This window comes from Furipterus horrens, unplaced genomic scaffold, assembly GCF_987537825.1.
Source record: "Furipterus horrens unplaced genomic scaffold, mFurHor1.1.pri manual_scaffold_2, whole genome shotgun sequence".
In the NCBI taxonomy this organism is placed as follows: Eukaryota; Metazoa; Chordata; class Mammalia; order Chiroptera; family Furipteridae; genus Furipterus; species Furipterus horrens.
Window position 1 is genome coordinate 71,440,824 of NW_028327172.1, and position 144,179 is coordinate 71,585,002.

Below are 144,179 nucleotides of genomic sequence, written 5' to 3' on the forward strand. Positions count from 1 at the left end.
TAGACCCAAAGAGGACGACAACAAGACAGATCATAATTAAAATGACAAAGGTGAAAGATAAAGAGAGAATCTTAAAAGCAGCAAGAGAAAAGTAGAGTTACCTACAAAGAGGTGCCTATAAGACTATCAGCTGATTTCTCAAAAGAAACTTTTCAGGCAAGAAGGGACTGGCAAAAGTATTCAATGCATTGAAAAGCAAGGACCTATACCCAAGATTATACTATCCAGCAAAGCTATCATTTAGAATGGAAGGGCAGATAAAGTGCTTCCCAGACAAGGTAAAGCTAAAGGAGTTCATCATCACCAAGCCATTATTATATGAAATGTTAAAGGGACTTATTTAAGAAAAAGAAGATCAAAAGTATAAACATTAAAATGACAACAAACTCACAACTATCAACAACTGAATGTAAAGAATAAAAATAAACTCCAACTAAGCAAACTAGAATAGGAACAGAATCATAGGTAGGGGGATCATTTGGAGGGTTATTGGCTGGGAGGGGGAAGGGGGAGACATGGGAAAATGGTGCAGGGACTAAGAAGCATAATTTGTTGGTACAAAATAGGCAGGGAAGTTAAGAATAACATAAGAAAGGGTGAAGCCAAAGAACTTATGTGCATGACCCATGGACATGAACTAAGGGGGGTGGGATTGCTGGAGAGAAGCGGGATACTGGGCAGAGTGGAGCAAAGGGGAAAAACAATTGGGACTACTGTAACAACATAATCAATAAAGTATACTTTAAAAAAGGAATAAAAAAAGATTTTATAAGAATTTTTCTCAGGCTGGACATTCTTTTGTCATCAGTTGTCATGTCTTTTTACCAACTCTTAGCCATAACAGTTTCTTAGATTTCGCTTGTTTCTGATATTGTTTTCAAAAAAATCATTGTAAAGTGCATTTAGAGATTAAATGGTGCTCCCTGTCCATACCCTTTGTCCCAGTGCCATTTGTTAGAAGGAGGCCAGAACACTTGAGAGCCTTACTGTTCCAGAACCGTTTAGTTTGTTGGAGACCTTTGACTTTTGACACTTAAATATGAGACCTTTTGCAACCAAAATAGTCCACGTCGAAGTAGTTGAGCCCATTACGCTGTCTTTTCTGTTTATATATTTATTTGTTCATTCATTCAATTAATATTTGCTGAACAACTATTTTGTATCCATACCATGGTCCGTGCTGGGGCTGCAGCAGTGAGCAAACAGGTCAGGGGGCTTTCTTCCATGGAGCCTACATTCCAGTGAACGAGGCAGACAACAATGAAACAAACAGACTAATAAAATGGTTATGTTGTGTAGTAAGTGCCACAAAGGAAAACAAGGGAGATAGACAATAACAGGAAGAGGGGCCCACTGTAGAGAGGGAAGTCTGGGAAGCTCAGAGCTGAGCTACAAAAGGTAGGAAAGGGTGTGAGGGTGCTGGAAAGGAAGAGCATTCTTGGTATAGAAAGCAGAACATGCAAAGGCCCTGAGGCAAGAAAGAACAAGCAGGGCACAGGAACTGATAAAAGCAGGAGCAAAGTTGGAGAGGTGAGCATAGACCAAATAGAATGGGCCTTATAGACCAGGCTAAAGAATTCAATTATTATTAAAATTAAAATGGAAATTTTGGTAAGAACAAAGCCAAGATTCAAAACAGGGTTGTTAACTCTAAAGCCCATGATTTTTCTGCATTGTTGTAGGTGTCCACCCCTAAGGAAATTCTAAAATGTGTTAGATGGATGGGGGCTGCCCAGAATGGTGGGCAGGTGGATTAGAAATAGACTGTCTAGATAGTAAAGGAATGATCAGTGAGGGGACAATTGACTTAATGAACGAGATAAATATGCCCCCCAAAAGGTCAGCCCATGTTTGTGCATTTTTCTTGTTTTGTTTACATTAGTATTCCTGTCGTCAGTGACTGGAGGTGTTTGGAGTTTTTGTAGAAAAGAAAGAAGTAAAATGGAAAGACAGGAAAGGGTCTCCGCCAGAAAGTGAGGAGATCAGATCTGTGTGCAGCTGGTGGAAGGAGCAAGGCTGGCAGTGGAGAGGCTGCTTAGCGGTCTGCTGCAGTGATCCTGCCTGAGCACAGTTTATGGTCTGCAGCCTAATGAGAAACGTACTTTGAATTTATTAGCATAATATATTCAGATGCATTACATAGCCTAGGGAGAGGGCTGTAACAAATTACCACAAATTTCGTGGCACACAGTTATCCTCTGAGTTCTGGAAGCCTGAAATCAGTTTCGCTGGAATAAAATCAAGATGTCTGACATAGCCGTACTCCCTCCATAGGCTATGGTGAAGAATCTGTTCCCTTGCCTTCTCCAGCTTTCAAAGCAGCATTCCTTAGCTTGTGGCCCCTTCCTTTATCTCCAAAGACACCCGCATAGCATTTTACTTCAGTCATCACATTGCCTTCCTCTGTAGTCAGATCTCCCTCTGCCTCTCTTTCCGAAGGACACTTGTGATTACACTTATGACAAGTTTGGGTAATCTAGTATCAACTCCTCATATTAAGATCTTTAACTTAATCATACCTACAAAGTTATTTTTTTTGCCATATAAAGTATTGGGTTGGCCAAAGAGTCTGTTTAACTTTTTCTGTAAAGTAAAAGACACATTTTTCATTTTCACCAGTAGCTTTATTGATTTGGATATTTTGAGTATGTCAGCTATCTCTCGCATGGTATACCATTGATTGTTCTCAATTAATGTCTCAATTTGATTGCTATCAACTTCAACTGGTCTACCCAACCATAAAGCATCGTCCAGCAAGAAATCTCTGGCATAAAACTTCACAAACTACTTTTGACATGTTCTATCAGTCACAGCACTTTCTCCATACACTGCACAAATCATTTTTTTTTTTTGCATTTCAGTTGTGTTTTTACCTTTCTTGAAATAATAAAGTATAATATGCCAAAAATGTTGCATATTTTCTTCCATCTTCAATATTAAAATGGCTACACAAAAACTCACCAATTTTGATGTTTTTTTAAAAAATGTATTCTGATATGACTGCTGTCCTAATACAATCTAACAAAATTGTTTTGAATGAAGTTAAAGACATCTAAGTGTTACTAGAGCCTTCTTACGGAAAAAAACGAAATGAACATTTTGGCCAATAATACTCACAGGTGAGAGGATTAGGACATAAAATCTTTGGGGACATTATTCAGCCCACCTCAGAGAACTAAAGAGAGAAAGGTCCTGGTGTCAGACCCTGAGGCATGCTAACATTTAGATAAGAAAAAGGAGAAGTAACTAGGGAAAGAGACAGAGATGAAATAGCAGTTGAGGGAGCTGGAAAGCTGGCAGGGGGTCATGTTGCAGAACCGATAAACTAGACGATGTGTAGAAGGAAGGAGTTCTCAACTGCTGCCAAAAGGTTGAATAAGATAAAGATGGGGAAGAAGCCAGTGGGAATGGCATGATGGCTATTGATTTTGACAATAGCAGCTTGGCATGAGGGGGAGGAGGCGATGGGCATTCTGGAATGGGCTGAGGAATGCATGGGGTGAGGTGGGGCAGGCAGCATGGTGGACCATGCTTTAAGCTCCGCTACCAAGGGAACAGAGAAGCTGGGTTGCAGGGGACTAAGGAGTTAAGGACAACGGCTCTTGTATTTTTTGTTTGTTGGTTTGTTTGTTTGTTTTTGATTTCTATTTTTAATGGTGGGTACTGATGATGACTTCATGCAGGAGGAAAAATTGATAACTGAGGAAATGAAGTCCTGTGAAAGCAAGAAGGATGATGAGGTTCAGAGCTGAGTGAGACTGGCCCTGCTAGGAGCAGAAACACTTCTATGGTAAAAGGAGGAACAGGTGTGTGTAATGTGGCTGATCTTCTCCAAGGAGTGAGGCTGAGAACGAAGAAGTGTGGTATGTTTGAGGAAACAACTTGGAGAGTCATATTATTTGTGGAGATATATTGTTATTTTGTTTCATTTCCTTTAGCAAGTATAAATAGGATAGCTGCTAAGTATCTAAAACATAATCTTCTTTAACCAACTTCCTTCCTCAGGTTTAACAACAGGTAATTTTTAGTTAAAAAAATTTAAACATGCAAATAGCCATCTTATATGAAACTTTATTAAAAAGAGAAATAGTATAATCAAACTACTTTGTGGTTTTGCGTTCTTTAAAAAATAACCTAAGGAAAAGGAAAAAAGCTTACAACTAAATAATTTTTTATCTAAGTGAGTTATAAATAAGGCATTTCTCATAATTATTATTGTGAAATTATACAGCCTACACATGGATGAAGACTGTAGAGCACCTACTGTAAAATCACATTATCAGTGGTTAGCAGGGTGGAATTCAGAATCCTTTGGGGACCCTGCTTGATAGGACATTCAACCAAACTATGAACAGAACTATTAGCATTCAAATCCTGTTTTTCTGTAAAACTAGCTGCTATCAAATTACCCATTACCCCTCACCAAGATGAAGATGAGAAAGTATGAAAGGTCCCTCCACCAGAGTATTTATTATATCCTGCTCAAAAGACCCATGGCTAAGGCAGATGTACAATGCTCACTCATTTGCATCAGCATTGGCATCACAGGGCAGCTTGCCCTGAGCTAAAGGCAATTTCTCAGTCTAGTAATAAACAATATTGCTTTTATCAATCTTACACCTAATGTTTAGGCATGCAAAAAGAGAGTGTGGATAGCCTGGTAGAGGGTTGAGGTTAGTTGTTCAGTATTTTAATTTTGCATTTGAGTCTTGAAAAATATAATACTTACTTGGAAAACTGATTTAATGGTGTAAAAATTGCCACTAGGACTCTCTTTTTCTAGCCTTTCCTTTCCTTTCCTTTTCTCTTCTAACAAAGGACTATGTCTTTAAGAAGCATAGAATCAAGGATTTTGTGATTTCCTTCTCCTCCCAACCAGTCAGCTGCATTGCTGAATTCTTCCTGATGTTTCTTACATAATGAGACTGTTTTGATTTCCTATAAGATGGAGACTTGGAAAATACCCCGAGGTGAACAAAAAATCAGACTCAAGGCTCAAGCCCAGACTCGCCTTCTGCAGTTTCCCTCCATCTTAGAAGCTCCCACAAAACTATCAGGGCGCCTCTGACTCACAGTGGGGGAACCTAGCCTGCTGTTTCACAGATTCCAGCCCTCCCCATTCTGAAACACAGAAACAGATTCTCTAGTTGATTCTTGAAAATACAAACGTTGCCACAGAAACATATTGTATGAACAAATAACATTAAGTGAGTCATAAACGTTCAAGTATCTCTACAATTTGCCATAAAAACAGCAGCAATGTTTTTTTAAATGCTCATAACGTTGCTTTTTGTAACAAATAGTGTGTAGGCTATTTATATTAAAGTGGAAAAGGCCAGGAGAGCTGGCTAAAGCCTCTAAAATATTCACTTGGTCAGATTCTATTAGCAGATACTGACATAGACATTTCCATGAACTCATCAGAAAGTTCTTTTCTCTGAAACAGCTACGGGAAGCGTCTTACGTAACAGAGTTGAAGAATCAGTGCTATTCTGGTTAGATACCTGAGGCAGTATAACTCTTTCCACAAGTTGTTCATCTAAAAACTTTGATGGTTCGATAAGGAAGCTGTCTAATCTAAGAATTATGAAAAATGGAAAATAAAAGTATCTTTCAAAGGGTCTCTGCAGTTGAGCAAATTCATTCCCAGAACAGACTGAGACCATTCTATCAGTCACACCCATTCTCTCTTTCTGTATTTCATACCCGAGGATTGTTCACAGCCCATTTAAAAATAAGTAAAAGCAAATTGCTTTGATTTTGCTCCAGAGGCTCAGAGCCTGATCCAGGATACAGTGTCAGCCTTTGGCGAGCAATGCCTTGTCCAGTTTCCCTGTGGAGCAAGACCAGCTAGTTCACAGAGCATCCGTGGGCAGCGCACAGGACTGGACAGCCCGGTATGTCACCTGGTTCCTTTCAGAGTACAGTCTGAGAGAGAGAACTACCGTGACAATCAGGAGGAGGAGTCCCATGATGAAAAGGATGACCAAGGCTGCTTTAGCTCCTCTAGGACCCAGGTTCTTGCCAAAGAAATAGAGTTGCTCCTTGACAGGTTCTTCTGTGAAAAAGAAAAGTGAGGTGTCATGCCTCCACCTGCCCTGGAGAGTGAACACTGTGATTCACATGCAGGGTTCAGGGAGGGGTCATTACCATTGGAGGGCATGGTGGCCGGGTGGGATGCTCCTCCAGAAGGAGACTTGGTGGAGTAAGGAATCCTGTTGTCTGGACAAAGAAGGCAGTTAATTGCTTTATAAACAATAGAAGTAGATTCTTTACATGACATGAGTTGTTTCAAGAGTTACTTCATTTCTCCAGCAAGCACTTTTTCCTTTCAGTATCCTTAAGTCTTTCTTGGATTCTTACTGTGTTACTCTTCATTTCAGTATACATGCTGTTCCTACCCCAATCACTTTTCAAGCTTCTACTCATCCTTTAAGATCCAACTGAAGCATTATGGCCTCTGTAGAACCTTGGCTCATATCCCCCAACTGTTAACCACCGCTTCCTACTGCTGCCACTAAACCCTGTATTCTGCACTCTATTTTGTCTTGTTTAATATTCTATTATGGTTCCTATTTACATGTCTGTCTCTCCTGCTTGACTCTTAGCTCCTTTAGGGTCTCGTGCTTCCATTTTTCAGAGTCCACAAGAAGCCTGGTGCCATCTGTCTATCACCTGGCATCGCTGACAGACATCATTATACCTATGTTCCGAAGGACTGTGTAAGTTGTTTCCATGCCAGCGTGGATATGGTCAGATACGTGACAGTGTAACAGCCATGTCCCTGGGTGATCTGCAAACAGTTCGATAGTTTGGAATGTCCCAGGAAAGAGATCATACACATCTTCTCTGTAAGATTTATCTATCTGCAGAAAGAAGGAAATAATAACAGCAGAAATCAATAAAATCGAGAATAGAAATATAATATGAGGTAAATCAAAGAAACTAAAAGCTGGTTCTTTGAACAGATCAATAAAATTGACAAACTTGTGGTAGCCAGCCTCCACAATGGCCCTCATTGATCCCCAGTTCCTGGTAGTCATAACCTTTATAGTCCCCTCCTACATTGAATGAGGGTTGGTCTCTGAGACCAGTAGCATATAGCAGAAGTGATGACATTCTACTTCCAATTGTAGGTTATAAAAGATAGTTGTTATAAAAGACAGGCTTCTATCCTATACCCTGTCTCTTGCTGTCGCCTCTTAAATTGTGCATTCTGGGGGAAGCCAGCCCCCATGCCATACCCACATGGTGAGGAACTGAAGCCTCCAGTAAACAGCCCTGGGAGTGAGCTTGGAAGCAGACTGTCCAACCTCAGTCAAACCTGATGACACTATAGGTCCAGCTGATATCTTATGAAAGATGCCAAGTCAGAACCTACTAGCTAAACTATTCTCAGATTCCTGACCCAGAGAAACTGTGAGATAATAAGTGTTTATTGTTGTAGGCCATTAAGTTTTGGAGTCTTTAGGTAGCAATAACTAACTAATACAAACCTCTAGACAACTGACCCAGGGAAGAAAAAAAAAAGAAGAAGAAGAAAGAAGAAGAAGAAGAAGAAGAAGAAGAAGAAGAAGAAGAAGAAGAAGAAGAAGAAGAAGAAGGAGAAGAAGAAGAAGGAGAAGAAGGGGAAGAAGGGGAAGAAGAGGAAGAAGGAGAAGAAGAAGAGGAAGAGGAAGAGGAAGAGGAAGAAGAGGAAGAGGAAGAAGAAGAGGAAGAAGGGGAAGAAGGAGAAGAATAAGAAGAGGAAGAGGAAGAAGAAGAAAGACACAAATTGCAAATATCAGGAATGAAAGAGGGGACATCACTGAGACCTTATAGACATTAAAAAGGATAATAAAAGAATATTATGAACAACTTCATTAAGTTCTACAACTTAGATGGTATGGACAAATTTCTTAAGGGAAAAGCTAATAAGTATCATTATTCAGGTTAGCTATTTAAAAACTGAAATTATATTAAGACTTTCTATCAAATAAGCTCCAGGTCTATAGATCTTCACTGGCAAATTTTATCAAACATTTAGAGAAGAAATAATACCAATTCTACACCAATTCCAGAAAATAGAAGAGGAGGGAACACTTTAAAATCATTTTATGATGATGGCATTACCCTGACATCAAAACCAGACAAATAATTTACAAGAAAAGAAAGCTATTACCAGTATTCTTCATGAACATAGATGCAAAAAATTTTAGGAAAACACTAGCAGATTGAGTCTAGAAATATAGAAAAAGGATACTGCATTATGACAAAGTAAACTTTCTCCTGGGAATGAAAATTAGTTCAAAATTTGGAAATCAGTCAAGGTAATTTACCAATATAGTAAAAAAAACAATAAACTGAAAATGAAAAATGTGGTCATCTCAATAGATGCAGAGAAAGCATTTGATAGAATTTAACATCTGTTCATAATAAAAACTTTTAGCAAACCAAGAATAGAAGGATCTACAGTTAACTTTATATTCAATGGTGAATGACTGAATGCTTTTCCCCAACATTAAAAATAAGTCAAAGATGTCCACCCTTACATTCATATTCCACATTATAGTAGAGCTTCTAGCTAGTACAATAAGGCAAGAAAAGAAATGAAAGGTATACAGATTGAAAATAAATAAGACAAAGCAAACAAACACAGGGGCCTGTCAGAATGAGGAGGCAGAGAAGTATGGCCCAAAAGGGGGAACAGATCAAGGTTCCAGTGGGAGAACTAAGCGATGAGCAGACAGCCAACCTAACAGATGCAGAATTCAAAACACTGATGATAAAGATGCTCACAGGCTTGACAGATATGCTTGAGTATGGCAAACACATAAGAGAAGAAGTGAAGGCTATGCTAAGTGAAACAAAGGAAAATCCACACAAAACCAATGGTGAAGGGGAAAAAAAACCAGGGTTCAAATCAATGATTTGGAACATAAGAAAGAAAAAAACAATCAACCAGTGCAGAATGAGGAAGCAAGAATTGAAAAAACTGAGGAAAACTTCCCAAATTTTGTGAAGGAGATGGACATATAGGTCTAGGAAGCACAGAGGGTCCCAGGAGAGCTGGACCCAGAGGGGATCACACCCAGATGCATCATGATTGAGATGCCAATGGTGAAAGATAAAGAGAGAGTCCTGGGGGCAGCAAGAGAGAGGTGGAGAGTTGCCTACAGGGGGGTGCCTATAGGAGGACTATCAGCTGATTTCTCAGAGGACATTTTTCAGGCAGGAAGGGACTGGCAAGCAATATTCAATGTGATGAAAGGCAACCTGCAACCAGGATTACTCTATCCAGCAAGGCTATCATTTGGAATGGAAGGGCAGATGAAGTGCTTCCCAGACAAGGTAAAGCTAAAGGAGTTCATCATCACCAAGCCATTATTATATGAAATGTCAAAGGGACTTACTTAAGAAAAACAAAATGCAACTAAGCAAACCAGAATAGGAACAGAATCATAGGTATGGGGATCATTTGGAGGGTTATCAGCTGGGAGGGGGCAAGGGGAGAAATGGTGCAATGGTGCAGGGATTAAGAATCATAATCAGTTGGTACAAAATAGATAGGGGGAAGTTAAGAATAAATATAGGAAAGAGTGAAGCCAAATAAATTATATGCACTACCCATGGACATGAAGTAAGGGGGGTGGGATTTCTGGAGGGAAGGGGAGTACAGGGCAGAGGGGAGCAAAGGGGGAAAAATAAAGAAAATAAATAAGACTATCTCCAGTCACAGATAACATGATTGTCTATGTAGGAAACCATCCTCCCAAACTCTACAAATAACTACTAGAACTAGCTGAGAAAGTTGCAGGATAGAAGGTCAATTTTACAAAAGTCAATTGTATTTCTACATATTGGCAATTAACAATTAGAAATTGAAATAAAACAGTACTATTTATACTATCACCAAAATCCAAGTACAGGTAATAATCCAAAAAAATATATGCAAGATCAGTATGCTGAAAAATACAAAAGATTGATGGAAGAAAACAAACAAGATCTAAATAAATAGAAATACACCATGTTCATCAATTGAGTCAATATTAAGATACCTATTGTTCCCAAACCAATGTATAAATTTCATGCAATTCTAATCAAAATCCCAGCAGAATTTTTAAAATAGAAATCAAAAAGCTGTTTATTTTTTTAATTTTATTTTTCAATTGCAGTTGACCTTCAATATTACTTTACATTAATTCCAAGCTATTTATAAAATTTATATGGGAAGGCAAAAATCTAGAATAGCTAAAGCAATTTTAAGATTTGATTTTAAGACTTACTGTCACACTAAAGTAATCAAAATGATGGCATTCAAGAAAGGACATATAGATAAATGTAACAGAACAGAGAACCCAGAACTATACCCACATATATATATGATCAATATGATTTTGACACAGTGGGAGAAAGGCAGTCTTTTCAATGAAACAACTGGACATTTATGAAAAAACAAAACAAAACAAAAACCTTGAACCATATATAAAAATTAACTTAAAACAGATCAGAGCCCTAAATATAAAACCTAAAACTATAAAACTTCTAGAAAAAAATCTTTTTGACCTTGAGTTGGGCAAAGAGTTCTTAGATATGATACCAAAAGCATGATCTATAAAGAAAAAAATGATAAATTAGACTTCATCAACATTAAGAATTTCTGTTTTATGACAGATAATGTTAAGGGAATGAAAAAATATCACAGACTGGGAACAAATATTTGCTGATCTCACATCTGGTAAAAGATTTGTATATCTAGATTGTATAAAGCCCTCAAACTCAACAATAAGGAAACAAACAACCTAATTAAAACAAGGACACTTCACCAAAGAAGATTTACAGATAACAGAGGGTAATAAACACATGAAAAGATGCTCAATATCATTAGCCTTTGAGAAAATGCAAATAAAGAACAGTGAGATACCACTGCACATTTAATGGGATAGCAAAGAAAAAAAATAAAATAAAAATGGAAGATACCAGTGCTGATGTGGGTATGTAATAAGTGCTGTTATCATACATTTCCGGTGGAAATGCAAAATGGTTCTGCCTCTGCAGAAAAGTTTGGCAGTTCCTTATAGAGTTAAACATACACTCACAACATGACCTAGCAATCCACTCCTAGGTATTATCTCAAGAAAAATGAAAAATGTTCATGTAAAAACATGTACTCAAATGTTTATAATGATTTTATTTGTAATAATCAAAAATTGTAAATAACCCAAATGTTTCTCAACAGAGGAATAAATAAGCAAACTGTAACATATCCATACAATGGACTACTACTCAACAATCAAATGGAACACAAACTACTAATATACAGAACAGGATGGATGCAATTCAAATGCCTATACTAAATGAAACAAGGCAGATTCAAAACTCTACAGACTGTATGATTTCCTTTATATGACACTTGGAAAAGGCAGAGCTATAGAGATAGAAAACAGACCAGAGTTTGCCAGGGGTTAAGCATGGGGAAGGAGCTGACTCTAGAGGGTACAACAAGGACATGTTAGGTGGTGGTGGAGATGTTCTTTATTTTGATTACCATCAGTTATACCAATGTGTGTATTTTTTAAAACAGACCTGTGTACTAAAGAGGGTGAATTCTGTTCATTGTAAATGATTCCTTAACTTCAAGTTTTTATATAAAATAATTTTATATCTGTACCTAAAATTTTAATATCATTTTTAAAATGTGGGTTTAAAAAGCCAGGTTCTAGACTGATGGTTGCCAGAGTGGAGGATGTTGGGGAACTGGATGAAAAAGGTGAAGGGATTAAGAAGTACAGATTGGTAGTTATAAAATAGTCATGAGGATGTAAATTACAGCATAGGAAATATAGTCAATAACACTGTCATAACTATTTATGGTGTCAGGTGAGTACTTGAAATATTGGGGGACTGCTTTGTAAAGTATATGACTGTCTACCTATTATGCTGCATACCTAAAACTAACACAACATAATATTGAATTAAACTGTAAATGAAAAATAAAATGTAAAAAAGCCAAGTTCTGAAAATGAGCATAGCCATTTAATACATAAAACTATAGTCATTATAAGCTAATACTTGGTGCCCTAAACTATGTTGAATAAATATACAGAGAGTAGAGGATATTAAATGTTTTATTAAAGTTATTGTTTATTCCTGTGTAACTAGTGTGGGTTTTGCCCTCAGATAAGATGTGATTATTCTTCTCTATTCTACTACCCTGTAGACTACATAGAGCACTTGAGATGACAGACTATTTAGACCTTATTCCTGGAGGTCCTGATTCAGCAATCCTGGGGAAGGGCCCGGCAATTTGTTTCTGAAACAGCTCCCCTTGTAATGTTTATGGCTGGCACCAACCATATGGTACAGGTGCTAGACAGGCAGAAGGCCACACGTGATCCAGGGCTTACCCTGGAGTCAAGATAAAGTTTTTGGGCCCAAGTCAAAGCTCAAAACAGCTCTTTTTCTATATGGGGCTATTCTGTTAGCTAATCACATAGAAAAGAGAAAGAAAAAAGGAAGGATAAGGAAAGGGGACAAAATACTACAGATGTTTTCACATACAATATGAATAGCATAATCTAGAGTGGGCAGAATTATTCTATTAGTGATGAGAAAACTCTCCTCTGAAGCTTGGAGGTTTTTTTGTTTTTTGTTTTTGTTTGTTAGTTTGTTTTTACAAGTATGATAAAATATATGTACGTGTTAAGAAATTTCCTCCTGGGGAAGGATATAGTTATATTATTCTGTTCTATTTTCTAATATTAACCACCACTCTCCACAAGCCTTATTGCCAAGTAACCTTATTTCACAGAGGAAACACATTGAATTTCTTAGTTCAGAATGTCTCCCCCAAAGCATTTTTGTTATACTTACTTTGAAAAGAAAACTCTCAGCATGATAATGGATGGTGTGTATATCCACTTCACTTCCTATTCCTAACAAATACCAGTTTGTCATTGTATCTTCATTCATGATGAGGCCATGGAGATTCCCAAAGATCTTTCCATTAATAGCTAAGAGGGTGAAAAGAAAATAGCTTTTGATTAGTGAGGAGATGCTTACTAGTTAATCTCATTCAAAAAGATCTTATAAGTCACCAGTATTCTCATTGTCCCCACCATTCCAGACCCAAAATTTAGATTACTAAGAAATCCTTAAACAAAGAGAGCTAGAAAAGAGAAATAGCAGTTTATTTTTGAAAGCTACATCTCGGGTAGCAGTGTGTGCTGTTTATTGGTTTGTTTATTCAGTAGATTCCTTTTGGTGCAGTAGATTACAGCCTCATTTGTGAGGTAGCCAGATTTATAGCATTCTACAGTTCAGTGAACTAAAGCAGAGAGAAGCAAGTTCATATATATCATAGCTGAACCAATTAGAAGCTAACTCTTTCACATGTCGCTTTCTGAGAACTACTTTGGAGAAGTTTCTAAGCCTGGCCGACTCTCCAAAAAGCTTCACACCAGCAGAGCCCATGACCTTGCAGTGGCCAAAGCAAGCTCAAGCTGCGCTGACGTGATGGCGTACTCTCACTTCACTTTCTGTGCGCATCACACAACCAAATGAGTTACATTCATTAAAAATAGAGAGCATACTAAGAAACTGTTGGGAGAGGGAGGCAAAATTGGTAGGAGGAAGAGTAGCTGAATGAGAGATCAGGCTAATTCTGATTTATGTTAGCAATTAACTAGCTTTGTGAGAGAGTGCAGATGTGTCAATTAAACACAGTATTCTCACTTAAAAGAAAAGCTACCTTAAATTACATAGAATTAAATAACATAGACACATTAAAACAGAAATTTTGTGATGGCATTTTATGTTCCAGAAACAGTTAAACCAGGTGCTTTAATTTGATCAATTAGAAGTTATGATGTATTCCTATAGAAATATAACAATAAGTGATCATTTGTCTTTAAAGAATTTCTTCACAGTCTTATAATTTAGGAATCTTAGCATTCAGAGGTAGTGCTCCCAAAACAACTGGGACGCAGCCTGGCCGGACCTTGCTGGCAACGTCAGAGGACTTGTTTCAGTCCAGGTGCCTCTGAGGACAGGAAGAACTCAAAGGAGGGAGCTGGGTACATCCTACAGTTAAAGGAATTTCTATGAACGTATCTCAACAAAGTTTTCTTTTTAAATAGCTGATATACCATGCATTTTGTTGCTCTCCTCAAAATCATCAGTGTGCTTAAAATCTCGTGGATCTTTATTGAGATACTTCTTAATATTGTCATCCAGATACCAAGATTCATTCTCATTAAATACCAAAAACAAGAGAACAAATTCATAATCAATATCACTTCTTCTTCCATTTTCATTTAACACTCCTTCTCTGCATATAATCAGTGGACCCATCAAACCACTATATGTATCCTGAAATAAAATAAAACTGAATTAGAAGAGACTTTAAATAATTTAATAACACAGATTAAGTGCTTGTAAGAAAGTCGTTGTATAAAGACTGAATGCAAACTAAGTACTAAGAAGCCCAGAATAAACAGAATGACCTTCATGAAAATTTAGGAGTATTCCTAAAAATTTGCTACAGAGTAAGCTCCCTGAGGGCAGAGGCTGTGTCCCTCACTTATTGCTGCAGCTCCAGAAATAGTCCTGTGTCTAGTACATAGAAGGTGCTTGATAAATATTCAGTGAGTAAATGAATGCTTATTTCCATTTTTCTGTTGGCTTTTCAAGTGAGTTTGTATTTATAGCTATATACCGATGCTTATATTCCACTTCCTACAGATAAGAGTGAACCAGGTGAGTAGCAGATGACACAGGACCATGGATAACCTCCATGCCAAGTTGTTCAGCCCAAACTTTCTTCTGAGGGAAAACTCCCACATTTCCAACTCCTACTTAGATATTCCTCCTGCAACAATTCAATCTGCTAAGCATTTCCCAAGTGGACCTTTATGATTTCTCTCAAACCATTTCTTCTCCTGAATTCTCTATTTCTGTTAACAGTGCTATGATATTACCTGTCATTTAGATCAGAAAACTTGATTTTAGTGTTTAATTCCTCTTTCTTTTTCATGTTGTCCCATCTCATTTGCTGTCAAATCTTACGTTTCTTTTCCCTTTACCATACCTCTCCATTCTGCAACTTCCTTTCCATTCCATCTGCCACCCTTCTAGGGTAGGAGGTTAATACTTCACCCTGGACTAGTAGTTGGCTCCTCTCTAGTCTCTGGCTCACCTCAGCTCACCTCCAGCCCTCCTGTTGACTGTCATCAGATTCATCTCATCACCCCCACATCTAGAAGTCCTCCGTGAATCTCCAGGGGCTACTGAATAGAAGGTAAATCCTGGGCAGGTAGATGCTTCCCCAATGGGTTTCTCTAGCTTAAGCTCCCCCACTGCTTTTTTTCCATATTATCTATTTGGCTAAACGGGACTCTCACCATTTCCCAAACACACCTACTTTTCTATTTCTGGCTTTGCTCACAATGGTTTCTCTTCCTACACTCTCATTCCCCTGCACTCCTATAGAACTCACCAGATACAGAATTTTGTTACAATAATGAGAGAGCACATGTATTAGTTTCCCCAAAGAGTATAAGTTCCTCCAAGACAAGAATATTTGCATTGCTCATAGTACTTGGTAGAATCATTTGCAATCACAAATGCTCAATAAATATTTGTTGGGATGTACAAAGAATTAAATAAATAAGTGTGTGTTTCTCATAATTCCAAAATGTAAGTTTGTTTTCTGAAGTGTCTTGTATGTCACTCCATAACTCCTGCACTGTCCAGTACAACTCAAGGACATTAATGCAGCCATCTAATAATTAAAAGAAAGTTTAAGATAATTTTTTATTTTTTAAATAATGGGCAATACTTATACCATATATGACTTTGGTTTGGACTTTGACTTATGACATATAATTAAAGACTATTTGTTTTACCACATACATCTCTGACTCAGTCAACAGTGAATCTTTGTCTTTTTTCTATATGAAGTAGCCTATTTATTATTCAAATAGTCTATAGCTTCAGTTACAGTATTCCCTCACTTATCATAGCTACTACATTCTAGACACCCCCGCAATAGGTGAAAATCCACGAAGTAGGAACCTTACACTCATTTTAGTACTTATATATATTTTTAAGGCTTTATAAACCCTTCCCACACACTTATAAACCATTCCCAGTCCCTTATTAACCTTTCCCACTCCCTTATCAACCCTCTCCACACTTCCATAAACACTACTTATGTTCTTAAACATATTCTACACTCTTAAACCTATGAAACTTTAACAACATATGTATACAGTACCACAAAATCCCGTGATGTAGCAAAAAATCTGCAATAAATAATTAAATGTAATATTTTTTTAAATCTTGCAATACAGTGAGGCTGCGATAAGTGAACCACGATATAAAGAGGGACTACTGTACTATGTTTGACATGTGCTTTCTTTTCCTGAGCCCTATTAGCAGTGGTAATGTCTTTATAAAGGATAGATCTCACACATCAAAACCCATGGTATAGGAATGGACAATGGGATGGGGATGGACTGAGGGAGAAGGGGTGGGCGGGGTAGGCGGAGAACAATGGGGGAAAAAGTGGGACAACTGTAATAGAAAAAAACAAGTAAATTAAAAAAACCCATGGCATAAATTATATTAAAATATTTTTTATTTTATGGTTATTTATTTATATAACCTCTTTGCTTCAAACTACCTTGTAAATTCTAAATTTGATCATTGAAACATTGGGATTTTATTTGTTCTCCCCTGCCCCATACTTTAGATTAAGAGCTGACACATTTTTATTTCCTGCAAAGCGCCAGATAGTAAATATTTTTTACTTTGTGGGCCATACGGTTTCTCTTACAGCTTCTCAACTCAACCATAGAAAATGTAAACAAGTGGGCCTGGCCATTGAGAGACCCCTGCTCTAAACCACTTCATCCCTTCACATATACCCACCAGAGTTGTGATGACATAGTAGCTAACTCAAGGCTACATTACTATGAGCATTTTGCCTGTTCCCGCCACCTTACCTTCACAAAGTTTACTGTTGAATAGTAAACCCATGGAATACAATTTGGGTCAGATGGCCCTGGACCAGATCTCTTAGGGACATTCCATATGTAAGTTTTTACTTCTCCTGAAACAAATGAGAAGAAATAGAAAGGATTTACCAGTGTTACCTCTATTCCAGATGATTTCGCTGACAAAATGCAAACAGATCTTTATATGTTTTAGTTAATGTTTATGGCCGGGGAGAAGTACACATTCATTAGAAATGTTCCCATTAAACTCAGACCTTGATTTTCTGCAGTTTCAAAGTGGCAGATTTTTCATTTCAGACTACAGCCTTCCCTCTAGTTTGCCCTTTCTATTATTAATGGATGTTTATTCAGGAAATGAAGACTTATTTTATACCTTACTGCTTTTTTTCCTCAAATTTCATGTCTCTCTCCCAAGAGCTATGCTCCAGCTCAGTTGAGTTACTGTGGCTTTCAGCCTCGGCTTCTATGGAATCACTAGGAAGCTTTGTAAACTCTCACTGCTCAGGCCTCATCCCAAACCAAAGAAGTTAGCGTGTCAGGGGTCTGGGACTAGGGCATCCATAATTTTTTTAAGGCTTCCCAGGTGATTTTAATGTGTAGACAGGTGAGATCTAGTCAGAACCAGAGAGAATCAGAGAGACCTAGTTCCAAATCTCAACCCTATGACTTTCTCTTTACCTAAACTTTGACAACTTACTTAACCTCATTGACTTTTTGTTTCCTTACTCATAAAGTGAGTTAGACTGCTGTGAGAATTAAATTAAATAAAATACCTAGGCTCTGGCCAGGTGGCTAAGTAGGTTGGAGCATTGTCCAACCAAAAGGTTGTGGGTTTGATTCCTGGTCAGGGTACATAAGGGAGGCAACCAAATGATCTTCTCTCTCATGTGGATGTTTTTCTCTCTTTCTCTTCCTTTCTCTCTCTCCCTTCCTCCCTCTCTAAAATCAATAAACATATTCTCAGGTGAGGATTAAAAAGCAAAACTTAGGATAGTGCCTCACACTGAAGGCAGTCAATAATGTTAATTTCTATATATACTAATAACAAATGTATACACTTCCTGTTGCCAGTCATCATATTTATGCATTGTTGGTGGCCGATCCAGAGCCTTACAAAGGAGTCACAAATATACTCATAAATTAGCAAGATAATCACATCATAAAAGTGTCAAATAAAAGCCACATCTCCTTTTGAACCGTGTCCCATTCCCACCCATCAGAACAAATAACCTATAGCTGAACGTAAGCCATAAGGCAAAATGAAAGTAATATTTACATGTAACTTTACTGCATCTGTGCTCATACACCCGTGGGTTAGCAGTATGACTTCAGGTCTAATTGCCATTAAGTTTCATTATAGCCTTTCTGCCTTGTTAATAACAAGATAAACCACTGATAATTAGCCTCCTAAATGCAAATGGCTACAGGGGTGGTATTATTAAAGTTGGAACCATCCAGCAGGAAGTGCAGCTCTAAATAAAAAGAAGATGCTCAGTAAATATTTTTTGAGTCATTTAATTATGAGAGAAAATAAAAAATTTGATAGGGGCTGCTTAGTTTGCTTTTGATGCTCATTTGCTCTCCTTATCTCACACATGCCCTGATTAATCCCTCTTCTCCAGTTTGCCTGGGGTTCCTGCACAAAGCTCGTTGCTTGCCCCTAGCCCCCATCTCTGGGCCCTCCCAAACCTTTCAGCCTGTCAGACCCTGTGGGGATTCTCTCTGACTTCCAGTAAGAAAAATGTCCCTTTGTCACTTTCTAATGATTCTTCTCCTCATTCCCATAACCCTCACATCAAGGACTCTTTGAAGGCCAGCCAGCACAGAGGATCTGTGTCCCTTGCACATCCTCGCCATTAAGGCACAACAGCCTCACAGGTCACCCAGCTTGTCCTCATCTCTACCAGAGCCTCATCAATGCCTGACTGGCACCTTTCTTTCTCCCCAGGACATGCTTTCCACCATCAAAAATGAATAATTTTATTTAATGACTTTTTTGACCCATATTAAAACATTTTCCTCTTCATCTAAGCAAGACACATCCATTATAAAAATTTAAAAAGTATGCTAAAATGTGAAAAAGTAGAAATGAGTATCACTCTGCTACTCAAATACCACCACAAAGATAAAATCATTACTAACATTTTGGCTTATTTCCCTCAGGTCTTTCTTCTATGCTTGTATTTTGCTTAACATGAAACCACAAGTGTTTCCCATGTCATTCAAACTTTTGATTGATTTATTGATTGATTGACTGATTGATGAGAGAGCGAGAGAGAGAAACATAGATTTGTTGTTTCACTCATTTATGCATTCATTGGTTGATTCTCTATGTGCCCTGACTGGGGATCAAACCCTGAAACCTTGGTGTATTGGGGTGACTCTCTAACCAACTGAACAACTCAGCTAGGGTTCAGATCTTCTTAAATATAATTTAATGGCTGCACAATAGTCCATTGTAAGGATATTCCAAAATTTACTTTAATATTTTCCTGTAGATAGATATTTAGGATGTTTATGAAAAGTTTCTTGAAGAAGCAAAACACAGGCTTCTGTTACTGCATGGGGTGGGGTGGGGTGGAGTGGGTGTGGCAGAAGAAGTTGGAATAGTGGCCGATGGAGATTTCTTTCCCCCAGCCCCATCCTTATATTGGTACCTTGCTAACTTTTTCTAGTGATGCATGAAATTGTTCTTCTCTTATTTTTATGCATCTTTAATTTTTTAAAGTTCATATGACTTGTTGTAGTTACTATAGTATTAAGTATTATGTTACTATGCATAAGAGGTAAAATGGAATATAACTCCCCTGTAATTATACCCATGGTTGCTTTCAATTTCATAACTCAAGGTAACAGTGGCTCTTCACATTTATTACAACTATACTTCAACTGTATACATGTTATGGGAAGCTGCTGAAATTGTGAGATCTTCTCTCCCTTCGGTGCATCTTTCAAAACTGAACTGGAGTTCTACCTCCTTTATATAGCTTTACCTAATTAGTCCTTCTCCTGATTTCTCCTAACTAATCAATCAGTTTTCATGGATTTTTGTTCTCTGAAACTTTTATAAACACACCCACACATATTCTTGAAATTCTTCACCACTTAGAATTTCATCGTGTAAAACCCACACTATTACTGAAATGATTCATCTAGCTTGTCTTTTTTTCTTCCAAGTTCATTTGAATTATCTTGAGAGAAATGTGTGGTTAAGTGGTCAGGTTCTAAAGTTAGACAAACTGGGGATTTCCCATTAGTAATGTTTGACCTAGTCAAGTTCTTTACTCTTCTGTGTTTTTGTCATCTGTTAAATGGACATAATACCATATTTCACCAATTACAGGATGAACATTTTTCATAAATTAATATAACTAAAGTCAGGATGTATTTTTCAATCAGTGGCATGTTAAAGTTTAATTGGCAGCATGCTTTTTCTTTTTTTAGAAACAGATAAAATAACAATGAACATTATAATCAATGGTATCAGGTTTAATAAAATACTATTAGTGTCTACCTCACTGGGTTATTATGAGGATAAATGAGGTTCTGTTGTCTGTTTTATTTTAATATGAAGCACAGCATGTGGCACAAGATTAACATTCAATATCTGTTAGCTATTATTATGTCTTAGTATGTTCTTAGGTGACTAATCGACCCTAGAACCTCCATAAACATTTGGCCATTGAATGAATGATAATCTTATATTGGGAGTGACTAGGTGATGGCTGGAACACATAAACATTAAGACGAGCTCTTCAACACCTTTCAGAGATCAGAAAATAGCCGAGTCTGGTGTCCTGCTCAGAACAAAGCAGAATTCTTGGGTAACTTACCTGGCTTTGTCATGGGCACTTGGAGTCGCTTCCCACTCTCTGTGTCCTCCACGCCATGGGCTGAGATGGAGTAAGGCCGATTGGCTTTGTTCTTAAATATGATCAGGATAGAGTCACCCACCTCGGCATGCATCATTGGGCCTAAACGCAAAGCACAGATCTGTGTGAATTATCATTGCTCTTTTCAACACCAATGTAATTTAAATGTAGGTAGTATTTAGCAAAATAAAACAAATGTTAGCTTCTTCATTAGTGTATTTCCTTTAGAGGGCCACATATGTAGTATTAAATAGCATGTAGTTTTGGCAATTGGACCAATTTGGGTCTAAATCCTGCCTTCTCAAGGCCTGCCTGAGTCTCAAATTTCTCTTCTGTAAGATGGGTTTAATTATACCTTTCTCCTAAGAGTAAATAAGATAATGCATGCACAGTGCTTATTTAAGTGCATTGAAACACAGTAATAAATGCTTAAATTTCTACTACTGCTTAGACATAATCCCCAGGAAAAGCTATATGCACAATATGAAGATTTTCAGTTGTAATCCCCTTGCATGTAACCTTTGTTAAATCTGAAATTGCTCACTATCTGGAAAATGGATGTAATGATAATAATAATAAACCAATGAAATAATGTACAATAGTCCCTCTCTATATCGTGGTTCACTTATCATGGCCTCACTGTATCACGGGATTTTTTAAAGTATTATATTTAATTATTTATGGCGGATTTTCCCCTATATTGTGGGATTTTGTGGTACTGTATATGTATGTTGTTAAAGTTACATAGGTTTAAGAGTGTAGAATATGTTTAAGAACATAAGTAGTGTTTATAAAAGTGTGGAAAAGGGGGACTTCCAGCCAAGATGGAGGCATAAATGGACACGCTGCGTCTCCCTCCACAACTAAGAAGGAATACAACTACCTCAAAACTAGAAACAACTAGAAGTTTCAGAAAATCAAACTGCATGGGAGTCCAGCAAACAAAGATAAAAAAAAGAAATACTCATCCAGACAGGTAGGAGGGGTGGAGCCTGGGTGGAGAGGACTCGGTGAGGTGGTGGCAGCAGCAGCGGCGGCAGAGGCAGGTTGGCAGAAAGCACAGTCACACATCTTAAAAAGTCAGGAGGGACACCTGGGGAGTTTCCCCAGCTCTTCACTGGACCTCATAGTTCACAGTCCCAGCACTGGGGAAAATCAAGCCTCATTGCTTCTGACTCTGCTGACCAGTGGGGATTGGGGTGAAGGCAGAAACTGCTGGTCTCTCAGCAGAGTCCGCTTGTTTAAAGGGCCCTCATGATCCTAGAACATCTGCAGACCCACTCACTCTGGGAACGATGGCCAGGGCAGCAGCTAGAGGGGTGCCAGTCCGGTATGGAAGTGGGAGAGGTGCCTGGAAAAGGGGCAAGTGCTGAGCGGGCAGCATTGTTCCCTCCCAGACCCATCCCCCACATACAGCGCCACAACGTGGTGGAACAGGTCTCCCTCTACTGATGAATCCCTAAGTCTCTGCCCCTTAGAACATAACAGGAATGACAGCTCTACCTGGGATGCAGAGGCAAACAAACACAGAAGCCTGTGAATGAGGAGACAGAGAAGTATGGCCCAAAAGGGGAAACGGATCAAGGTTCCAGTGAGAGAACTAAGCGATGAGCAGACAGCCAACTTAACAGATGAGGAGGTAGACAACCTAACAGATGCAGAACTCAAAACACTGGTGATAAAGATGCTCACAGGCTTGACAGTTATGCTTGAGTATGGCAAATGCATAAGAGAAGACAGGAAGGCTATGCTGAGTGAAATGAAGAAAAATCCACACAAAACCAATGGTGAAGAGAAGGAAGTCAGGGTTCAAATGAATGATTTGGAACATAGGGAAGAAAAAAGCTGTCAACCAGTGAAGAATGAGGAAGCAAGAATTGAAAAAATGAGGAAAACTTCCCAAATTTTGCGAAGGAGATGGACATACAGGTCCAGGAAGCATGGAGGGTCCCGGGCAAGCTGGACCCAGAGGGGACCACACCAGGAAGCATCATGATTGAGATGCCAAAAGGTGAAAGATAAAGAGAGAGTCCTGGGGGCACCAAGATAGAGGCAAAGAGTTGCCTACAGGGGGATGCCTATAGCACCATCAGCTAATTTCTCAGAGGACACTTTGCAGGCAGAAAGGGATTTGCAAGCAGTATTCAATGTGATGAAAGGCAACCTGCAACCAGGATTACTCTATCCAGCAAGGCTACTATTTGGACTGGAATAGCAGATAAAGTGCTTCCCAGACAAGGTAAAGCTAAAGGAGTTCATCATCACCAAGCCATTATTATGTGAAATGTCAAAGGGACTTAAGAAAAAGAAGATCAAAACTATGAACACTAAAATGACAACAAACTCACAATGATCAACAACTGAATCTAAAAAATATAGACAAAATGCAACTAAGCAAACCAGAATAGGAACAGAATCATAGGTATGGGGATCATTTGGAGGCTTATCAGTTGGGAGGGGGGAGGGTGAGAAATGGGGATATGGTGCAGAGACTAAGAAGCATAATTGGTTGGTACAAAATAGACAGGGGGAAGTTAAGAATAATATAGGAAAGAGTGAAGCCAAAGAACTTATATGCACGACCCATGGACATGAAGTAAGGGGGGGTGGGATTTCTGGAGGGAAGGGGCATATTGGGCAAAGGGGAGCCGAGGGGAAAACAATTGAAACTACTGTAACAACATAATCAATAAAATATACTGTTAAAAAAAGAAGCAAAGTAGGAGGGTGGGGAATAGACAGGGAAATGTTGAGAAGAGCTTTATGCACAACCATGGACATGGACTAAGGGCGGGGGTACTGCTGGAGGAAGGGGGGTTGCTGGATGGAGGGGAGCAAAGGGAAAAGAAATTGGGACAACTATAATGGCATAATCAATAAAACATACAAAAAATGAATTAATCTTTTAGTAGAAAAAAATGTATTGGAAAGGTTAATAAGGGACTGGGAACGGTTTATAAGTGTGTGGGAAGGGTTTATAAAGCCTTATAATATATATAAATACTAAAATAAATGTAAGGTTCCTACTTCGCGGATTTTCACCTATTGCAGGGTGTCTAGAATGTAATACCCACGATAAGTGAGGGAATACTCTATATAAAAGAGTTTCAAAAGATAAGAACAGAATCAAAACATTTATATACTGATTTATGATCAATACAGTGATTTCACTAATCCATGCCCAATGCTGTTTCTTAGTATTTGGATGCTTGATGAGATGTCTCTTTTCAGCTCCTCACATGTGCACATTTCTATTACAGGCAACCAGCCTGTGTGTCAGTGGAAATAGTTCCACACCCCACTGGAGAAGCCTGTGCCAGCATGACTGTGGGATGCGCATCACCCATGCCAGGTGCTTTTCACCTCTTGGTGCCAGAATGTTGCACATGCTGTTTGCCAAACCCACACACCACACCGACAGAGCATTTCACACACAGTGGTCCTCACGAGGCACCACCTCCAGGGAATTGGAAACAGACTCCCATTTTGTAAGCACCTCAGACCTGTTCCCTATTTATTCACATTTGTGGGCATCTATCGCATTGTACTTGTGTAGGGAGATATACTCATGGTATGGGGGGTCTCATCACACCCACCCATTTGTTACTGATTCAGACCATGATTTTAATTGCTTTTCTGAATAATGCCCTAAAAAAATCTAAAGAATCACAAAGTGGTTGAAAATGCTCGTTTTTATTGTTTGTTTGTTTTTAATGATAAAGCTAGAAAGGAAATTTCTAGGCATATTTTTAAACAGTAAGTTTGGGTGTAATTACAGATAGTGGCATCTGTGTGAATAAATTAATATTACTATTTGTATATTCATAACACTTAAGTGGCACAGGCCTTGCTGCATTGGTGAGTAACAGTGAATGTTTCTGACTTATGATCTGGTAGGTCACAGTAAGCAGTAATGAGTGGTAATGTGCCTGTCTACTGCCCTCTGTAACTTCAAGAGCACAGGCCTCTCCCTGAGTGGCAGGAAATGAGTAGGCAGGCCTCTGGCCCTCCTGGCTGAAGTGCTGCTGGGCTTGCCTCTGACAGAGTAACTCATTTGTATCATGTTCCTGAGCAGACCCAAAATGGGGCTCTTTAAGGGGTAACCCAGCCCTCTTGGCAGGACCAGTACCTTTTCTTCAGAGCTCAGTCAACACACACAAGTCTCAAAAGAAGGAATGTTCCCACTGGGGCTGACTTCATTTACTGTGACAAACAAGCTTGTGTGCCAGTTATAGACAGACAGTGAAGGTGTGGTATAGGTGGGCGGGACATTTAGTAATTTATAAAGCTAGCAGTGGGATAAAGTCATACTCTGCACATAAGCACTGTGTGTAAAGCCATACTCTGTACATAAGTTACCTTGTGCATTTAAAAATGGGAATGAATTTCGGAAAAGTCATCTAGATTAGCCCTTTGCCTTAACACCTCATCTTCACGATGAAATCAGGTTTGATGCCCTCTGATGAAGAAAAGTGGGAAGGCAGGCAGGCAGAGCTTATTTGATTGCCAGGTCAGGCAGCCCAAGGCATCAGACAGGCAGAGCGGTTCTGAGGAGGCCACAACTTAGCGACTCCCAAACTGAAATCAAGCCTTTCACCTTGCACCCTTCTCCCACAGAGGGTTCTCTTTTGTCAGAATTATTTTTATGTGTGTTGTTATGGTCCTGTGCTTGGATAATAGAGGACCTTAAGTTATGTAAACACTCAGTCTGCTGTTCTGAGACATCAAATTGTTTCAAACTAAAATTTCCTGGCTCAGCAGAGGAGTGGGAAAAGAATTTCAGGGCAACAGATGGTAGTTAGACTGCCCTGATGATATGGATTCCTGTTCGCGTGTTATCTGAGCACACAGCATCCTCCCTGAAAATGGGAGAGCAGGAAGAGGGCACACTTGGCTGAATGCAGTCGGACTACTCCGTTCTTTCCCTCCCTTCTCAAGTGTAAGGCTTGCGTGTGCGCGCGCATGCACCCGCGGCTGTCTGTGCCATACCCAGCAGTTCTAAGTGCTCCTCTCGCGGCGGCCGGGCTTTGATCTCCACAAATTCTCCATTGGTGTATTCCCTGTAAACCACCTTCTTGTACTGAGAGCCAATCCAGTTTTCAGTATGGTTCATAAATATATCTCCATGTCTGCAAATCAGAAGCAGCAGAAATTAAAGTTGTCACATGAGCAGAAAAACCTTGAGTTCTTCTGAGTGATTGGGGGGTACTCTGGGGCAGGACTTCCTAAACCTGGCTGTGAGCAGGATCTCCATGGGGAGCTGGCCTTTTGCACCAGGCTGTCTGAGAGTGGGGCAAGTAATCTGCATTTAAAAGTGCTCAGGGGGTTCTGTTGTGGGCAGACCAGCACTGGCTCATGGCCCACTTTTGGAAACCATGGAACCATTGCTCTCAGCCCTGTGGGGTGATGAGTAGGGCCAGTCTTAGAAACTCCTAAGGGCCCTTGAAGTTGTGCTTCTCTTCTTGGGACTAACTGATGTCACACACATGCCCATACGTGCAAACACACTACAATCTACTACCCTGCATTGCTCCAGATTTTATCATCCTGTGCATATGCCCGTGTACAAATATAGATACAGTTGATTCTTATTAAACACAGTAATTATGTTCTACAGAATCACCACGAACACCAAATTAACAAACATTGAACCACTGTTCCTAGCAGAAATACAGGTTCTGTCTAACCTCTAGCCATAATACTTTCATGAATAGATCAATATATAACCTTGTCTTATGTGTGTTTCTGTTTAAAACATCTTATTTAATACACACTTCTGATTCGTTAACACTGAATTCACAACTAACAGCCCTATAATTCATACCTGAATGAAGCTTGTCTAACACATGTATTTCCCCTAGAAGTCCTCTTGGGCACTCAAACACTAGACAGCAGTATGTTGGTGGGCATTTTAAATAGCTAAATCAACAACAAAAAAAACCCTAAAAGTACAAAAACAACAAAAACAAACAAACAAAAGTGGGTCACTAAATAAACTACAAAAAGAATATTTGTTTATAGTATGAGACCAGAAAAAGGCAGAGCAATGCCTTGTTTGACTTCAGCTGGGAACACGCATACCGGGTGACACCAAATCATTGCTGCTTTATGCATATCTGCAAAGGGCCACAAAAGCATCACAAGAATTGATTCGGGGGTTACAACTAAATTTTACTGAACAGGCACAAATATGGAACCCACCAATAATGAAGATTGACTGTATATTTAATCTATCACCAAGACAGACCATCACAAAGACAGAAAAAAAAAAATCTATCAGTTTTATCTCCAAAATATAGTGTGTCTCACATCCTTTCATTTCTCCTGTGAAACTGGCCATATTCTAGTCTAAGCCACCATCACTTATCTGCAGTAACTGGAATTGTTCCTAATCATTCTCCCTGCCACCCACACTCCTCCCTTTTCTCTATTCTCTACACTGCAGGTAGTGATCCTAAACAATAAACTCGACCAAGTCGGTCCTTGTGGAAAGCCATTTTTTATGGCTTCCCACTGCCAAACTCCTCAAACTGGCTCTCATGCCACTACTTCGCTATCTGCCTCTGCCAGCCTCCAAGTCTTGTTTCCCATCGCTGGGCCCTGCATACTCTACACTTGTGTCATTCTAAACACCGCATCTCTTGAGTACCACATGCCCTTCCCACCTCCAGGCTTTCCATGTACTGTTCCCTGTGTGGAGGGCAAGTTTCCTTCCTCTTTAATTTGTTTACTCCTTACATTCCAGTCAAAGGCTCCTTCCTACTGCAAGCTATTCCCAACCACTTACCCTACCCCACCTTCCCCCCAGGGGGAGCTGTGAGCTCCTGCCTTGAGCTCCTGCTGCACTCTGCTCTTCCCTCTCATAGTGACTGCCTCACTCAGTATGTTGGCCTAATATCTTCCCCGTGGATGGTGAAGTCTGTGTGGGAGAGTACCTTGCCTATGCTTCTCAGTATTGTTGCACCAGCACTTTGTACAATGCCTAGCACACAGTAGGTATTTAACAAATGCACATATACCTTCTACCCTACGCTGGATGTTTCCTAAGGGAAGGGAATTTTTCTTCTATTTTTATTGTCCAGGAGTTCCAGTAACACTGTAATGACAACCACAGACTCTGTAGCCATGCTCTGCTGTTTTCTAGCTTTTCTTTCTTGCAAATGGAGTGATATTGATGCAGCTAGCTCTCAGGATTGGTGTGAGGATTATGTGAGATAAGATCTGTAAAGCATTGTGTCAGACAGGTATTAAGCACCATGTAAGCACTTGTTCTATCACTATCTTTCTAGGGTGTCATGTGCGATACTGGGCCTAAGCTGATCAGATGGGTCAAGTGTGTTGTGAGGGTCATACCAGATAGTTTGTAAAAGCCCTAGCAAAATGCCTGGATTGTGGTGGGTGTTTGATAAGTGGTGGTTATTATCTTGAATCCCAGGTTAGTTAAATACCTGAATATCGGTCTATAAGCTCAGGAATAGTAGGAATGAAACTTTATTTCTCTATAGCAATTTTACCTCTGTTTTCAAATTCCCTCCCACTGCACAAACCCTGGCATTGTGCTGATGCTCCCATTTGTTGTCTTTTGGGATCCCGAGGCTTTCCCAGTGTGTTCTTAAGGAAGCTCCAGGGAAAGACTTCGAAGTCCCAAGTGTGTTGGCCAGGACAATAAATGTCTCAGGGATAACCTGTACCCAGCGGTGGTTTGAAACCCAAATGTGTCCCATGCTATGGTCTTGAGTCAAAGGGCAGAGGAATAACAACTGGGGTGTAGAAGGGACATTTGTTCATGGGTCCCTATCTACAGGGGTGCCACAGATGTGCCACTAGGGGGACTTGTTTCTATTCTGTACTGTGCTTTTATCTACAGATCAGCTGCAATTTGAACATGTGAACATGTTCTCATTTCACCTTGATTTTATTTATTTATTTACTGATTTATTCATTCATTCATTCACTTATTTATTTATGGACAATATCCAGAGGGGCAGGGTGCAAGCACACTGAGCACCTTCTATCTCGCTATATAACTTGGGATACAATCCCAGAAGACTCAAGTTAGAACTTCTTGCCAGCCCAGAGGGATGAGGGAACTTAATCCTTAAATTACACTGAGTTTCAAGAAAATAAGAAAGGTTATGTAGCTGACACCCTCATGGACTAAGATTGTACATACAACAAATTATCGTCGGCAGCCGTCCGTCTCGAGAGACGATGGTGTAGCTTCTTAAGAGTCTATCTGCACTGCCGAGAATGGTTGTGCAGTCCGACTCGGGAGTGACACGGTATCTGTCTCCTCCCGTGTCGAATCGACATCTTGCGATGACGCTGGAGTGTCCTCTCCAGTGAAGCTGAAGCTACAGAGCCTGGGCAGGGTGATATGGAGGGTCTGCTGTTGCCCATGCAGCAGACCCCCCCTCTCTTCGCAGCTGAAGGGTCCAAGGGAAAGACGGAGTCAATACAGCTTGGCTTCAGGTGCGCCGCAGGAGTTGCCGGTGTTGACTACAACGTCAAACCGCCTTAGGGACTCCGGCTCCGGATTTTCTGTCGGGGTTTACTCCCTTAGCCTTTCCCCTGAAGAGGTATGCCGCAAGGCAGCGGAGGTTTTTTGGAGTCAGAGTTTTCAGTTATGGCAGGCTTTTAAAGGAATAATTATGTTAGAAAAGGCCAAATTAGTATTCATTTCTTATTCTACTGCACCAACATCAGTCTTTAGCCTGCACTGGCAGCACTGGATTTGCAGAATAGGGGTGTCTGGTTTAACAAATGGGTTTGTGAATAATCCAATGAATTTTAAGTCATCCTGTCCTTGAGCAAAGCTTTTTAAAATGAAGATTCATTCTGTTTCTCCTTTTATACACAAGGTGGCACTGTTATTCTCTCTTTTCCAGATTCTGAACACCCCCCCCCCCCCCCCCAAACAGAGAACAAGGTAGAAGAGAAACAAATCTGATCAGGAACCATGTGTAGTGGAGTTTATATGTGGCATAGCCCTGGAGGGTAAGTGAGTGGTGTGGAGGGAGGTGGCAGGGAGGGTGATACGAAGAACCAAGAGGACAGGGGCACCAAAGCCAGCATGTGGCTGAGAGAACACAGATTTGTCCTTTAAAATGTCTGTGTTCAATTCTAACCTTGCCAATGACCAGTTGGACAATTTTAGCTCTCTACACCAAAGTTCCAAGTCTATAAAATGGGGACAGTGATACCCAAAGAGAGGGTAGTTTTGAAGTGGAGGTGGGGCATGAAATATGGGGAAGAAAATCTGCAGGTCTGAGCCTAAAAGATACTTCTATACCATGTCCGACTCTACCACAGTGCATCCTGGGGGCTTAGGGCGGATAGAGGACCAGTGCTCACTGGCCTGCAGGGACTTGAACCTCGTTGATTCTTTGCTGCTTAGCGTGGCTAACAGTGCTTTCATGGGAGGGTCAGTCTTGTGGGCTTTCTGGGTACAGGGCCTATTAGAAGAGATCTGCTCCTCCTATCCCATCTCAGGATCTCTGCCCACTGCTCGGTTATTTACCATCTGATCTTAAAAGGTTAATGGCCCATCCTCAGTCCCCCTTCCCTACAGTCCTCAATCTACAGCAGTCAATCCTCTTACCCAGATCTGCACAGCATCTCTGCCACCTGCTGCACTCCTTTGTCTTCCTCATCCCACGATCACGGTGGGATCTGCCTCTTTCCCTAAATTCTTCCACTCCAGATACTCACTCAAAGGCACATTCATTCGTCCACGGCCACACGTGGAATCAGCCACCACTGGCAGAGGTATAGTATACTGAGCCTGCCTTGCGAGTGTCCACAAAATGACTTCAGATCCCCTTCCCGGGAGGGAGACGGGCAGTTCCCCTAATCTTTTGTGCTCATAGTGAAAGTCTCTGCCACAGCTGTGCAGGCAAAACAGGGGCATTCTTAGGTTTCCACATTTGAAAAACGTATGCAGCGCACGTGCAATCCCACCCCAGAGACTTGGCGGCTTCGCCCGTGGTACCTTTCCCCTCTCGCGTCCAAGTGCTGCTTTTCGAACTCCCAGTTTTTGTTAGGGGCATAATCCCATTCTACCTCTTCAGCGGCGATGTAAAAAGTTCTTATCATCCCATACGGCTGCTCTGAAGGGTCCCTGATGCCACAGCTGTTGACCTCATATATCTGATTCATGCCTCTGGTGAAGTGGTGCATGGTGGAACAAAACACCCTGAACACACCTGAAAGAGAAATGGCTTGGTGCTGGGTGTGGTGGCCGATTGTGGTTTTTGTTGTTGCTGCTCTTGGTTTTGGTTAGCTAGCAAACTTACATATTTTATTCCAAAATAAATAACTGGGACGGTAGATTTTTTAAACATCAATTTTATATAGTATTTTAAAATCAGACTCCAGGGTGAATGAATTACTTTGAATATGTTAACATATGGGAAAAATAAACCATCTGAAATTCATTTGAAATGGAAAAATAAAACTTGTGAAGTTGTTGCCAAGAAGTGATTTCTCTGGGTTTTCCCTGTTGTGCACACCTGTTAGAAGATAGTCACTCTTTGAAAAATCACTGATAGGTATGACTATCTTAGCTCAGACCAGTTTAAACAGAACTAATTACATGTAATATTAATATTCTAGACAAAGTTCAAATTAGGACACCTTTCTGAAGTTATGTATTTGCCCTAAAGGATTTCATAAACTATAAAGTGCACTACACATGTAAGGTATTATAATTATTAAAGCCAAATGTATTATCTCATTAAGCCTTCAAGCAAAGGAGGTTCTCAATAACAATAATAGGTCTATATTATGCCATATGGAAAGTTAAAAAAAAAGTCAACTAGATTTCCCCACATAATGCCAACAATCATGTATGACTGAGAATTATGTAATTTTTAAACTTAATTTTCTAGATGCATTGGCACCAGGTAGGTATAGCTTAAGTGAACTCACCATAAAATCATGTAAAACAAAGTTGTTAGAAGATATTACCTCTCAGTGAAATTATTGTATTAATAAATCTTTTCTTTCTCTAGTAGATTCTGTTCTTAGAGGTAATTACTGTGGTTCTCATCAACTATCTACGATGCACAGGGATGGCTTTTATCATGCTCCACAGGTCTAAATATTGCCAAATTATCCCTTCAGGATGAGCAAAACCTGTTGGTTCAGTGGGTACCCAGCACCCCTGGGCACTGGTGAGGAACCTAATGAGGATGGGACTGTGAAACCACAAGGGGAAACACCTCTGAGAACAGGCTTGGAAAGAGCTGCTTCTGCATATGTTGTGTTCATCATGTTCTTCAATAGTCAAGGAATTATCTCCTCTCCAAACAAAAAGGAGTTTAAGGACTTGTTTGTGGTGATGGTTTCAGGGATATATACTTACCTCCAACTAGTTCACTTGTATACATCAAATACATACAGCTTTTTGTATATCAGTCATACCTTAACAGAGTGGTTTTTTAAAAAAAAAGAAAAAGAAAATGTTTGAGTTGCAGACTATAGTCTACTCTGTGAATGCTCGGGGCATTCTTTTGGCTGATAGATAAGGTACAGGAATAGGTTAAATTACCAAGCTTTTAAACTGTTATGGATTTATACTTACCACCAAACATAAATGGGAAACCATTGTTATGAAGCTCTTTAGAAGCCTGGAGGGCACATGAGTAATACCCAAGACACGGGAATAAGTTGCCAAGTCTCTAAAATTATTCCAGCCAGCTCTAGCTTTGAATGCCTGTTGCAATGCATTAAAACTATTTGGCTATTTCCCTCCCCTCCCCTTTTTGGTTTTGAAGAGTATATTTAAATAAAATCATTGTGCCCAAAGCATCCCTTGGTTTGGGTGATTCATAATTGAACAATTATATTGACATAGAAAGGCTGGATACTAGTTTACAGGCAAGGATTATGGAGCTGTTACTCTCAGGAAATTATTGGGCAAAAGTTTTGAAGCCCAAATCTCAAGTTCTGAACCAGTGGCACGGGGAGGTATCTACACTGCAGCTTCAGTGTTAAATAAAGGAGCAAACATCCATTCATGAAGGAGGCAGAGTTAGCAAGTACTCATCTTGGGTAGCATATTGATTTCTTTAAAAAGCAAATGAAAATCTTGGGTATAGAAACATGTTGAAAGCCCACAGCACTTGCTATCCTTATTTTCCATGCAGCAGTAAGCATGTGCTACTATGTGTTGCTCTATATATCTCTCATAAAAGTGCCCCAAGTATCTAATTGGCTTGGGAATCTGTAAAAGAAGAGACAGGTGCTAGCACTTCAGTGGGCCTTCCGTGGACTTCAGACCCAATACAGCTTATCCTCTGGGGAAACCAAGGGTGCCCAATAGAATGAAAATAGAGAAGCTGTCAGATAACTCATCAAGAGGGCACTACCAATCTCTAGAGAAGGCAGACCAGGCCATATCTATAACCTAGAAGAATCCATTGGGTTGTCCATACATGGGAAGATGCTCTTCAGAGCAGCAAGTAAGATGATGTTTGTGGTTAAAGAGAACCACAAATGTCCATGGATATGAATCACAAGCATTCTAGGTGTGGCAAGGTCATTTAGAGGACTCCCATTTCTGCTTTGTGCACGTTATTTTATATGCTTCTCCTTTGTTCTTTACACTGTGTGTTTGGAATAAAATAGGATTCCTTGATTCTGGTCAAGATTGTACCTCTTTCTATACACCCTGGAGTGCCCAAATTTGACCTTTCTCTTCTAAGGGAAGACCATAAGAGTATATGCTTGAAGATAAAAATGTGGTCTCCTGCCAAGTTTACCTGCATGGTCCAGCTGCATAAATGCTGTAGTAGAGGTGTGAGGAAACAGGGCCAGGGTGTCACGGTGAGTCCCTCGTAGGTGGATGGTGTTGCCTTGAAAATAAACTCCATGCATGTCAGTGTCAGTGCCCATTCCGATCATATGCCAGGAAACCCTATCCTTTTTGCACATGTTTAGGCCTGGCTGGTTGCCATACATATAGCCATTAATAGCTAAATGAAAGGAAAGATATAGTCAGAGCTCACTAGAATTTTGTAGATATACTGAAAATACATCTTCTTAGTGAAACATTATCATGGTGTATGGGTTGGGGTGTTCAAGTGCTCAAGCTCTTTAGAGTAGAGTCTTATTATTAGAGAATAAATAATACCGGGGTAAAGTCACATGGTGAATAAATTTCAAATGGAAACTGAAATTAACAATAAATAATGAAAATATACAAAAATTGTGAAAATGTTATATTTAACAATGTATACACAAGGACATGCATGAGTTCCAAGAATCAATAAGAAATAAATCAAGTTGTTCTCTGGCATCATTTTTTTCTGATGAAATTGTTTGATGGTGTAATATAACATTCTTTATTTTAAATTTTAGTTTTGCATATTATAAAGATGATCATCCTTGTAAAGCTATGTATGGATTTTATCAATTTCCCTAAGCCTTCTCTAAAACTCTTGATATGAAAAGCATTTTCTTTTGAGATTCTTTTCCTGTCATCTTCCTTTTTAAATGTATCTTTCTCAGTTGTTAATTCATTTAATTTTGTCAGATCTTTATTTGTTAATGCTTTGCATAATTCTAGAAGTTATCAAACATCCCTTTATTGATTTCTTGGATCCTGTATCATTTGAAAGATTTGCAACCAATTGACATTATACTGGCTCTTTGGTCAGTGGGATGGAATTTTAGTGGGGGGTGAGAGAGAGGAACACTAAGTTTATAAGAAGGCAGTCTTTGTGTAAATAATTTTGCCTTATGATAATTTTCCTACCTCAGTAAAATAACTGAAAAAACTTGGAATACTGCTTACTTAGATATAAAGACCCTCTATATCTCCAGAAATGCAAATTGTTCTTATCTTTTACATCAACTTCAATCCATTGATAGTGGCACTGAAGCAGTGCATGGAGGAGAATTTACAAACCACATTCTCAATCTGTGGCGGGATGAATGTCATGACTGACCAGTACTATCCGAGGGTAATTGCACATAATTATGTCTCATGCTTGATGTCCACTAAAGAGGTAAAGATTCCAACCCTGCCCCTACTCCTTACTAATGCCCATAGTAGGAAAAACAACTATTATAACCTGCATGATCTTCTGTTATAACCCCATTGCCTAACAAAACTACTTATTTCCGTGTCTGCAGAACCAGTGGTGCTTGGTAATTTTACTCAGGCATCTGAGATTATTAGTAGAAATTCCAAGAAGCCCTGGGGCTTCTGAGAAGAACATTTTCTGGAAAAAAAATTTGATAATGCTTTGGAAATAAACTACCTAAATCTTGTCCATTGAATACCAAAAAGATACCACTGTAATAACAGTCCCTGGCTGGGTGATATTTGCCCTGGAAATCTCCTTTAAAGCCTCTCTTTCTGGAACATTCATTCATTCATTTGTTCACTCATTCAGCAAACACCTTTGAACACAGAAGACTCTATAATAGGAGCAATGCAAAGCATTGTATAACCACATGAGGTACTTTCTCTCTGGTACTGTTGCTATCTTTCTTCCTTCCATTCTATGTAAGCAAGACTGGAGAGATAATTTAATTTATAATTAATGTAAAATTTAAATGAGAATACATCATTTTCCTTGAATTTTGTTTTTAAAATGACATGTTCTGTATGACCAAAATATGAAAACATATTTCCCATTGACAAACCAGGATGGGGCTGAATTTGACATGGTCTTTTATGTTGTTGAATGCTTTCTATATATAGGCCTCTCTTATGATAAAGTTCTTTTGCAACTTAACTTCTCCACCAAGGAATTGCTGTGTTTTCTCATTTCTAGTTTAGTTTCTCTCTCTTTTTTTTTTTTTTAATTGTCTACTAGGAATGTTGCAAACAAATTTTGTATTCAGTTATAACAAAACTTTTTGAGGAAAATATAATGAAAATGCGTTATTCCATACTTTCCCTTGGTCCAAGAGGGGACTCAGTTGGAACAGAGCATTCAGGACCATGGGAGTCTGTAAGCTGTTTGCTGTGAGTCATTTGGAACCTTGGACTTTTTTGAACTTCCTTGCAGGGGAGGGAGATTAAGGGCTACTTCCTTATTTTCCCATGATGTTTTAAAGGCAATAAATAGATGTTATGCTTGGTCCTACGACAAGCAGTTTAGCATCTGTTATCTATCTTACAATGTTTGTTTTAGACTCTCTCTTTTTTTTTTTTTTTTTTTTTTGCTGTACACTCTTGTAGACATTTGAGTTTGGAAAGAGAATTAAGTAATTTCTCCTAAATGAAGATCTAGAATAAAAATGGCTAGTATTTTACAAATTAACCCTTTACACTGACACTCATACACCTTGGTAAGAGATGCTTTGCTCTATAGTGATTACCTCCAATTATCACTGGGGTTATCAGACCTGATGTCATGGTGAACCCAAGTGAGGGCAGTTTGTCAGTAATTTTATACAATTAAGATGTACTGTGATCTTTGCTAGTTCAAATTTTGTGTTGCTTCACCTAAGGCTAATAGAATGTTTTAGAAGTATTAAGTTCATGACATCCTGGGAGACAGTGAGATTTCACCATATACCTTGTGAGGCTAAAGCTATGAAATAATTTACTCATGCAAGAACAACACCTAAGAGAGCAAAAACTAAGATATTTTTAAAATTCCAAACATTTTCACTTCAAGTGCAATTCCGCCTTTTCTTACAGGAGAAAAGCCATTTTTCATACCATGCATCTGGTTGGACTTCACAAACTCTTTGTCCTCTTTGTCAACACTGAAGGGATACAGGGTAAACTTCTGAATGTTTTCATCAAGATACTGACTCAGGTTCTCATCAAAGACTGTGAATAGTAGGTAAAATTCCTTGTCTATTCCTTTCTGCAGAGAAGAGAGAAATGAATATATAAAAAAAATACAGCCTGGAGGCATTCTTAGCTCTGTGTCACTTACAAAGTTAACAAAAAGTAGGCAAAGATCAGCATCAGCCACACATTAACTGGACAATTTTGTAAGTTGGGATTCTGAAAAGGATTTACTGTACACCCCCAAAATTCATCTTTCTCATTACATCCTTCTCCTTCGCCATGCGGGGAATAAGTCCCTGCTCAGAAGGTCTTCTACTCTGAGATACTGCTGTTGTCAGGCTGGCAGTCACTGTCTTACTCTCCCCACCATGGCCTCCAAGTCCTGGCCCCTGCGGCCTCTCTCTTGCCCTGGTTTCATGGCGCCGTACTCACCCGCTACTCACTCCAGCCAAGCTGGCCTTCTGCTCTTCCATGAAAACAGCAACCTCACTCATTCCTGCCCAAGGCCTTTTCATGTGCCCTTCCCTGAACACCCTATTTAAAACAGTCACTCATCTTCTACTCTGCCTGCAAACTCACCCACTGTACCTTACTTTGCTCTGCATAGCACATAGCTCTACCTGAAATTATAACTTGTTTATAAACTTAGACATATTTTTATTGTTTTCTCAATGCAGTGTAGGCTTTGTGAGAGTAGGAACATTTTTGGGTTTCTCTATGTATCCTTAGGCCAAAAAACAATGCCTGGAAAAGCAGGCACCCGATTCATGTTTATGAGTAAAATAATGAATTCAGATAACCCATTAGACTTTGCTATATTTTGTTAACTTGAGCTGATAGCGAGGGGATGATGGGTTACTTCCCACCTTCTATATTTTTAATCCATCTCTTTGAGCATATCTGACCACACAGCATTTTTAAAAAATCCTCACCCAAGGACATCTTTTTCCATTGTTTTTAGAGAGAGAGGAAGGGAGAGAGAAACATTGAGGGTTGCCTCCTGTGTGCACTTGGACCAGGGATCACACATGCCTGGACCAAGGATCAAACCCATAACCTAGGTATGTACCTGACATACAGGTATGTACCAGGAATCGAACCTGCAACCTTTCGACTATAAGACTACACTCTAACCAACTGTGCCACACCAGCCAGGGCCACATGACATCTTGAATTGCTGAAATATGCTTTTCTTTAAAGCTGAAACAGACAGGAGACTATTTTCTGTCCCTTGATGTCTTTCTTCCCTAACATGCTCCTGTCTAATCCACCCTTCATCCTGCCGCTTGCTCCAGAGAGCTCCTCAGCAATGCTGTCTGGTCCCATCTCACTTCTTCTGAAACTGGACAATGCCATCTAAACTCACAGTCACCTGGTCCCTGCCTGCCTGTACAGCATCATTTCTTGGCCCTCCCCACCTGGCACTTTGACCAAGGAGAGGCCTTTCTCCTTGCAGCAATCTGAACTTGCTATGCTCCGGAGGCCTCTGTCCTTCATGCATGTTCTGCTTAACTTTGATGGTTCACCACCCTAATCCAGCCTCATGGGCCAGCCTGGCTGTCCCACCTCTGTGATGCTTTCCTAACGCCTCCTCAAAGACATGGATATTCCTTGCTTTATGCTTATACTTTACCTTAACACTTACTGCCTTTATCTCATGGTGTTTTAGAAGACAGTAGTTTAAGAGAATTGGCTATAGAAAGAAACAGTGTAGGCCTGAAATTTTTCAAAATAAGATATTAAAAAATTGAGGGGATATAGAAGTCAAAAATATTTTTTTAAAGATTATGGGTTATGGGAGCAGGCAGACCTAGGCTCTAATGCCATTTTTTTTTCATGATTTTATGTAAATGGACTGACTGTGAATGGTATTTGGCTCAGGTAACAACTCCCAGAGACTGTAAGATGCTTCTAGCAAACTTCAAAGTTACCATTGAATAGATGCAACAGGGACAAAATCCAAAGTGCCTAACAAAAAGTTTCTGACACTCATTTTTTATTTTGGTCAGGTATTTAGCTAGTGGGAGGCAGGGTAGTATATTTTTTTAAAAAATCGAAGTTAGATGCTCCAAGTTCCATAGTCTACTGTTGACTGTCACTACTTACTTAGATGTGTTTCCTGGGATATTACTCAATGTCTCTGAGCCTCAGTTTCTTTGGCTTTAAAATAGGGATAATCATTCTGCTTAGACTTATGTGATTGTTGTGGTACAGTGTAAACATTCAGTCTTATTGCACAGGCACTACTGAGGGCCAGAGGGCCAGGGACACAATGAATCTCCCAATAGACATTTTTAGGATTGGTTCTTTGCACAGGGAAATAAAACATGAGGTGGACCAAGACACTTTGTGTCCTCTACCTAGGAGTTCCTTTGGGCCCAGAAGTGAGTCCATACAATGCCAAACATTATAAAATATACCATTTAAATAAATAATCTTGCTATTTCTGTTTGGTGAAGTAATTTCAAATAGTTAAATGACTGGATTTTCCTATTTTCACCAATGAATTTATTATGTAGATATAGCTTGGAATGCTATGTTTTGCCACACTAATCAGGGCAACCATCCAAACCTCTAAGGTGAGACTTGCCAGAAGTTACCTACATGTTTCTTGTTCCTTCAGCCATAGTGATTAACTTCCAGTTTGCAGTGTGAATAAACAGTGGTTCTCAACCCTGGGTGCACATTGGAATCACCTGAAGACTCTGATGGACTTGTGTTTGAACACATGAATAAAAGATGTTTAAAAGGTCCCAGGTGATTCTAATGGGCAGCCAAGTTTGAGAAACCTTGTCCAAGAAGAAAGGATTCCAATTTTCAGTCCATGTAGATCTCATAAGATTCTAGAATCAAAGCAATTCCCAGATAACAAACAAAATCGTGGGTTTCTGGGTGGGGTGAGCATATGTAACTCAGGAAAGTCAGAAACGTAAATTTACAAAAAAAAAAAATTGCCATTATGTAGAGGTCAATTTTAATAGGAAGAAGAGACTGCTTTTTGTAATTGACTTTATTTTGATATGATCTTTACTCATATTACTGATTTTCCCTACATACAACCCCAAGAACTTGTTAACATTTGGTGACTTACCTGTGTCCCATCGGCATTGAGAACACCTTTCTTACAGACTAACAAAGGCCCTAAAAGGCCAGAGCTAGTGTCCTTGATTGGCTCAACTGCTGAGAAGTAAAGATAGGTCAGACAGGGAGGATCACCAGCTGCTGGGCTTACGCTTTCAGGCACCGTCCACCTGTACGTGAAGGTTTCACCTGGCTTGACATGTGCCCCTGGCTTCACGAATCCTGAGAAGATGAATGAAACAATTACTCAAAGCAACAGCCAAGAATATTATTACACTTGTCAGATTGGGTCTTCCAACCCTGGGTGTCTCTTTCTGATATATTTTGCAGAAGGACAGTTGATTTTACTTATGTATTTACCAAGCAAAGCCACTGCCACAGTCTGTTGCATGAGATAGAAAAGCCTATCAAAGAAATGTCCTCTTCACAGATTACACTTAGTGTCTTCATAGATACTATTTCTTACTCAAATACCAGGTTTACAAATAATGAAAATGTTAGCAATTAAATGTAAAGCCATAAAATATTATTGAGTACCTTCTATGTGGTATATATTATACTTGGTCCTGCAGAGAATACCCTAAAGAGTTAAGCAAAATATTTGTATTTAAAGAGTTTAAAACCTTGAAGGTTGAACTAGGAAATAATCCAAATAACTACAACATAGAAGAGGTAAGAGAAAGCCCAAGGTTACAAGGCTGATAAGTGGCAGATATGGGATTCAAACACATGGCTGTTTAATTTCAAAGACTGTGCACTTAATCCTCACAGTATATGGCAAATGAACAACACATTGAATCTCTTTTATTAGACTGAGACTCTCTGCACCTTGTCCAGAACTTTGCAAAAAAGATTCCAAATAGTTTTTCTGAGTTAAACAATAGAAAATATAGACATTTGGGTTGTTACTGGTGTTCTCTCTGCACACATACAAAAAGTCATTGTGAGCATTTTAGCCAAGGAAGAGAGTGCAGGTACTGGAGATGTGGCAGGGACGAGGGTAGGATGGGTCTGGGAAGAAGGAATTCTCCCTCCATTCCTTAGTCCTTTATCCCCTCACCATCACCACAAAGGCTGCTCTGGATGGGCCTGGCCTCACACTGGGATGTGAAGAAGTGGCCCAGGCAGCCGTGACCTCAGCTGCAGTGATGGGGAAGGCTTCCAGGGAGAACTTGGGTTACCCAGGAGCAGTACAATGGATGGAAGGACAGTTCCTGCATCCGCTGAGCAGAAGCTGCCTTTCTCACATGCAGAGAACCTATGCTACCTACTCTGTGATGGGTAGAAGACATAAAGGATAATAAGCACACAATACTGGTTTTAAATAAATATTTGTTGGTAGAGATGGAGAAAAGACCATGTGTAAGATTTTGATGTCAACAACATATTGGAAATCAGGTTTTTCCCTCAGCCTTTACCCACAGAATACCACGTAACTTGCAGCAGCAAAGTACTTTCACCTTAAAGAAGTGGGGGTAACTGGGAAAGCAGACCGCTTTGAGATTTATTACTTTACTGAGGGAAAAGAAAAGAAATTAACATTTCCTGAGAACCTACTGGGGGGCAGACCCCATTCTGAATTCTCTCCATTGTTTTCCAAAGCCCTGTGAGATGAGCGTCATTATCTGCATTTGACAGGTGAGAAGAATAATGTCCAGAAAGTTGAAATAATTGCCCAAGCTCACTGAGCTGGAAAGTGAAGGGACCAGGATTTGAACCTGGTCTGTCCATTTCTAAGTCCTTTGCACACTCACCCTGTTTCCTCCCTAAACTTAGCTTGAGACTTACCATCTATGTTTGGGGCTGCATCAGAGGACTTGTCATAGACCACGCCATGGGGCAAAATACTGTAGACCTTATCAGCTTTGTTGGCAAAGGTCACTAACAGAGTATCACCCACCTCTGCCCTGATGACTGGGCCTGAAAAATATCAAGAAGAGTGGAGAGAAGAGGATGAAAATAGGGAGACATGAAATAGGCAAGAGAAGAAGAGTCATCCCAAGTAGTTGTAGATGCCCTCTAAAACATCTCCCCTCCCCCACTCAAAACATGCCAGATGGTTTTACCCTACCAAGAATTCCAAGATGGGCTTCTGCCTCAGAGAGTCTCTTTCTTTGAGCAAAAGTTGCATCAACATACTCTATATACTGAGCCTTCCAATATTTTCCTCCTATTCTGTTGTCCCCTTGTGCGAAGTAGAGCTCAGAGTCACTGTGGAAAGAATAGGAACCTGACTGAGAACACATCTCTGCATATCCACCAAATAAATGTCTTAATTATGAAGCTTGGTTTTATAATCTTTAGTTCTCTCTCCCACCCTTCTTATATGCCCAGAAAAGACAATACAGGCTTCAACTAAGTTCCCAGAAAGAGTCAACCAGCCTTAAAAGTTGTCAGAAGCTGTATAATGCACAAGCTCATTTCTCTCTTAGACATTGCACTTCCTTCCTCAGGGGTCCAGCAGACACAGGTCAACTCCTTACTTACCAACACTGGAGTCCCTGAGTGGTGTTCTACAAAGTAACAAAGAGCTAACTGGTTTCTTTGTAGAATAAGCAGCCTTCTACCTTTTGTTGATGTCAATATGAATAGTCTCTGCATATAGTAAGCTCTTTGATATCTGGCATGATTAAGGAATAGACCGTCTAGTTAATCAAAAACCATATTTTTCTCTCCATAAGACACATTCCCCCCCCCCTCGAAGTGCAGGGAAACGTCTGTACATCTTTTGGAGCAAATATTGCTTCACAGACCATGATGTGTATTACCTGACCCGTCAGTGGTGGCGACAGCTGTTAGAAGAGGAAGCGGTGGGACCATGCAAAACCCCTGGAAATGCTTAAATGTCCCACTTTACTGCTGAATCTCAGGGCGTCTGGTCAGTTGCCATCCACCTCTGTCCATCACCCGGGACCTGGGAGAGCGCATAGAGCTGCCTGACACTCCCAGCTGCAACCGCTGACCTGTCGAATCAGCTGAGGCTAATAACGAGTATGAGGCACAGTGCCAGCTGCCAATTGTCTTTGACACTGGGTGGGATCTGTGTCAGTAGAACCGCCTCCAGTCACCAATCACTGTGTCTTAAGCTCTGCCAATCACGAGAGGCAGATGGGTGGAGCTGAAGTAACATGTCTTCGGCTGGCTACTGGCTCTGTTAGATGCTATAGCTGTCTTGTCTACCTCCATACTGTTCCCAGTGCACACCAGATTTCTGTGTGAGGAGGCCAGCAGTAACTGGGTGAGCAGCCACAAATGCTGAAGTTTGTAGTATATAAAGGGAGTTATGGTGGGGTCACTATTCTAGTAGTAACACAGGCACTGAGGGGCTTAAGTGGTATCACTAGCCATAACAGGCACTGGGGGTAGTCTGCCAGAACCTGTAACTAGGATAGTGATACTCTCAGTGACTGTTACAACTAGTGATACCTCTTAACTCCCCCAATGCCTGTTATTAAAGGCCCCTATAAATTCTGACACTAACAATGATGAGTTCTTGGGGTTCCCAGAAAACTAGAAGAGTACTTGAACCTCAAACTCTCTCCTCATTTGTTAATGACAGTGATGATGTTCTTAATACCACTGTTGACTGCTGTTCACTTTACATGGTTGAAATATTATTCTGTTATATTTTATTAAATATTTTAGTATACCATTTGGTTCAGATTTTTTTTTTCTTGTTTTCCTCCTCTAAACCTAGGTGCATCTTATGGTCAGGTGTGTCTTATAGTGTGAAAAATATGGTAGTTTAATTAATGGAGAGTTCCATATAAGCCATACACATGAAATATCAAATTTCAAAGTTGTGAAATATAATACTATAAATTCTGACTAGTACTAACTCTATATTATCTTATTTCCATCAGTGGTACCATCACACAAGCTGTCTATTACCCTCTTCTTCATTCTTTCTGTGTAACCTTTGAGCACACCTTTCCTTTTCTGCACCTTTTTTGCTTTTTTTCTTTTCCTTTCTTCCCACTGCCATGGCCCTTGTTCATGCCCCCACAACCTAATGTTCGGGCCATTATATGAACCTGTAACTGCATACTCCCCATCCTCTATTTCACAATGGCTGCCTCGTTTTTTTCTCAGCATACACACTACTACAGCATTAATTTCCAAAATGGCAATGTTCATTGTCAATTACCAGCTGCAAAATCTTCATTTGCTTTCAATTCTCAAGCAAATGAGAGCTAAAGGACCTTTGCAACTGATCCTCAGTTTACTTTGCCCCCATTCTCTTCCTATTGCCCTATGCAAATGTGCATTTGTCTATGCAAATTCCCCACTCCAGTCATTCTGATCAAATCTTTCTCCCTTACATGGACAGCGATTTCCATTAACCACTGCACCTAAAATTTCCTCTCTTCACTATTAGATAAATTCTATCAATCTTCACAACCCTGCTTAGCTCCCACTTCCTCTTGAAGTGTGCCTGGCTATCTTAGTTATCTGGGAATGCCCAGATAACTGACTGTCTGAACAACTCACTCTTATTTCTAACTTGCAAAGTCACTTCTCTTCTGTGCATACAGGCTCCTTCTCCACCTTAGGGTGGAAACATTATCTTAGACCTCCTAGCATCTCCCATGTTACTTAGTATGTTGTACTTTCACAAATTACATTATAGCTATTGAATATAGCTTAATGTTTCAGATTTCAAAAGGTGCTTCATATTCTAGAAGGCTTCTAAAACATAATTTTCAATGCTAATTCTCATTCTTTTTATGGAGAAATACTGGTCAATAGCGAATGCTGATATCAGAGTTTTTTATATATGGTTGACTCAAATTCTTTAAATAAGAATCACGTGCATAAATCTGGTGGGAGAATAAATGAGTGAGTGAAATTTGCAATGAAAGAAACAAAGGGTATGATACTGGTCACAAACAGAATTTTAAAAACATTTCCTCAAAGACAAAAAGAATTAGAGGGTAATTATAATACTGTTTCGTATCACACTGTACATTTTTAAATGCTTTCACAGACATTATTGCACATAATTCTACAATAAGAAGTAACAGGAGTCCACAACCACTTACTGAATTGTTAGATCCCATTTTTTAAATACTGTGTGCTAGGAGAGAAAAGAGTCAGAGGAAGCTTCACTTAAGAGATGACATTAGTGTGAGATTTTTAAGAAATATGGCATTTGCTGTACAGGGAGGAGAAGGAGTTGTGGGTAAGGGGCCATAACTTACATGAGGCTGACCTTGAACCAAAAAGGATAACCTGCCTTGACCAGTTCATCTCCATTGAAAGTGAGTCCTTCCTGCCTTACTCCTTTTTCAAAACTGTCTGCTCTGTATGTACAAAGGCTTTGCTTTATTCTCTGTCAGCTTAATATTGCTCATGGCAGTACTAAGTATTGCATATACTAGGTGCTCAAGAAATGTTTGATGGATGAATGAATGAATCTAGTGCTTCAATTTAGCCAGCGAATTGTGAAGCCATCTATAGTCTGCCAACTCTCAGCAGTATATCCAGGGCTCAGAACGCCTTCAGTGGTGTCATTATGTCATCTATGCAGTGTGTACTCATAGGAGAAGTGCCTGGAATAAGAGTGAGATCCCAGGGAAAAGCCTGACCGATGCCGTTCTTATGAGAGGCTTAGAAACACCATCAAAAAGAGCTTACCTGCCAGAGACATTTAGGGGACGGCCACTGAATTTGTTAATGCCTTCAGGAGCATAATCCCAGAGAATTTTTTCAGCTGCTATAAAGTAGCGCCTCTGTTGACCCTTCATCTTAGGATGAGAAATACCATTTTTGCAGTTACCAACATTGTACTGCCCCAGCATACCAGCTGCAGAACAGAGGCAAAACATCAGCCAAGGTATAAATGCTCACAAAAGAAATCATACAGGAAAAGACTGATAGATTTGACTTCATGAATATTTAAAACTTTTGAGAATATTATGCTAAGTGGAATAAGCCAGTCAAGAAAGACAATTACCACAGTATTTCACTCATATGTGGAATATAATGAACAAACCGAACTAACAAGTAAAATAGAGACAGATTCATAGAGAGCAAGCTGGCAGCTCTGGGGGCATTGGGGTAGTGGGGTGGAGGGATTAAGCAAAAAAAAAATATTTTTAAAGAGAAAGAGCTCATGGATATGGACAACAGTGCGGTGATTGCAGGGGTAGGAGGGTGGGTGGAGATAGAAGAGGGTCTAAAGGAAATAAATAGTAATGGGAAAAAATACAGTAAAAAATAAATAGAAAAAAAAACTTTTGTACAAAAAAATAAGACCATAAACAAACTTAAAAGTAAAGGATAAATAGCAAGATATCTTTCTTTTTTATTGCTGCATAATATTCCATTATATATACCGCATACGTAGACCTAGAGGATACTATGCTAAGTGAAATAAGTCAGAGAAAGACAAATACCATGTGGTATCGCTTATATGTGGAATCTAAAAAACAAAGCAAACAAACAAGACAAAGCAAAAATAGAGTCACAGAAACAGACACCAAAGGGATGGTTACCAGAGGTGAGAGGGTTGAGGAATGGGTGAAACTTTTGAGGGGAATAATGTAGTCAATAGTATTGTAATGAGTTTGCACAGTGACAGATAATTACTAGAATTAGTGGAGTGATCACATTGTAAAGTATAAAAATGTTGAATCATTATTTGTACACCTGAACCTAATATAGCTAATATAATATTGTGTACCAACTGTACTTAAATTTTTTTAAAAGTAAAGGATAAAAGGTCAGCAAGGATATATGATAAAAGATTAATATGTAAATAACATTGATGAATAAGAAAGAAAAAGTAAGTCTCCCAGTAGAAAATGGGCAAGAGACATAAATAGGTTATTTACAAAGGAAATACTATTTGTTCACAAACAAATAAGAAGAAATGTTTAACCTTAATAATAACCAATGATATTGTTGTTCGTGTCAGATTGGTAAAAATTAGAAAGAATAATTTCTAGTGTTGATGCTGAAATAAGTGAATAGTAATAATTTTTAAAAGAAAATTTTGCAATATGTCCCTAGCTTTAAAAAGAAAACCAATCAAACCTTTGACTCAGGAATTCCAAATCCAAGAGTTTTGCTAAGGAAATGTCAGACCAAAGTACAAAGTTATCTGTAAATTGATGTTTATCAGTATTGGTTATAAAAGCATAACATGGGGGAAAATATAAATGTTAAGCAATAGAGTGTTGGCTAAGTATTAACTGACATGTAAATATATTTCTGATATACTAATAAGTGGAAAAAGAAAGCTACAGGACAATATTTTATAAATAACATATGCATTTAGTACAAAGGTCTAGAAAATAGTGATGAAGGACATCCATCAAATTGTGATACCATTATCTTTAGAGGGATTACTGATTTTTAAAATTGAATTATGTATTTTCTAGTTTGTCACAGTATTTTTTTTCTGAAAGTATGGACAATTAAGAAAATATTGACTGGCCAAGATGGAGGCATAGACTGACACAGTCTGTCTCCCTCTACAACTAAGAAGGATTACAGCTAATGCAAAACTAAAAATAATAAGAAGTTCCTGAAAATAAAGCTACATGGAAGTCTAACATATGAAGTCATAAACAAGTGGTGCTCGTCCAGACGGCTAAAAAGTGCGAGCCCGCGGCTGAGAGAGATGGAACTGTGCTGGAGGCAGGAGCCGCAGCAGCGAACGGCGGGACCTGGTGAGCAGACCCCTGTGTTTGAGGGGAGGAGAGAGGTGCCGGGGGGCGGCCCCTGCTGCATACCAAATCCTTCCACTCACAATTCCAACAGCGGAGAGGGCGGACCCCGTTGGGGGGCAGCCCTGTTCGCAAGTGGAGAGTAACAGCGAGAATCCATCTTGGACCCCCGCCCCCACGCAAAGCGCCACAGGGTGGTGAGAATGGTCGCCCAGTTGTCACGAGCACATGGGGCTCCACCCAATACAACATAGGGGGTGTGACAGTGCCCCTCCCAAGAGGGAAAGATAAAACGGTCAGAATGGCAGAATTAATGATTGAAATACCAATCACACAGCTAACAAAAAAACAAATAAAAGCCTTGACCGAGGAACAAATAGCGAATCTTTCGGAAGCTCCGTTTAGAGCCATAGTTATAAGACAGCTTACAGACCTAACAGCGGGGCTGAATCAAGACAGGGAAGAAAGGAAGGCTAGCCCTGCTGAAATGAACAAAAATACATACAAAACAAGTGGTGAGGAAGGGAAAGCCATGGATCAAATCAACAAATTGGAACATAGGGAGGGAACAAACAGTCAACCAGCATAGAAAGAGGAAACGAAGAGTGAGGAATATGACGAGAGGCTCCGAAACCTCTGGGACAGCTGTAAGAGAACAAACATTTAGGTTATCAGATTGCCAGAGGGTGAAGAAGAATTAGAAATTGAAAAATTATGTGAAGAAATAATGAAGCAGAACTTCCCTAACTTGGGGAAGAAGGTGAACTTACAGGTCCAAGAAGCACAGAGAGTTCCGGATAGGCTGGACCCAGGGAGGACCACACCAAGACACATTATCATCAAAATGTCAAAAATTAAAGATAAAGAGAGAATCTTAAAAGCAGCAAGAGAGAAGAGAAGAATCATGTACAAAGGGGTCCCAATTAGACTATCAGCCGATTTCTCAAAGGAGACCCTGCAGGCAAGAAGGGACTGGCAAGAAATATTCAAAGTAATGAAAATCCAAAACCTACAACCACGATTACTCTATCCAGCGAAGCTGTCATTCAGGATAGAAGGGCAGAGAAAGTGTTTCCAGGACAAAGTAAGACTGAAAAAGTTTGTTAGGTCCAAACCACTGTTATATGAGATGTTAAAGGGACTTGTTTAGAAGAAGGAGGATCAGGACAATGAACATTAAAATAAAAACTGTATTACAACAACCAACAGCAGAAGTTAGGGAACTGAGGCAAGGGCAAACTAAGTAGGCAACGAGAAGGGGAAAAGAATTATAGGTATGGGGAGCATATTGGGGGGAGGTCAGCGGGGAGGGAGATGGGGGAGAGGGAGGGAGATGGTACAGGAATTGGAAAGCATAGTGGGAGGGAGAGGAGTGAACAGGAAGATGTTGAAAAGAACTATATGCAGGACCAATGGGCATGGACTAAGGGGGGAGACAACTGGAGGGAGGGGGGAGCAGGGGGGAAGGAAATTGGGACAACTGTAACAGCATAATCAATAATAAAAAAAATTATGGGAAAAAAGAAAAGAAAATATTGTATTTTAGTAATGTATAAACACCAGTTCATGTCCACAATTACTAGCCAAGCTTAGCAATCTTACTAGTCTCAGCTGGCTGCTAATGCTAGCTGAACAGCATGAGACCCTTAAGAGTAATGATCTTGTGTTGAGAACCCTCAGGATCTGCCTTCTTAGGAAATTTCAAGTATACACTACAGTATTGTTGGCACAGACACAAGGCTGTGCAGTAGAACTCCAGAACTCATTCATCTTGCATCACCAAAACCCTGTAGTCCTTGAGAACTTAAGTGTTCTCACTGCACACACAAGAGGTAACTATGTGAGCTGATGGTTATGTTAATTAGCTTGAATGTGGTGATGAGTTCACATTGTATGCATTCAAAACACCCAGTTGTATATCTTATATATAGACAACCCTATCTGTTGATTATACATCTATAAAGCTGGGAGGTGGGGCAAGGGCACTGCCAACTTATCTTGTTCATCTTTGTCTTCCCTGAAAAGTACCTAGTACATACTAATTGATTGATTCAGCATCTGTTGAATTTAACTGGAATAACCCAGCTGATGAATGCTGAGACTGGCTGCTTAAAATTGAGGGAAACAAGAATGTGTTACCAAAGCAGCTCTGAAGGTTTGTATCCTTGTACTGTTAGGAGTTAGTATCCAAACTTCATCACACATTATTTCTACTGTGTCTATCCCATTGACACATTTTCTTCTTCTAATCTTGCTTTCCCCATCTAAAGCCAGACCTTTTACATGTCATAACTCTCATGTTGCCAATGCTTCTTAACTAGTACCTAATAGTCAAAATCTCTCCATTGAAACCTTTCTGCACACAGGTATATTTTTCTTCCTAAATTGCTGCTCTTATTATGTCACTAGTGTACCTAAGGACCACTATTGCCTTCCAGACACAGTCCCACCTCCTTACCCTTGCCATTCAAAACTGCTCCCACTGGGGCCAAACTGCCTTGCTAGGCTTCTCTCCAATCACTCCTCTGGCTTGGGCCTAGGGTCCATTCTTGGTGGTCCCAAGGAACCAGAACCAAGTCACTCAACAGGCATTTAAGTTAACAAAAGTTTATTATACAACTTTCATAGGATTTTGGACCTATCAGTAGATCTTGTCTCGATATATGGAAGAATGTTCTAACAGAACAGCCCAGAAATGAAATGGGCTGCTATAATTACTTAAAAAGAGATGTTCTAAAGGAAATTGAAGAATTGGATGGGGGGTTATCTACAAATTCCTTTCCAATGCTAAAAATGTGTTATTCTACTTACAGTTGCTCATAGAGATCATAATTTTCCCAGTCCATGTTGTTACCTTTACCTGGAAAGTCTTTCTTCCCTTCTTCATCTATTCAGTTCCTACCCATATTTCAATGCTCAGAGTAAGATCTGACTCCTCAGGAAGCCTCTCTGATTGCTCTAGAGAAGTGACTGTGGCACCAAAACAGCATGTCTCATTCTGCCTCAAATGTTATTCATTTTGTAAGCATCTCACTATGTCTAACTACTAGATTATAGGTTCTTTGAAGGCCTTATCACTTCTTTCAATCATATCTCCCTTGGATCATAAGGAGGGGATCAATGAATATCTGTTGATGGGATGCCAAATAACCATTGTACATTTTCCTAGAGAGTTAGCATTTAATAAGATATCATACATACAAGAACCTATCTAATAGCAGGCACTGAATGAGCACCATTGACTGTACAATTTAATCGCTCCATTCTATGCTTCTCACACCGGTCTGTGTTCTTTTACCTTGGAGGTGATCACTGACTTGACAGGTTACCATCCACTTCCCAGGATTCTCAGCTATCATTTCTGTGGTCAGGAAGGTGGCTGGGAACAGGTTGACAACATCAGTCCGATGCCCTCTGCTGATGAAGGTGTTGCCATAAAAATAGATGGAATGAATGTCTATCTCATTCCCCATCCCAAACAGATGCCAGGACACTGATTCACCAACACACATATCAGGCTCTGGGAAGTTTCCAAAGAGGTATCCATTGAGAGCTGAAAAACAGAAGCACACTAGTGGAACAGACGCCCCGGCAGAGGCGAGCAGAACTAGAAACCTTAGTGAAAATCAGCGCAGATCATTGATTGTTGATAACTCTGAGCAGAAAAGATCCTTTTATAAAATACAGTCCCAGAGAGAAAAGCACTCAATAAAATGACAATCTGCACATGTGAAGACAGCCTGGGAGCTGTTACGTGGGCACAATGAGATCAGGAGTAAACAGTGCTGGTCCTACTTCCAGGATGGGCCAGCCACCTCTTTTTCCAATCCTCCATTTGCACATCTGCCTTCCTCACTGACTCTGTTCCTTGCAATCAGAAATCCTATCTTACTTGTCTTACAGCTACTGGGACCTAACAGAAAATGTGATATATAGTATCTCCTTATGTTAAGTGATGAAAGCATGAAGCAAGATGGGAAGAAAAGGTACTGATTAGGAGGGACCTATGTCACATAGTGAATGCTCAATAAGTGTTGATTTAATGAATGTTTGAGAAACATAAATTCACAAGTGTATATTTAAACTCCATCCATAGCATAGTTCTTGAAATTTAGCAGCCTCTTAGAAAATGGTTCCTGGATAAAGCAAGAGGTTGCAAATCACAGGGTTGTTATATGATAATGATTCATTCTCCTTTCTTCTGTCAGTCTAAAGCCACCCATCCTCTGGGCTCACCTCCTGGTTCTTTCCTGATTATAACAATCTTTCCACTTTCTGCACCATAGCTTTGTCATACCCAATTTAACTTACATCTATTGTCTTGTCACTTCTTAGATTGCTTCAGGTTCTGACACATGGTATGTTTCATATCACTTTCCAATCATTCTCATCATTAAGTTACAAATCTTGGAAAACTAGTTTCAGCATTTTGGTGTTTTTGCACCCCTCATCGTACCCCAGACACAAAGGCAGTTAGTATGTGTTTGCTAACACGGGAGACACTCACCATGCATTTTGTTACTCCTCTGAAAAGCAGCATCTTCTTTGTCAACTGAATCGGGGTCAGTGCAGAAATGTCTGATATTTTCATTGAGGTACCAGCTTTGATTCTCATCCACCAGAGTAAACATTATAACGAATTCTCGGTCCACATCAGTCCTTGTCCCTGAATGTTTATTCAGGACACCTATCAAACACATTCAAAAGAAAAGAGAAAAAAAGATCAAAGTAAACTAACTCAAGGTGAGTTTTGCTTCCTGCCAATGGTGTCATAGAAGTGTAAAGTCTGTCAAAGGCCTGTATATGCAAGAGTAACCTACATCATATGAGCAGCAAAGTTCTCTAATAGACAAGACAGAACTGGAGAAAAGTCCTAAGACAGAAAATCTTCATACCTGCAGACTTGGAAATCTGTCTGTTTCCAAAGGAAGTCAACTTTATTAACATGGCATAGGCACTCCGAATCAATTAATAGGGAATAAAATAGTAACGTGATTGTGTGGGCACAATAATGAAGCAAAAGCATTCCTGGTCATTTGACTACATTTTTCACTTTCCTATGTGTGGTGGCAGTGTAGTGTTAACAGCTATTAATATGGAATGTCCTTATATTTTTTTAAAAAAAGCATATCCATTTCAGAAGACTATGATGGTTCTTAGACAGAGGTCTGAAATTTTGCCCCTGGTATGGTGTCAGATTAATCTTCTCTGTTAAAAGAATTTCTTTATCTTAGAGAAAACTTGGAAGAAGATACACATTCTGTATGAAGCAAAGGAGGTCACAAGACAAGACCTGAAATTTATATCTACATTTTAACCCACCTGGCAACAGCTCCTTGGTAGGGAGATTACCTCCTTACCTTCCTTGCATACCAGCAGTGGGCCAATTAGCCCAGAGCAGATGTCCTTAGGGGCATCGATGTGTGAATGGTACACCCAGGTGAGGCAGTTGGCGTCTGCTGGAGTAGGGGCATATTCTTCTCTCACCGGCCAGACATAGGTGTAATTTTTGCCAGGAGGAACCATATCATCATTCTTGTTCTTCCCAGATGTTCCATCTGGGTACAGGGCTCCTTCCAAGAAAAGAAAAAAAAAAAAAATAGTTAAACACAGAGGTCACATGCTATAGTAGTTAGGTCCAGAGCTTTGGAATCAAATACATACGAATTAAAATTTATTTCCTATGGAACTGAAGTAAATTACTCAAACTCTCATTTTTTTAGTGGGTAAAGCTGGAATGTTAATATGTATCTCACGAGGTTGTGAGAACTAGATGACAATGTATATGAGTGTCCTGCACAAAACCAGATGCTTAAAAAATGTTCCAAAGGACCCCTTCTGATGAGCCTCCTGTACCGATCGAGAAGATTTCAATCCATTCAACTTAACATCAGCTCAAGAAGGAGAGGAGAGGAGAAGCAAATGAAGAAATAATGAACACCTCTTGGACACTTAGAGCAGATTCAGCATCTGTATAAGGTCTCACAAGAGATAGGAAGAAAGTTAGGACATTCTTCCTGCTTCCAAGGATCTTTCAGCTCTTCTGGGGAGACAAGAATATGAACAATGAATGCATAGTCAACTGGAGAATAAGTCAGAGTGATGTGTTGAATGTAACTTGGGGTCTTCGCAAATTGGCATGGTATTCCTTTTCTCTGTTTTATAAACTAAGATTGCACCGGTTTTTTCAATTAAGGAAGGTCCACTGCTAAAAAGAGCTTGAAAACCACCTGGGTAGAAGGCAAGTTTTAATTATCAGAAGCCTCATAACAGAGGTGGGATTTGAGGGGCCTCGAAGGACCAAGAGGAGTTAGGTGGTACTGAGAAGGCTGGAGGGTGAGGGCTGAGAGGGAGATGGATGTGAAAACACTCCAGCTTCATTCTCCATTCTCTCATTAATTCACTCAACAAACCAATGTTGGATATCAACCACATGCCTGCAAATGTGCTGCTGTAAGGAATACAAATGGAAAAAAATACAATATGAAATAAAATAAAATAAATAAAAATAAACAAAAAAGAGACAGTAAGAGCCTGTGTATCCAAGGCAACCTAAAGAAAAGATATGACTAAAAAGCATCTAACATTATCTTTTAAACAAATTCTACCATGAAATATAATTTGATGTTTGGAGAAGAGTACCAGGAGAAAACAACAACATGAAGACCCTACTATGTCCCAAATGTAAGTGGACACTTTGTGTATATTACCTCACTCTTCAAAGCAACCCCATAAGGTATGTATTATTATCTTCTTTTAGGTTAAGTCAAGGTAACACTGCTAGCATGTGGCTGGGCCAGATTTCAATCCTATTGTGTCTGACTACCCACTACATTATGATACCCTCCACAAATTTTTGGGAATACAGTGTATGGACTGTTTTTGCATATTTATTCACTTTATTTTTACATACTTTCTTTTTAGGTATAGGTTTATGTAAAACTTCCTTTTATATACTAATTTTTAACCTGAAAAATGTGAATTATTTTTAAAATTAAACCCATATACTATACAGTACTGAAAAGATAAAGTCAGAGAACAAAACCTATATAAAGGAAATCAGGATATTAATTTAATTAGAGCCCTTCAGTATTAAGAGTAGCTCTGAATTTCCTGGTTATATCTAGATCATATGATTATAGCTAGGTTTAAAATATATTAGGTTGATATAATTAGGTCATATTCCTTCTTTGTCCAATAAAAAGAAACTTACCAGTTCCTTAAGAGAGAGGAACTTTTTGTTGGTGCTAAATTCTAAAAGATTATTTTCAATAAAATCATTACATACAAATTTGACGTGGATGTGTCTCATACACCCTAGGCTCAGTTGGAAGCTGCTCTATCCAGCAGAGTCTTTGTGACCACGGCGGAACAAACTTTTACCTAGGATACTTTATTATGTCTGGGGGAAGGAAGGTGGCTGCCTCTCTAGTAGAGAACAGCCATTAGACCTTCTTCCCTCATGCCTTTTATTGAGGAGGATACACATGAGAGATACAAGGTCAAGATTCATGAATCATCAATAGCTTGGAGGTGTTAGGATTACAGTTGACAATAACAGATTACATGTACTAGTACAGAGGGTACAGTGACCAGTCTGTGTCAGGGTCTATCAAACATCTTGACGCCACACTGGCAGTATGTGCAAGGTTTCATACATTTGTTGCTAGAGATTGTTTATGTTACATTATAGATAAAGAAAGCAGAGCAAGTTCTAAAGCATAAAAGCATAATAAGCATTTTTAAAAATCTAATTGCCATGGCAACCCTCTGAGTGGTTTTCAGTTATGTCTCACATGCAGCCTTATGTTGAGATTTAAAGGCAAGCACAGCCGGGATGCCGGAGGCAGTCATGCTCAGGCCTTGGCTACAATTCCCTAAACCACAAGGAATGGTTCCCTACACAAATTATTGAGTGATATAATAAATTATGTCTTTGATGTCTTCCAAAGTTGCAAAATGTTATTTTTAAAAATTTTTTTTACATTGTATTTATTATTATTGTTTCATTTTGTAATATTTATAGATTCACAAGAAGTTTCAAAAGTAGTACAAAGAAGTCCTGTGTACTCTTCCCCCATTTTCCCCCAGTGGTACCATCGTATCTATTACAAAACAGGAAATTGACCATGGTACAATCTATAAATCTTACTGAGATTTTGTTACTTTTATATGCGCTTGTGTATATCTAAAGGTCTATGCAATTTTATCATGTGTAGATATTTTTAACCAACCTCATAATCAAGATACAGAACTGTTCCATTACCACAAACATTTCCCTCACTGCTCCGCTGGAGTCACACCATCCCTTTCTCTCTCTGTCCCTCCCACCCCGGGCAGCCACTCATCTGTTTTCTCTCTATAATTTTGTCATTTTGAGAATGTTATATAAATGGAATCATACAGTACAGAACTTTTTGAGTATGGCTCTTTTCATTCAGTATAATTTCAGATATTTCTATTTTAGGGAATATGGATTAATAATTATGATTTTATATCTGTTATGGGATAAAATGATATCAAAATGTCTACCTCTCAGATTCACCTAATAACTGGTCTTATTTCTGACCTATCTTGGCATTTTTGTATTACTTCTATATCTTAAGAAGTGTTAACTGTAAATACGAATAGGGTCATATTGGTTAAATATTAACTACCACTGCATGCTGGACTGCCTTAAGGCAAATATTCAAAGGCTGTATTTTTTCCAAACATGATACTAATAGTAGGTGGAGGGTGTCTTTTATCAGCTGAAGGTGTTTCAGAGGAATTTTTTAGACAAATTATAATAAAAATACAAGGAAAGCAAAATGTTAGACAATTTGTAAGCTAAATTATTATAACTGTCTCACATTTCAAAAGTGCAGAGCAATTAGCAATTACAGAATGTGTTACCTCCTTCACCATCAAGAAACCAGTAGTATGTAGAACATAATAAAACTCTCATGCCAAGCCAGGCCATATGGGAAATATCTGATTATTCAGAAACTCAGAAACTTTTGCTGAGATTCTGGAAATCCATAGTTTTTCATACCATATGGATTCTGGGAATAGCTAGGATTCTAAAAGTAGTCCTAGAAGACCTAAATCCTATTCTATCTATTGTTTTTGAATCATAGAGACTCATAAGCCTATGGAGCTCAGTCCATGAGAAGTCTTGAATTTATGACCAAGAAGCAGGAAAGAAGGAAGGGTTTCATCTTTTGGTTTTCTGTTATGAACTGTTTTCTTATACCTAGGCTTCTGTTGTTAAAACTGAATGCTAAGTGGTTAGGAAATTTTATATACTGTCATTTTGTATACTGTCATTACATTAGACACTTTTCAGAGTTATTGTTAATAACATAGACAATGAATTTCAGATAGACTTCATGTTTATTTTTTAGTACTGAAATTTGTTAGTTATCTTAAGGAGTAGGGCTAAGAAAAAGACATTTTTTGTTTTTTAAATAAGTGTAAATTGGTACAGCCTTTGGGATGACTTTGGCAATATTAATCAAATTTGAAAATGCTTATACTCTTTGTTCTGCAATTCTGCTTGTAGGAATCTATTCCTCAGATATAATCATATTTGTGCAAAGGTGTTCACACACACACAATGCTCTTTGCAATATTATTAGTTATTAGTTATTTTAAACAATTAGAAAGAGTAAAGACTTTCACTATTTTGTAAATTTTTAAATAAATCATGGTACATAAAATTATGAAATGCTATGCAATATTTAAAATAATTAAGTAGATAGAAAGTACTGACATGAAAAAATATCTCCAAAATTATTAAGTGAAAAAAGCAAATAAAAATGGTGAGGAGTTTAGAGGGATGCACAGAGAATTGTTACACCAGTTATCATGGGCAGGGGATGGTTTATTAAAAAATATATATATATAACTTTTTAATATTTAATAGTTTGAATTTTTTAATGAGCATGTATGATTATATCATTTGTGTAACTAAAATACTAAGGAAATTTAATCAAAATTTAACAGAATATATATCTCAAACAACAATAACGAGATTGTATCAGCTACTTATCTTCCTGCTATATATATATATATATATATTATTATTATCTTTTTAAAATCCTAACCTAAGGATATTTTTATTGATTTTAGAGCGAGATGAAAGGAGAGAGAGAAAAACACCGATGTAAGAGAGAAACATTGATTGGTTGCTTCCCAAACGTGCCCCAACTGAGGTATGTGCCCTGACCAGGAATAGAACCTGCAACTTTTTGTTATACCAGGCGATGCTCCAACCAACCTGCTGATATTTACAATATTTGTCTGGCATTGTAGGGTGGGAATGTTTACAACTGCAACTTAATATTTGGATTTAACGTACAAAACAAGATATATTTGACCTTTGGGAAAGAGGACTTGAGATCAGATACAGTACTTTAAAATGGCATCCCTGAATAAAGTACCTGAGCTATTAAAAAAAAAAATTTAACCAATAGATAAATAATCAGGTTCAACCATGAAGGCTAGAATCTGATTTTCTTGGATACCCTTGCAGTGCATGGCACATAGTAAATCGTCGTCGGCAGCCGTCCGTCTCGAGAGACGATGGTGTAGCTTCTTAAGAGTCTATCTGCACCGCCGAGAATGGTTGTGCAGTCCGACTCGGGAGTGACACGGTATCTGTCTCCTCCCATGTTGAATCGACATCTTGCGATGACGCTGGAGTGTCCTCTCCAGTGAAGCTGAAGCTACAGAGCCTGGGCAGGGTGATATGGAGGGTCTGCTGTTGCCCATGCAGCAGACCCCCCCTCTCTTCGCAGCTGAAGGGTCCAAGGGAAAGACGGAGTCGATACAGCTTGGTTTCAGGTGCGCCGCAGGAGTTGCCGGTGTTGACTACAACGTCAAACCGCCTTAGGGACTCCGGCTCCGGATTTTCTGTCGGGGTTTACTCCCTTAGCCTTTCCCCTGAAGAGGTATGCCGCAAGGCAGCGGAGGTTTTTTGGAATCAGAGTTTTCCTTCTCTGATGTGCCCTGACTGGAAGATCGAACCAGCGACACCTAGCTCGCAGGCCGACGCTCACTCCACTGAGCCAAACCAGCCAGGGTCGGCACATAGTAAATACTCAAGAAGTATTGACTAAACAATGGATGAACAGGCAGTTTAAGTCTTTTTAGTAACACCCACTTATTTAAAGGCAGCATATTAGCAAGGATAGATGATATCATTACTTCAGCTTCTTGGGCAGGGCTGGGTGCACAGGCACGCTTGGATGTGGGGCAGGAGGCGGGAGGTGGGGACTTAGGAAGACCACAGGAGACATATGCCCTTAATATAAGGTGAGAATGTAATACTGAAAAATATTTGACAAAACCATTTTTACTCAAAGTTAAACTAATGTACTTTATTGCTTTCTAACCTGAGAATTGATCTAACCTGATAGAGGAACATGAAAAAGCCAGAGTGCTAACCACCACCCATTATATCCAAAGAACATTTTAGGAAATTCCCGTTACCTACCCTCTCAGCAGCATTTGATATTGTTGTCATTTCGTCCTTCTTAAAAAATTTTCCTCTCTTGGCTCTATGACATCGCACCATCCTCTTTGGCAACTCTTTTTCAGTCTAGTTTTCCAGTACATTTTCCTCTATCTGTCATTCAGTGTCAGAAACGCTCACATTATAATGCTGGCTCCATGCCCAGAGCCCTCTCCCTGGTCAACAGCACCCATCCCAGCAGCACTCCAACAAGCTCCATGCCAGTGACTCCCACTTTTATCTCCAGCCTGGACCTGGCCTCTGAACTTTACACTGATATCCTATTGTCTACTGGACATCTCCACTTGCAAATCTCAGAAAGGTCTCAAAAGTAACCTTTCCCAAATAACACTAGCTCTCCCAGACCTGGTCCTCAGCCACTGCCCTCTCTCTCCATGAAAGACACCACCAGCATTCAGTGCCATAAGTTAAAACAAAGGAAGTGTTATTGTCTCCTTCTTCCTTCCCTGCCATTCCCCAAACACCACAAGGTCCTATCCTTGCTTCTTCACAAATGTATCCATTTATGTCCAGCTCCACTATTGCAATCCTAGTCTAAACAACATTAACAATATGAGAGTATGTATTTTAAAACACATGCATTTGGCTGTATGTATTCTAGGATGTGTGGGCTTTTAGAAATTATACAAACTTTTACCCATCAGATTTGAGAATATTGAGGATTGGTGGGGTTGTGAGAGAAACATGTTAGCTCATAAACAAAGGGTAGAAGGGTAAAAGTGCAGTTTTTGGAAGACAAACATTACCTTGATACCAAAGCCAGGTGAAGATATCACAAGCAAAGAAAACACTGACCAATAGTCCTCATGAATGTAGAAACAAAAATCTTTAACAAAATATTAGCAAACTGACTCCAGCAACATATAAAGAAAATTATATACCATGACCAAATTTATCCTATGATTGCAAGGTTGATTTAACATTCAAAAATAAAGTAATATAATACAACTTATTAATAGACTGAATGACAAAACTATATAATCATCTGAATAGGTACCAAACAGAAATTAAATTTAATTATCAAATTAAAAACTCTCAGCAAACTAGGAATAGACAGGAATTTCCTCCAACATAATCTAAGAAAAACTCATAACTAACATTACGCTTAATGAGGAGACTGAATGCTTTCTTCCTAAGACTGGGACCAAGGCAAGAATGTCTGCTCTCACCACTACTATTAAATATTATCCTGAAGGTTCTAGTCACTGCAAAAAGGAAAAATGGAAAAAGTAAAATATATTGATTGGTAAGGAAGCAATAAAACTGTCTTTACTCACAGTGACATGGTTCTGTATATAGAAAATTCCAAAGAACTCACTAAACATCAGCTAATAAACCAGTTCAACAAGATAGTAAAATCCAAGATAAATATACAAAAACTAATTGTATTCTATACACTAGCAACAAACAATCAAAAACAAATTAAGAAAACTATTCCATTTATAACAGCATTAGAAAGAATAAAATACTTTGGAATACATTTAAGAAAAGAAATGCAAATCTTGTACACTAAAAACTAAAATATTGTTGAGAGAAATTGAAGATCTAAATTTCATGTTGATAGATTGGAAGGCTCAATATTTTCTAGATGGTAATTTACCTTTAAAATGCATATGGCAACACCCCCTCCCCACCCCCCAGTTGATCAATAAACTGAATGCAATCTTCATCTAAATCTTAGCTGGCTTTTTAAAAAAAATTAACAAGCTGATCCGACATTTATATGGAAATGCAAAGCTAAAAAGTCTTGAAAAGAACAAAGTTGGAGGACTTATACTACCCAGTTTAAAAACTTACTATAAATCCATAGTAATCAAGATAGTATGGCCTTGGTGCAAGGATAAACATATATAATAGATCAGTGGAGCAGAAATGAGATCCCTGAAATAAACCCATACATTTATAGCCATTGACTTTCAACTATAGCCTATAATTCATTCATCTTTTTCCCCCCAGGACTGAGAGTCAGTTTCTGGTACCTGATGGGTATTTAATGGAAGGTTTATAAATGAAGGCAAACCTTTTAAAATATTGGTGGTAAGAAAGTACATATTGGCCATAAGAAGTAAAATACATATTGGTAGTGAGGTATGCTTCCCAGAAATATAGAAGGGTTAGGCAAAATTGAAAATTTATAGATGTCCTTGTTTTTTCTATATTTAAAAAGTCCCAGCTATCATGATACATCTTTACTTTCTGCCTGCAGCATAAATACCTTTACACAACTATATTAAAGAAAAAGCAGCTCTGGCTGCTGTGGCTCAGTGGATTGAGCATCAGCCTGTGAGCCAAGTGTCGCTGGTTCAATTACCAGTCAGGGCACGTGACTAGGTTGCACGTCAGGTCCCCAGTTGGGGGCGCATGAGAGGCAACCACACAGTGATGTTTCTCTCCCTCTCTTTCTCCTTTCCCCTCTCTCTAAAAATAAATAAATAAAAACAAATAAATTCTTTTTAAAAAGCATTAATAGTTATTTCTTATATTTGCAAAACTCTCTTCAAAGTTTATCTGATGCAGTTTTATGTGCTCATTTTCAACTACTCAAAAGGACCAAATCTTGGACTAAGGGCTTTGCTGCACACTTCCAATGGAAGAAAAGGGTGAAAAACTTCTGAATACTGAAAAACACTTTTGTACCAAAAGTCTAAGAATATTGTTTAAAATTTAAAAAAAACAACAAAGAACATTAGAGAGGACTCAAGAAACTGCACTACTGAAGCTCCTGCAGTGCACACAAGAAGACAGGGGCATTTCAGAAACTAAGCACTAGAGACGGTAGTAGCCTTAGGCAGGGAAGTTGAGATCAAGTCACCCTGAGACGCCCTCCCCACAGCAGGGCCATTAGAGATGGCAGGACCCTGGAACCTGTTGTCACGTACTACCCAGTCACAAGCGACTGACAAGGATGGAAGTTAATGTGCAGCAGGGGGCACGGTGGTACTTGTGCTAAGGGAGGTCAGCCCCCAGTTCTGTCCCAACATGAACAAGAGTGAGGAAGAAGGGAGGGTGGAAATAAGGGAGAGGAAAGGAAGAAGAGAAGGTGAAGGGGGAACAGATGGAGATGGGGAGAGAAGGAGACTGGGAGGAGACAATGAGCACGTGTCATCATCGTGCTCTTAGAGTCCCTTTCACTGTAACTGGCAGGTGCCTTACTTACGAAATAGAGACATGCCACCAATAATACAGGATCAATAGTTACCTTCCGAATCTTTGTTGTAGAAAACACCATGTGGATGCAAAGAGTAAGGTCGGGAAGCAAAGTTCTTTAAATGGATGACAATCACATCCCCCACTTCAGCCCTCAAGATGGGGCCCAGGAATCCAAGCCAGGGTGGTTTAGGGATCTCTGTGGAATAGGTCTCATCTGTGTAGTGTCTGTAAACAGCCTTTTTGTAAAGACGGCCTATCCTGTTGGGCCCTCTTTCGAGAAATAAGGTTGCAAGTCTAAAAGTAAGAAGAAAAATATTTTAAAATTAAAATTAAAAGAAAAATCTTAACAACATACCTTAACAGGTCATAAATTACATGTACATATGACTTCTTATTTGGTGTTCATCATAACCCTATAACTGCTGTAAAAATGGCAAGATTATCCTCAATTTACTGATGAGGAAACAGGCTAAGAGAGTTAAGTGACAAACCAAAAGGCACAAATAGTATCACAACCAAAGTAAAACAAAACCAAAAACTAGTCACACTGTCCACGTGCTTCCTTTCATGCAACACCTCCCCTTTGCTTTTTTTAAAATTGTTTTCTTATTACAGTTGTCCCATTCCCCCCCATTGTTCTCCCTTACCCTGCCAAACCGCCTCCCACAGTCAATTCCCACCCTGTTGTCCATGTCCGTGGGTCATCTATACTAGTTCCTTGATTAGATCCTTCCCCTTCTTACCCCTTCCCTTTGCTTTTTCAATTGACCAACACTTAATATGCACTTACCGTGTTCCCAGCACTTTGCTAGGTGCTGTGGAGGGATACAAAAGAGTTCTTGATCTAATAATGGAAAAATTAAGGAACTACATACAGCAGTATATAATTAAGTGCCAATTGAGTGGTTGATGCAACAGATATAAGCTCAGATTTTCAATGACTATATTGGTTCAGAGAAGGGAAAGACTGCTGTGTGTCAAAGAGGTCAGAAAACACCTCATGAAAAATGCAGGAATTAAGGAGAAGCAGGATTAGGTAACAAAATGGCAAAGTGAGGACACTAAGCAGGGAGAGAGCACAAGCAATGAGAAAGAAGCAGCACATATAGTACTGGGGGAGAGGAGGTTATAGGCTGGGCCCGGGTCTGGAAGGGGAGCAGTGAGAAGTACGGATACATGTGACAGACATCTGGGAAAAGACTGACCATGATCTTCAATTCTAGGTTGAATAATTTAGGATTTATTATAGAAGCACTGAGGGCTCAGGGAAGATTTTCGTAAAGTCAAGACATGATAATCAATATTTAAGGACCATCCTCATGACTGTGGTGTGCAAGTTTTAGAGGAATCAGGCAAAGGGGAGAGCAAAGATGAGTGGCGGGGAGGTTAGCAGGAGACCAGTGGAGACAGGGGTAGGCAGATGTGAAAAAACTGGATTCTAAGATGTGATGTGGCCAGATGCCCTCCTGGGGCCCCAGGGTGATGGTGACACTCAGTCCTGGTGTCCAAGAGCTTGAGACAATAGCAGCACTGGTGACACTACTTCAGAGGCAGCCACACTATCTTCTCCTGGGAAGGTGGAACTCCCTTCCCACCCTCAGTCTGTGTGCTTAGCATAGGGCTCCAACTGCAGAAGTCCTGGCTTCAGTTTGAATAAAAGCTCCACCACTCCTGGGTGCAGCCATCCCAGTGCAGCTGTGTCCTTCTGCGGGTGAGAGGGAAGTCCTGCCCCCGTACACACTCCTGCACATGCTCATGCATGCCTTTCTCTCAGTCACTCTGCAAACTTTATGTCAAACCTTGTACTCAGTCCTGGGATACAGAGAAAAAAGGCAAAGTCTTGAAGGAGCTCTCATTCTAGAAAAGTAAGTCATGAGAACACAGATCATGTTCTGGGACACCATCTGCGGTGGATGACAGATCAGGGTAGGTGTCCTAGAGGAAGTAATGCCCAAATATGGTCTCAAAGAGCCGAGACGAGTTACCCACGCGATGATATGGAAAGGGCTGATGCGGTAGACACTTTGGAGTTTGGCCAAGTCAGTGTTCCCACTCTTCTTTGATCTGAGAACACACCTTCCCCATTGTCATGCTAAGTGCTTTGGAGGGGCCTCCACCCGCAGCTCCAGTGATGGAGCAAGTGATTCAGCCTAACCCCTGAGACATCAAGTCCCCTCGGGTATTGGTGGAAGGAAGCCTTGTGACCCAGGCCTGGCTAGCTGATGGAATTGGGCAGGCCTGACATGTGTGGGTGCCTGGCCAGCTAGGAAGCTGGTGCTCTGGGAAGATAATTAATATGGGCCTCCAACTGATATTTGAAAAAAAAACAAACACCAAAAAAGCCCATCTTGTTCAGCTCTTCTTTGGAGGGAAGACTGAGGGCTGTGGAGAGGAGAAGGTAGCCTGGTGGTGGCAGTTCTCATCTCCCTTGGTCACGAGAAGAAGGAGCACTCCACCTTAAAGCTCACTGGACTGATCCTTATTGGAAGGCACTTGAGTGACCACCTGTCGTTACTTGAACACATACCCTGGGGTCTCCTCCTTCCGCCTCCCAACTCCCATTGCAAACAGGGATTCTTTCCAACCACATACAATACTCACCCTAGAGGAGGTCTGGAAGTTGTCATTTTTTCCACTTTCAATGTCATTTCCAGTGAATTTTGTCCCCCCAGGGATGCCTCCAGGACCCCCATGATGTTCTAGCACCCTTTAGAGCTGAGACCCAGCTGCTCACCTCTTAATTTGGCTCATCTGAGGACCCCTGGAAGCTCTCCCACTGCTGAGGCCAAGGCCATTCTCCGTAAGAGGGGCTTTGTTGCTGACAGGTTTGACCATGTTGTATGATCATATTATGTGGTCTGGGGCAGGTTGATTGCCTCAGCTGGTTAGAGCAAGGAAGTAATAAGGTTGCGAAGAAATCACTTTTAAACTTTAAAGCCATGCTGTATTCTGTTTAAATTCTTTTCTTTCTAATTTTGTTGTGGTCTAAGCTTCGGTTTATAAATCACAAAAGGGTGAGGTGGCTATAAACTCTATTTGTCAGCAGGTCCCTGGGAGAAAGAAAGCAGTCTTTGGAAGGCAAGCCCAGCAAACCAAAGCTCATAAGGTTACTGGATGGATTTCTGGAAAGATGTTCACTGGATATTTTCTTGTAGCCATAAACTCTACCCTGGATCCAGGCATCATCAGATATGCAGCTGACCCTTGAACAACATGGTTTTGAACTGTGTGGATCCACTTACATGCAGATTGTTTTCAAAAAATAAAGCTGGTCCTTTGTATTCTTCAGTTTCACATCTATGGATTCAACCAACCATGGATACAAAACAGTATTTTCGCATTCCCAAAGGCAGATTCCCAGTTGCAGATGGAAAGTACCATTGAACATCTGACCCTCTCACTTTTCTACTCCAGGCTCCCAACACACACACACACACACACACACACACACACACACATGTGTAAACACACATGCAAATGCATGTTAAGCAAAAGTTTCTTATAATGAATTGTCTTGCAGAGCTGCCCAAACAAGAAGCGATCAGAGGAGGGAGGGGAACTGTTCACTAACTTCCTACAGCATTTACTGCATATGCTGCATATTTTAGCACTGAATTAAATATTGACTTATTTTGCACATTCCTGAATGTTTATCAGTCTTATCACCTAAAGAGCCAATAGTCACCTCAAGAAGGGATTAGGTTTATTCAAGCAATGGCTCCCAAATGTCCACCTATGTACTAACTCTATCAGAATTATCTGCAACATTTGCCCAAAATTTAGGTCCCCAAGCTTCATTTCAGGGCAAGAGTCTCAGACTTTCTGGTGCCAGGGCTATGGCCTCCACATGTGTCTGAAGCTCACTGAATGATTCTTTCGGCAGAGCTTTCCAGTGCTTGCCCATTACAAGTCTTCTTTCTTCCCAGCAGAAGTGGAGAGCAAAGAACGTTTGCAGTTAGGTGGGGCCACAAGATTTTGGCAAATAGGCCATGAATGGAAGTGACATGCGCCACTTCTGGGCCAGGACATGGAGTTACAGGACCCCTGGCTTCCTCTGCTGCAGGGGAAGCCTCCAGTGAAGACAGGGAAGCCTCAAGGCCTCAACAGCCTGGCTTGCTCGTTTGCTCAGGTGTCCAGCAGTTATATGGCCCTTGATGAAACCCAGTGGGTGAGAAACACACCTCTGTGGTATGAAGTCCCTGAGATTTGGGGGTTATTTGTAACTATAGCACAACCTGACTTATCCTGACTAAATAAATTCTAATGTGGATGCACATTTGGAAATCACATTTCTCTAGCACTTATCACAAAAACTATAAGAACTACCTGAAATCATAGTACAGTGGTTCTCAACCTTCCTAATGCCACGACCCTTTAATAGAATTCCTCATGTTGTGGTGACCCCCGACCATAAAATTATTTTTGTTGCTACTTCATAACTGTAATTTTGCTACTGTTATGAATCATAATGTAAATATCTGATATGCAGGATGTATTTTCATTGTTACAAATTGAACATAATTAAAGCATAGTGATTAGTCACAAAAACAATATGTAATTATATGTTTTCCAATGGTCTTAGGTGACCCCTGTGAAAGGGTTGTTCGACCCCCAAAGGGGTTGCGACCCACAGGTTGATAACCACTGTCATAGTACTATTTGAAACCTCAGGAGCTATTGAAAGTAGAAAAGGCAGGGAAGAAATGGAAGTAGTAACAGAAAGCAGTCTTTTTTGGTGTCTATGCAGCCAACTACCTCTAATAAGACTTTACGCATTTGGAAAAGTAGGACAGAAACTCCAGCTGCTACGAGTTCTAAAATATGCAAATCTTGCCCCAAACAAAGCAAAGAGTGACTTAAAGGAAGCCATTCACAGGAAGCAGCCTGAGGTGTAGCCTGAGTGCAGGCATTAGAATTCCTGCGTTGGTGGGCTATATATTTTTCATAGCGTAGCCACAGGAAGGCCTCAGTAATCACTACCTCTCAGGTTCATCTCCATCATACATTCTGACATTTGACTCAAACTGAGCTGGTATCTCTTTCCTGCTGTGAAGGAATCAGGGTTGAGCTGGAAGTTCCACATTAGCAACTGCTTTAAGGACAAAATTCATTCACATTGGCAAGGACAGGGGCAGTACTGCAAAAAAGAGGCACCTCTCAAAAGCAGGTGAGATTAAGCTCTGTGGGAATGAACCTGCCTGAGGGGATCATTTAACCAGTGCAGAGGTAGACTCCAGGTTAGAGTCCAAGGATTTCACTGCTCACAGGGGGTGTGCACCTTGCCATAGCCATTGTCCCCAACAGCTTGGATATTTTAGCAAAATTTCTCCCCCCTCCTTCCAACCACTGAGCAATTGTTGAACCTCTACTGTATAGGGGACATTAATCTAAAAACTGGGGCCAAGATGTATGAATCTCAGTCCTGCCCTCAAGAGACTTTCCATTTCATTGGGAGGACAAAACATATGCGTTGAAGAATAAATAGCAACACTCAGTTTTCTATATTAAGTGGCAAGTATATCATATAGAGCTGAATGTCTGAGTGTGTGTGCGCGTGCGTGCGTATGCCCATGCCAGGGGGTGGGGGGATAGGGTGAGAATGAGCTTCAAAGTAACATCAGCCTAGGGCATGGTCAGGGCAAATGCATGAGATCATTATACTCACAATATGGACAAGCAACTGTTGTCTGAGCTTGAGAAGGGACGTAGTTCACAGAGAAGAAAATAGAACCAAAGTGAGACAAGTGAGAACTTGGCAAAGAGAAGGGTGGAGATAGTAAATTATACATTGCAACTCAGGTGCACCCACGCCCTCCGTAATCAGATTAATTATTTCAAAGCCATCTCATCTAAGCAATGTGCTTCTATTCACATTCTCTCACCCTGGTTTCCTGGCACCACTTGTTTTGAGTTCTTCTCGCACTTCATTTCCACTGAAGCCCCTCAAAACATACATGAGGTGTGTTTAAAGCAAATTCACGCAGTAAAGTGAAAAGAAAACGAGCTTGAATCCCAACTGCCCCACTTGATGTGGTGAGATCTTTGGGAGGTGTCTTAGCTTCTCTGAATCCCAGTTTCCTTCACTGTCAAGTGGTGACAATGACAGAGCCATCATGGGGAGTGAATAAGGTGAGATGCAGAGCTCCTGCACAGTGTCTGGATAGTGCATGCTAAACCAATGGGAGTTATGGGAATAATGATCATTTCTGGCAAAGCTCTAATTAGAAAAGAGAATGTGGCCATTTGAAGTTTCTTTCCCACAGAGTACTTGCTCTCTGAAAAACCCTTGAGGTAGGAGAGATACCATGATGACTAACACTAACATTTCTTGTGTGCTAATCTGGTGCCAGGAATCACTGCTGATGGGCTGATACTGGCTTCCAAAGATAAGTACACATCCTAATTCTCTTATCTGGAAAAAAGGTCTGTAGATTGTGATTATGCTATGGATTTTGAGAGGAGGAGATGATCCTGGATTAGCTGGATGGGTCCTAAATACCAGCAAAAGTGTTTTTGTTTTTGTTTTTTAATTAATCGATTTGTTTTTAAGAGAGGGGAATGGAGTGAGAAAGAGAAGAGAAACATCAATGTGTGGTTGCCTCTCATGGGCCCCAACTGGGGACCTGGCCCACAACCCAGGCACATGCCCTGATTGGGAATCAAACCATTGACCTTTTGGTTCACAGGACAGTGTTCAGTCCACTGAGCCACACCAGTCAAGGCCCAAAAGTGTTCTTATAACAGGGATTAGACACACACAAAAGAGAAAGTGATATGAAAATGGAGGCAGAGATTGGAGTGATACTCCCTCCCCAAGCCAAGGATTGCCAGTAGCCACCAGAAGCTGGAATAGGCAATGAATGGGTCCTCCCTTAGAGCATCCAGAGGGAGTGCGGTCCACTTATACCTTCATTTCAGACTTCTGGCTCTAGAACTGGGAAGGAATACATTCTATTGTTTTAAGCCACCCAGTTTGTGATAATTTGTTATAGCAGCCACAGAAAGCTCATACATCCCACCAATACCACCACCACCACCACCAAGCAAGGACTATCATTATCCCCACTTAACTGATGAGAAAATTGAGGCAAAGGGAGATTCAATTACTGCTTAGTAAGTGGAGGAAGAATTCTAAGCTCGTCAATTGATACCAGAGCCCCACAGCCACCAGCAAGCCAGGCTGCTTTGGCACCTCAGACAACTGCTGGGCTGCCCCTGGCTGGGGAAACCCACCCTGGGCCTCCTGGTTCCCCTGACTGGGACAGAGGTCTGTTGGTCCTCTGCATAGCATTGAAAGCTTTTAAGACAATGCCTAGAACATAATAAGGGCTCGATGACAGTTAGCAATCAATGTTATCTATGAGTTCTCTGGAACCCCACTAACCAGGCCTTGGAACCCCACTATCTGAAGGTGAGGGTGTTCTTGAAGGATGGGAAACAGAGAGAACTGAGGTACAGGAAGGTGGCAGGGGCTTGAGGCTGCCTTGCAAAATTCATGCCCTTCTTCTTTCTTAGTAACAGAATTAAATCCTGCTGTTATTCAGGCCAAACAGAAAAGTATATTTGTGGCTTGGAGTATCCAACGAGATATAACTAGAATTGGTTGAGTGGAATTTTCATGAGAGCCCTTTAAAGGGCTGATGCAGCTGAAACTGTGTTCCTTCTACCTTTTCTCTTCCTCCCTTCCCTTCTGGAACATACACATGAGGCCTGGATTTCCAGCACCCATCTTGTAACCATGAACTTCCTTGAGGAGTGAAATCAAATGCTAAGAATGGTGAGTCAGAAATTGTTAAGGCCCTGAAGTTCTATCATGCCAAAATGTCCCACCAGCCTTGGACTGGTCACATCTAGAATTCTTTCAGAACAGAATTCAAAACCCTAATTTGTTTAATTCATCTATTCTTATTGCTACTGGCAGCCAAAAGCAATCACTAACTGATTCAGGAAATAACAGCAGCCCTAGGGGATTCATATGACATCAGTAAAATGAAACCCTTCCCTTTATTTCAAAGCTTACAAAAGTCTCTCTCTTCTCCAACCTGCTTCCTTTCAGTTGGTTCTTTCAGATAGACATATGGGTTTCTCCTTCACACCCATACAGCAGCCTGCTCCTAGTAGGTACTCAAAACCCTTTGCCATCAGCTGGGCTGGCACAGTGATGTGGTTGGGTCAGTTCCCTTAGCTGACCCCACAAACTTGGGGTTTGAGCAGTTGTCGGCCGCACTCATGTCCAAGTGAGGTTCTGCCTGTGCATTAATGTCCACAAAAACCTCTGCGTTTCACTGGGAAGAAAAAGCCTGCACGTGTTGGTTGCCTAATGAGGGCTTTGGTGAGAATTGTGGCTTTAAACAAGGTAACCCAGTCTGGTTCCATTAAAGAGCAGGCTTAACCACAGAAGCACAATCACACCTTAATTAAGTGCTTTATGAGCTCGAGCAGGACTGGCATGAATGGATCAAATGTGAACACCATCCCCCACGCAAATCAAAGCAGCCATGTGTCCCCATTAAGCACAACAGGAAAGAGGGGAAATATGTTCATCAGGAAAAAATATTTCTAAATAGAATAGAGCTCCTATATGTTATACTTCCTAGAAAATACCAGTGCATATAATCTCAATTATATTTTTGAACCCTATGATCAGGCATAGGTACCAAATTGGAACATTAAATTGTACCATCTGACTGCTATAGTGTCTCAGTAAAATGATTTCAATTCATTTCCTATCTCATCCTTGTGAGTTAGGATTTATTAGGCTCTTATTGCTACCTAATTTGGGTTTCCAAGTTTTTTATACCACTGAAACTTTGGCACTCACTTTCCTATTCCCCTAATTTCTGACAAGTGACTTCAGGGATTATATTTCAACTCCCTTGTTACACAAATTAAAGGAAGTGATGTTCTGAGACACTATGTAACATGCTCAATATTACACAGCAAATTGGGGTCAGAGCAAGGACTGGAAGTCAGGTCTTCTGATTCCCATTTCAGGCTTTTTCCACTCCTGTTGGGATAGTGAGAACCTGGCTTTCTTGGACCTCTTAATATCAGACATTTGTGTGGTTCTGAACATCCTAACTGGTAGACTCTCCTCAGAAGCACTACCTACTCATCCTGCAGGAGGCTGAGTGACAAGCATGGTCGCATCATCCAAGATGACTCCTTGCTCCTGGGAAAATGGCACCACACAGAGCACATATGCTGAACTCCATACATGTCCCACAATGTGACAACTGTGATACCTGTGAGTGGTAGCGCCTGAGACATGAGTCCTGTGGTCTTCAAATAAAGATCAGCAGCCTACCACAGCTGTGCCTTCTTAGGGACTTGCCCTGGACCACCTGCCACACCAGCAGCACTTCCTGACATAATTATTGATAAAAACTAATATACATCATGCACTCAACCAGGCTCCCCTTTCAAGAGTCAGGGGCCATCCTACATTAATGTCGTCCCTTTACATACCAGAAGGAAACATGTGGGGACTTCAGCATCCAAGTATGACATCTAATAAGCTAGCTGCCCCTAAAAGGTAGGCTCCTCCCACAGGGAACCACACTTGTTAAGCCCCCTCACTCTGATCTGATATCAAACTCTGTTTTAGTCATGGACATTTTCCTTTTCTTTTACACCATAACTATTTTTATACATCTATTGTATTTCCTTCAAATCATTGTCTTATGGCTGAAAAGAGAGCCTCTACTTCTTCCTACATCCAGCTTTGTGGAAATAGCATTCTAGTATTTGAGTTTTTAAAGTATTGACTATTTTGGGTTTCTAAATGAATAGGTAACTGGTTTGGTCAATGTCTCTCTGAGAAGAGTGACAAGTGGACTAAACCTGTCTTTGGTAAGAATCAGATCTTTCTAGAAACTTCTTATTACTGGAATCCCTGGCTTCCTCAAAGCTGAGTTTAATTCAGCAAAAAATGATCATCTTTACCAAGAAACAGGTTTCATGGATGTATGGCAAGTACTTCATGGAACCTCAGTTCCTGGCTCGTAACATGAGAATAAAATAACATGTACAAGCAACAATGAATTAAAAGTCTCTAACAGAATTCCTGTGTAAGAATAGAAAACAAGAATACTGACATGGACATTTTAGGAAAAAGATATAATTCTTTCTTTACTCAATCATATAGAGAAAGGTAGTCCAATATCACTTTGAGCTTAAGGAATATCCTCACTACACTCAATGCACACATCTTGGATAGTCTTGCATCCACTAGCTGCTCACAACAACTATTTCATATTGAATGGTTTTTTGAGGACAGCAGAGCTCTATTTTTAGGGAAGGACACTAGCAGTTAGGGTAGCATTTCAACCTCATATCCCTTTGTCACAGTGAAGATTGCCACCACCAATGGTCAGCACTTGTGGAATTCAAAGAAGTCAAGAACTTTCTTTGGAAATAGCCCCTGGACATTAAATTTCCTGGTAAAAGCTTAAAGAAATTTTTTTTTTTTTCCTTTTGGCAGCTGGGCTGGCACAAGCATTATCCTTCTTTAATTAAAAAAATAAAAGAAAACTATGGCTACATCACCTTTGTGGTATAACCTGAAAGTTGTGTGTCCAAGCCAACTGGATCTTTAGTCCTTCACCAGGGCAGGGGGACCTGACTCTGAAAGAATTGTTGGCAGACCCTTTGCTGTTCCTGAATCTTATCAACTAGCCTCATCTTTAGAAAATGGAACTTAGATGTTGAATGCAAAGGGCTCTGCCTATTGGAAAAGAAGCAAGCATCCGAATATTTAACAGTGGTTACCAGAACATCTCAAAAGCTGGTCCAAGAAGCTCAAAGTTGAACATATACACGAGGACTTCTGGAGCTGAGGGTGGGGGTGACTTCAGAGGGAGCTCCAGGGAACAAATAAAAAGGGATATAAGACACTGGACTCCTCAAGGGAGACAGGAAGCAAGGGCTATTTTCTGCAAAAATAAAAATCGTGGATATAGGACATTCTATAACCATCTCACCCAGCTATGCCAAAGACTCTGGGGATAGGATAGTGCCCTCAGATTGAGTGAATCAGAGCTAGAACAAGTCTCTCACCAGTAAAAAAGCCATTTCTAATGGACTCAATGAAGCTCTTAAAATACCAGCTAAATCTACTGTAACTGTCCCTCTTTTAAACATTGCAAAGCAAAAACAAAACATAACTACCTATAGTATACTTATTGATATTTCCGATGATGATATTTCATTCCAGAATAAAAACTAAGAAAATACTCTATGTTTTATCACTGAAGAATTCTTGAAAACTCTCAAATTTTCATCCCATGGATTGCCATTCTTTCTTTCTTTTTTTTTTTTAAACAAACTGAATCTAGAACCCCATTGAAGTTACTAGAGGTGTCTAGTGAAAACTGTCCATTTATAGAATGAGCCATTATCCAAACACCTGATTGTGTACATGGTTCTTCCCAGACAAGGCTGTGAATAGAAGGCCCAACAAATAGATAGCATTAAGAATATCTCTTCCAAACCACACACTCACTCTGTCTAGGGCTTTCCAAGCACATAAAAAACCCCTCCTATTGATTTAGACCAACTCACCCCCATTATAACCACCCAAGGAATACAATCTTCCCCATCTCAGGTGAAAAGGAAGCCACCTGGGAATTTATGGAGACCCCATGTTTACTCACTTGTCTTCTGCGAAACTTTTCCCAGTAATGATGTTCCTTCCTTGAGGTACATAGTCCCAGTATTCTTCCACAATCCCAATGTGGTATGTTCTGGTAACTGCACCAGCCAGCCCAGACACACCCAGGAATGTGATGAGAAGGATGCAGTCTGCCTGCTGCTTCCAAGGCATTTGTAAATATAACGTAGGCAAGCAGCCTGTGCAGGAGGCAACCCTGCCTGTCCCTCCCCCTCACTTCGAGTTAGCTATAAGTGAAAAGTGGACACGGTACAGCTCCTCCTCTTCCAGTAGCTTTGGGCTGGACAGAGGCTCATGACTCATCTAAGCAGAGCAAGCTGGATGGGGAAGTTGCTATGACAGCAAAATCTTTGCCAGCCATCCAAGAAATGTGTAACTGGCTTATTTATTTAGGGCCCAAGCCAAACAGACCTGTTTCTGTAGGTTATGGTGCTCTGCTCTGACATTCATCATTCATCATTACCAGGAATGGCAGTGAAATTAGTTGGGCTAATAGGTTTCCTTGCCTCCTTCCTCTTTTTTTCCTCCACACCTATCACAGGAACATAGTAAAATCTGAACACTGGGCTGGGCTGAGTGGAGCATTAGGAAGAATCTCAAGCACTAAAGAAGGCTTCATCTCTGTTGGTAGCACAGAGGGCATGATGCAATCACCCTCCACCATCTCCAACTTGTTTTATAAGGATACATGAAACAATAAACTCTCATCATAAAGTTCATAACAACATTGTAAACCCTCACTAATTTTTCATTTGCTCATGAACCATCTCCATCAAATTCAAATCCAACCAGCAAAAATTAGGAGCTCAATCACTTGGTTCAGCCAAAAGTCTAGAGGTTATCACCCCCAACAGCAAGCTGCCTTTCTGAGGATGAGTGAAATGATACAGGAGGAATTACCAGGCATATGAAGACAAAATTCAGTAGCAGATGTTTGGGTTAAAACAGTGATGGGACTGCCCACTCTTTTCTGTGCTCTAATCTCTGACTTAGATTCTCAGTATTTGAAGAGACCTCATCCAACCCTGCAAGAGAGTTAATCTCGTCGCCAGATCTGCTCTCGAGGCTACAGAAGTGGAATGGAGATAGTCTCTTGGCTGGACTTCAAGGTCAGACAGACCTGTTTTTAAAATCCAGCCCCACCACTTACTGACTTAGTAGCGCTAAAATCACTTGACCTCTCTAAGCCTGGATCTGTAAAACAGGGAAGGAGGGATTGTTAAGTAGATTTAAAGAATGACATAGGAGCAAATCTATATGACCTTGGGTTTGATGGTGTCTTTTTAGATATAATACCAAAGAACAATATATAAATAAAATAATTGATAAGTTGGACTTCAAAAAATTTTTTTGTTCAGTGAAAGACACTGTTAAGAGAATGAGAAGAAAAGTCATAGGCTGGGAGAAAATATCTGCAAAATACACATCTTGTAAAGGACTGTTTTCTAAATTATACAAAGAGTTCCTAAAACTCAACAATAAGGAAACAAACAACCCAATTTACAAAACTTATTACCCAAAACACAAAAAAAAAAAACAATTAAAAAATGGGCAAAGAACCTGAATTAACACTGCTCCAAAGAGGACATACAGATGGCCAATAGACATATGAAGAGATGTTCAATGTCACAATTCATCAGAGATGTGCAAATTAGAACCACAATGAGATACCATCTCACACCTGTCAAAATGGCCATCACCAATGAATCAACAAACAACAAATGCTGGTGAGGATGTCGAGAAAGGGAACTCTTTTGCACTGTTGGTGGGAATGCAGACTGGTGCAGCCACTGTGGAAAGCAATATGGAGATACCTCAAAAAAATTAAAAATTGATCTGCCTTTTGATCTAGCAATCCCACTTCTAGGACTATATCTGAAGAAATGCAAAACACTAATTTGAAAAAACATATGCACCTCTATGTTCATTGCAGCATTATTTACAATTGCCAAGATATGGAAGCAGCCCAAGTGTCCATCAGTGGATGAGTGGATAAAACAACTATGGGACATTTACACAATGGAATACTACTTGGCTGTAAAATACAAGAAAATTTTACCCTTTGTGATGGCATGGATGAACCTGGAGAGTATTATGCTAAGTGAAATAAGCCATCAGAGAAAGACAAATACCACATGATTTCACGCATATGTAGAATCTAATGAACAAATTGAACTAACAAGAAAAATAGAGACAGATTCATAGAGAGCAGGATTACAGCTAAGGAGAGAATATTCGTGGATGGAGGGATTGAGCAAAAAGGAAAAAGGACTCATGGACATGGACGACAGTGTGGTGATTACAGTGGGGAGGGGGTATAAGGGGACTAAATGGTAATGGAAAAAATACAATAAACTAGTTTAAAAAAATTTTTATGGGCAAAAGACCTCAATAGACACCCTAACAAACAAGATAGACAGATGAAAAATAAATATATAAAGAGGCGTTCCACATTATATGACATATGGGAAACACAATTAAAACAACAAAGTGATACCACTACTCACCTATCAGAATGGTCATAATCTGAAAACACTAAATGCTGGTGAGCCTGTGGAGCAACAGGAACGTTCACTGATGGTGAGAATGCAAAGTGGTGCAGCCACTTGGGAAGACAGTTTGTCAGTTTCTTACAAAACTAAATATAGAGCACACATGCAATATTTTATGATTTTATTTGTTAATTATACTTCAACAAAATTTTTTAAAAACTAAATATAGTGTTACCATATGCTACGCCAATCACACTCTTTGGTATTTATCCAGAGAACTTGATAACCTATGTCCACATAAAATCCTGCACCCAGATGTTTATTCATAATTACCAAAACTTCGAAGCAACCAATATGTCCTTCAGTAGGTTAATGAGTAAATAAACTGTCGTACAATCAGAAAATGGCATATTATTTAGTACTAAAAGGAAATTAGTTATAAAGCAATGAAAAGACACAGGAGAGCCTTAAATGCATATTACCAAGTAAAAGAAGCCAATATGAAAATCTATATACTGTATAATTCCAACTAAATGACATGATGAAAAAGACAAAACTATGCAGCTAGGAAAAATATCATTGGTTGCCATAGGGGTTTTAGCGCAGTGAAACTACTCATATGACACTACAATGGTGGGTACATGTCATCATACATTTGTCCAAACTCATAAAATGTACTATACCAACAGTGAACCCTAATGTAAGCTATGGACTCTGAGTGATAATGGTGTATCAACGTAGGTTAATCAAATGTAACAACCGTACCAGAGATTTTGGTAATGGAGAGGCCAAGCATGTGTAGGGACAAGAGGTACATGGGAAAACTTTGTACATTTTGTTCAGTATTGCTGAGAAGCTAAAACTGCTCTAAAATAATAAAAATCTATTTAAAAAAAGATTTTAAAAGGCAATGTCTGTCTGCCTACCATAGCCCCCAGCACAGAGTAGATATGCAATAAATGTTAAAGTCCTTTTTCTCCACTTACACCCTCTGGTAGAGACTATGCCTCAGCCTGTGTGATGACACACTTGCATTTCCACCAACATTCTTCAGCTTTCTTCTCCAGAGTCCCATTCACCATGCCTTCCACCAATCTCAAGAGAGGTTTTTTAAATCTTTAATTACTTGGTTGGGGTTCCACTGGTTAATAAAATTATATAGGTTTCAAGGGTAAAATTCTATAATACATCATCTGTATATTGTATTGTGTGTTCACCATCCAAAGTCTAGCTGGATACTCTAGAGCTGTGTTGTAGCATGAGTGTGGAATTAATGCCCATCTTAGCTCATAAAATATATGCTGAGTATCCTCTTTCATAGCCGGGCTCCTAACATCTTTGATTTATTGATTTGTTTTTATGTCAGGACAATTGTAGAGTAATTGCCATAGCACATTTCCCTTTCACTGAAAACTGCTCTTCAGTATGAGTTTGAACACTTTGTGTGAATTTGGGCATGGCCCCTGAAGAAGTAGGGTTTTAGGAGTTCTTGGAATTTGGGAATGTCTTGGATCAAATACTTTTTCTTTATATCCCAGAGAAGAAGATTATTCGAGGCTACTGGAGGGGATCCCAGCATGTCCCTTCAGCCCAGCCCACGCATCCCTGACAGCCCAGGTAAAGCCCTAATCACTACAGAACCTTGAAAACACACAACATGCCATTATCCTGCTTCATTCTTCCATTTCACATCCCAGCCTTCCACCCACTCCATCCCTCACCCATACTAATTTCCTTCCCGTCCTCTCAAAGCCTCCTGGGCTCTTCCTCTCTGAAGCCTTCCTTGGTTCCTGCCACACTCACCACACCTTTCCTCCCCTGTGCTTCCTGCTCAAAGGTCTGAAAGCCAGTCCTGCCTCACCCTCACACCCAGGTCTAGTGCTTGGGCCACTTCTTGTCTGGACTGGGAGATTTGAAAGGCATCTTGTTCATCTCTGTCTCCTCAGCACAGTACCAGTAATTAGAAGCAGACACTGAGGAATAAACAATAGTGATAACTATAGCATTTACAATACATCAGGCAGTGTAGTAACTGCTTTACATACATTATCTCTTACTTCTTGCAACCGTCTTACTCTATGAGGTAAATATTTTTGTCCTTGTTTTGCAGGTAGGAAACAAAGGTTTGGGAAGGTTAATAATTTGCCTAAGGACACACAGCTAGAAAATAGCAGAGCCAGAATTCAAACCCAGGTCTGTCTGATTTGGAAGCCTACACTCCAGACTGCCACATTCAATAGATATTACCAGAACTGGATTAAATTGAAAGCCAAGGCCAAGGCAGGAGGCCCTTTCAAGGCAATAGCCAAGAATTTTCTTTGAGCATAAACATGACCTAAGAATTTAAAAGGAACAGAATGTAGAAAGCACAGGGGCAAATATTACCAAATGAAAGCCCAGTGATGAAATCATTCATTCAAGCACTTGAAAATATTTGCTGAGGATCTATCTTGTTAACTGTTCTAGTCAGCTAGAAATAAGAAATGTGTGGTCCCTGTCCTCAAAGTGTTTATATTCTAGTGAGGTAAATAAATTGTCAACACTAAACAAGTTCTGAAATATTAACTAATGATACTAACTAAATATCATGATGAGTCCAGCAAAGTTCAGGTTAAATCCAGTGCGAATGGGGAGAATGTCAGGATCACACCAGGAGGTGTCTGAGGTATTTCCGGAGATGGCCCAGAAGCTTGTACGGAAGCATGCTTATATTTTATAGAGAGTAACAAAGCAGAGTGAAGTCCCATCCCTAGAAGCCCCACCCACTGCCACCATCAAAGAAAAAACAAACAAACAAAAACAAGGTCAGCCTAAGAGACACTTTAGTTGAGTTCTGTGAGGAAAGTTAACAGGCCCCATCCCTACCCAGTAAGGACTTCCACTTTCAGACCTTCACTTGTTCCTCTGTTGGGGAAGTGCTCCATGACGCCTCACTTCCCACATGTCTGAGGCAAACCCTGGTGCCAGACACTCAAGACAGCCTGCCTGCAATCATAGCTGTAATAAAAAGAAGAGGAAGAAATGGGTTCCCTTCACTCTTTCCTCAAACTCTTTCATCTTCCTTCCACACAGATCAAGACAGCCTGGAGTGGGTCCTCCCTGAGCCTGGAAGCTTGTTTGTAATGACCTTGGCTGTGATAGCATTGATTTTTACTGGTGGAGAAAGCCCCATTGCTCTCCATTACCATGACCAGAGACTGAGAGTGAGTTCTCTTATCCGAGGCCATAACATTTCAGAGTGATGTGTGTGTGAAGTCAGTTGGCAAGTCAGGATGTTATATAGGATTTGTTGGTTGATGGTCAGTTCAGACTCTAGATCCCTGCAGTTCCAGTGAGATGGAAGAGCCCCTCTCCCTTCTTACCCTTCTGTGGTTCTTGCAGTGACGGCTCAGTTGGGCTGTCGTTAGTACACCCACAGTGCCCTGGGCCTATGGAATGCAGAGCAGCAGGACAGGACACTTTGGAAGGGGGTTACCTACTTCCCAACCTTTTTTCTGAGAAGGTACCAGGCTGCTCAGGGATTTTTAATAAAAATCCCACTTGAGGAGTACAGCCGTTCAGGAAGCCCTGGTATATGGCATCAAAAATGCTGCTTAACTGTAGCAAATTTCTGGGTGTGTGGGTGGCTGTAGGAAATGAGTTTAAAAGGGAGGACCCTGGCTCCAGGTGGGGCCTGCCTTAGCTGAGACCTGCCTGGGACATAGATTCTCAGGAGAAATGCTTCTGACGATCAAAGCACCTGGCAATTCTGCACAGAAGGTCTTTATAGTTAGTGCTTCAGCTCCCAGGTTTGGGCACGTTGGCACATGTGGCGTGGATTCTGGAGCATGGCAAAGGCTCCTTGCTTTAGCCCGATCACTGATGCCCAAATGCCACACTCAGAGCTTCCTGATTTGGGCTTAGGACTAACTCTATGAAAATGCAACTATCTCATGTTATTTGTCTCACTGGTTGAGGTTGTCTTAAATGAATGAGTTTATTAGGTCCTTTCCCATGAATAGGTTTGGATTGAGGGGAGGAGGAGGGGAACATGGGGTACCTGATTTTCTAGGAAGAGTTCCAGTAAGGCTCTTCTACAAGTTAGAAAGAACCCAAGTGACCATATGGTTCAGAAGCCCCAACTCACCTGCCTGTGTTTTAAGTCTAGAATAGTGTCTAATACAAAATCTCAATGTTATTTCCTTTAAGTAGAATATGAGCCCTCCATTTCATTACAGACCTCACCACTCCTCACTCTCTCAAATCTGTCTGTTTCATCTGTTCAAGATTTGGTCCAAAGGCAGGTGCATTTGTGACCAGTGAATTCTAGTCCAATTTTCCACTCAATGCCATAGTCCTTTCACAATATCAGGCTTTGTTTATTTATTTATTCACATACTCACTCAAAAAATATGCACTGAGCACCTACTACATGCAGGCTTATAAGCACATGGAATTTTGAAGGAGGAAGTGTCCTTGGAGATGTTCTAGCCTTACCACATTATTTCACAGGTCATCCAACTGAGGCACAGGAGGTGCAGGATTTGAGTACCAGCACAAAGATGCTCCAAGGCACAGCTGTGCTTAGTGACAAGCTCGGTGGCCAGATGTGGCTATCTTACTGCCAAGTACCTCACTGAAATCTATGACCATAGCACTCCCCAATGTGCTTAGTTGAGTGATTCTCAAAGCCTAGGGGCTTCTGAGTGCCCAAGATACTTTCAGGGGATCTGTGAGGTCAAAACCATTTTCCTAATGAAACAAAACTATTATTTGCTTCCATCACTCTTATTCTTCCATAAATGTATATTGAAGTTTCTGGAGGTACATAATACATGATATTGCAACAGACTAAAGGCAGAAGCAGATATGAAAATATTAAACTTACCATTGAATGGTTGGCATAAATGTATAACTATTGTGTTGTTCTTACTAAACACATTTTGAAAATACACTTTTATTTAAAAATATGTTATTTACATTAACATGCAATGGGTTTTATGTTAACACTTATTATTTTCAAATGAATTTATGGTTTCTAGATTTCTCTTTTTTATTTTTAATGTGGTAAATATCAGTAGATATAATCACATAAACTATAGCTTTCTGGGGTCAGCAATAATTTTTAAGAGTATAAAAAGGTCCTGAGTTCAAAAGTTTGAGGACTTCTGATCTATTCTGATAAACCTAGCAAAGGTAAATTAAATTACTTAAATTTTTGCAACAAGCATGCTGCCATACATAAATTGTATAATTTTTTTAACCAAGGTAAAACATGAATTGGTCTATATTTTTGCTTCTTAGAAATGGAAGGAGGAGCCTTGCAATGTATCAGGCCTTGTGACTCCTTCAAGTATACAATCTGACTTGAGCTGCACCACCACCCAAGACTGGGAGGAGGAGCCCTTACCTTGAGGTTATCCAAGGACTGATGGCATCTGGATTTACATCTCAACCCCCAAACCTGTTCCTCCTCCTGCCATCTCACCGATGGGTAACATCATCACCAGGGGCCTCTTCATCACAGCAGCCATAGTCAAGACAGTTATTAACTCCTGTCTTTACTGCTCTCAGGGTCCCTCTTATCCCCAACATAGTAGCTCTTCTCTGTCCCACATGAATCTGGTCATGAGCCACCTTATCCAACCTTCTTTGTGGTATAAAAGGCCCTTAGTAATCAGCCCCAGACCAGCCTCACTGCCTTGTACACAGCTTATGAACTTTATCCTCCTCCGTGGAAATTTATTTATATGTCTCCAAACCCACCGTGCCCAGTGGGGCCCCAGAGCCTTTCAATGTGGCAGGCTTTGGAGTTTCCCTGGCTTGGAATGTCTCTCTTTCCTCCTTTTCTACCTGACAATCTCCAAACCTCAAGCATCTGCTCAAGAACTCTCTTCTGCTGGAGGAAACCCAGCTCCTAAATAAGGAAAGGTACAGAGTTAAACACAATGTGTTTGTTAAAATAAACGAATAAATTTTTGTTTGATAAAAATCATTTTATGGTGTCTGTTTAATTCTCCTTTCTTATCAAGTTTAGCATAATGAATGGAATTGATAATTCATTGTACACTCTGTAGGGGAGAGATGGTGAGCTGGAATGAGTATTTATTGAACCTCAAAACTTGACAGAGAGAGAGAGAGAGACAGAGAGACTTATTTATTTTGTTCCACTTGTTTATGCATTCATTTGTTGATTCTTGTATGTGCCCTGACTAGTGATCAAACCTGCAATCTTGGTATGTCGGGATGACGCTCTAACCAACTGAACTACCTGGTCAGGGCTTAATATATCTTAAAGAACAACTGTTTCCTTGACTTTTTCCTTATTCCTCCTTAAAATAGAATCACAGGGTGAAATCTAGGTAATGTGATTTTCCATATGTGAATGGAAATTCACATGTACCAACAATAAAAATAAACATTAAATGATTAACTTCAAAGTTAAAAGGGAACCCCAGCATACTTTTAAATTTAATTAAATACTGTTAAATGTTATACAGCAGTTAAAATTAATAAACTGCATGTATTGGTCTAGATAATGTGGTTCTAATAAATTGATTTCTGGTTAATGGTTCTGTCCCTTTAAAGTTAGTAATGAACTTATAAAGCTGTGTCTTGTATAAATAAAGCATGGATATTATTCTCTTGGCTATTACTTTCTCATTAAAAACAATACTTTTGTAAAATTAATTCTGGTAGCATCCTTCTTACAGTGTCAAAACAAAATGAGGTAGGCAGTTATGAAGCCTTTTGTCTGATTAAAATAATTTGTGATCCCTATTCCTTATTAATAAAGTTTATAAAAGATAATATGTCAAAATATCCTATGTCAAGCACCTAAAAGAGGGTTTGTCACATGATAGTGAACAATAAATGCTAGTTCTTTTCCCTTCTACCATTAATGTCAAATTCAACAAAACTAAGTCCAGAGTTTTCAGCATGTAAAGTCCAGTTGATCTGAACCTGGCTCACACCTGAAACCTGCTCCTCCCCCGTGAAACTTTGTGTCCCAGCAGTATGCCCTGCCAGTGCTCCCTGGGTACACCATGCCATGCTTTGCTCAGTTCCTCCCCTTGGAATCCTTTGGCCCCATCCTAACTCCTGTCCTACTGGACACAGAGGAAATACCACCTTCTCTGGCAACACTTCTGGTCTTTCCCAGCTTCTGTTAGCTGCTCTACCTCGAAGCTCCCATGTAACCTCAGGTTGACCTCTATCAGGACCATATGCCCTTGGGCAAGGACCCGATCTCTCTTATCTCAGTTTCCTCACATGTAAAATATTATAATAGCTTCAGCCTTACAAGGTTATCAAGATAATTACTTGAGATTTATTTAGTACTTAGAATAGTGCCTTCAGCATATGAGTCATCCTTTACATGATAGCTATTATATTAATTTTGATAATACTTACCACATTGAAAATATCTGGGCACTTACTTGTGTATCTATGACTTTGTCTTTTTTCCTCTGTGTCTCCAAGACCTAGGTGAACTCCTGGCTGCTAGGAAGTGTTCTATAAATTGAACTTTTTAAAAAATATATGCTTTATTGATCATGCTGTTAGAGTTGTTCCCATTTCTTTTCCCTTTGTTCCCCTCCACCAAGTGACATTCTTCCCTCCAGTTGTCCGCCCCCCCCTTAGTCCATGCCCATTGGTTGTGCACATAGTTCCTCTCAACATGTTCCTATCTACTCCACTCCCTCCTACCATGCTTCCTAATTCCTGTACTATCTCTCTCCCTTTCCCCTCTTCCCCCTCCCTTCTGATCTCCTCTCAATATGTTCCCCATACCTATAATTCTTTTCACACTCTCGTTGCCTACTTAGTTTGCCTTTGTTTTGGTTCCCTAGCTTCTGTTCTTGGTTGTTGTGATACAGCTTTCATTTTAATGTTCATAGTTTTGATCCTTTCTCCTAAATAAGTCCCTTTAACATCTCATATAACAGTGGTTTGGATCTAACAAACTCCTTCAGTTTTACTTTGTCCTGGAAGCACTTTCTCTGCCCTTCTATTCTGAATGACAGCTTCACTGGATAGAGTAATCGTGGTTGTAGGTTTTTGCTTTGCATTACTTTGAATATTTCTTGCCAGTCCCTTCTTGCCTGAAGAGTTTCTTTTGAGAAATCAGCTGACAGTCTTATTGGGATGCCTTTGTATGTAATTCTCTTCTTCTCTCTTCCTGCTTTTAAGATTCTATCTTATTCCTTAATTTTTGACATTCTGATTATAATGTGTCTTGGTGTGGTTCTCCCTGGGCCCAGTTGTTTTGGAATTCTCTGTGCTTCCTGGACCTGTAAGTCCATTTTCTTCCCCAAGCTAGGGAAGTTCTGCTTCATTATTTTTTCACATAATTTTTCCATTTCTAGTTCTTCTTCTTCACCTTCTGGCAATCCTATGATTCGGATGTTGGCCTGCTTATAGCTGTCCGAAAAGTTTCTGAGCCTCTCCTCATTTCCCTCACTTCTCGTTTCCTCTTTCTGCACTGGTTGACTGTTTGTTCCTTCCCTATGTTCCAATTTGTTGATTTGATCCCTGGTTTTCTTTCCCTCACCACTAGTTTCCTATGTGTATTTGTTCATTTCAGCAGGACTAGCCTTCATTCCTTCCCTGTCTTGTTTAAGATCTGCTGTTAGATCTGTAAGTGCTTTTATAAGCAAAGCTCTGAACTATGCCTCAGAAAGATTTTTTTTTCTTTTTTTTTTTTTTTTTTTAATTTATCCACACCATGAATTTAAGAGGCTGGGTAGTGTAACTCCCATTTTACATATAAGGAAACACAGATTGGGTAGTTTAAGCCCGTGGTTCTCAAACTATCATCAGAATCACGTGGAAGGCTTGTTAAAGCAGATGGCTGAGTCCCTTCCCCAGAGTCTCTGACTCAGTAGGTCTGGGGTGGGGACCCGGGATTTTCATTTTAACAAGTCCCGTGGGGGCGTTGCTGCTGATCTGGGGACCGCATTTGAGAGTCAATGGTTTCAGTAGTAAGTGGAAGAGTGAGTTTTCAAATCTCAAAATTTGAATAAAAATTCTAAAATATACTTTTAACACATACCTACGTTACATCAACCTTCCTACCATCCAAGTTGTGAGTTAACAGTCGGGGGTTGAACTCACGGAGCACAACGGTTTGGACAGCGACTTGTTTGAATTCAATGTCCTGTTCCCTGCTGGTCTTCATGGCACAAGCCTGTTGGTGATTCCCTAGATGGTCAGGATTTCAGGAACATTTTCAGAGGGGGCACTGAGTACTTATCTCATCCCCATGGTGAAGATGGATCCTCCACCTTCCAGCTGGGCTGTGGGAGAGCACAAGGTCTGTGACCAGCCCCAGCTGGGAATCCATTAGGAGCTCGAAAATGGAACCCAGCTGAGCAGACCACACCTGGGTCCCATCTGCGCCTGACGGCACAGCGTCTCCTCGGTCTCCAACACAGCCCACCTGGACATTCAAGGGCCCTGGGGACGTTTTCACTGAATATCTAAGATCCAGGCTCTTCCACTGCCCATGTGAGCCTCTTGCAGCCCCTCCGCCCAGGGGGCCGCTGGTGCCGCCTCTGGTCTGGAGTAAGCGCTCTCCGATGGCTCGCTTTGGAGTGCTTGAGATTTAGGAGGAGGCCTGATGGATAGGGAATGGCGACAGAGGACGCAGAAGTGGAGCCAAGATACAAAGCCCAAGTCCCTTACGGGGCAAAGAAATCCAGTAAAGGGTCACTGACGTCTTCTCATGCAGTTGCAAATGAAAACAACAGGAATTCAAGTACACAGGCAAGATTCTCATCGAGGAATGTAAACACTCAAGGGCTTGAAGAAAATAGATGAGCTGAAGGAAATGAGCGGGCCAGGGAGAGAGGCAGAAGCTGGTGGGTGGGAGATTGGGAATGTCTGTTGCCATCCCGTGGGATGAAGGAAGAGGGCCCACAGCAGACCTGGTATCAGGAGCCCGGGATTCCAATGCTCTCTACAGAGCGTGGGCCTGCAGATCTTTGAGGACCATCCCTCTTCTGACACAGGGAGGTGGTATTTCGTCGTCCAGAAATATGTGCTGAGCGCACAGGAGGAAAGAGGCACTCTCAGGGGACCGGAGCCCATGCTCTAACGAGCAGAGCAGGACAAAATAGGAAATGAAAAATAACCGAGGAGAGTCGGAGGCGAGTGGTGCCGTGGAGGAAAGGAAGAAGGACGGTGGACATGTGTAGCCAGGCGGTGTGGTTGGAAGACCGGCTGTGACCCTTCCCAACAGCAAGGGCCCTTTGGTAGCAAGGACAGAACAGGACGTCATACTGGTCTAAGGATACAGGAAAGACTGTTGGCTGCACATACTGCACACGTGCAGGAGCGACCAGTTGTTCTTCCTCCCGGCATTCACTCCGTTCCAGAAAGATTTTCAATCTGCTGTTTCATTAGATTAGAAATTTGCTGTCTTGTCAGCTGCATCACTGGGATCTCTATCATGATCTGTGCCATCTTGAACAGTTTGTGTTTACCTTTGCTTCCTGGGAAGGGCTGTCACACCTCTTACTCTATAGCAGGTAGGGGAGCCCTGTGCACTCGTCACAACTGGGCATTTTCTGAGGGGGTGGGGGTCCAAGATGAATTTCTGCCGTTCAATCTCTGCTGAGAGACTGGGAGCCTCCTCCTCCATCCCCACCCCCACCAGGCGTCACAGTCCAAGGCAATGGAGGTCTGCCTTCTCCAGCTTTGGAATCGCAAGCTGACTGGTCTGATCTGCAGTCGGGGGTGCTCCCCAGGTGCTTCTCACCTCCTCTTAAATAAAGGTGTCTTTGCTTACCGCTGTCCTGCCACCGTCATTGCTGCTGCCGAGGATAGCACAGCTTGACCTCTCCTCCCCGGCTTTGCCCCTCCTACCTGTCCAGATGAGCACCACTTCTTTATAACTTCATATGTTGGACTTCCATTTACTTTCTGGAACTTCTGGTTACTGCTGGTTTTGCAGTAGTTGTATTCCTTCTTAGTTGTGGAGGGAGATGGGGCATGTTAGTCTAGGCCTCCATTTTGGCCGGAAGTCTCCTGTGTTTGTTTGCTTCTGTGTCCCAGGGAGAGCTGTCACTCCTACTACATTGTAAGGGGCGAAGCCTTAGGTATTGGTCAGTAACGGGCGACTTGTTTCACCATGTTGTGGCGCTGCATGCGGGGGAAGGGTCTGAGAAGGAACAATGCTGCTTTCCCAGCAATCGCCCCTTTTCCAGGTTCCTCTCCCACTTCCACACCAGACTGGCGCCCCTTTGGCTGCTGCCCTGGCCGTCGTTCCCAGAGTGGGGGCGTCTGTGGATGTTCTAGGTCCATGGGGGCCCTTTAAACAAGCAGACTCTGCTGAGCCTGGCAGTTTCTGCCTCTGTCTCAACCCCCACTGGTTTGCACAATCAAAAGCAATGAGGCTTGATTTTCCCTGGAGCTGAGACAGTGAGCTGCTCTGGTGAGGAGCTGGGAACGCTCCCCAGGTATCCCTCCTGACTTTTAAAACGTGTAACTGCACTTTCCACCAGCCTGTTGCTATTGCCACTGTTGCCGCTACCATGCCATGTCCTCTCCGCCTGGGTTCCGCCCCTCCTACCTGTCTGGATGAGTATTTTTTCTTCATATCTTTGTTTGCTGGACTTCCATGTACTTTGATTTTCTGGAACTTCTGGTTGTTTCTAGTTTTGAGGTAGTTGTATTCCTTCTTAGTTGTGGAAGGAGACGCAGCATGTCTGTATACTCCTCTATCTTGGCCAGAAGTCTGAACTAACTTTTGATACCACTCAAAATTTTATTATCTACTAATGTATGAGGTCTATTCAGAAAAAGTCCGGCCACTGTTAATATAACAAGAACTGTTTGCGTGACATTGATGTAACCTGGCAGCCAAGGAGAATGGAGTGGAATGTGCATTCATGAAAAGTGATGACTTCACTGTACTGGTCAGTGGGGTCAGTAGACATCATTGAGTGAGCATGTGTACTCTGTGCCAGTTGAATTTGAAATGACTGAGTGTATAGAACAACAAATCTGCATCAAATTTTGCATTAAGGAGTCCAAACATGGAGGCAGCGTAGGTAGCAGTGTTGTCTGCTTGCTCTCGTTATAGGAAGGCTTGGAGTACAAACATGGAGAAGAGCCCATGAGTGAGAGAAAAGCAGCCAAAGAAACCAGCCAGAACTTCTCACAGCCAGCCAGCCAGAAAAGAGTTGAAACTCATGGAATTTTGACCAGGTGTGGATCCAGAAAAAGAAGACTGCACAAAGCATCTCCACAAAAGAACTCAAGACAAGGTAGGCAGAGTGACCCTCAATCAACTAACCAGAGGGAAGGAGACACCAAAGAGTAACTGAAATACAACCAGACAGCATAAACAAATGTCATAAAGGGCATCCCAAGAACGTCAGGCTCAGGAGATCAGAAAGACTGCACCACTGAATCCCCCAGGTCTCCTATAAAGAATCTCATGCCACAAGGCAGGAAATCGAAGCACACAAATCTAATAAACAAAAACAAACAAGAAGAATCCAACATGGGAAGACACAGAAACTATCTCCCAATGAAAGGAAAAGAGGAATCCCCAGAAAGAGATAGATGGAATAGACATAACCCAAATGTCAGATATGGAATTCGAAAGAATGATGATACAGAAGCTCTATGTACTTGACAATCTCAAAGAAAACTAAAACAAATTCCAGGGAAATTATAAGGAACTCCAAGGAAACTAAAAAGAATTGCAGGGAAGCTACAAGGAACTTACAGAGAACTACACCAGCATAAAAAAGGACACAGAAACTCTTAATAAGAACCAGGAAGAAATGAAGAATACAATTTCTGAACTGAAGAACACAGTAGAATCAATCGAAAGCAGGTTAAATGAAGCAGAGGTCAGATCAGTGAGTTAGAGGACAATGTAGAAAAAAATTCCAGACAATACAACAAAATGAAAAAAGATTTAAAAAGAATGAAGAGAGTTTAAGAGAACTGCAGAAAAACATGAGACTAAACAACATTAGAATCATAGGGACATGAGAAGGAGAAGAGGAGAAGCAAGGGGTAGAAAACCCGATAGGAAAAGTAATGACAGAAAAATTTTCTAACCTGATGAGAGAAAAAGTTATGCAAGTCCAGGAAGCACACAGGGTCCCAATAAAGATGAACCCAAAAAGGCCCACTCCAAAGCACATCATAATTAAAATGGCAACATTCAAAGACAAAGAGAGAATCCTAAAAGCAGCAAGAGAAAAACAGCAAATAACATATAAGGGAGTTCCGACAAGGCTATCGACCAATTTCTCAACAAAAACACTACAACCAGAAGGGAATGGTCAAAAATATTTCAAGCAATGAAAAACAAAGGACTACAACCAAGAATACTGCACCCAGCAAGGCTCTCATTCAAAATGGAAGGTGAAATGAGTTTCTCAGACAAAGGAATACTGAAAGAATACATCTCCACCAAACCAGCATTCCAAGAGATTCTAAAGGGAATGCTTTAAGAAAAAAGAAGGAAAAAAGAGAGGGAGAGGAACACAGGTACAAAGGGAAATGAATAAGTACCTGTCAGTAATAACCTTAAATGTAAATGGATTAAATGCTCCAATTTAAAGACATAGGGTAGCAGAATGGATACGAAAACATGACCCACATATATGCTGTCTACAAGAAACACACCTCAAAACAAAAGTTTTACACAGACTGAAAGTGAAGGGATGGAAGAAAGTATTCCAAGCAAATGGACATGAAAAAAAAAAGCTGGGGTAGCAATACTTATATCAGACAAAATGGATTTCACAGCAAGGGCCATTAAAAGAGACAAAGAAGGACATTTCATAATACGTAAGGGAATAATCCATCAAGAAGATGTAACCCTGGTTAACATATATGCACCCAACATAGGAGCACCCAACTATATAAGAAAAATACTAGAAGACTACAGAAGGATATCAACAGCAACACACTCATAGTAGGGGACTTTAACACTACATTATCAACAATAGACAGATCTTTGAAGCAAAGAAACACCAAAGATATTGAGGCCAAATGGACTTAACTGATATATATAGAACTTTTCACCCCAAAGAAGCAAAATATACATTCTTTTCAAATGCACATGGGACATTTTCAAAGACAGACCACATGGTAGGGCACAAAACAAGCTTCAAAATTTTTAAAAAATTGAAATTATACCAAGCATCTTTTTAGACCACAATGCCTTGAAACTAGAAAGCCTCAAGGAAAAAAATCAAAGACATCCAAATGCATGGAGAATGAATAACATGATATTAAATAATGAATGGGTTAACAATGACATCAAAGAAGAAATTGAGAAGTTTCTGGAAACTGATGATAATGAACACACAGCAGCCCAAAACCTATGGGACACAGCAAAAGCAGTCCTGAGAGGAAAGTTCATAACAATACAGGCCTACCTAAAAAGGATAGAATCTCTAATAAAAAATCTAACCATACAGCTACAAGAACTAGAACAACCACAACAAACAAAGCCAGGGCAAGTAGAAGGAAGAAAATCATCAAGATCAGAGCAGAATTAAATGACATAGAGACTAAACAAATAATTCAAAAGATCAACAAAAGTAGGAGCTGGTTCTTTGAAAAAATAAACAAAATCGATGAGCCTTTAGCCAGGCTCATCAAGAAGAAAAGGGAGCCTTCCAGCCAAGATGGAGGCACAGACCAACACGTTCTGTCTTCCTCCACAACTAAGAAGGACTACAGCTACCACAAAACCAAAAATAACCAGAAGTTCAGAAAATAAAGCTACATGGAAGTCTAATGTATAAAGTCATAAACAAGTGGTGCTCGTCTGGACGGGTAGGAAGGGCAAAACCGCGGCTGAAAGATCAACCTGTGCTGAAGGTGGCAGCTGCAGCAACAAACAGCGGGACCCAGTAAGCAGACACCTGTATTTGGGGGAGGAGAGAAGAACCTGGGAGCCGGCCCTGGCTGCAGACCAAACTCGTGGGCTCGCGACTCCAATGCCGGAGAAGACAGACCCCCATTGTCTTGGACTGTGAGGCCTGGAGGGTATGGAGATGGAGGAGGAGGCTACAGGTCTCTCAGCAGAGAGTAATAGCAGGAATCGATCTTGGATCCCCACCTGCACGCAAAGCGCCACAGTGTGGTGAGAAAAGTTGCCGGGTTGTGATAAGTACATGGGACTCCACCCAATATAGGGTGGGAGGTGTGACAGCCCCCTGCCCAAGGAAAGATAAACAAAATGGTCAAAATGGCAGAATTAATGATTGAAATACCAATCATGTAGCTAACATAAAAACAAATAACGGACCTGACCGATGAACAAATAGAGAATCTGTCTGAGGCTCAGTTCGGAGCTATAGTCATAAGGCAGCTTACAGATCTAACAGTGGGACTTAATCAAGACAGGGAAGGAATGAAGGCTAGTCCTGCTGAAATGAACAAAAATACATACAAGACAAGTGGTGAGGAAGGGGAAGCCAGGGATCAAATCAACAAATCGGAACATAGGGAGGGAATAGTCAACCAATGCAGAAAGAGGAAACAAAAAGTGAAGAATATGAGGAGAGACGCAGAAACCTCTGGGACAGCTATAAGCGAATGCACATTTGAATTATAAGATTGCCAGAGGCTGAAGAAGAACTAGAAATGGAAAAATTATGTGAAAAAATAATGAAGCAGAACTTCCCTAACTTGGGGAAGAAAATGGACTTACAGGTCCAGGAAGCACAGAGAGTTCCAGATAAACTGGACCCAGGAAGAACCATACCAAGACACATTATAATCAAAATGTCAAAAATTAAAGATAAAGAGAGAATCTTAAAAGCAGCAAGAGAGAAGAATTATGTACAAAGGGGTCCCAATTGGACTATAAGCTGATTTCTCAAAGGAGACTTTACAGGCAAGAAGGGACTGGCAAGAAATATTCAAAGTAATGAAAATAAAAAACCTACAATCATGATTACTCTATCCAGTGAAGCTGTCATTCAGGATAGAAGGGCAGAGAAAGTGCTTCCAGGACAAAGTAAAACTGAAGGAGTTTGTTAGATCCAAACCACTATTATATGAGATGTTAAAGGGACTTATTTAGAAGATGAAGGATCAAAACTATGAACATTAAAATGAAAATTGTATCACAACAACCAACAGCAGAAGCTAGGGAACCGAAACAAAGGCAAACTAAGTAGGCAATTAGAGGGGAAAAAGAATTATAGGTATGAGGAACGTATTGAGGGGAGGTCAGTGGGGAGGGGGAAAGAAGAAGGGGGAAAAGGGAGGGAGATGATGCAGGAATTAAGAAGCATAGTAGGAGGAAGTGGAGTAGACAGGAAGATGTTGAGAAAAACTATATTCACAATCAATGGGCATGGACTAAGGGGAGGGACAAGTGGAGGGAGGGGGAGCACAGGGTGGAGGGGAGCAGAGGGAAAAGAAATTGAGACAACTGTAACAGCATAATCAATAAAATTAAATTAAAAATTAAAAAGAAATAAAGGGAGAGTACCCAAATAGACAAAATCAGGAATGCAAAAGGAGAAATCATGACTGATATCACAGAAATACAAAAGGTCATAAGAAATTACTACAAACAACTGCATGGCAAGATTTGACAACCTCGGTAAAATGGACAAATTTCTAGAAACATATAATCTTCCAAAACTGAATCAAGAAGAAGCTGAAAGCCTGAACAGACCAATAACAACTAGTGAAATTGAAACAAAATAAAAAATCTCCAAGCAAACAAAAGCCCTGGACCAGATGGCTTCATGGGTGAATTTTATCAAAACACTTAGGGAAGAACTAACTCCTACCCTTCTCAAACTATTCCAAAAAATCCAAGAAGAGGGAAAAATCCTAAACTCTTTCTATGAAGCCAGTATTACCCTAATTCCAAAACCAGGTCAAGACACAACAAAGAAAGAAAACCACAGGCCAATATCACTGATGAACATAGATGCTAAAATCCTCAACAAAATATTGGCAAACAGGATCCAGCAACACATTAAAAAGACCATACACCACGATCAAATGGGTTTCACCCCAGGGATGCAAGGATGGTTTAATATTCACAAATCAATAAATATAATACACCACCTAAACAAAATGAAAGACAAAAATCACATGATCATATCAATAGATGCAGAAAAAGCATTTGATAAAATACAACACCCACTTATGATGAAAACACTCAGCAAAATGGGACTAGAGGAAGCATACCTCAACATAATTAAGGCTATATATGAGAGACCTGAAGCCAACATCATATTCAATGGACAAAAACAAAAAGCATTTACCCCTTAGGTCAGGAACAAGACAGGGATATCCACTATCTCCACTGCTATTCAACATAGTGTTGGAAGTTCTAGCCACAGCAATCAGACCAGAAAAAGAAATAAAACACATCCAAATTGTGAAAGAGAAAGTAAAACTGGCATTATTTGCAGATTACATGATAGTATACATAGAAAACCCTATAGACTCCACTAAAAAACTACTCGACATAATAAGCAAACTTGGCAAAATAGCAGGGTGCAAAGTAAATATACAGAAATCTAAGGCATTTCTGTACACCAACAATATAATATCAGAAATATAAACTTAAAAAAGTCTCATTTACTATAGCAACAAGAAAAATAAAGTATCTAGGAATAAACTTAACCAAAGAGATAAAAGACCTGTACTCGGAAAACTATGTAACACTGAAGAAAGAATTTAAGGAAGATACAAATAAATGGAAGGAAATACCATGTTCATGGATGGGACGAATCAACATCATTAAAATGGCCATACTACCCAAAACAATTTACAGATTCATTGCAATCCCTATTAAAATACCAATGACATATTTCACAGATCTAGAATAAATACTTCAAAAATTTATATGGAACCAAAAAAGACCGCAAATAGTCAATGCAATCTTGGGACAGAAGAACACAGCAGGAGGAATCACAATACCAGACATCGAACTATCCTACAAATCCACTGTGATCAAAATAGTCTGGTACTGGCATAAGAACAGACATATAGATCAATGGAACAGAATAGAGAGCCCAGAAATAAACCCAGGACTATATGGTCAACTAATATTTGATAAAGGGGGAAGGAGCATAAAATGGAGTGAGAAGAGCCTCTTCAACAAATGGTGCTGAGAGAACTGGACAGGGACGTGCAAAATAATGAAAATAGAACACCAATTTACACCACACACCAGAGTAAAGTCAAGATGGATCAAAGACTTAAATGTAAGCCATGACACCATAAAAGTCCTAGAGGAAAACATAGGCAGGAAAATTTCAGATATCCCATGTAGTAATATTTTCACCAATACATCTCCTAAGTCAAGGGAAATAAAGGGAAAAAAAAACAAATGGGACTACATCTAACTAAAGAGTTTCTGCTCAGCAAAAGAAAACATCAGCAAGATGAAAAGGAAACCAACCATATGGGAAAAAACATATTTGCCAATGATACCTCAGAGAAGGGATTGATCTCCAAAATATATAAAGAACTTACACATTTCAACACCAAGCAAACAGACAGCCCAATTAAAAACTGGGCAAAAGATCTGAACAAACACTTCTCCAAGGAGGATACACGGAATGTCCATAGACACATGAAAGAATGCTCAACATCACTAATCATCAGAGAGATGCAAATAAAAACCATGAGATACCACCTCACACCAGTCAGAATGGCCATCATCAACAAATCAACAAACAACAAGTGCTGACGAAGATGTAGAGAAACAGGAACCCTACTGCATTGTTGGTGGGAATGCAGACTGATGCAGCCACTATGGAAAACAGTATGGAATTACCTCAAAAAACTAGAAATGGAACTGCCTTTTGAACCAGTCATTCCACTGCTAGCATTATACCCAAAAAATCCTGAAACCCCAATTCAAAAGAACTTATGCACCCCTATGTTCATAGCAGTGCTGCTTACAATAGCTAGGTGCTAGAAACAGCCCAAGTGCTCATCTATAGATGAGCGGATTAAAAACTGTGGTACATTTACACAATGGAATACTATGCAGCAGAAAGAAAAAAGGAACTCCTGCCACTTGCAACAACATGGATGGAACTAGAGAGAATGATGCTTAGTGAAATAAGCCACGCAATGAAAGAAAAATACCATATGATATCACCTAATACAGGAGACTAAGGAACAACACAAACAAATGAATTAAATTGAACAAGGAACAGAATAACAGTTATTGGGGGGAAGGGGGACGAAAAAGAGGGGAATAAATAAGGGAAGGGTTTAGTCAAAGAACATGTATAAATGACTCATGGACATAGACAACGGGGCGGTGGATATGACTGTGGGAGAGGGGGTGAGCTGGGTGGGGGGGAGCAATGGGGGAAAAACAGGACAACTGTAATTGAAAAACAATAATTTTTAAAAAATGCTTTTTTGTGCATTAAGCTTGAACATTCCTCCACAGAAACTATTTGGATGATTCAGAAGGCCACAGCTATGGGCAACTGGTGACTGGCAGCTTCATCATGACAATGCGCCTGCTCATGCATCACGTCTTGTGCAGTTTCTTGGCAAAACATCAAATCACCCAGGTGACTCGGCCCCTCTGCAGCCCAGATTTGGTGCACTTCGACTCTGGTTTTTCCCAAAACTAAAATCACCTTTGAAAGGGAAGAGATTTCAAACCATCAATGAAATTCAGGAAAATACAATGGGGCAGCTGATGGTGACTGGGAGAACTGTGTGAGGTCCTAAGGTGCCTACTTTGAAGGGGACTGAGGAGTCATTGTCCTACGTATAATGTTTCTTATATCTTGTATCTTCTTCAACAAATGTCTCTATTTTTCATATTACATGTCTGGATACCTTCTGGACAGACCTTGTACACACATAGCTTTACACCATAGTAGTCAGTGCAGAACAATATTCCAAATTCTAATCTTTCCCTTCACATCACTTATACTTATGACATTTTAATAGCTATATACATGTTTATTAATTTCTCTTTATGTTTTTATAATTGATTTTGTTATAGATATCTTTGGGATTAAAAAGAAATGTTTCCTTGTGGCAGCTAGGAATTGTTTGGTCAAAACTTGTAAACACTTTTACAGCCCTTGAGAAAGATCACTACTCTGATCTCCAAAGAGAATAGGCTACTATACAATTTCTCATAACCTTATTTCTTCCCCAGATTGTCATCACTGGATTTTATCACTGGTTTTATTACTTTAATGGGAATATAATAGTACTTCCATGTTGTTCTTATTTGTCTGTTTTAAATTACCACCAAGGATGGATATTTGATCAAATAATAAGATACTATGTTTTTTACCAGCAACAAAACATATTTGATATACTCTAGGTGGAATTCAAATGGTAGCATTATATATTTCTTCTGTCTTTATACTTCTACAGATATAAAATTTTTCCAAACTATTCACTTTTTGTAATTATTTTACAGCATTTAATGCTACCACAGACTTTTGTACATGAATGGTGCCCCAGGAGTTGGGCAACACAATGATGCTGACATTTAAGCTGTCCCATGAGTCTTTAATAGTATTCAATTATGAAAATTTATTTACTTCAAGATCCCTTTTAAACAGGTATTTTTCAAATTCTTTAACTAGAACTTAGGTTACTCACAAAGCACTAGGGAATTTTGTAGTTTAAATATATATCTTACACGACTTAGCTAAACAATTTTATGTTTGATTTTTAGATTTTTGGACATTATCATTCATGTAGTTAATATCCAATTGCTTAGAATAATATAAAAATAGAGGTAATGTAGTTATAGACAAAGTTGAGTTGTAAAAAGAGTAAAATGTTTTAAAATAACAAATAAGTTCAAGCATAAAATAGGTGGTGGTTTTGAAGTTTATGCTCAATAAAGCCTTTTAAATCTTAGGTGTCTGATGTATCAGAATAACAGGTATCACAGTTAGTTAGAATATAAGAACATGTTCATTACTTTTTGCTATTTAAGAGACAGTGATTTACATTATGCCAACACACTATATTTCTTCCATAATAGTGTTTATATCCTACTGAAACTTGTACTCATAATAAATAAATAATTTGACACTATATACTTTTCAAAGGTTTTTAAATGTTGGGGAATCTTTTATTAAGATAGTAAAAGAATAAAAGAGTTGAAAATAAAAGTAACTAACAAAATGCAGCACAAAATGGATAATGAGATGAACAGTATAAAAAAGTGGTTGGAATAGAAAGATAAGGTCTAATATATATCTAGCACAAGATCCAGAAGGAAAAAAATAAGAACATTTAAATGATCAAGGTTGAAAATTTTCAGAACTTATGAAAGACATAAAACCACAGACAAAAAGCATGACATCTAGAATTTTAAAAATTTATTTATTGGCCTATTTTATTGAAACCACAAACATCGAGGACATAAAAGAAATTTCTAAAAGTATTCAGAGAGAACACAGAGATCACTACAAACAAATGGCAATTAGGCTGACAACATACTTTCCAATTGCAATGACAGAGGGTAGGAGGATAACAGCTCCAAAATACTGAGAGGAAAATAACTATCAACCTAGAATACTAATCCCAGGTAAATTATCATACAAAGTTAAAGTTAAGACACTTTCAGCTCAATAAGAACTACTAAAGTATGCCCTTCAGCAATAAATAAATTGAATTCACTTGGAAGGAATGAGATGTAAGAGCACAATTAAGGAGGAAAAGAATAAATGCATTGATTGAAATAATAATAAAAATTTTGGAATATATTTTATAAAATATGGCACTAAAACACAGTGACCCATTACCTAAAACACAGGTAAATAATAACATAAAATGGGGTGAAAGGATCAGTTAAAGGTACTTAGTGTCCTTGTATTTTTCAAGAGAAAAAAAGGGAGATTTTTAATAACTGTAAAATTTATGTTTAGTGTGCATGTTGGAATTTTAAGGGTAACTACTAAAAGAAGAGAAATATTAGGAGCAATAGAGAAAAAAAAGGACATAAGGAAAGCTTGATTTATTTAGTAGGAGACACGAAAGGAGCAAAAATAACCTTAGAATAAGTATAGAGAATAGAAAGAACAAATATAATAGAAATTCACATATACCAATAATAAAAATAAGCACTTAATGATTAACGTCAAAGTTAAAGGGGAACCCCAGCATATTTTTAAATTTAATTAAATATTGTTAAATATTATACAGCAGTTAAAATCAATGAACATGTATCGATAAGGATAAATCCCCAGAGTGGTGAGTGGGGAAAAAAGGAAGAGGTTCAAAAATATATGGCAAGATTGTACCATTTATGCATATTTTAAGTACCCCAAATTATAATGTGTATTGTTTTTATAAATATATATGTGTGCATATACATGCACGTATATATAGTAAAATTATATATATAGTAAAATTATAAAAATGAGCATGAGAATAAATATACAAAACTTTGAGATAATGTTAAGGGAAGAAAAGAACTGGACTTCCACCAAAATGGAGACCTAGACAGACATGCTGCATCTCCCTCCACAACTAAAAAGAAATACAACTACCTTAAAACTAGAAATGACCAGAAGTTCCAGAAAACTGAGCTGCATAGAAGTCCAAAAAACAAAGATATAAAGAAGAAACACTCATTCAGACAGGTAGGAGGGGCAGAGTGGGGGCAGAGAGGACACGGTGTAGTGGCAGCAGCAGTGGCATCAGTGGCAGGCTGGTGGAAAGCACAGTCACACATATTAAAAAGTAGGGAGGGACACCTGGGGAGCACTCCCAACACCAGACATGACCGCACAGCTCATGGTCCCAGCACTGGGGAAAATTATGCCTCATTGTTTCTGACCATGGGAACCAGTGGGGGTTGAGGCAGAGGAAGAAACTGCCGGTCTCTCAATAGAGTCCATTTGTTTAAAGGGCCCCCATGGTCCTGGAACATCTACAGACCTACCCACTCTGGGAACGACAGCCACGGCAACATCTAGAGAGGCACCAGGCACATATGGAAGTGGGAGAAGTGCCTGGAAAAGGGGCGAGTGCTGAGCAAGTGGCATTGTTCCCTCTCAGACCCCTCCCCCACAAACAGCACCACAACATGGTGAAATTGGTCTCCCAGTACTGATGAATAACTAAGGCTCCACCCCTTACAACATAACAGGTGCGAGAGTTCTACCTAAGGCACAGAGGTAAACAAACACAGGAGCCTGTAAAGATGAGGAGATAGAGAAATATGGCTCAAAAGGGGGAACAGATCAAGGTTCCAATAGGAGAACAAAGAGACAAGGAGATAGCCAACCTAACAGACATCGAGTTTAAAACACTGGTGATAAAGATGCTCACAGGCTTGACAGATATGCTTGAGTACAGCAAACACATAAAGGAAGAAGTAAAGGCTATGCTAAATGAAACAAAGGAAAATCCACACAAAACCAATGGTGAAGGGAAGAAAATCAGGGTTTAAATCAATGATTTGGAACATAAGAAAGAAAAAAAAGTCAACCAGTACAGAATAAGAAAACAAGAATTGAAAAACACGAGGAGAGGTTTAGAAACCTCTGGGATAACTTTAAACGTGCCAACATCCAAACCATAGAGGTGTCAGAAGGAGAAGAGGAAGAGCAAGAAATTGAAAGTTTATGTGAGATAATAGTGAAGGAAAACTCCCCAAATTTGATGAAGGAAATAGACATACAAGTCCAGGAAGCACAGAGAGTCCCAAACAAGCTAGACCCAAAAAGGACCACACCAAGACACATTATAATTAAAATGTCAAAGATTCAAGACCAAGAGAAAATCTTAAAAGCATCAAAAGAAAAGCAGAGTTACCTACCAAGGGGTGCCTGTAAGACTCACAGCTGACCTCTCAAAAGAAACTTTGCAGGCAAGAAGAGGCTGGAAATAAGTATTCAAGGTGATGAAAAGCAAGAAATTACAACCAAGATTACTCTATCCAGCAAAACTATCATTTAGAATGGAAGGGCAGATAAAGTGCTTCTCAGAGAAGTTAAAGCTAAAGGAGTTCATCATCACCAAACCGTTATTATATGAAAAGTCAGAGGGGACTTAAGAAAAAGAAAATCAAAATTATGAACATTAAAACGACAACAAACTCACAACTATCAACAACTGAATCTAAAAAATAAAAGCTAAATTCAACTAAGCAAACCAGAACAGGAACAGAATCATAGGTATGGGGATCATTTTCAGGAATATCAGCTGGGAGGGGGGAGGGGGATAAATGGGCAAATGGTGCAGGGATTAAGAAACATAATTGGTTGGTACAAAATAGACAGGGGAAGTTAAAAATAATATAGGAAAGGGTGAAGTGAAAGATCTTATATGCACAACCCATGGACATGAACTAAACGGGGTGGGATTGCTAGAGGGAAGGAAGGGACTGGGAAGAGGGGAGAAAGGGGAAAAAAATTGGGACTACTGTAACAACATAACCAATATAACGTACTTAAACAACAAAAAAGAAATAAATGAGGGGTGGGGCTTTAATATTTTTTTAAATGTTTTAATTTCTTAAAAATGATCTAACAAACATGAAAGACTATTAATATCTCTTTTATCATCATGGGGGATTTATAATGCCTGTGATTTTCTCTGCTTTTCTCTATGTTTGATTTAAAATGAAAATGTTTCAAACTTCTGGTTGAAATAGAGGTGTAGGTAGACACACTCCACCTCTTTGCACAACTGTAAGAAGGATCACAGTTAACATCAAAAACAATAAACACCCAGAACTGCCAGAAAATTGAACTGTATGGAAATCTGACAACCAAGGATTTAAAGAAGCCACATTCATCCAGATGGGGAGGAGGGGAAGTTGTAGAGACAGGGCAGAGAAGATGTGATGTGGTAGTGGTGAGGCCACGGCCAGTGGAACAGGTGGTCCCACATTCATGTGTAGCAGATAAAAACCAGGAGGGTTACCTGGGAGGCAAGTGATCCCAGTCCCAGGCCACACCACACAGCCCAGGATTCCAGCACTGGGAAAATAAAGCCTTATAACCTGTGGCTGTATAAATCAGTGGGGGTTGGGGCAGTGGAAACTGCCAGTCTCTCAGGAGAGTCCACTTAAACGTCCTGCATCGTCCTAGAACATACACAAACCCACCAATTCTGGGAAGAAACACCAGAGCAACAGCTAAAGGGGTGCTGGTCACATACAGAAAGTGGGTGAAGTGAGCGGAAATGGGGAGAGTGTCAAGTGAGCCTCCAGTAGCCAGGAAGTAGCATTGTCCCCTCTCCAACCCCACTCCCACATTCAGGGCCACAAAGCAGTAAAGCAGGTTGCCCGGCACTGGCAATTACCTAAGACTCCACCCCATATAACGTAACAGGTGCGCCAAGACAGAGAGTCAAAGCAGCTCTTCCTAATATGCAGAAACAAACACAGGGAGGCTTCCAAATTGAGAAGACAAAGAAATATGGCTCAAATGAAAGAACAGAACAAAACCCCAGAAAAAGAACTAAACAAAACAGAGGTAGTCAACTTATCAGATGCAGAATTCAAAGCACTGCTGATAAGGATGTTCAGAGAACTCACTGAGTATGACAAAAGCATAAGGGAAGAAATGAAGGCTACAGTAAAAATTTTTTAAAAATCCACAGGGAACCAATAGTGAAGGAAAGGAAGCTGGGGTTCAAATCAGCAATTTGGAACACAAGGAAGAAATAAACAGTCAACTAGTACAGAATGAAGAAACAAGAATTGGAAAAAAAAAAAAAAACAAGGGTAGAATAAGAAGACTCTGGGACATTTCCAAAAGTGCAAACATCAGAATATAAGCTATGACAGAAGAAGAAGAGGAAGAGCAGGAAATTGAAAACTTATTTGAAGAAATAATTAAAGAAAACCTCCCTAAATGGGAGAAGGAAATAGACAGACAAGTCCAGGAAGCACAGAGTCCTGAACAAATTGGACCCAAAGAAGACCACACCAAGACATGTCATAAGTAAAATGCCAAAGAAGGAGGGAAAGAAGGGGAATGGCCTAGTCCAGGAACTAGTATAAATGACCCATGTACATGAACAACAGAGTGAGGATTGACTGTGGTAGAGGGGAAGGTGGGCGGGACAGGGGAAAGCAATGGGGGGAAAATGCGATGACTGTAACAGAACAACAATTAAAAAAAATAAAAATAAAATGCCAATTGTACTTTAAAAAGAGAATCTCACCCTGGCTGGTGTGGCTCAATGGACTGAACATCGGCCTGTGAACCAAGTGTCGCTGGTTCAATTCCCAGTCAGGGCACATAACTAGGTTGCATGTCAGGTCCCCAGTTGGGGGCGCAAGTGAAAGGCAACCACACAGTGATGTTCCTCTCCCTCTCTTTCTCCTTTCCCCTCTCTCTAAAAATAAATAAATAAACAAATAAACAAATAAATAAATTATTTTTAAAAAGAGAGAGAATCTTTAAAAAAGCAAGAGAAAAGAAGTTAGTTACCTATAAAGGAATTTCCATAAAACTATCAGCTGATTTCTCAAAAGAAACTTTGCAGGTAAGAAGGGATTGGCAAAAAATATTCAAAGTCATGAAAAGTAGGGACCTACAGCCAAGAATACTCTACCCAGCCAAGCTATCATTTAGAATAGAAGGGCAGATGAAGAGCTTCCCAGACAAGAAAAAACTAAAGGAGTTCATCATCATTAAACCCTTATCATATGAAATGTTAAAGGGACTTATTTAAGAAAAAGAAGAAGATCAATACTATGAACAATAAAATTACAAAAACACGTATTTGTCAACAATTGAATATAAAAAACAAACTAAGGAAACAAGAAGAACAGAGGCAGAATCATGGATATGGAGAGTGTTTTGATGGTTGTCAGATGTGAAGGAGGTATGGGAGAACGGGTGAAGAGGTGAGGGAATTAAGAAGTACAAGTAGGTAGTTACAGAATAGCCATGGGGATGTAAAGTACAGTATAGGAAGTGGAGTAGCCAAAGAGCTTATATGCATGACCCATGGACATGAACAATGGTGGGGGGACTGCCTGAGGGAGTGGGGGTGCTGGGTGAAGAGGGGCAAAGGGGAAAAAATTAGGACAACTGTAATAGCATAATCAATTTTTTAAAAGGAAAATCAGTTTTAATATATCATCTGTATATTGCATTATACTTGAAACCTATATAATTTTATTGACCAATATTATCCTGATAAAGTTAATTTGAAAAATTTTTAAATTTAAATAGATTATTCAGTTATATATTTTTCCAAACTAAAAACTTTATTTTAAAACACAACAAAACACTAACATGCAGGAACCTTAATAAACCAGTGCAACTTTCACATAATATTGACATCCTCCCCTATTTGCCAGTAGCAGCAAGCTAAACTACTTCATGGAAAATCAACATTTAGCAGGTCAGACTGTCATGACTAAGTTACTCAATTGTGTCATCATTTCACTTCCACGTATCTTCACTGCCTCATGTTCTGCCTAAATTACCAGAAATAATACACATCAAGGCATCACCCCAGGCCAATTAATCAGACTACTCTTCTTGAAATACGGTTTTTATTATATGTGGAAAAACGTTCTACAGTTAGTTGTAAAAAAATGTCATCTTATCTATCAGCTATCTTCTTCCATCTGTGAAGAAAAAAAGAGGCTACCTTGGTAAGCATGATAAATTCAATAACTAAAAGTAACCACATGGGATGTTTTGATCATAAAAAAATTCTAATTAAACAGGTTATACTGGGAAGTCATGTTCTAGGACTATACAGTATAACAGATTAATCTTGGCCTTGAGGAACCCTGGCCATTGTTTCTGTACATCTAGAATAACATATTTAAAATGTCAGAATTAATTCTTCTCCAGATCTCCAACGATAAACACCCAGTATAGGGTGAAATAGCCTCAACATTTCTCATTATTATCTCTTACTTGTCTACCTCTGTAAACATGTATCTTGTACCCACAAATATGAAAGAAGTGCCTTTTTGTATAATACCAGGGGTTTCCCCGTTTTGCTTTCTCCTACCTCCTACTCTGTCACCAATGAATTTCATGTAATCTTCCTTCCATATTCTCCCTTGGTTCTTTTTTTTTATTTATTTAATTTTTATTGTATTTTTTCCATTATCATTTAGTCCTCTAATACCCTCTCCCCCCAGCAGCTACCCCCTAACCTCCCCCTCCCATTAGCTGTCATCTGTTCTCCATTTATGAGTCTGTTCTCATTTTCCTTGTTAGTTTAGTTTGTTCATTAGATTCCACGTATGAGTGAAATCATGTGGTATTTGTCTGACTGGCTTGTTTCACTTATCATAATGTTCTCCAGGTCCACCCATATTGTCGCAAAGGGTAAAATTTTCTTCTTTTTTACAGCCAAGTAATATTTCATTGTATAAATGTCCCATAGTTGTTTTATTCAGTCATCTATTGGTTGACACTAGGGCTGCTTCCATATCTTGGCAATTGTAAATAACTACAAAGAACTTGGGGGTGCTTATGTTCTTCTGAATTAGTGTTTTGGGTTTCTTTGGCTATATTCCCAGAAGTGGGATTGCTGGGTCAAAAGGCAGATCTGTTTTTAATTTTTTGAGATATCTCCTTACTGCCTTCATAGTGGCTGTACCAGTCTGCACTTCCACCAACAGTGCAAAAGGGTTCCCCTTTCTCCACATCCTCACCAGCACTTGTTTGTTGATTTGTGGATGATGGCCATTCTGAGTGCTGTGAGGTGGTATTTCATTGTGGTTCTAATTTATATCTCTCTAATGAATAATGACATTTAGCATCTTTTCATATGTCTATTGGCCATCTGTATGCCCTCTTTGGAGAAGTGTCTATTCAAGTCCTTTGCCCATTTTTTAATTGGGTTGTTTGTCTTTGTGGTATGAGTTTCGTAAGTTCTTTATAAATTTTGGATATTAACCCCTTATCATGTGTGTCAGGAAATATGTTCTCCCATTCTGTGGGTTGTCTTTTTATTTTGTTGATGATTTCCTTTGCTGCACAAAACCTTTTTAGTTTAATGTAGCCCCATTTGTTTATATTTTCTTTTGTTTTCCTTGCCTGGGGAGATATATTCGATAAAAAAAGTGCTACGAAAAATGTCTGCGATCTTGCTGTCTATGTTTTCTTCTGGGATTTTTATGGTTTCAAGTCTAACATTTAAGTCTTTGACCCATTTTAAATTTATTCTTGTGTGTGGTGTAAGGTGGTTTAGTTTCGTTTTTCTGCACATATCTGTCCAACTGTCCCAACACCATTTATTGAATAAACTACCATAGCTTATTGTATGTGCTTGCTTCCTCTGTCAAGTATTAATTGACTAAAAAGGTGTGGGTTTATTTCTGGGCTCTCTATTATGTTCCATTGATCTATGTGTCTGTTTTTATGCCAGTACCATTCTGTTTTGATTAATATGGCCTTGTAGTATAGTTTGATTTTAGGTAGCATTCATTCCTCCCACTTTGTTCTTCTTTTTCAGGATTGTCGTTGCTATGCAGGACCTTTTGTGGTTCCATATAAATTTTTGAAAGATTTGTTCTAATTCTGTGAAATATGTCATTGGAATCTTGATAGGAATTGTTTTGAATCTGTAGATTGCTTTGACCACTCAGTTATACTTGGAATACATATACTAATGAGTAATTTTTAGCATGAATATGCCCAAAGCAATATTTGGGACTTACTTATACTGATATATATACACACATACACATATCTTGTTTTCCTGGCATTAAAATGTAACTGGGCATCTTATATTTTAGCTGACAACCCTGTCAAGAGATGCTCAGTCTTAACACAGGTGAAGAAAAAGAAATGAAGAGGGTTTCAAAGATTTTTTAGAATAAAGAACAGATGGAGTCAATGACCAAACAGAATGAGAATGTGAATAGCACCAAGGTTTCTTTTTGTAACACAGATGTGTTTATGGAGCCACCACAATCGTTCACTCTATTCACTTACTCGACTGACCTGTGCACTTTGCCAGCACTGCTGTAGGGGTTGTCCAGACCCCAGTGAGTAAATGAGAAGTCCAGCGGGGACTGTGGACATGGAAGGAGGCAGTGACACTAGGTTATGACGAGTTCCGTGCAGAGGGGTGTTCCTGCTGCTGGGGAGCATGTGTCAGAGACACACAGGATCAGAAGGCAGCTTGCTGGAATCCAGAATGGGCGAGGGGCATCATCAGGAGAGCTTGGAAGAAAACTGGGACAGTTTCTGGCCCCTGAATTGTCGCCTGGTGTAGCCCTGCAGACCATGAGAAATTTTAGTTTATTTCTGCGGCCCAAAGATCAGAATCCCTCTAAGGAGGAACCTTGCAGTTTCCAAACCCAGCGCAACCTGCTGCGAGCAGATTCAGATACCATCTTGCAAACTGGAATGACTTCTGTCTGCCCTGCAACTTTCCTAGAACAATGATTTGAAGGATAAAATATAAAATATATTGCTAAGGTCCTTCCAAATCACAGGTTTCCCAGAGCCCAATGTGAAGCAGCTGGTGGAGTAGGGGAAATGAGCAGTTTCTAAATCTGGTTGATGCCTTGGCTTCACTTCCAAGCTTACTAAGCTGGCCCCGTCCTGCCTCATATACCCGGTGCAACTGTAAATTATTACTTCATTAAACACATGGTAGCGCCATGAAAATTATGTCAGCAAAACACTCCATTAAAGGACTGGGACTGGCTCAAGAGGAATGAGTCATCAAGATGAAAGAAAAGCCATTTCTAAAATCCTGGCATTTCTTGGGAAAATCCTCAGGCTGCTCAGTAGGAAATTAAACTGCCCTGTTAGCTTGTTGGATTCTTGGTAACTTTTGAAGCCTAGAGACACTATCTCTTCTCATCTTCCTGTAGATCTTTCCAAACTCACAGGGGTGAATTTTCCCTCAGGTTGGTGTAGATTTAGAGATGCCTGGGTGCTAAGCCAGCCAACATCCTGGGGTGGGGCAGGTAACCTGAATACATGCTGCACCTTGATGTCAACCAGGTAAGTGTGACTGTGCCTTATTATGGTCTGGGCAGGGGAGGCATGGAGGCAGACCTGAGCACAGCCAGAGGGGTGAGCAAAAGGGGTGGCAGACGGGATCTTTAGGGCAGTGAAACTCTTCTATGATACCGCAGTGGTGGGTACATGTGTGTATGGTGGGTTTATGTTTTTATACAGAATGAACCCTAATAAAGACTGTGGCCTATTTTAATAATAATGTATCAATATTGGCTCATCACTTGTGACAAATGTATCACATTAATACAAGATGTTACTAATAGGAGAAACTGGGTGGGAACTGAGGGGATATATGAGAATTCTCTACACTTTCTGCTCAATGTTTCTGTGAACCTAAAACTGCTCAAAAAATAAAGTCTACTTAAAAAAAATAAAAGCCAGAGGGCCAAGGGGTGGAGAGGGCTGCAGGGTCTTCCCAGGGTAGGAGTGGGATGGAGGCAGGACAGGCAAGGATTGGACTAATTCATGAATGGGTGAGGTCCTAGTAAGAAAGATTATAAGCACTTAGAAAGGAGGGACTGTTTTGACTAATCTCTGTGTGTGCAGTACATTATAATATGTTCACTGTATGAATCAATGAATGAGAGAAACTGATTCGTGTAAGGTAGTTATCCACAGATAAATGAAATAGAAATACCAAGGAATCTTTCTCAAAAATATACAAGCCCATTAGTCCTTCTGCTCAGCCCACAAAATTTGGAATACACAACCATGTGAACACACACACACATACACACACACACACCTGCCTCACCCCCACCCTGCCCCTGGGTTGAGAGTTACAATATTTAGAGGTCTCCCCATCCTTAATGCACATAGCCACAGGTTAAATGTACTTATTGCCCTGTGTTGCCTGGCGGAGACCCAGGCTATGAAAGAACCGTCTTAGCCAAATTAATTTTGCATATACAATCAGAGAATGTAGCTGCCTCAACAGCACCGGCATGAAATTCTCTGCTTCTCTTCTCACTGCTTCTCTCTACCTGGACAGAAACCGTTTTTCAGGTACTTACTAGATTTCATTAAGGACTCTAGAAAGCCTCTGTTAAAACACCTGAACCACACTTATCTTCTTCCCACAGCACCTAAATGTGATGCATTTACCTGATGAGCCAGTTAGTACCTTACTTTTTGGGAAGAGTATAAGAGGTCATCTGGATTTTAGGAGGGCAAGAGGAGGCTGGCTGTGGAAGATGATCATAGCTTCACGTCTGCCTAGAAGGGTACTGAAGGCCTGGAGTAAGTTTTGGATTCAGGGGATTACAGAAGAGTTAGCATTTAAGCTCAGTTTTAAAGATAAATAGGAATTTTCATGCAAGCAGAGAAGGCAAGGAATTAAAATCAGAGTCTGACTGTTTCAGAGACTGCTAAATGTTGGCCCATTGTACATGGCCCAAATATGACCACAGGAGACAGGCAGTTTTAAGTTACTTATGCCTACTTAAGCCTAGTTACTCACACACACAAACTTTAGGAGGCAGGTTGGTCTCAGCTGAGCAGCTACCCAGTGAGTTTTATCCCTGGACAACTTGGACATTCCTGGCCCAGAGCCCACTATAACTAAGTAAACTTTCCTTCCTTCCTTCCTTCCTTCCTTCCTTCCTTCCTTCCTTCCTTCCTTCCTTCCTTCCTTCTTTCCTTCCTTCCTTCCTTCCTCCATTTCCCTTTCTTTCTTTGTTTTCTTTCTTTTTCTTTTTTTCAGAAATAAGAACTTTTGATTATCAACTGAGTTTAACAAGGTCCTGTGTCTTTTTTTCCTTTCTTTTGTTTGTTCTCTCCTTTCATTTATTCCTCTTTCTTTCTGTTGTTGTTTCATTCTTTTCTTCCATCTATTATTGTTAGAAATACCAAGAACAAGTTCCAGCTATATGTACAATCCCTTAGCTTGTCTGAAAGGTAGAGCAGAATGAGTTCACCCCATGGAAGCTCAGAAAAGATTTCCCTAAGCCAAGAAACTGTAAAGCATGTTCCACAGAGAAGTCTGTGGCTCCAGCGGAGCAAAGTTTTAACTTTATGAATTATAGTAGTGCCTTCCCAAACTTTAATGTGCACACAAATCACTTGGGGATCTTACTAAATTGTAGGTTCTAATTCAGTGTACTGGGCTGAAGCTTGACATTTTGCCTTTCTAACAAACTCACAGATGTTTTGATGTTGCTGATTGATGGGATCCTCTCTTTGAGTAGCAAAAGATACCCCATATGAATGCGTAGGGGAGCACATTCTTACCTTCATTAGGCGAGCGAATGAAAGACTTCAGCTACCACAAGTCTGCCCAGCTCTGGGACCTGAAGGGGCATGTTGTGGTCTTACTGAATGGTTAAGAACATATTCATATACACTTCACCTTTACCGCAAGAGAGTAGGTATTACCTTATACTAATTTCATGAAAGGTCTTTCAACTGAACTATGTATTAACAAGCTAAGAGGAAAAGAATGAATAGGAATGACAAGGAGAGGAGAGCAATCTGCACATATACAGCCCAACTCCACCAGATTCTTACTATCCCAGTGTAGTAAAGGCTGACTAGCTGAGTACTTAACCTATCTTCTTCTCCTCTGAGATGCACTAAAAGAATACATTTGTTAGTCTCTGTTGAAGTTCTGACAAATGAATTTTGGACAATAGTGTTATATGTCACTTCCAAGACTAGCCCATAAAATCCTCTCAAGTGTGATCCTTGGCTCTCCCCTCCACCATCACAGCATCCAAGAGAGGGCTTCAAGGCCATAGGGAAAGTCAGAGTCACAAAGGAGAGAGACAATGGGCCCTGAGTCATGTGGAAGACGGCCCAGTGAACATCTGATTGGACTTTAAGAATACAAAATAACAAATCTGTATTGTTCTAAGACTTTGAAACTTGGGAACTTAACTGTGTATCAGATAGGTCCACCAAGCCAGGGAACAGAAACAATGCTAAATCATTCAATAGACTGAATTTAATATCAAGAACTGGCTACACAAAAGATGGAAGAGCTTAGAAGTCAAACATGAGATAGAAAACCTTTGCTATAGCTGTCATGGCAGGTGCCATTTACATTAATGTGGTCTGTCTCCAGTGATAGGAAACACATGGATTAATTTATTTCTAATGTTGGACATTTATAAGTGTTGTTTGTTATGCTTTATTTGACTTTATTTTATTCACACTGTGCCTTTCAGTAGAAATTATATATTTCAGAGCTGAAAAGTGCCTATTATAAAATCCAAACTAGCAACAGCAGGGTGCATCTTCTCCATCCCTAGGCTCAGCTGACAACAGGAGAAGGGAGCTTTTTCAGAACTCAATACTGGGTCTGGCAGGTAGAGTAGAACCTGGGGGAGCTGCCAATTAGAGGTGGGACCACACAGTGAGGGGCACTCTTGCAGGCTAAGAGGAGACAGCCTCTATTGGAAGTGCCACTCAAGGCAGATCAAGAGAGGCAGAAGTATCTTGGCTTCTGCTCTCTGCTTGCAATACATCCTATTGGTCTCACCAACTAGAAGCCAGTTGACAAGGGAGTTTGTGAAATATAGGTCTCTATGACACATAAAGGGGCAAGTAGGAAATTAGATGGCTGCATTACCATCCTAAGACATGTGGCATCCTTACAAATGATCCCCATGTAGTGCCCCTTGGCTCAGCGGTATCACAAAGATTATTCAACATTTTCTTGACAACTTCCCCAATGTACCTTTGCCTGCCCTTGTCCAGTTACCCTCCTGTGCCAGGAAAGACAAGCCTCTGGAATGCCCACACACCCTAAGTCTCCAGAGTACAGGCAAGAATGATAACTGACTGGCCACAGGAAGGTACAGAAAAGCTATAGCCAAAGCTTTACCACTTAAGTTTGTTAGTCTCAGCAAGTTATTTAAGTATCAGTTGATCCAGCAGTAGGATGAGAAATACTCTCATCTTACTGTGAAAAGGATATAAGATAATTTATCTAAAGAGCTTGGTATATAATAACTACTCTTATTCTCATTCACATGCACACAGTGCCTATCATGTGCCAAAGTCTACCCCAGGGTAAATGCTATGAATAAAGTGGTGAACAAAAGACAAAATCTCTATCCTTCTGGAGTTTATATTTTAGTGAATGTTAACACCTTTTATTGTCATATGAAAAAAATGAGTTTAGACTTCTTAGCAAGTACTTTTCAGCTCTGAAATATATAATTTCTACTGAAAGGCTCAGTGTAAAGTCAAATAAAGCATAACAACAAACACTTATAATTGTCCAACATTAGACAAATTAATCCATGAGTTTCCTATTACTGGAGATAGATCACATTAATGTAAATGGCACCTGCCAAGAAAGCAGTAGCAAAGTTTTTCCATCAGATAAAAGGAATGCATCAGATGACCTCAAAATCCCTCCTGTATTTATGATAATTACAAGCTAGATTTAAAGCTCTTTCAGATCTGTCTTGCCCACCATAATATTCCCAACACCTAGCATAGCACCTGGCATTTAACAGGTACCTAGTAAATATTTGTTAAATAAATGATTGTTGGTTCTTTGATTCTTGGGCCTATAATTCTATTAGTGGTGCATGAGGCTTATTAAAGCACTTACCACAGTGTGTTGGAGATGTTATTTTATCTGTCTGTCATCTACACTCCTTTCTGACCTCCCTAAAAAATGAAGGTGCTTTTTAAAATCTCTGCTAACCAGGACTATGCACCCCGCCCCCAAATCAAACACTAAGTGAACATTTGTTGGAGGGAGGGAGGGACAGTGTATGAACAAATGAATAAATTCCTTCATTCACAGTTTCATGATTTATGAGCATTCAATTGTACACTTCAAGACAAAAGGCCCATCATCAAAATGGCAGAAGGGATTGTAGGGCCCCAGAAGAAAGATGACTATGGAAACAATTGCTAACATTCCCAAGAGGACACTTTGTATCATAAATCAGTCAAGTTGGAATAGAGAACCCCTAGGTTCACCTTCCCTCGTTCCCTGGCTAAGTGCTGAAGGATGACAATTCAGACTTTCCAGAACTTTTGATCTAGACTAGAGGCCAGCAACCTTTTCCTGTAAAGGACCAGGCAGTGGTGTGTTCAGCTTTGCAGGCCGGATGTCCTTGGTGCAACTACTCAACTTTGTTACAGCAAGACCAGCCATAGACAATATGTAAGCAAATGAATGTGACTATGTCTCAATAGAACTTGATGCATGGAAATTGCAATTTCAATTCACACAATTTTCACATGTCATGAAATATTATTGTCCCTTTGATTTCTTAACTATGTGAAGCACAGGGAACTTTTAGAGCAGTGAAACTATTCTGTATGATACTGTCATGGTGGCTACATATCATTATGTATTTGTTAGAACCCATAAAATGTACAACACAGTGAACCCTAATGTAAACTATAGGCTTTAGTTAATAATAGTGTATTTATATTGTCTTATTAATTTTAGCAAGTGTATCACACTCATACAAAATGTGAATAGGGGAAACTGTGTGTCAGAATGATGGAGTAGGGGAGGGAGTACATGGAACTCTACATATTGTCTGTTCAATTATTCTTCAAATCCAAAACTGTACTTTAAAAAGGTCATTAAAAAGTGTTACAAATATATCTCACACATGAAGACTGCTCCGTGAGGCTCAGGTAGCACAGTGATTTAATAAGCCCCCACAGTGAATGGAATGGCCTGTCTGGTAGTGGCAGGGCCACTACTCATTCCTGCCTTGGCTGAGATGAGAGTCAAGGGCCCCTTCTGCAGGGTCCAGCTGATCCTTGTCTTCTCACAGAGCAGTGACCCTGGCTCTGTAGAAATCATAGGTCAAGATGATTTTTATACTGCTCTGGAACAGTTTTCTGTGTTTGTTTCAGAGATTGAACCTAATACAAGGGGAGAAGGGCTAAAGAATAATAAAAAAGGAGAGAATGCCCAGATCAAGTTCTCTTCAGCCTGATGTTCTGACTCACCGCTCAACATCCTCTAATTCAGGACACCTGAGAGGCAGGCAAGAACATGCTTCCATGTCCCCTCTCTGAGATCAGATGCTGATAAGAACTAGAAGGTAGACATGGATTTGTAATTTAGACAAATATGAGCAAACCATGGTGTTCTGAGAAGCCCATTAATAAGCACTTACCACATATCAGGAATCACGCTGGGTAAGGATAAAAAGAAAAGTGAATACAATTGTGTGTCCCTGTCACCAGGAAACTTATGATGTAACAGTTTTAGATACAAAGAGACTATCTTTATTCTCTTTCAGAACAAAATTAATTTGTTCCCTCTGATCTTTGGTGTGTCAGGATAAGCACAATTCTGATGGAAACTTCCTCAACCTCCTACCCTTACCTGTCCCCCTAGGAGAAGCCTCAACACCTGAGCTGTACATATAGTAGACACTAGCCACATGTGGCCATCGAGTACTTAAAATATAGCTAGTACAGTGGTGAAACTGAATTTTTTACTTTAATTTTAATTACTTATAATTTAATAGTTAATATTCAACTCAGTTATTGAGAAACATTCAAGTCTGTTGGGAACAACTTGAGTATATGAATCAACTTATTTTAAACTGTAAATTTTATAAAATCTAAATACAGACCAAATATTTCCAATGAAAATTTAACATCCAAACTGAGATGTGCTTTAAGTACAAATGCACATAGGAATTCAAAGACTCAGCATGAAAAAGCTGTTAAGTAGTTTATTAATAATTTGAATATATGTTATGTGTTGATATGTCATTTTTTATATATCAAGATAGATAAGTTGTATTATTTAAATTAATTTTATTTTTATTTTTTACTTTTTCAATGTGACTATAAGAAAATTTACAATTCCATATGTGGCTTGTGTTATATTTATATTGGATGATTATAATCTCCTAATTGGTCTCCAACCTCCCTCATGTGCCAGAAAGTCTCTTTTCAAACTCTTTATTCCACATGACAGTTTTTCATTTAGTGCCTCCCAATTACCTTTCATTTCAAATTAGAACCTCTTAGTTTGTAGTCAAGACTTCCCCACATGTCTCAGCTCCACAGAGCCCACAGCTCCCCAAGCCTACATCTCTGCAACCTCATTTACTTCCTACCATGCTACCTTTGTTCTAGGTAAACAAATGTTTTGCCAAGTCAGTTTTAATGTTAATACACTTTCATTCCTTTTCCAAACTCTTCTTCCCTCAAACCCCATAATTTCTCTTCTCTAATCTACAGCTTATGCCTCCTTCAAGGTGTGTATCAATATCCAGCTCTTCCAGAAATATCTCCCATAGTAATATCAGCCCTGCCTTTTTTTTCCCCTCACATCCCAAATTACCTGGGCCTTTAAATCTCACTGTAGCATGATGCCCTTGTCAATGTGTCTGACTGCTGTGCTCACAACTTGTTTCCCCAGCTATCAAACAGTTAACCACAAAACAGATACCATGCCTGCTCAGTTTCATATACCGCAATACCTTCTGCAGTGCTTAATAGATGCTTATGAATGAACAACCAATACTACACTGAGTCCTAATGAAAAAAATGTATAGACAGAGAAAAGGGTTTTCATGTATTGATACTTCTTCCTACATGTATGTTTTATGTGCTATGAGACCACATCAGGTATATTACTTTCATCAAAGGTTTCATTTGCCCAAAGCATTTTACAATAAAGGCCCCTTGGTTTTAAAGCAGGTATCTGCAGAAGCAGAGCTGTTAGCTCCTATCAGAGATTACTTAGCATTTCTCCACAACAAAAGCAACCCTTTTCTAGATAGCCTTGGTGGTCTTAGCACTCTCAAAATCTTTGCTTTTCACTTTGGGACCTTATGTAATTTGCATTTTTAATGAAGGTATTGAGCTAATAGAGTCTTAGAAGAAAAATTACCTATAAATGTCAGTCCAAAAACATTCTTCCCAATCTCTAATACACACACGGTGAAAATAGCCTTCAAAAATGAGGATGAAATGAAGTCATTTTTTGATAAAATTAGCTGAGAGAATCTGTCACTAGTATACCCACACTACAAAGAATACTAAAAGATGTTCCTGGGCTGAGGAAAATACTACTGTTTTCAGCAAGGTAGAGAAGGCCAGCAGCCAAATGCTAAATAAGATGATTTATTGAGTATGCCACATGGCAGGCTGGGGTCAGGGCCGACGCCAGAAGCAAGGGTAAGGGTGCAGTGAGTTTTTAAGGAGCTCTGAGACTTGTAATACCTAAGCAGTACAGGATAGGCTAAGTTGCCCACTTGTGCAGCCAGCAGGTTGGTGGTTGGACAGTTGCTATCTCCTGATAGTTGCTTGAGTCTAGGGCAGCTAGGAGCAGGGGGAGTTGAAGGGACTTTCTGTAGATGGCTCATATAGGGGAATGGGAGTTGATTCTGAGGACAGAGAAGTTGCCAAATTTCTGAATGCAGGTAAGGATACCTTTGAAGGACATAGGCAGTCCCTGAGACCAGCAGTTATTGTGGGGGCTTGCTAAAATCAGGCCTGGATTCCCAGAACCCAGGTCTTATGCCTAAGAATGGCCAGATGAAAACTTGAGTCTGAATTCAAAGTGTTGACAGGATTGTTTCTTTCTGATGCTTCTTTCCTTAACTTGTAGATGGTTGTCTTTTCACTGTGTCTTCACATGATCTTCCCTCTGTGTGGGCTGTGTCCTAATCTCTTCTTATAAGAACACCAATCATATTGGATTAGGACCTACCCTAATAACCTAATTTCAATTTAACAACCTCTTTAAAGCCTCTATCTCCAAATATATTCTGAGATACTGAGGGATGAGGACCTGAATATATGAATTTTGGGGTGGCACAATTCAGCCCATAGCAAAGGGCCAAAGTAGACCCATGTCTTGTGAAATCCTCAAGGAGTCCAAGCCGGGCAGAGGCAAGGACAGTGTTTTGTCCTTCTTTTCTGTAATGTTTGTTCACATGGGTACCAAAGGTGATATTGCTGAGAAAGGGGCTATTTCAGTTTCTGCTTGAACCTTCCACAGGTACATCTATATTAGACACAAATTTAAGTCTGAGGCCAGTGTTCTCTGAGACCAATTTAAATGGCTTGGTAAAAAACTACAAGAATGTTTAGGGTGTGTGAACCTAACTTATATTGTTGAATTTCCAGAAGATAAACAGATCCTCCCAGAATAGACCTTACTTCAGAGCATTATTTCTCCTAGTGGGTTCTACCAGCTGTAAGGGTTGACCAATAGTCTATCAACTTCGTTACAGGTGGTTTGGTAATTTTCAGGGAAAATAAATGAACATTTTATTTTATATTATTTTGTAGATTTGGGAGTGGAAGTTTATTATTATCAGAAATTTCATGTCATTTCTAATAACAGTTATATATTTAAGGTTGTTCATGTCTACAAGGACTGGACTGGACTATTCTGACCAGAATTCAATTAATAGAGTACCTAATGACATAATTCCCATATCAGATGACACTGTTGGTATCAATTATATCAACAGCATACACTATGGAACAGCAAGCAGGAGCCCATGCACATACTAGCAGGAATTTTGCTTAAGAGTTGAATGAAACATACCAATGTGAAAAGTCTAATTCAATTCTTGAAATGGAAAGTACCCATATCAGAAAGAAGTACATGCAACACATCTTTCAAATTTTTCTATTTGTCACTGAAAAACAATGTTAGAGGAGTAGAATATTTTGTTAATTAGCAATTAATGTGTTAGCTCTGAATTTGGTTCAAAAGATATTTGGAAATTATTGTTGATAAAGAGGTCCTATTAGGTATGAACTTGAGTAAGTCATTCAATCTTTTTACCTCAACTTCTTCACCTATGATTGAGCATTAGGATCCATGACCATTGAAGTTCTATGTAAATCCCCCAAGTAGTTGTAGTTCTTTGGCCACTGAAGTTGGGCAGTCTCGGGCCAGAAGCCAGTATTGTTTCATGAGCACATTGACTTCCTGCTGTTTAGGAAGATAGCAGTTTATAATAGTTTAAAACAATGGCTCCAGAGTGAGGCAAATCTATATAAGTCCGTCTATGCCTCAGTTTCCTCATATGTTAATAAGAGCACTCACCATAAAGTGTTGTTAAAAATAATCACTTAGGAGACTTCCGGCCAAGTTGGAGACCTAGACAGACATGCTGCGTCTCCCTCCACAACTAAGAAGGAACACAACTACATAAAAACTAGAGACAACCAGAAGTGCCAGAAAATTGAGCTGCATGGAAGTCCAACAAACAAAGATATAAAGAAGAAATACTCATCCAGACAGGTAGGAGGGGCAGAGTCAGAGCGGAGAGGACACGGTGTGGTGGCAGCAGCAGCGGCGGCAGTGGCAGGCTGGTAGAAAGTGCAGTCACGCAATTTAAAAAGTTGGGAGGGACACCTGGGGATTGCTCCCAGCACCAAACTGGACCACACAGCTCATTGTTCCAGCATCCAGGAAAATAAAGCCTTACTGCTTTTGACTGTGCAAACTAGTGGGGGTTGGGGCAGAGGAAGAAACTGCTGGTCTCTCAGCAGAAACCACTTGTTTAAAGGGCCGCTACAGTCCTAAAACATCTGCAGATGCACCCACTCTGGGAACGACAGTCAGGGCAACAACTAGAGAGGCGCCAGTCCCATACAAAGTGGGATATGTGCCTGGAAAAGGGGCGAGTGCTGAGCAAGTGGCATTGTTCCCTCTTAGACCCCTCCCCCTCAAACAGCGTCACAACGTTGTGAAACAGGTCGCCCTCTACTGGCGAATACCTAAGGCTCTGCCCCTTACAACATAACAGTGTGACAGCTCTACCTAAGACACAGAGGCAGACAAACACAGGAGCCTGTCAAGATGAGAAGACAAAGAAGTATGGCCCAAAAGAGGGAATGGATCAAGGTTCCAGTGGGAGAACTAAGCAATGAGGAGATAGCCAACCTAACCAAAGAGGATATAGCTAACCTAACAGACATACAGTTCAAAACACTGGTGATAAAGAAGCTCACAGGCTTGACAGATATGCTTAAGTATGGGAAACACATAAGAGAAGAAGTGAAGGCTATGTTAAATAAAACAAAGAAAAACCCACACAAAACCAATGGTGAAGGGAAGGAAAGCTGTGTTCAAATCAATGATTTGGAACATAAGGAAGAAAAAAACAATCAACCAGTACAGAATAAGGAAAAAAGAATTGAAAAACATGAGGAAAGGCTTAGGAACCTCTGGGACAACTTTAAACATGCCAACATCCAAACCAAAGGAGTGCTAGAAGGAGAAGAAGAAGAGCAAGAAATTGAAAACTTATGTGAAAAAATAATGAAGGAAAACTCCCCAAATTTGGTGAAGGAAATAGACATACAAGTCCAGGAAGCACAGAGAGTCCCAAACAAGCTAGACCCAAAAAGAACCACACCAAGACACATCATAATTAAAATACCAAAGTTTAAAGATAAAGAGAGAATCTTAAGAGCAGCAAGAGGAAAGCAGAGAGTTGCCTACAAAAGGGTGCCTATAAGACTCACAGCTGACTTCTCAAAAGAAACTTTGCTGGCAAGAAGGGACTGGCAAGAAGTATTCAAGGTGATGAAAAGCAAGGACTTACAACCAAGATTACTCTATCCAGCAAAACTATCATTTAGAATGGAAAGGTATATAAAGTGCTTTCCAGACAATGTAAAGCTAAAGGAGTTAATCATCACCAAGCCATTATTATATGAAATGTCAAAGGGACTTACTTAAGAAAAAGATAAAATTATGAACATTAAAATGACAACAAACTCACAACTATCAACAACTGAATCTAAAAAATAAAAACAAAATCCAACTAAGCAAACCAAAATAGGAACAGAATCATAGGTAGGGGGATCATTTGGAGGGTTATCAGCTGGGGGTGGGGGCAGGAGAAATGGGGAAATGATGCAGGGATTAAGAAGCGTAATTGGTTGGTACAAAATAGACAGGGGGAAGTTGAGAATAATATAGGAAAGAGTGAAGCCAAAGAACTTATATGCATGACCCATGGACATGAACTAAGGAGGGTGGGGTTGCTGGAGGGAAGGGGGGTACTGGGCAGAGGGGAGAAAAGGGAAGAATAAATTGGGACTACTGTAACAACATAATCAATAAAATATACTTTAAAAAATCACTTAGTAGAGTCCTTGATATGTGAAAAGCACTTAATAGATATAAGCTATTATTACTGTAGTAATTAGATGATGATGATAATGATAATGATAATGAATACCACTTCCCTTCTAACTGAACCAGTTGGTACTGAGGGAAGCTTGTGGGAGAAAAATAAATTTAGGATAGGAAGAAAAGTAAAACTCAAAGGAGGAAATAACATATTATAGGGTAAAGATACTCTATTCAATAAATGGTGTGCAAAAAAATGAAATTAGATCATCTTCTTATACCATTTGAAAATATAAAAATTCAGGAAAGAACACAGGCAATAAAATCTCAGACATTTCTCAAAGCAATATTTTGATAACTCTCCTTGGGCAAAGGAAACAAATATAAATAAATAAATAAATGGCGCTACATTAAACTAAAAGAGTTTGCACAGCAAAGGAAGCTGTGAACAAAATGAAAAGACCACCCACTGAATGGGAGAACATATTCGCCAATGATACCTCTGATAAGGTCTTAGTATCCAAAATTTAAAAAGAACTCATACTGCTCAACACCAAACAAACAAAAGAACAAGAAAAAAAAAATCTAATTAAAAAAAGGGCAAAGGACCTGAATCGACATTTTTCCAAAGAGGATATACGGATGGTTAATGAACATATGAAAAAATGGTCAACATCATTAAGCATCATAGAAATGCAAATTAAAACCACAATGAGATATACCTTACACCTGTCAGACTGGCTATCCTCATAAATCAACAAACAAGATGTGTTGGTGAGGATGTAGAGAAAAGGGAACTCTCATGCACCGTTGGTGGGAATGCAGCCTGGTGCAACCACTGTGGAAAGCAGTATGGAATTACCTCAAAAAATTAAAAGTGGTTCTGTCTTATGACCCAGCAATTCAGTTTCTGAGACAATATCCGAAGAATCCCCAAGGACAGGTTTGAAAGAATATATGTACATCTATGTATATTGCAGCATTATTTGCAATAGCCAAGATTTAAAAGCAGCCCTAGTGTTCGTCAGTAGATGAGCTTTTTTTACCTGTGGTACATTCACACAATGAAATACAACTCAACCATAAAAATGAAAAGAAGGATATCTTATCTTTTGTGACAGCATGGTTAGACCTGGAGAGTATTATACCAAATGGAATAAGCCACTTAGAGAAAGACAAACACCATATAATTTCACTCATATGTGTGATCTAATGAACAAAATAAACTAACAAACAAAATAGAAATGAACTCATAGATATAGAGAACAGACTGAGAGTTGGTAGAGGAGAGGGTGATTGGGGCACTGGGTAAAAAAGGTGAGGGGATTAAGAAAAAAACAAACCATCATAGACACAGACAATAGCACGTTGATTACCAGAGTGAAAGGAGGTTGGGAGAGGAGGAGGATAAAAGTGGGATAAATGGTGATGGAATAAGACTTGACTTGGGTGGTGAACACACAATACAATATACAGATGATGCATTATAAAACTGTACATCTGAAACCTATATAATTTTATTAACCAGTGTCACCCCAATAAATTCAATAAAAATTAAAAAAGAAAAGTAAAACTCTAATTATATATCACAACATCTTATAAAAGGAAATGGGTCTAGTTGAAGCTTGTTCTGAAATGGGGAAACTGAGGCAATGAGTTATGTATTGCAGACCAAAGGCCATCCAGTGAGTCAGTAATGGAACCTGGAATCAATCCCAGAAATGGGTTTCCAGAGGATAATTACAAAGCATGTTCAAATCTCATAGAATCTTAGGAGATTTCCTAACTAAAATAAGTGCCCACTTTCTTTGCATTAACATCAACTCAAAGGCCATCTACCAAATAAAAGTACATGAACTTATCCACTGATTACAGACATTATCCACTGATGAAAGAAGTTATTGGAATAAACATAGTTTTAAGGATATAGGACTACTGGTGATAATCCCCCTGATATAAGTTTCTCTTCCCAGAACTATCTCGTGGAACCTCGAGTATTGATGAATAAGAAAAATTGTAACTCCCATCCCACTACAAAGACAGATGTCATGGAAAGGTGCTGAAGGAAGACCCACCTGGCCACAGATGGAAACTCCACAACAATCATTGACATCACACACACACTCACTGAAGATAAAAATGTTCTTTGTCTGCCCAGTTAAAAAATGGGCAAAGGACCTGAACAAACACTTCTCCAAGGAGGATATACAGAGGGTCCATAGACACATGAAAAAATGCTCAACATCATTAGCCATCAGAGAGATGCAAATAAAAATCACAATGAGATACCACCTCACACAGGTCAGAATGACCATCATCAACAAATCAACAAACAAGTGCTGGCGAGGATGTGGAGAAACAGGAACCCTAGTGCACTGTTGGTGGAAATGCAGACTGGTGCAGCCACTATGAAAAACAATGTGGAATTTCCTCAAAAAACTAAAAATGGAACTGCCTTTTGAACCAGCAATTCCACTACTAGGATTATACCCAAAGAGTCCTGAAACCCTAATTCAGAAGAACTTATGCACCCCTATGTTCATAGCAGCACTATTTACAATAGCCAAGTGCTGGAAGCAACCCAAGTGCCCATCTGTAGATGAGTGGATTAAAAGACTGTGGTACATTTACACATTGGAATACTATGCAGCAGAGAGAAAGAAGGAACTCCTGCCATTTGCGACAACATGGATGGAACTAGAGAGAATTATGCTTAGCGAAATAAGTCAGGCAATGAAAGAAAAATACCATATGCTATCACCCAATACAGGAGACTAACAAACAACACAAATAAATGAACAAAATTGAACAAGAAACAGAGTAACAGTTATCAGGGCGGGGGGGAGGGAAGGGGGTAAGTAGGGGAAGGGTTTAGCAAAGGAACTAATATAATAACCCATGAACATGGACAACTGGGTCGGGATGAACCATGGGAGAAGGGGTGGGCTGGGTGGTGGGTAGCAATGAGGGAAAAAGTGAGACAATTGTAACAAAAAAACAATAAAAATAAAATTTAAAAAAAAAGTTCTTTGTCTTCATCTTCTCTTACTGCCAAGATACAGATTAGATGCTTGCTAAATACTAATTATATCAGATCCTTATTTCCTTTCATGCACCATTCTTTCACTATTAAATATCTCAAATTTATGTTAATAGAATGCAGTTATGCCCCTCTTCCGAGTCACATTTAAATTAAAATTCTAAACTTAACCTAGCATATATAAACCTTTGCTATTATTTAGCACCTCAGCACTCATTCCTTCTGATAAGACAATTATCCCTCTTCCATTCACATTCATTCAATTTGGGAGGGGATGACCCTACACCCCCTGCTCAAGGGGAGTTGGTGATACCAAACTAGATAATTGAAGCACTATATTTTCCTGGTCTCAATATTTGGTTCAGAACATATGACTCAAAAAGGATGAGTGAAGAAATAGGAAATGTTTTCTAGAACTGCAGAAAATGATAGAGATTCTTTCCCACTGTACTTAAACCTTGGAGCCTGTGGCCTACCTCCACCCATAGTCTGTGATCAAGGCAGAACAGAACAGTATAAAGCTGAGAGATGAAAGAAGTCATTTTTTGGTGATAGTGCTTGGTCCCTGAATTCAGTGGTGGTCAAGGCCAACCTACCACCCTTGACTATTTAGTTATGTAGGCCAATAAATGTTTTTATTAAAAGAAACAAATTAAAGTTTGTTTATTTTGATATTTGTCACTTAAACTTATCAGTATATTAGTTTTCAAAGGCTGCCATAGCAAAATACCACAGGTTAGGTTGCTTAAAGAACAGAAATTCATTGTCCCTCATTCTAGAGGCCAGAAGCCAAAGGTCAAGGTTTCTTCTGAGGCCTCCCTTCTTGGCTTGCTTCTATGAATGCATACCTGGTGTCTCTCCATGTGCCCAAATTTCCTCTTCTTAAAAGGACACCACTTATATTGGATGCAGGTCCATCCTAATGGCCTCATTTTAACTTTATCACTTTTTAAAGGCCTCATCTCAAAATACAGTCATATTTGGAGGTACTAGTGATTAGGGCTTCAATATGTGATTTTGTCACACATGACTTAGCCTATAACAACCAGTAAGAGTGAAAATAAGAGTTCAGGAATAAAAAAGAGAAAAAAATTTATCAAAGAAACTATAAGAAAGAACTTATTGGAGCTAAAAGATAAGCATTTCTAAATTGAAAGGGCCCACCAAGTCTGCAAAACACACATCATTGTGAAATTTCAAAATGATAAGGAAAAAGGAAGACCCTATGAGATTTTAAGGTGAAGAAAACAGATCACCCACAAAGGAACAAGAATTAGACTGTCCCTAGACTTCGCCTTAGCAATGTTGGGAACTAGAAGACAGTGGAATAATGACTTCAAAGTTCTAGGAAAATATTATTTCCAACCTGAATTCTCTACCCAAACAACCACATTCAGGGTAGAATAAAAACATTTCTAGGCATTAAAAACTAGGCATTTATTTTTTAATTATATTTTATTTATTATGCTATTACAGTTTTCCTGACTTTTCCCCTTCTCCCCCTCCACCCAGCACACATACTCCCTCAGGTAATCCCCCCACCATTGTTCATACCCATGGGTCATGCTTATAAGTTCTTTGGCTACTCTGTTTCCTATACAATACTTTACATCTCCATGGCTATTCTATAACTACCAACTGTACTTCTTTTTTTTAAAAATATGTTTTATTGATTATGCTGTTACAATTGTCTCAATTTCTTTTCCCTCTGCTCCCCTCCACCCGGTGGCCCCCCTCCCTCCAGTTATTTCCCCTTTTTAGTCCATGTCCATTGGTTGTGCATATAGTTCTTCTCAACCTCTTCCTGTCTATTCTATTCCCTCCTACTATGCTCCTTAATTCCTGTACCATCTCCCTCCCTTTCTCCCTTCCCCCTCCTTGCTGGGCTCCCTGCAATGTGTTCCCCATACCTATAGTTCTTTTTCCACTCTTGTTGCCTATTTAGTTTGCCTTTGTTTCGATTCCCTAGCTTCTGTTGTTGGTTCTTGTGATGTAGTTTTCATTTTAATGTTCATAGTTCTGATCCTCCTTCTTCTAAACCAGTCCCTTTAACATCTCATATAATAGTGGTTTGGATCTAATGAACTCCTTTAGTTTTATTTTGTCCTGGAAGCACTTTCTCTGCCCTTCTATTCTGAACGACCGTTTCACTGCATAAAGTATTCGTGGCTGTAGGTTTTTTACTTTCATTACTTTGAATATTTCTTGCCAGTCCCTTCTTGCCTGCACAGTCTCCTTTGAGAAATCAGCTTATAGTCTAATTGGGACCCCTTTATATGATTCTTTTCTTCTCTCTTGGTGCTTTTAAGATTCTCCCTTTATCTTTAATTTTTGACAATTTGATTATAATGTGTCTTGGAGTGGTTCTCCCTGGGTCCAGTTTCTCTGGAACTCTCTGTGCTTCCTGGACCTGTAAGTCTATTTCCTTCCCCAAGTTCGGGAAGTTCTGTGTCATTATTTTTTCACATAATGTTTCAATTCCTACTTCTTCTTCGCCCTCTGGCAATCCTATAATTCGAATGTTTGTTTGCTTATAGCTGTCCTAGAGGTTTCTGAGCCTCTCCTCACTTTTCTTACTTTTTGTTTCCTCTTTCTGCACTGGTTGACTGTTTGTTCCTTCCCTATGTTCTGGTTTGTTGATTTGATCTCTGGATTTTATTTCCTCACCACTTGTCTCGTATGTGTTTTCGTTCTTTTCAGTATGAGTAGCATTCATTCCTTCCCTGTCTTGTTCCAATTCTTTTGTTAATTCTGTAAGCCACCTTATAACTATAGCTCTGAACTGAGCCTCTGAAAGGTTTCCTCTTTGTTCGTCTGTCAGATCCCACATCTGCTGCCTGGTGAGCTGCATCACCAGAATTTCAATTGTTGTTTGCTTCATTCTGACAGACTTGTTTTTAGCTTTGCTTCCTGGGCAGTCTATATGGGGCGGAGCCCCGTGCACTCATCACTACTCGGCAACCGGCAGCGATCGGCAACCTTTTTTGCCACACTGCAGCGCTTTGTGTGGGGGCGGGGGTCCAAGATGAATTCCTGCCATTACTCTCCTCTGAGAGATCGGGATCCGTCTCCCTGCCCTCCAGGCCTCACCGTCCGAGGCAATGTGGGGGCTGCCTTTCCCAGCATTGGAATCGCAAGCTGCAGGGTCTTCACTGCAGCCGGGATTGCTTGCCTGTCGTTTCTCGTAGTCCCGCCGCTATGCCCGCTGCTACCACAGACATAACCGCATTTTATCACCCCTCCTACCTGTCTGGACGAGCACCTCTGGTTTATAACTTCATACGTTGGGCTTCCATGTAGTTTTATTTTCTGGAATTTCTGGTTATCTTTTGTTTTGAGGCAGTTGTATTCCTTCTGAGTTGTAGAGGGAGACCGAGTGTGTCAGCCTAAGACTCCATCTTGGCCGGAAGTCCAACTGTACTTCTTAACACCCTCACCTCTTCACCCATTTCTCCACATCTGCCTCCCATCTAGCACCCTTTTCATTAAATAACTCCCTTTAATATTTGATGTAATTATAGTTTGGTGATGATAAACTCCTTTAGTTTTTTCTTGTCTGGGAAGCTCTGCCTTTCTATTCTAAATGATAGTTTTGCTTGGTAGAGTAATTTTGACTGTAGATCCCTGCTTTCATGATTTTGAATATTTCTTATCAATCCCTTTTAACCTGCAAGTTTTCATTTGAGAAATCAGCTGACAGTCTTACTGGAACTCCCCTATAAGTAACTAACTGCTTTTCTCTTGTTGCTATTAAGATTCTCTCTTTATCTTTAACTTTTGGCATTTTAATTATAATGTGTCTTGGAGTGGGCCTCTCTTCATCCACCTTGTTTGGGACTCTCTGTACTTCCTGGACTTGCATATCTATTTCCTTCACCAAATTAGTGAAGTTTTCTTTAACTATTTTTTCAAATATATTTCCAATTTCTTCTCTTTCTCTTCTCCTTCCAGTACTGCCATGATACAAATGTTGGAATGCTTAAAGTTGTCCCAGAAGCTGCTTACACTATCCTCATTTTTTTGGATTCTTTTTTCTTCTTGTTCTGATTGGTTGTGTTTGGTTCCTTATGTTCCAAATTCTTGATTTGATTCTTGGTTTTATCCACTCTACTGTTGTTTCCCTATAAATTGTTCTATATTTTGTTTAGTGTATCCTTCATTTCTGACTATGCTGTTGACATCCTCACTAAGTTCCTTGAGCATCCTTAAGATCAGTGTTTTTCATTCTGCCTCCAAAAGATTACTTATCTCCATTTTGTTTAGCTCTTTTTCTGGAGTTTTAATCTGTTCTTTCATTTGGGCCATATTTCTTTGTCTCCTCATTTTGGCAGCCTCCCTGTGTTTGTTTCTACATATGGGGTAGAGTTCCATTGATTCTGTGTCCTGGTAGTAGGGCTTAATGTAGCAGGTGTCTTGTAGGGTCCAGCGGCACAGTCTCCTCTATCACCCAAGCTGGGTACTCAAGGTGGGCCCTCTGTGTGGGCTGACTGTATGCTTCTCTTGTAGTTGAGCCTTGATTGCTATTGGCAGGTCAATGGGAGGGATTTACCCAGGCCAGTCAGTTTCAAGGACTGGCTGTGACCACCGACTACCAACCTCTGCCCTCTGGGGAGGATCAGCTGTGCAGGGGAAGGGTGATGGTACTCCAACGTGACCTGTAGCTGTCCACAGGGAGTGTAGTCTCTGGAGTTCCTTGGTTGATGTAGGCCAAGGTCATCCCCTACCTGTGTTCTGCCTGGGGCTACCCTGTATGAGCTATAAGGCAATCTGAGATAGCTGCTACTTGTGCTGGGCTTGGAGGGTCCCAGGTAAAGCAAAGCTATGAACTTAGGCTGGCTCTTGCTAGTGCTGGTCCTAGGGCCACTGAGTTCAGGAGCTCGGGCTCACTGAGGCCAGCTGTTGCTTATTTGGGAGGGTTTAGGAAGTTGTGAAGCATGAGCCAAAACCAGTCATTCATATGGAAATGCAGCTTGGGTGGGTCCATAAGTTAGGTGGGGTGGTGTCTCTAGGGATCTCCAAGGTGGATCAAACAGTGTTAGCCAGGTCAATGGAGTCTCAGGTATGGCACCCACCTAATGGCTCTGTTTTTCTTGGCGGGAGCAAATTCAGAATAGGGACAATGGCCTCTGCCCACCTTTCTGTCTGGAAGAAAGCTCTCCACTAGCTCTCGCCTTGATGCCAAACACTTCAGTTCCTATCTGTATGCCACTTGTGTCTTTCAAATTGCTACCCCAGTACTGGAGTTCAGAGGAAGTGAGTCTGGGTACATGTGCGTGTAAATTCTTTAAGGGGAACCACTTGGGACTCCAGAAGTTTCTTCCATTGACTCAATTCCTACTGGTTTTTGTAGCCATAAGTTATGAGGACTTATCTTCTTGGAACTTGAACACTTGATTTAGAGGGGCCTGGTGTGGGGTTGGGACTCCTCACTCCCAAGATATCCCTCCCACTTTTTATCCACCATGTGTGGATGTGGGACCAGCCCATTTTGTGTCTCCACCCTTCCTACCAGTCTGGATGGATGTGTTTTCTTTAATTCCATAGTGATTGGATTTTCATTCAACTGAATATGTGATGGTTCTGATTGATGCTTGTTGTATAGTTTAGTTGTAATTTTGATGTGGTTGTGCAAGGAGGTGAGACTTGTTTACCTACATGTCCATCTTGACTAAAAGTAGGCATTTATTTTTAATATGCATTGTTGCAGAAGCTATTGAGGATATGCTCCAGCAAAACAAAAGAGCAAACCAAGAACAAGGAAAATGTGGACTCCAAAAACTGAAGCAGTGAGGAAGTCCCAGAGTGGTGACTGTGCAACATCTGCAGAAAAGCTCTACCAGGGTGGAAATATAATCATAGTGTAAAGTAGGGTTCTACACTAAACAGTTAAAATGAACTGTAGTTCTGAAACTAAACCCATAGACAACAGAATACATTTATGGTTTCAGGACAGAATGTAAATATTGATCTTAATGGTGTGGAAATTCAAATGATGGAAGTTGGGAGGTGAAAAGATGAAAGGAGAGTTGCAAGAAAGGGTAAAGATGTGAATGGTCTCATTTTTTAAGGAAGAAAGTAAAAAATGTCTATAGATGAACAAGAAATAGAGTGGTACATTTAGGACAAAGTTTCAAAGGAGAATGATAAAAGGAATAGAATAGTGATAAGTTAAAAGAGTGAGGGAAAGGGGGAAGGGGATGGTAAAATAAAAGATCAGTAGCAGAAATTTTATAACTAACTTCTAAAATTGATCAGTAAGAAAATAGGAGTATAAACATTATATTTAGATACAGGAGGTAACACCAAGAGAAACAGATTACAAGTGGCTGCCCTGGGGGAAAGAACAGGAATTAGAAAAGCATAAAGCCAGGAATCTTTATTAGCACAGGTTTTTATACTTTGACTTATTAACCATAGTCAGTTATTTTATAAATTTATTTTTTCAATTATAAAGCATTCTGAGGTCACTGCCAAATAGCTTTCAGTCCCTTGTTTCATGTAGAGATCCTAATTCTCATGGGCAGCTGTCAGGTCCCAGCACCAAGAATTGCTTTTCATCCATCTTGCTGTGAATGCCATAAGCAATAAAGCCTCCATGATCTTTCACAGGTCAAGGGCTTTTAATAGCTTTCAGTATTTATGTGGTACCTTTCATCTGAGGAAGGCAGTGCATGTAATGACATTATCTCACCATGTTCCTGTGTAGAAGGTAGGAGGCAGGTGTTATTAACCCCATTACATATATGGGAAAACTGAGGCAAAGAGCTCTCATAACCAACCTGCTAGGTTGGTTCTGTCACTCAGAATTAAGGAAGTAACTCCTGAGCCTTAGGACCCTTATAAGGGACTCTAGGAGATTTAAAAGTCCTGAAGAGGATTTTTTGTGAAGGCACTTGTGAGTAGGCTTAATTATGGGCTCCATCCCTTCCATCTTTTGGCTGAGTGATCTGGGTCCAAGGAAGGGTGGAACCATGGGGAGAAAGGAGTAAGTCACAGACAGTGGAGGAGGATGGGTAGAAATGAGAAAGAAACACCTAGTTAATTTGAGCAGAGTATTAGCCATTCATTAAATAGATCAGAAAGTATTTATAGTGTCCCCCACCTCCCATTAGGTTTTCAGTTCTTTGCTTGCTGGCCAGGAGAATTCAAGGAAGAATAAAATTGGTACAACTCATCAGTAGCTTATAATTTACTTGAATTCATAAGAAATACACACAATGGAAAATATGGAAACAACACTGCCCTGGGAGGTAGAAACAGAACAGTAAGTGAAATAAGACTGTAGGGAAAAGTAAGGTGAGCAAGGGTTTGAGCAGCCATTTTTTTCAACCTGTAAATCTTTAATGAGTACCCACTGCAGACCAGGAACTGTGTTAGAGACTTAATATATATTACCCCATCCCTGTTTTCATGGATTTACAGGCTAGATTATTTGGGGAGAAAATAGCTGGCAGGGAGTATGTGGTGGGAAGGATCAGAAAAGTCTCCCAGACGAAGTAAAGTTTACAAACTGAGACCTAAATAAAGAATGGACATTGTGCCTACAAAGTGGAGAGAGAACTTCTGGGCAGAGGGAGAGAAACTTCCAGATGGGGAAGGCAGGGGAAGAAAGGGCTTTCAAGGAGAAAGAAGGGCTCGGGCTCAAATCTGACAATTCTTTTCTGAGGTCATCCAGCTTTCATCTCCTAGGCCAGGACTCCTCCCTTCGATAATACTATTTTTGCCTTAAACTCAATTGAGTTTAAGAGAAGTATCCCCACTCCACTTTCAAATCTCCCTTTCCCTCTCTCTCACCTAATCTAATTTTAGAGGCATTGAGATCATGTCTATTACCAAAAAAAAAAAAAGAAAGAAAATTCCAAATCTCCTGCCAATTTTAACTTTCCAGTTAGAATTTGGTTTTTAAAAAGTGTTCCTTATTAAGAATATTTTTGTGTTTGTATGAGTTAATTGCCCAAGTCCTATTGTCACCACAAAGTTGCATCTTGAAATAACAAAGGACAGCAATGTCTGGTCAAGGTACTACGTGCAAATGGACACATGGGCACCAGATGGAATTCCAGCCAAGCCGGCCAGTAAAGCTGTGAGGTCACTCTAGGTGACTCAGGGGGACGAAAGTGTACTGCATTCTCAGCCCCACTTGGGGCCCCTGAAGGAAGCCAGGAGTGAGAAGGTGGGGACAGACACTCAGTTTACCAGCTTAACCAAGGAGGAATACTCCCTGACTTGCCTGTGACTGGGACTCTAGGCCAGGCAGAGGAAAATCACGTGGATTAACGCACATTATCAGCTACAACCCACCTTCTCCATACACCAAAGGAAATGGGTCCTTAGCCTATCTTCTTCTGGAATGAGAACAGTAGGTGGCAGACAACAGAGCATAACTCAATGGTTTCTGCATGCCGAGCCAGTCCTAATAGCTGTTGTTTTCCCAGCTCTTCAGCGTGTTCCCTCTGTGGCCCTATCTGCCCATTCCTTGCCCATTCATTTAGTGTAAAAATCTAAACTGGGGAACACTCTGATCATAACAGAAGACAATGATGACTAAGCCAAATTAAGCAGATCCCCAGGCCATGCAGAGCCTTTGCTAAGTGCTGAAGCCCAGCCAACACCCTCCTTTAGATCCACAGAGCCTGGGGAGGGTGGCTGCACCTGGGTTGGCTTAACTCCCCAGGTTCACCTCTTGTCTCCACCAAAAAGCATATCAGCCCTGATCTGGTGGCCCAGTTGGGTGGAATGATGTCCCATACACCAAAAGGTTGGGGGTTTGATTCCCGGTCAGGGCACATACCTACGTTGTGGGTTCAATCTCTGATCAGGGTATGCATATGGGAGGCAACCAATCGATGAATCGATGTTTCTCTCTCTCATCAATGTTTATTTCTCTCTCTCTTCCTCTCTCTCTAAAATCATATCCTGGGGTGAGGATTTTTTAGAAAGCACATCATAATTCTCCTGGTGTCCCCATACAGCCTGTTACATATACATGTCTCTCTGTTCTCCTAGAAACAGATAATTGAGATATTATTACTACTAGTAATTAAGTTACTAATAGTAAATATCTTATTAGTTGTAACTAATGTTATCAAAGTCATCACAAATACTTATAATAATTATTAATGGTAGTAAATTTACATATTTGTTTCACAAGAACCACTATAAAGTTAATGAATTTGCCCATGCACCCTTGGAATATAGGCATGTTTTTTCCCAAGCATAATATTTTCTTGATTAATAAAATTAGTAAAAACTGAATAAGAGAATCTCAACTCTGCTGCTCTTTTCATACAGTTCTTCTTAGCTCTCCAGGACTTTATGCTCTCACAAGATTTAGGCTCCCTCTAATGGTTATATCTGGTTACCAGGGAATTCCTCAAGTTCACCCAGAAATCTGATCTGATCTCTTTCGTTGAGGAACATTTAGTATCAATGAATAGGACGTGGCCTATCAGACTCTGTGGTGCCTTCTGATATTCGTGAGTACTAAAGCCCAAAAGGGTAAAGTTCAATTCAAATTTCTCTCAACCGATCTTTAGAAAAGGAGTCAAAATACATTTCTAAAATGTACATGAAAGCTATTCAGTAACTTCAGTAGAGACCTGAGACTTTCATGCTTGAGCCAGAGAGCAATGAGATTACAAATGGACATTAGACATTAGAGTCATGGGACCTCAGGGGTGTGAGAGAGCCTGACATCTGCCTAGTTCAGCTGCCCACTTGTTTAGTTCTTGAGACCACCTGCTTCCTAGGGATCCTGCCAGCCTGCCTTAGCCTGGCTCAGGCATGAGTCCAAGTCAGTGCTGAAGGCAAACAGGCTCCTGTGGCAAAACTGGATAGGAAGCTCTCATAATCCCTTTTTATTAAAAAAAAAATTATATATAATTTCAATTTTCTATTTAATTATCAAGATTATTAAAAGAAAACGAATTATACACATGTAGTTTGTGCTTTAAAATCCCAGACAACTAATAAATGCAAAATTACTATTTCTGAAGTTATTTTAAAATTTGCATCTCCAGTGTCAATTCTGAAGGTGGTCAAACAGGACTGATATTGCTCTGGCTGGCGTGGCTCAGTGGATTGAGCACTGGCCTGAGAACCAAAGAGTTGCCAGTTCAATTCCCAGTCAAGGCACATGTCTGGGTTGTGGACCAGGTCCCCAGTTGGGGGCATGCAAGAGGCAACCACACATTGATGTTTCTCTCCCTCTCTTTCTCCTTCCCTTTCCTTCTCTCTAAAAATAAAATAAAATAAATAACATATTTAAAACAAAAACAAAAAGAAAAACAGGACCGCTGTTTAGTCAGCAAGGATTGTACCTGTGTTTGCCTCTGCCCGCTCCTAGAAATGTCCTCCAAAGACACAGTAAAATAATTGAAAAGACCAAAAGAACAGGAGATGAGATCACAGAATAGCAAATGTCAACCTACCAACAAATGCAAGTGTGGCCCTGACTCAGTCAGCAGAGAGAAAGCCGACCTCTAAATGCCTGCAGAGAATGCTGATGTGGATGCTGGGAAGTTCAGTTCTTCAACCTGTAAAAGCTCAGGAACCACAGTTTTCTGGTTTAGAAGGTGGGGGTGGAGGCTAGAGCTGATAAGATCTTGTGGCTTGAGCACCCCCTAGGATCTACATATCTAGCCAGCAGACAAGAGAAAAAAAAAAGGATGGAGAATCGCACATGAGAAATTATTATGGACAGCATGTCCAGGGATTTTCTGCAGATGACGGGCAGTGTGCAGGAGGCCTGAGGGCCCAGAATAGAGTCTGGCTGGATGGCCCAAGATCAGAAAGTCAGCTCAGTGCTGTAGGAAGAGTTCAAAAATGAGAACCTTGAACTTTCTTTTAGTTCCACTGATTTTGCAGCTCAGATCTTCTTTGATCCTGTTTCCTCATCTGAATGATGATGAAAAAACATCTGTCCTGATAGCGCCTCGGAGTTGCTGAAAGGACAGTCTAGGCACAGCATAGGAACGCACTTCGCTACAACCTACAATGGGTTATAAATTACAGTATGGTTAGACCTCGGGAGCCAGGTATCTGATTATAGAATCACTTGATTCCACTTTCTCAGAGATTTAGTAACACACTTGTGGTCACTGTGGAGGAAAAATAAAACTTGGTACATTACTAAAGGGAAATGTGTTCTCATGGGCAGGAAGGGGTGACCGCCAGACCAAAGACAAAGAGGCCATTCTGCCGCAGCCACCACTGGTCACTGACTGCGAAAGTCGAGATAGATGCGGAGCAGAGCCATTTGGGGCTCATCTCACTGGGTGATCAGGTAACCAGATTCCTGGCACTGTGCCCCAAGTGGCTACACTCCACCCACCTCTTGCTGCATTAATATCACAGCCTTGGGGGCCAGAGGAATGGGTGAGAAGAGAAAGAGAGCCTCCTTGACCATCCATTTCCCTTCCTTGGCTGGTTGAGACACAAGCCCAGCCAGAAAACCAGACACAGCCAAGAGACCCCACTGCCCATCAATGTGGGGTGTGATTGGTCAACAGTCCAGGTTCTTGAGCAGGGTTCCTGCAGGATGACAAGGTGATGCTCCAACCCCCAGTAAATAACCTGGGTCTTTTCCACATGTGTTCACGCAGGGCTGATGGGCCCACCCTGCCTGCCAGCATCCAGAGCAATCACATCCCTACACCCTCCTTCATCTCAGCTTGGTGGAAACACATCCGCCAGGGAAACTTTTCAGAGGTTATCAGGAGTGACCCACAGTGGGGAGCAGAGCGCAGTAAGTGAACACCTTTGTGGCTGGGTGGCTGAGCTCCTCCCCTGGGGCTGCCTGGCAGGGGAGGTAGTGCCGGCTCTTATTGGGGGAATCTGAGCCACTTTGCCCAGCCTGGGGGCAGCAGGAGAGAGGTGTGGCCAGACAGGAAGAGGGGAGCCCCTGAGTCTCAGAATTCAGTGTGCCATAGTGCTGAGTGGCCTCAGAGGGGCCTGGAAAGGTTTGGGGCCTCAACCTCCAAAGAGACAAAGAACTTTCTCATCCAAGAATCTTCAGGGAAGAGTAGACGGCTGTGGTTAGATGCCTAAACCATCCTGTAAGGTGGGTGCCTGGGATTTGTAGCTGTCCGACATCTATTAAGTGCTTACCTTGTGCCTCCTGAAGGGTGGAAGGATCCAGAGCCTGCCCGGAAACTTCCAGGAGCTGAGCTAGAAGATTCTCGAGGTGCAACACGGCCTGCAGGGGCCCTTCCCTGCTGCTGGCCTGGTGGGGCCAGGGTGGTTTGCTCGGAAGAGGCTCGCCAGTGTGCCTGTACCTCCGCCCCCCACAACCAGGTACTGCGTTGAAGGGTGTGTGTGTGTGTGTGTGTGTGTGTGTGTGTGTGTGTGTGTTTCTGCTTAAGAATGGGGAGGGCTGGTGTTGAAAGCAAGTGCCCACAGCTTAGCCCAAAGCCCCAGTGTGGCACTGAGGCTTTCCGAGCCCAAACTTAGAGTACAATTATCTGCAAATATGAATATGATGATTTGGGGAGCATGAGGCAGATGATTAGAAATAAAGTTTATGCTTAAGAAACTCAAGGACTTACAACTGTCCCACCCGTTGAGGCCAAAGCTATGGGAACTGGAAAGACTCAGAAAACAAACTGCCTCATTACTGGTTGTGTGGTCTCAGACGAGCTCGTTGGTTTCTCTGAGCTTCAGAATGTGTCCATCAGCAAATGCACTAAATGTGTATCGTGATGATGTCTCTGGAATGGGCCTATCGAAGAATCAAATGAAATCATGCCTGTGATGTAATTGTGACTTTTTTTGCTACTTTCTCCAACTACCTAGCTGTATAACCTTGAACAAATAATTTTAACTCCCTGGGACTGTTTCCTTGGAAATGAAGGGACTAGATTTCTAAAGGGTCTTAGCAGCTCTAACAATTTCTGCCAAGACCCAAGAGAATGATCAGCTTCCTATAGTTTAATTAAGTGCCAACCTTAGGTGCTGCACAGTCCCCCTTTCCAAATGTGGCCCCAGTCTCAACCCACCCTCCCTTCCTCTTAAGAATATCTGTGATTTTCCTGGAGGGTGAGCGCAACTGTATTCATTGCAGCAAGAGCTATGATATCAGATGTTAAGAAGAAATAGGGGCTGTTGGTTTTGTACCTTGTTACATCATGTAAGAAGGTTCGACAGCCTTGGTTTCTCAGTGCTCCCAGTTCCTACTCATCTGCCCTAACTGGGAGTAGCTGGAAGTGGATGCGGGCAGACAGACATTTGAGAATCAGGTCTGCCATTTACTGTTGGGGAACCCTGGAATTTTATTTGACTTCTATAATACTGTTTCCTCATGCAGCTGCAGAGCTATTACCTCATGGGGATGTTCTGAGGCTCAAGTGACATAATGTCTATAATGTGCCTGGAGTAAGTAGCAAATAATTGTCTGTGCTGTTGCTGCACATTGTCCAGTATTATTTCCCTCTGAGTGTTAAATTTTCATTATCACAGCTGTTAGAGACCATAATGGTGAGTGAGATCAACAGTTTCCATCTCCCTCATCCAAACAAAGGAGCCAGAGGCAGCACTCCATTCAGGCATCAGCTTTCTGCAGCCCTGAATTTAGACAGCAGATAGAAATAAGACCCCAAGCATTATCATCCCACTTAAGCCATTGTTCACTAATAACTGTTTGAATCATCTGTGGGAGCGGAAAGCTAAGTGCAGACGTTTCTCAGTTTTGTCCCCAAAGAGCAGTCCCTAGCTGTGCAAATTACTACAGGTTTCCCCCTCTGGGAGGGGCCAGTAGGGGCACCAGGCCTCCATGTCCTGGGATCGGGGTAGTGAATGAGCTGCTATTCAAGAGCCAGCCCACAATCTCAGCATGAATCTGAGCAGAGAATGGCACAAAGAGGTGTTAGGAGGGTGCCACCTAACCCGAAACTGGAACGCCTCCCCAGGTCGCAGAGTCACGTTCCACAAGCTTCTCTGTCAGCCTTCACCCAGCAAATGAAGCATTGACTTTAATCTCATGTATGCTTGGGAGCCATAAGTGCAGGGGAAAATAAGATACAAAACCTTTCCCTTCCTCCATCTGGCTTCTCTGAAACCTGCAGGCTCAGTAAACTTAATTGACAAAGAAAATGAGAAAAGTTTTTCATATAAATAAAACCAGAGGCCAAAATGATTCCAATCTCTTTGGTTCTTCGCTCTCCAGCCACCATGCATTGAGAGCCTTATTTCCATCCTCTCACTGATCCCACAAGGGGAGTGCTATTGTCAACCTCATTTTACAGATGAGGAAATTGAGATGAGAGAGGTTAAATAACTGGCCCAAGGTCACAGAGCTGCTAAGTGGTGGATCCAGGGCTTAGACCCAGAATCTAGTTCAAAATCACTATGGAAATTCCTCTAGGAGTGGATGGAAGAACCAGAATGGGATCCCAGTAGTTTCCTAAACATCACTTCAGTCCCCCCAGTCCTTTAAAGAGAGCCTACAGAATTCCACTATGAGCCAACTGCCTTCACATTGATTTTACTTCCTTTTGTCCATGCACCACCAACTAGGAGGTCGATATTTTCTCTGCTTTACAGAGGAAACTGAGGCTCTGAGAGGTGACATGGCTTCCCAGTCACACCACCTCCCAGTGGTGAAGGTGGGCATGGCACATTGCTCTTGGGCTCTGCAGCCGGTGCCCTCTCTCCTGATTCTGCAGTGGCCTGAGTGGCAGCTTCCGGTTGGTTTTTCTCTCTCTCTTGCAGGGAGGATTCACCATGTGCTCTGAGACGGGCTCCAGGTACGCGGGCATGCTGCTCTTATCCTTGTCCACCGCAGCCATCATTGCCAACCTCCTGCTGTACTTTCCCAACGGGCAGGTTCTGGAGCCTGACAAGATCACAGACTTGGTCTGGTTTTTCCACGGCTTTCTTGGAGCTGGACTCTTGGTAAGAGTGAAGTTTAGCTAGCTTACCTCCTCCAGGTGAAGGGTGCCCCCAAACACCCTGCAAGCCACAGAACAATCATCTCACCTTGGCACCACTTTCCCTAGGCCCTCAGAGCATGGCTGGCTGCTCCCCCTCTGTATTTACAACACAGGGTGCATAACCAGTTTCCACATTGTGGCGACACATCACACTGCAGGCATCTTTCTATTTCCCTCCCTCCTCCATTAGGCTACACGCTCCTCCAGAACAGAGTCCAAGTCTCATTAGCCTTTGCCCTCTAAGTGCCTACCTAGCCAACTGCTGGCTGAGGCCAGAGCTTAATATACGGCTGTTAATTGCATGAAAGATACACTTTACAAAAAGCACAATAACTGAGTATTTGTCAAAGTCATCAAGTTTCAAGATGACCATTTGAAATATCAATTATGTCACTCCAGGGCTTCCCTGGGCAAAATTATGGGGTTAGCAAACTTTCTGTAAAAGGTCAGATGGTGAATTATTTCCAGCTTTGCAAGCAATGTCATCTCTTGTTTCAACTGCTCAGCTCTGTAGTCATAGGGCGAAAGCAGCCACAGATAATATGGAAGCAAATGGGTGTGGCTATATTCCAGTAAAACTTTATTTATAAAACAGGCAGCTTACTGGATTTAGCCCACAGGTTGTAGTTTGTTACCCTCTGAGGTAGACATTGAGTGTCTTCCTTCCTTTCCACCTTTTTCATTTGGCTCCTCCTCTCTCTTTGTAAAAGACTAGTTATGTGAGACCCCAATTCTGGGCACTGAGTAGGTGCTCAATAAATAGATGAATGCGTGGGATATAAAGAGGACTCAGAAAAAAGGTGGCCACCTCCCTTCTTGCTTCTTCTCCCCACACAGTATTAGACCAGTGATGTCTCAAGTTGCATCCACTGACCACCCACCCTTCCCATCTGTGACAGAGGACGGACCTTCCTGCACAAGACGACATCTAAACCAGCAATGCCTGGGCCAAGCATGTCTGTTTCTCAGCTCAGAATGCTTCCTAAGGGGCAGCACAGACCTGGGAAGCTAACAGACCCTGCTCAGATTATGAGTCTGCACGGGCCTGCTCTGCAACCTCCCTGAGCTTCAATGTAAGGAAAATCACACCATTTCACAAGAAGGTGGAGACACTAGTGAGCTCATGTGTACAGAGTGCCCCCACGTCCCTGGAAACCAGTAAGATGCAACCAGTCCTCTTTCCTGGCTCAGATTACCAGCTCCTCCACCTCTGTGGATCCTGCCTAGTGCCTGTCACCTGCCTCTTACCTTCACTGCTTATTTCTGCAGGACAGATTTGCATTTCTCAGCTCCACCACCAAGCAAATTCCTAAACTCACTCTGTCCAACTGTAGTATTATATAGGGACATTAGCACCTAACTTTTTTCAAAATATAAGTGAGCAAATACAGTTACTGTTGAAAAGAATCAAGCAGCTTGAGATCTGTGTTTGCTAATAGCAAAATCTCAGAACAGTTATTAAAAGAGAGTGCCGCAGAGGGAAAACATTCTCTGATTAGCAGGAAAACAGTGGGGAGCTGGCTCAATGAGGGACCTGACACCCCGTCTCCACAGCAGCCCTTAACACCAGCTGGCTTGTCCAACCCTCGCTTCAGTTTCCCAAGAAAACCTCCCAGGATCTCTTGGGAAGAAATGGTTCCATTTGTCTATTCCCAGTGAAGTGGGAATAACATAAACAGGACAGAGCCAGTTCATGAAGCTGCATAAAGTGAAAAATGGAGAGCCTGTCTCTCTCCTTCCTTTCCTTTTCTTTTCCTTTTTGCTTCCCTCGTTCTTTCTTTTTTCGTTCAGTCTTTAGCATCCACTCTGTGTTCCCATGTGCCTGGCTCTAGAGCAAACTAAGTCAGTGGCTGTGGGGTTGGAGAGAAAATGGTATATTTGTGCTGGGAGATCTTAGGCACGAAACTGCATTGCTCTAAAGTTTCTGTAGGATGGGGATATCAGTAATAGCTGTCTGCTATGGTTATGGTGAGCCTTACATGAGCTCATGTAGAGACCACCCAGTCCCAAGCCTGGCTCGGGCTATTTCTCATTGCATGGCAGCCGTAAGAAAATTGGAGCAAGGGGATGTCAACCGTCTTTGTAACTAGTGTTATGGAGTTGGATACACCCAATTCTACCATAAAGAGAGAGCTGATAACCAGGCAAACTCAGCACACTCTTCTCCAACGCAATGGACATGCACTGCCAAATCCTAAACCTGTGGTTCTTGTACTATATGCCACGTATACCCCAGCTCTCATCAAAGCCTCACAAAATGTGCATACCAGCAGGGAGTTTGGTACAGTGTCTGTATGCTATGCTTTATAGTGATCTAGATACTCTGGGGAGGAATATGCACCCTCCAGTTCTCCACAGTCCCCACCATTCCCTAATATATTATACCAGGACATATGTTTTTTTACTTAAAATTACCTGCAGAGCCTCTATAGTCATGTGAGTTTGCACCCTCATCTCCCCCATACCTGGCCTCAGACTATCCTCTTTAGCATCAAATTTTCCTCAAAGTGTGTCTTAGTCATCTGGATGAGGACTGAGGACTGGCAACCTCTCAGATGCTGGCATCAGCAACCACATTACCAGCCCTTTCTCGGGGCAAGGTAATTTTTTTCATAAAGCTAAACTCACCCATTATGTATTTATTTTCTATTTTGGATTCACGGTCCTGTCATGCTAGTACCCTCTCTTCTACCCCACACTGCCAGGAGAAACGGGCAAATGTCGTTACACACCTCACCACCATGTCATTGGGTCTGATTCTGTGTCGGGCGCTGGGGTAAGAGTTGCTGAGCCCCAGAACTCAGCACCCAGGGAGCAGAAGGAGAAGCAGTGTGCTCAGGGAACCGGGGCCTATTGGTGGGAAGGAAGGAACCAATGATTTTAGTGGGTGGGGGTCACTAAAAACTACAGAGAGAGGAGATGGGGTGTCTAATGGTTGCTATAATAAAGCACCACAAACTTGGTGGCTTAAAACATCAGATATTCATTCTCTCACAGTTCTTAAGGCCAGAGTTCTAACTAAATGTGTTGGCAGAGTCCCATGGTCTGTGCTCTAGGGGAAAATCCATCTATCTATCCCCTGCCTTTTCCAGCTGCCAATAGCTATTGGTGCTCTTTGACCCGTGGCTGCATCAGGCCAATCTCTACCACCCTTTTCACACATTCTGCCTCTGCCTTCTTCTCTGTGTGTTGATCTCTCAAAACTGTGTGATTGTATTTAGGGCCCACCCAGGATAAACTCTTACTAAAATCTTAATTTAGTCCTGGTTGGGCGACTCCCTTGGTTGGAGTGTGGTCCTATGTACCAAAGGGTTGTAGGTTCAATCCTAGGTCAGAGCACATACCTGGGTTGCAGTTTGATCCCCAGTTGGGATGCATGCAGGGTTAGGGGCAACTGATTGACGTTTTTCTCTCAGATTGATGTTTCTTTCTTTCTCTCTCCTTTCTCTCTCTCTCTCTCTCTCTCTCTCTCTCTCTCTCTCTCTCTCTCTCTGTCTCTCTGTCTCTCTCTGTCTCTCTCTCTCTCTGTCTCTCTCTCTGTCTCTCTCCTCTCTCTCTCAAATTAATAGACATGTCTTTGGGTGAGGATTAAAAAAAGAAAAAGATCCTAATTTAGCCATATCCTTAGTCATAGAAGATAATATTCACAGGTCCCAGGGAGTGGAAGTGAATATATCTTTGGGGTTAGGAGGGGGGCATTTGTTCAGCCTACTACAGAAGATAACATCTAAACTGACCCTTTGAGTGTAAAGAGGAGTTTACCTGATGGCAAAGGTGAAAGGCATATTCAAGACCCAGAGTCAGGGACATCCTGGCTCTATGTTGGAAGGCCACAGCTAGTGTGTCCAGAGGCCTGAATGATGGAAGAGAAATGACACCATGAAGGGCTCGTGCAACCCAAGTCCAGGGCTTATGTTGGATCCTACAGGCAATAAGGAATCCTTAGACATTTTTAATTAGCTAGACACACAATCAAAACCTTGTTCCAAAAAGGTAACACTCCCTTTATTACAAGAGGTTTCTTTCTTTGTTCTGTTTGTTTGTTTTGCCACAGGTTATGGTGCCAGCTCTAATTCTGTTGAGAGGAGGCGGGGAGGGCTGCTGTGCTCACAGATGTGGGGTAAGTTCTGTGGCTTCTACAGAATGTTTAACCTCCTACCCACTCCCACCCCTAAAGGGCTTATTTCCTAGGCCGTGTGCTTTAGTGCCTTTGAAGGACAGACCATGAACCAATACTCCCTTTGAAGCGCAGTGATATTATGCAGAGATCTAGCCAACAGAAGTCCTAGGAGAAACCAGCCTGGAGAGGATGTAAAGAGAGTTGTTTTCAGTGGACACAAAGCCAATGAACTCTGATAGACCAGCCTGCTGGGGTTTGGGTGTTTGTGTTTCTCTCTGTCTGTCTGTCTGTCTTTCGAGGGTCTAGGACCTATTTCCTGGTAGCCAATGGGGTAACACATCATAGGACTGAGATTCAGGCAAGAAGGTATCCTGAAGACTGTACTCTCAGAAATGTTTTCACAGGAATTCTCTTTAAATGCCCTGTGAAAAACAAAAGTCTGACACTCTAGTAAGTTCATCCATTATGCATTTATTTATTGTTCCTGATCTTGTCCCTGATCACAACAGGCTATCAACTGCTTTTACATTTCTAGTTCACACACTATCTCATTTCTCCTTTCTGCTCGAAAAGTTCCCTGTCCCAACCCTTGCAGCTTCCAATCAGAACCTCCACAGAGACCCTAGCCCATGTTGCCTGAGGACCATCTCCAAGGAGCTCCCTGAGTCATTCTGTCAGCTCCATCTGTCCCCTTCCCTCACTCCCTGTGTTAAGAAAGACACATGAACATGCTGGGAATAAAAGCTTATGCTTTGAAGCAAACAAGTCCTTCAGCTTTGCCCCAATTCATTACTGCGCTAATATGCCAAGTCACCATTCCTTGACACTTGCTTTGCTGTGACACTCACCCACCGACCCACCTAGTCAACATAGTTATGGAGTTTGTACACAGTACAACCCCTCAGTTGGTCACTGACTCAGGATTGAAAAATAATTATTCATTTACTCACCCAACCATACAACCAATATTTATTGAACATCAAACACCAGAATGGCAAATAGGTGTCATTTAGAGTGCCAACATCAATTGATCATTCACTCTGTTTGAAAAGGACTGTGCAGTCTCATCCAAGATTGGAAGAAAAGAGTGCTGAGGTCAATTACTGATGTCTACCAAGAGCGCAGACAAGGAGATTGACTACACACACACTGTATGTCCCAGGAAGTGTGTAGGCCCTGTTGGGGGTGGGGGACAAGGGATGAAGGGGTCAGTGATGGATAAGTTACATTTCCCATTCATGATTTAGTAGTGGATTATTTCATTCTTTAGAATTGTAACTGGGGTAGATGAATGGACAGAGGATGTCTCAGCTCCAGCACTCAGTTTTTGTACATTTGGCAAGCAAAACAAGGACATCTACTTGATCTAGCATCTGCAAGAAAAGATTTGTATTCTCTTCAATTTGCCAGGAAACTCAGGGGATGCATTCTTGAAAAGCTGACTTGCCACCCCTCCCTCCTCATTGCTGCTCTAAATTTCTGACTCTGTTCCATTGCAGATGCTGTTCCCTGTACTTCTGGCCATACAGGGCACTCTGGGGGCTGTGTACTGTGTGGTCATTTCTTCACTGGGTTTGCTCAGCGGCCCCTTCTGTGACACAGGCAGTGGAAACTATACCTACCCTTTCAGGAATGAGAGCCTGGAGTGAGTAGCATTCATGGTCATGGGTCAGTGTCTAACATCTAATGATGACACAGCTGATGACCACAAAGAGTATGTGCTCTCAGTATTGACCATCCAGTAATGGGGCCAGGTACTTTCATTCATACCTACTATCTTGTTCCTCTCTCCACATCTGGTCCCCAATCAATAATCTCCAGGAGGTGATTAGCCAAGGTATTCATTATAATACCTGACTTCATTAACCCCAATTATTAAACTCAACTGACTATGTGCTGAGAGCCTGCCTAGTACTTGCTAGGCACTGTCATAAGAGAAGGGAGTACAAAGGAAGGAAAAGACAACCTGCCTATTTGCAAGTAGCTCACAATTGAACTGGAAAGACTTAATTACCAAATCTGTAGTTGCACAAATATCCTGAAATGGCTGGACCTATGATAATGCACATTTATTTTCCTAAGGGAATACAGAAAGAGACCCAACACCAATGGATTTGAGAAAGACCCTGCTTCTCTTCTCATTTCGTGTTCTCTCCCTGGCAGATCTCATCCATCCCCACAGCTTTCAGAACCATCCATCTATCCATGTAAATAATCCCCAAATGTCTCTCAAGCCTATATCTTCTGAATTCTTGACCCAAATATCTAATGACCTCCTTGAAATTTCCTCTTGAACATCTCACGGTATTTCAATATTCATATGGCCAAAAATCTTACATCCACAAATCTCCTGTCAGTCATTCCCATCCTATTAAATGTCACCTAAAAGCTGTGAATCATCTTTAATTATTCTCCTTTCTCACTTCCCATGTTTAATCCATTACCAAACCTTGTTAGTTCTACCTTGATAATATACCTTGAATATACACTACTTTTCATGTGTCTGTTATCTCCCTGTTCCCAATCTCCAACACCATCTACCTCCACTCCTGTAGCAACCATCCAACAAGTATCTGTTGGGGGAGGTCATCAAGAAGATGTGACCATCAACTGACACTAAGCTGAACCTGGACAACTGGAGGCCCCTAAGCCCCTCCCCTGTCCTTAAGATATGCATGCACTTGCATTCCCCACTCCCAGAAGCTATTCCAAGGATACAGCCTGGAGAGAACAGTGAGATCTGGAGGTTATCTGGACAGTATACGTGAATCCAGTTAGGGCCTCTCTATAAACACTTCTAAGATTCTGGAGAGTGGGTGTGGAGAACTCCTCATCTTGCGGCCATCCAATGCAAGTATCGTAACTAAATTCCTTTGCTTATTAAACCTGCCACCTACCAGTCTGGGGTG

General features: G+C 40.4%; 2 protein-coding genes across 2 annotated transcripts in view; one reads left to right on the forward strand and one right to left on the reverse strand.

Moving 5' to 3' along the window:
- Positions 1–5,316: 5,316 nt before the first annotated feature.
- Positions 5,317–73,875, reverse strand: HEPHL1 (hephaestin like 1). Its single transcript, XM_090265851.1, has 20 exons — positions 73,706–73,875; positions 62,101–62,345; positions 52,744–52,956; positions 51,891–52,070; positions 50,682–50,936; positions 45,348–45,516; positions 41,782–41,921; positions 41,499–41,630; positions 39,721–39,932; positions 36,552–36,702; positions 33,634–33,846; positions 30,861–31,074; positions 25,859–25,998; positions 20,831–20,971; positions 16,986–17,092; positions 14,127–14,349; positions 12,853–12,992; positions 6,704–6,866; positions 6,151–6,222; positions 5,317–6,058 (listed from the first exon to the last, which is right to left on the reverse strand). The coding sequence occupies exons 1-20, from the start codon at positions 73,873–73,875 to the stop codon at positions 5,856–5,858; spliced, it is 3,483 nt and encodes a 1,160-aa protein (XP_090121977.1). The 3' UTR covers positions 5,317–5,855.
- Positions 73,876–136,941: 63,066 nt separating this feature from the next.
- Positions 136,942–144,179, forward strand: part of LOC150018785 (transmembrane 4 L6 family member 1-like) — an 8,854-nt gene continuing 1,616 nt past the window's right edge. The window contains exons 1-3 of the mRNA XM_090267844.1: positions 136,942–137,112; positions 141,205–141,270; positions 142,770–142,915. Coding sequence (XP_090123970.1) covers positions 136,942–137,112; positions 141,205–141,270; positions 142,770–142,915 — 383 coding nt within the window. The remainder of the gene's footprint in view (positions 137,113–141,204; positions 141,271–142,769; positions 142,916–144,179) is intronic.

Bases quoted from the DNA above. Each gene is read 5' to 3' on its own strand.
- HEPHL1 (XM_090265851.1), bottom strand. From the start codon at position 73,875: ATGCCTTGGAAGCAGCAGGCAGACTGCATCCTTCTCATCACATTCCTG. The intron at 36,703-39,720 runs GTAAGTCACCAA...TCTTCTCTGCAG, and splicing joins TCAATGCCGATGGGACACAG to AAAGGAATAGACAAGGAATT. The intron at 17,093-20,830 runs GTAAGTTACCCA...CATTTGTTTCAG, and splicing joins AGTGCCCATGACAAAGCCAG to GAGAAGTAAAAACTTACATA.